Below are 113165 nucleotides of genomic sequence, written 5' to 3' on the forward strand. Positions count from 1 at the left end.
CCGAGAGAACTCATCGAGAACCGGCAATCTGCCTGTAAACGCTCGCTTTTACTCGCCGTTGATTACACTCGGAGATTACTAACTGTTTTCTAACCCAGTTAAAAACCCAGTTAACCCTGGGTTACGATGGAATATAATCGTATTTCCTTCGGTTGTTTCAAAATCGAATATTAGAAAACACAAGAGGAATTTCTAGACAGCACCGGTGATTATGTTTATTTCGAAAACAGAATAAGTATGAAATTTTATTTGCACCTTTGAAAACGGGCAGAAACTTTCGTGACGATCTAATATTAAGCTCCACGGCACTGCTGTAACTTATGACCAGTGGCGGATTAACCGGGTTAACCGGGTTACCTGTTACTTTGCGGAACATCGACAATCGGGTTAGACGGGTTACCAGATATATTAGAGGCATATCCTGTTTCTGGATTAGAGTTACAATTCCTGATTACGCTTCGCTGTACGCTCTACGTCCGTGAGCAATCAGCCGAATTACGTAGACGAATACACGTTGAGGAAGGAGTGGAAGACTTTTATAGATTAAACTTGACGTGAAACGAATTCCGCGATCCTCGCCGCGATTTCGTCGCGGGAACGGAGGTGCTGTTGCTCGTTTTATTCCGCCTTCCGGTGTGTACGGTGTCTCGTGGTGTGCGCAACGTGTGTAGGAATCCGTGCTTTTTAGAAAAGTTACGATTACATTCGAGATATCCGCGCGAGCGACTTTCCCATTCGAGCGAGAGTTCTCCGATTAGGAACTTGAAAAATCATCGAGAGTTCCCCGCGTGCGTATCCGCGGTACGGATTTTCTTACGTCGGCTCGTCTCAACGGAATTACGATGAAAAAACGCTCTTTTCAGCCTGAACTTGCTGGTGCATTTGGTCTGACACTGGCGTGATTTTACAAATAGGACGAACTTTATTGCTGCTTATCGTCGCGGTATATCCGCGTGTTGAAACGATGGAGTAAAAATAAAAAAAAAAGAAACGGATGTATAAAATCGATTCGGTCGGTGCGAGGTGTGCATGCCTGTTGTTGTTCGCGGATCACGAGTTTAATAATAAATGCGAGCGAGTACCGTTGACCAGTTTTACTGCAAATAGTACGATTACTCGTAAATAACGAGCATTCCCCGGTAAATTAATTACTCTGCTCCATGAAAACTGTGCTTAACCGAACGGATACACGCGATCGCGCGTACGTAAAGGTAGAATTAAAATATATATGTTATTTGCTTGGTTGGTTGTTCGACATTTTGTTCCATCGAAATTTCCTTGATCGTGTATTGTTGATGACAACATAGAGATTATCGGTTCAGCTTAGAATAGATTCGAAACAGGGTACCATTTGCACATTGATTCGAAGGAGAAAGGTCGAAGGATAACGAGAGATTCGCGATAACATCGTTCATCGTTTGATTGTTCAAGCAGTGTGAAAATGATCGGTGGGTGCTGGGTTGTTTGTTGCATTTCCTATTCGGCTGGTCGTATATTGATGTTCTTACGGATCAAATTGAAACGAACGTCGAAGAAATTGAATGTTAACCGCGATAAATAACTGTGAGTTCCATTATCTCTGGCAGCCAAATTATTAATTATCGGGATTTACGATTATTCCGGAATCGAACGCGATAAAATCTGTTGATGGAACAGAATGAAAACAAATAAAGGAAAATCAGTCATTTCGTTCGCTTTTGTCGCGCGTTTTCGAATTATCGGTACGAGTAGATAACAAACGCGAGAATTTATTTGTCGATTGCCTCGAGGTTTGCGCAAAAATTGCAACACGAACGGATCGGTGTATTTTAAATTTCATTAGAAGTATCTTGCGAAATGACCCATTCTGAGTTCCATTAATGGACCTTAATATCGTCGCGGTTGCTCGTCCCGCAATCACCGCCCTTCCAATCTCTCCTTGCCGACAAGTTTACGCTTTATTATCTCGCGTCTCGCTATTGTCTCTAGATAGAATTCTCAGTTTGAATAGACCATTAGAAAGTTTCCTTTATTTCCCCCTCATTTTTCACGATTACTGGTAATCGAAGGAAAACCATGCTTACTTACACATCTAGAATCTACTTTTAGTCGAAAAAAAAAACGTGCTCGAAACGAATCGAAACGGAATCGACGAGGAAATCGGCTCGATTCGAATCGAGCTACATCGCGGAACGGAAACGGCACCGTTTCCGGCCGTCGGATTCCTCCTATGTACACTAGAATACCACCCTGCGAACGTGGTATCATTGGCTATTATAGTTTCGTGTTCGACTTTGATCTTGCATTCTCTCTCTCCCCCTCTCTCACACAGCGATATACAGTCACTCATAAAAGTGTTTCAACGAATGTATCCAAAGTTGTTAACGAATGAAATACAAAGGTTGTACTATGATTTTTCAAAATAATGCTGCAAAATGTCTGTACGATTTATATGCAACATTCTACCAATTTTCCATGTACATACATCCTTGAATTATATTTCAATTTTACCCATACATTTTCACAATATTATTTTAGAAAAGTAAGTTCAACTTATGATATTTCATTAGTTAATAATTAAAGATGCAAGCGTTTGAATACTTTCTCAAGCGACTGTACACTGAACGCTATTAGATAGTAGGACTTGTTGCATCGATAATAATGTCGACTAACAATGACGATAGTAGTACGATGACAGTAATCTGTAGTGGTATTAATATTCACCGTAATATCGTTACTCTATATGTATATGTATATATAATATATGTATATAGATTCTTCCGATCAATAGTACAAGTTCGTGTATGTATACGTATATACAATATAATATGATTTACAATAATTTACGATAATCGATACCATAAATCATCTTCTTTAACTGACCCCCCTCCCAAATATCTAGTCCCATTTCTGCCGGTTTATTTATCGTTCGAAGGTTCGCTGCGACCAGCCCCGCGGGTGCAGCTTTAATTGTCGATCCCGACACACACACATACACACACCTTGAAAGCGTTTTAGTGATATCACAGTGATTTCATTGCTCCAATATTATCGATAGAGAGATCGTCTCACGGCAATCGACGCGAGATCGTCCGATTAAACGAGTTTCCGCATTTCCTTTTCAAACGAACCTCATTTATATATTCGATCTTTTAATAATCCACGCGGACAACAATGGAACGCGACGAATGAGGTTATATCGATGAAAAAATTGATTGCTAATGAACGCGCTCCTTCGATAGAAGGAAACAACGAAGCTGCATAATTTCATTTTCATGTCACGTTTTCGCGGTTCGTACAACAGCGTGTATTAATTGAATTCGTTAATAAAAGACGCGGAGCTTGGTAACGATCGTTGACGTTGATCAAGACGATTAATTTAATCCGCTTGCATTCGGCGCATAATATAAATTGCTGTAATCGTAATTAATTTTCCAAGAGAATTCGGAAATTGTCGCGAAACGAATCGCGCGTTTGGAAGATGAATCGGGTGCGATAAAAGTGTCTGATCGTGGTCGTATGAATCTCCTGATTTGGCGCCAGGCGCCTCGTCGCGTTGAAACGTTTCGAGGGTGCCGTTACGATTAATTAAGGAATCTATTTAACGGAATCTAATTTGACTCCTGCGGGGGTCGTATGGAAATGAAAAAAATTATCACACTTCGGACGATCTCGCGTCTATCGTTATTTCGATGACGCCGTTCGACGAATTGAAATAATAATTAAAGTGAATCGTTGGATCCCTACGGCGACGTTGGATTATTCAATGTACAAGAATGATCGATGGTAATAAGAACGAGAATGACAATGGTGATAATAAGAATAATGGAAAATCTGTTAATAATAATAAAGAATAATATTAATAACAATAGTAATATACATATCTGTGTACAATGTGTATAAATACAAAGTATCATCGTGTTCGTTCGTTAATTAGCAATTACGCGACAACGTGTCGCGTGTCGCTTAAGTTTAGAGACGGTACGAGCGTAACAATTAATTAGAATGATCGTTTAAACATTAGTTGATTTTTTTTTTGTCTATTTGAAAAGTAGTCGTTCCCCCTTTTTTTTCTTTCTTACGTTTTTTAAATAGGTAATTTTTATTTCATTCCCACGGTCTAATGTTGGATTAATTTCTTATGCTTACCGTTTAAGTAACATCGCGTGTACGTAGGGTAAGGTAGTTTAATTAGTTGACACACACAGAGAGAGATTCATCGAAAAAGGTTCGGTTTGCAAAAATCTGTCCGGCCGCCTAAGGCAGTCGCCGCGTACACGTAGTAGTTTTTGTAACAGTATTAAATGGTAAACGACAGTACGGTTACGTTTCTTTATTATTAGGTATGTTGCAATTTTTTTACGGACTCACGATTAAGTGTGCTCCATTTTCGTCTCAGCGTTCATTCGGCGAATTCCGTGCACGCCTGTGTTCACGCTAATCTCTACGTGTTATCGCTATCTTACGATTAACTCGTTTACGGGGAAAAAATCGAATCGCGCCGTCGATATTTCGTTTTACATCTTACATCGATCTAAATTAAGTTTCATCCAACTATAACAACGAGGACAAACGTTACGCTGATCCTTTTTCTTTCTCTTCCTATTGCTGTGTCTCGATTCGTTTCCGGCCGGAAAACAGACCGGATCTGTTCTTGTTCTCTTGGCGACATGGACAAGCGTCAAACGGGAATTTTCACGAGATCGAATAGAGCCCTGCGCTGCGTGAGAAAAGAGAAAACGTAGCTCGCTGGATTTCCTCGACTTCTGTTCGGATCGACGATTTCTAGGCGGAGAATAAAACTTCCATGATGATGATCCCTAAATCGTGAAAACTCGACGAACGTATTCGATATAGGGGAAAGAAACAAGGACGAGGAAGGTCGGTGTCGATGTTTGATCGTTTGAAACATGCATTACCCTATATCATTGACTCTCTGATGGTTAGAACGTAAATTCCACTCGGTTACGTGTATCCAACCCCTCTTTCGCTTTCGTTTATGCGTTCGCGAACATAATGTCCCGCAAGAGCATCTCGAGTCCTTTTATTTCGTGCACGATAAATTCTCGGGAATCCGGTCGACTATGTAACGCGAAATTTCGCGGGATATAATATTTACGAGATCGTAGGATGGTAGGGTAACGTTCGATCAACAGAAAAAGTGAACGTCTACTCTTTCATCAACGTCGTTGTTTCTTTTAATTTAACACGTCGCCGGTAGTATTTGTGTAGGAAGGTGCGAAGGCGACGATAACGAATGCTCGTCACGTTCCAGCAGCCGGTCGAAATCAATTTCCATGGAGCAACTACGTCGAAAAGTCTTCTCCTCTTTTATCCGCAATTTTCCGCGCAAACTGTTCCACGGTTAACCGTGCAAACGTTGCGTTTGCACCGGTGGCTCGTTCAAATAATCATCAAGGGTGCATCAACCCCCCCACGGTTCGCGTGATCGGCCCTCGAAATCGCCGATTCGAAGAGATAGACGCAAGTTTCGATTAACCTTTCTCCGCCTAATTCGTCTAGGATCGTTGAAAAGTGTACCGGGTGTAAACAATTTGAAAATTTTACACAGAAAACTGTGTACTTACCCATTTGTCTATAATTTAATAAACGTTGAGTTTTGATTGTATCGAACGGAAATTGAATCTCTGAAATCTATGAAACTTTTCGAAATCAAAGGCAGGATACGCGTTTGTGTTAGACCAGCGAAATGTACGACTCTTGCCGGTTAATCCTCGGACAGAGATACCCGGGTTTCGATCTAGTTCGATATGGAAGTTTCAAGTAATTTTTTTATTCGAGTGCCGCTCGGTCAGAGCCACGGGGATGATCTTCAATCTAGGAAATATGTAGAGAGAGCAGATTGAATGCCGCGGCGTAAAAGTATCGGTGAAATTGTTTTTTGAAATTTGTTTCAGCGGGTGGTTGTGGCGGTGGTCTGTTCTCGATTAACGGGCAACGTTTTACCGCTTTTTGATTCGTTTTCGGTTAAAAATGAGTACGTTGAAGTTTCAGATACACGTGTGTGCAGGGCATGTTGGAAAGAACTTTTTCAATTTGACAAAGTTGAAAGCGCGTCGACGCTATTGAAGGATTTTAGATTTTATATTTAACAATTTTTCCGATATGAACTTGAAAATTGTCTGAAAATTTACCTTGCTTGATAATTCTGCGAACAGGATCGCCGCTGATCTAGACTATGGAAACGTCAGTTGAGAGAGATTAAGTGAAAGCGTGGGTGGATCAAAGGGGAGCGCGTAGGCAAGCTTCGAAGCGGATTGATCGATTTCGACGGGGTGGATTCGTTCGGTGGCTTCGCGAGCTCGGTAGGCGTTAAATTATAAAGTGGCCGATCGCGAATTGGCACCCCGCCGCGCAAACATTGCGTAATGCCGCGTAATAATTGAAACCGCGTCGGGTTCTCTGTGCCGCGTATTTTCCGTCCACCGTTGCTAAACAAATAAAGCAAAGCGTTCATCTTTAAACGCTGTTCGACGGTAAAGGGCAATTAAGTGTAATATTTGAATTCGACCGAACTAAAATACAGCAGCCTCGATCGTGTTTCCCGTTCCCTTGCCCTCGAAAAATTTTAATCTCGTCGCGTTCAAACGATCCTGTCAGGCGTATTGGCATACATCATCATTTTTTTTCTTTTTTTAAATTTCTTTTTCAGTTATAACGAAGAAATTTCTACGTTTATTATAGATAGATTACGTACCATGTACATTACGTTCTTTTTCCCTTAATCTTTAGCGAAATCGTAGAATTCGAAAAACTCGTGATTAAACGTTACACGATTAACGGTATGTCGATGCTATCGATTAACGAGATGCGCCTATTTAATAGGAAACATGTCCGCCTCGTTCGCGTGATCTCGTTCATTTATTTGTCCGCGACGATCATTCCGATCGAGCCGCCTCGAACTCGTGCCAGTTTCGAGACACGCTTCCTTTCTCACGATCGTATCTCCCGATACGCGTGTATGATATTGTATTATACAACGGTTACGTTATTATTACACGCGAGACGTCCGCGAGTCGTATCGAAAGTTTTCCTTCCCCCGAAGTAGAAAACAGGCCAACGAAGCTTCGTAAACTTACGCTTACTTTTCTCCGCATTTTCTTTCCCAATTCCCCGACTCGCGAGATTTTCCTTCCAGCCTCGCGAAGAAACTTACTATATCCGTCCTCGTATCTCGTCCTTCAGAAATTTCAGAAACTTGTTTCCTCGTCTCTGTATTTGGTTCGAATCGAACACAAACTCATCCTTCGGACGTTAGATCGAGCGTAAACGCGACCAAGATTTTCTTTTTCTTTTTTTTTTCAATCATCTCGGCTCTCACTTTTCCATCGGAGTGAAAACTTTCCAGACGATTCGCGTTAAAATGTCCATATTATATACACACACGCGCTCAAAACTATACATATCTACATATTCACGTACATCGATAATAGTGGATTGTCGCGACGTTTAATTTACAATCGGACCGTGTGTCATTTGCCGAAGGAACTCGCAGGAGGATGAACAGAGTGGGTTACACGCTCCGTTGTTCGTTGACGAGGTCGAAGGGAAAAGTTTGGAAAGAAAACACGAGTACCTGCAACCGCGCGGCGATATTACAAGCGGATCGCGTCTGGTAAATGCCGAGAGATACGCGCTCGGAAACGTCGTTCGCAGGGAGTACGCGGTTTCCCTTGCCCACGTACAATCAGTTTGAGTGGTATCCTCGAGTTCGCGGGTATACACATCGCGATATCCCATCTGTCTTCGACGGTGTCACGTTGAATCGACAAGCAGTCGGAAGTTGTATCGAAGGTGAAGCGGCAGCTGTTGCTGAAACGCGGCCCGCCTCTAGTCTAGGATTCGCCTCATAGAGGATTCATGACCATCATTGGCAAACGGGTTATCGAATTTGTCAGGTTTCCTTTTTCGATTCTCAGGATTCGCGCGAACAGCTCGACCGATCGAGCACGGTATCCTTGGAACCATCGTCTCTAACACGATCCGACGAATGATTTTACGCGAAAATACGGCGACACACCGTTGAATTGCATATTTCTTGCGAGCAAATTCTCCGTGCTCGACCGTCTCCTCCGAGACGCGACATCTTGGACAGGAATTTTCCCGCGGTATCGCGACACTCGACAATTCCGTCGGTGCTGGAAATTTCAACGAGTTTACCATTCCAAAGGGACGTTTCCGTAGAAAGTTTTTACAAGCGAGCGCGAATCTCTCGGGTATAAACGTGTTTTCGCCTCTCTTCTTCGCCGACACCTCTCGATCCGCCGAGACGCGCTTTCGAGAGACGTTTCGCCGATCCTTCCGTCGCCCATACGCCCCCTTTTTACCTGCGTCTCGCGAAACTGATACGCATCGCGAATCGATCGGCAACTCGCGATACTCGGTATTCGTGTGGAACTCGAAGACAAGTCCAGGGAATTAACCGACATCGCGGTTAGACCGTTTTCATTTGAACAGTATTCTACGGAAGGCGCGACGAAAGTCCTTGTTGAAGACGGTGTAGATGAAAGGATTCAGGGCAGAGTTCATGTAGCCCAACCAGAATGCGATCACGAACGCCTGGGTGGGTATCTCGACGTCGGGGAACAGAGGTTTCGCGATGTAGAGGACGAAGAATGGTAGCCAACAGGCGATGAAGCTGCCCATTATGAAGCCGAGTATCAGGGTCGCTCGTTTCTCCTTCTTTCTCGCCAGTCTCCTCTTCTCTCTCTCAGGGTCCCGTGGTTTCGACGATTTTCCATCCACCCCCGAATCGTCCTTGCCGCCCGAATGTTTCCCCTCGCCGTGTTCTCTCCTCAGCTTTCCCAGGTGCCTGCGACCGAAAATCGGTTGGCAAAGACGCAGCTTCAATGGTTTCACAACCGCGCACCTGGACACTACGCCACTGTCCGACGACGACGGATCGAACTCGGACACCATGTCGACGTCGATGCCGACGCTGGGCGCTCTGCATCGCGACGGCACGCTCGATTGACCGTCGCCGTTCACCGACAGCGTCGCCTTCAGGCTGCTCTTTTGAACCGGCATCGGGATGGCCACCTGTCGCAAACAATCGTCAACCGTTGTTACTCGTGAGTTTTATTACGAATCGAAGGAATCGTTGAAAAATTATACTTTCCGATGGAAAGTTCATAGGTGAATCGAAAGCAAGATAGAGTGCACGGATAGTTTAAACGGACCTCTCATCCACCGAGGAGTATATTTCACGCGGTGTATTCGCGTAGCTGGGAAACTAGCGATCCGTATGATTTCATAAAGAATCTCATAAATGTTCATTCGGTAGGAGGAATCCCTGCAGTTTTCGCGACGGTTCGTTCGATTGAAACTAACACAGCCTCTTTCCTCCGTTCGAAAGTTTCCCGGAGCGAGTTCTAATTTGATCGAACGTTATCGAATCTAGTTTATGAACAGCGTTCAAAAAGTAGCAATTTTTGTGCCCGCGTACGATCGATTCGATCCCGATGCTCGCAATGATACGTGGAACGACGCGCGTTATTGTGCCTCGAATCGGCGCTACCTTTATTCGATTCTATTTTGTACGACGACGGAGAAACTGAAATCGAATAGCGAATTTCTGCGCCCGGAGATTTACTGCTTCTACTTTTATGCGACGCACACCGGCGCACGGGATTTCAGATGTTACCCCGTTGTGTCACCAAACAGAATTATATTCAGATTCCAACCGCGAAACTGAAGTTATTGAATAAGTATATACTCGGCGGTACCAAGATACAGGAAAGTATCTGCCTTTTTCGTTCGCAACTATTCCGAGTTGGAATTTACAATTGCTCCTAGAGCTTCCACCACTGATTTAACGCAGCGAATTCGCGAAAGTTTGCGAAGCAATTCAGACTACTGAATGGTAATTTTTCAACGGGTGTAGGACGTTTAATAGCTGGCCGTAACAAACGATAATGGTCGTTGAACTCTGAATTGAAGCGTGTATGCATTAAAGCAGCTGGTCCTACGCGTGGAATTTGAAACGAGTGCTCGTAACTCGAGCCTGATAGATGGTCCGATTCGCGCGCGAGCGGTGGCTCGGAATAATGTTGTTAAACATACAGGATGATCCACTGTACGCCAGTACTGAATGCGGCTCGTTTGTTACGGGATAGAGATATCAAACGAGATGGCGGAAAGATTTTGAAACGCGCGAACCTTGAGCGTGTCCTTCTCCTCCATGGGGATGCTGCTTCCCCCGCCGGGATCCGCTTCGGAGGTGCTGACGTCGCTGGCGAAGTCACAGGTGACGATGGGAATCTGTACCGGTTGATTCTCGATCGTGGCCACGTTCTCCATCGTGGATCCCGGTGGTTTCTTCGACTCCGTGGCCGGTGTGCTTTGGGTGAAACTCGTTTGTCTGACATCCGGTGACTCGGGTGGTACCACCGCGCGAGGACGAGGCTGCTTCCGGATGCCCCGACGCGCTCGAGCCTTCGCCGCGAAATAGATGCGTATGTACACGAACACCATGATGCACGAGGGGATGTAGAAGCTGCCGAGCGCGGAATAGAGGACGTAGCCGATGTCCTCGGAAAGCTGGAACAGAAAGGGGATGAAAATTGAATAGCTTTGTTTCTTCGTGGAATTCGCGATGGCTGTAGGAACAACGCGAAAGCTCGATTGTGCAGCTTTGCAAATCCGAGGTGAATTGAAACGAGCAGATTTGCCATATTTCCATCGCTAGCGCGCTTCCATTTCGTCGATGGTCAAGGTATTCCCAACGACGGGAAATCAAGCAAAATTCGAATCCATTAAGCTATCGCATTGATACTCGCTAAGGGAAAAGTCGTCGGTTGAGTTTAACAAAATTTACGGTTATTTTGCAAATGCACGCGATCGCCAAGTGAAATTGATTCGTAAATGAATGAAATTCCCTGTTCCATATTCTACCGTGAAAGTTTGGAGCTTGGAGATGACCGTTTTCGTAATACTTTTATGGTCACGCGCGAAACGCAAGCAAACTGGGTTACACTGTCGTCGTGTGTAGGGTACCGGCACGTATAACAGGACTGGCGACGTTTCGCCTAAAACTGGCGTGCACGTGAAATACGAGCGTGTGTATGTGTACGGATGGGTGGTGCACGCGTTAGAGTTTAATTCAATTTAATTTACGACGTGGTTCCGCGAACTAGCCGGAATAAAACGGACCAACGGCCCTGAACAGAGGACGTTTGATTCCGTGTAATAACTTCTTCGTCCCTGTCGCGTCGCATTTGCATTTGAATTATGCGCGAACCGACACCCGTCCTCATTTATTTATTAACCGATACCAACCACTTGTCCATCGATTTCCCATACTTTTTATCAATCTCTCCTGTTCTCAGTTGAAAACGAAACTCTTATTCATTTTTTATTCCACGTTTCTGTTTCACCGGTAATTGGCTTTATTTACCTGACGTATGGAATTCTAACACTTTGGTTCCTTTGCGAGACAGCTGTTAGAAATTCAAACGGTTCTACCTGTGCGCAAAACGCGAGCCAGGATCAAAGTAGACTCCATTGGGAAATGGATCTACCGTTACGGGCGGACTTGATCAGAATCACCGTGGCTGAGACTTGCAATGGAACCGACTAGATCTAGCGTAGATCTGTGTAGCCGACCGTAACACAACGTAATCCCCCGTATCGCATTACATCCAACCGCATTCTACTTCAGTGCTGTCCATTTACTTCGTGCCCAGAGAATCTTGCACCGAAAGATCAGACGGTATCTCAGCAAAGGAACATTCGATCTTGGAATGGGAAATCGAATTTATTTTACAACACCGGTGTGATTCTTTTTCTTTCAAGATCGTTAGACGTTTCCACGTTAGACGTATCGTGGGTTTAATTTCCTATGCATAAAGGTGAATAATTTTACAGATAGGCTATGATTGAATATACGACCGGTGTTTTAACGAACACGTAGGTCTGAAGTCCTACCCTGAAACGATTAGCACGTATAAAATTTAATCTCTCAACGTTGAACGTTTAATCTTCCTTTTTCGTGGCCGTTGGCCGTTTTCCTTTCTTTTCATGGCGCCGTTCCGCGAGCGGTCTCATGAATGTGACATCCAACCGTTGCGTTGGACGGCTTTTTCTAACCGGGTCTGGTTAAGAAGATTGAAAAAGAGCGAAAAGCGACCGAGTCGACTCTGTTTGCGGCAAACACACGGAACAACGAAGGATTCGTTTGAGGATTCGTGAAAAAAAGATAAACGTCAATTTGTGGCTTGACTTTTCTACTAGCTATTACGTTGACGCATACGAAACGCTGAAATTCTTTTAAAGGTTTAAATAGAAAATAAAAGAATTAGCAGGCGGTTGTTTTAGATATAGTTGGTTAACCAAGATAATTAGGTGATGGAACGATATAGTGGGGTTTATCAGAGTTGGTTGGCTAGTGTCCTCTCCATTCTTCGAGAGAGAGAGAAAAGAGGAAGGAAGCGAGTTGAGCGCTGACGTCAAACGTCGCTCGACCACCAACACCACCCCATTCCGTTTTCCTTTCCAAGCGGAATATCACGGTTCATGGTTGCGGAATATTTTTTTCAAACCGCGCATTTATACTCTCGCGGGCTTCTTAATGAAAAATTCATTCCTCTGTTTTCGTTCCTCTCGATACGAAAGGCCGAGGGTGGGAAACAAGCAGGTTTACGACGCTTCATAAGCTACCGACACACGCGCCGCCCGAAGTATAACGAGCAATCTCGAGCAAAGCGAATGAAAATTCATGAAATCATGAATAATAACACTGCGATCCGTTAGGTTCTTTTTTTTTCTTGTCGACGGTCGTTTAAAAGAAAGCCGAGGTTCGGAACGAAACTCTGGTTCCATTGAAAAATTCCTGAATCATACGGTAAATTAAAGCAATGGCGTCGGTATCTCTGGTAGCTTCCCGGTAGAATGATATTCTCGCAAGCTCGGAATGGAATCGACGTTCACTGCGGCAGAACGATGTCATTCGCCAAATGGCAACGCGTATCCTTGGTCATTTTCGTCGAAACGACGCCACCGCGATCCTGAACTCGTTTCCGCGAGAAAACGTACGCTGACCAACGCTTGCCAACCATTTCAATTACGAATCTCTGATAAATGATGCTAGCTCGGTATCCGCTTCCTGAAAGCTTGCCGAATAAGTAGCGAAATAAATAGGAGAAATGGAGACGTAATCAGGATTCGACGGTATATATTTTCTTAAATCAAATTTTGCGAAATCTACACTTTGTATGATTAAATATCGAAACAATGGACACGGTTACATCCCGTAATCGATTTCTGCACCATCCTCCGGCAATTCTTTTCGTTCCACGCGTTTTCATCCGGCTATTGGCTGCTTTCGATTTAATGATCCGCGAGTCTCGCGATATCGCGTGGGTGAATAAGCTTCAACGACGCCTGGGTACAATCGTTTGCATGGCGTTACGGATATGGTTCGACAGATCAGGAAATTCGGTATTACAGATTTGCTCGTCGAAGCGTGTCGAGCGAAACGCGAACGTAGGATCCGTGAAACTGCTTCAATTAAGTTCAACGGAGGCGAAAAAGGTAGACGCCGAGCGGACGGCCGTCCTACGAATGCCTGTGGCTACGTTTTGTCCGACCCAATTAAATTTCTTTCCAGCTGCCGTCTCGTTACTTCTTTTCATCTAGATTCGGGCCAAATCATGCTCTCTTTAAGGTCCGCGTCAGCGTGAAACCGAGAAACCGATTATAACTCGTGCCCCTCAAAATAATTGCATTCCTCCGTGGTCCGTCTGATCCTCTCTCGCGAATACCAGCCGGCAAAAGGCCACTAGGTTTTTCTGCTCGAAATATTCTTAATTGAACCGAACGCCCACGATTAAACGTCACAGGATCGCGTTCTTGGAACAGTGGTTCGTTGCCTGGAACCATTAGATGCCGGGATGAATTTCTTTTTCTATATTTTATTATTTAACAACCTGGGTTGTGCGGGAAAGGCTGTATTTCTTTTTGCAATGGCAAAGAAATGAAAGAAGCCCGAGGTGGAAATAGAAGGGGGAAAAAGAATAGGCGAGTGATAAAGAGGCGGGGTATCGATGCCAAGATTATTTCCGCGAAAGAGCGAAATTCAAGTTATTGGTTACCGAAATCCTGCCTCGGGGATCCTGGATTCTTTTCAATAAGAACGTGTCACCCCTTTTCAGAGATAAGTATAGATAGCATCGATTGGACGATTCGCGGCTTCCTTCGAGGGAAGTTTAAAGATTAGAAATTCATCATGACGGTTTCCAGCGTCAATGGGACCGGTTCATTTTACCAGTCTGTTCCTTTGACGCCACGATTGATACTCCCTTTGTCCCGTTGCCCATTGTGAGCCCGCTGTTGCTTTTACCGACGCGTTTGCTCGACTTGAAATAGAAACGGGAAGAAATGAATTTCTTCCTTCCTTCCTTCCTTTCGCATTGAATGGGCAAGTTTCGAGGGACGGAAGAAGAGAAACGGTTCGAATCGCTGATGGATGTTATATTACTTGTTTGAGAGGCTTTCAGCTACTTTCGGCTGACTCGTTGCTTCGCTTCGACTCGTTCGTCCGGCCGAAACTTCTTCCCTCTTAATTGTGTTAATATTTGACCGGTGTTAGGGGAACGAATGTACCGCCCAGCTGCAGCCGAATAGAACAATATTTGTCGAGATAACGTTAACCGTAATGTATTATTTTGGACGACGAGTTAGCGTTACTAACGTCCTGGAGAGACGATATTTGCCGTGGAAACTACGTTATGAGAATCAGCTTGTCGTTGTTAACCACTCGCTTCTATTCTCCGCTGTTATTTCAACTAGTCGTGCTAATTTCTTTTAGCAAAGTTTCAACGCAAACTCGCGTTGACGCAAATAGAGCCGTTCGTTGTATCAAGAGCAGACGATTTAACAGTGTGTCGCAAAAGACTTCTCGATGTCGAAGAAATCGTAAAGAATAGAGGCATCGATCGATAGGCTGACGAGTGTTTAATTAAAAATCGTAATAGATGTTTGTCCCTCGTCGAGACAACTCGTTTCCACTTTGCGAGAGAAAAGAAACACGCGTACCGAAGTAGAATCGATGAGTCTGTCAAGCGGAGATGAAAAGTGTTTGACATTGAAGTCGCTATGGGGATGGAAAAGGAGGATTCGCGGCGGAAAAAGCAGACTGCGAAACGCTTCAAACAAATCCGTGTGCGGTCCAGCGTGACCTGGATTTCTGTTTTTCTCTCTAGCCCACTTTCCCATCCCCTCGTTTCAACGCTTCGGTGTAAAAACATGTTGCTTTTTCGACGAACGCTCTTTTATTTCGTTCCACTACCGAACCGAGGATCTTGATGTTATGACGCGGCCGAAATAACGTATAACGACGCGGATGAAAGGGAGATTGCCAGACGCGGTTCTGAATACGAAATTCCTTCTGTAAGGTGAACACGATCTCGTCGAAAGGATTTATCGACGAAATATATATATATATATATATTCTCATCGTTTCGTTTATTGTTCCTTTCTACACACGCTCTCTAACATCTCAAACCGTCGATGCTTTGTGCGTTCACCTCCCTTCACGATCTCTAAAAACCACCCTATCGAACGAGGGATATGGTTATTGGAAAAGTAATTTCGTCAATTTCTATCGCATCCGACGCGCTGTCGTTTCAATCTCGTAATAGAGGGCTCATAGCGAATTCAGAATTCTTTAGCGAACGATGTCGTTGGCAGGAAAACGCTCGGTAGTTCGTCATCGGAAAGCAGCGAGGCATTAATAATCGCGTGTCACGGACGCGGGCTCCAGGAACGTAATCTCTTAACGTCGCGAAATTCCGCGAATTTGCATCTTATTAAAAAATAATCCACCGTACCGTGAACCAGGCCGGAAGACGTACCCGGCGTTCTTCGACTGGAACGTAATTTCCAGCCTAATCGCGTTCAACACGACCAGACGAGAAGAGACCGGGGACCGACTTTTCACGCTCCGGTGATTGTGAGTCGCGTATTATTAAGAAAATTACGAGCAATCGGGAACGAGAGAAGTCGACGCGGCGAAATGTTTCATTAAAGATGTTCAAAGTTGGAAAGGGTCGAGTTTTCCTGCTGGTTGACGAGAATCAAAGTACCGCGGGTCGCGACGTTAATTAATCTCTTCTCTGGTTATGTCGTAGTATACCACGCGCGTCACGAGCAAAGTCACCGGGAATTATTCAAATTCTCGCGGACAAGGATGTTCGCTTCGTGTCAGACTTCATCCCCGGATCCCGAACGCGTATTAAACAATCGCGTACGATTTTTGTTCCACTAGCGTTTTTCAACCTTTTTCCAGTCACGTTGGGGCAATATCACCTACTTCGCGAAAACAACGGCAGCGTCACCGTGTAAAATGGACATAGAGAGAGGTCGTATTAAATTTCTCGCGAGCCACGTATCGTGTATCCGCGAAACAATATGGTCCGAGTTATAGCAAATCCGTGACACTCGGTGTGGAAACGACCCGGTAGCGCAATACGTGGCTGCCCTCTATTTTTTTTTCTTTTTCTTTTTTTTGCGGCACACGCAATTCGCCTCATTCGTTGCTGGATTAAAATCTTCAATCTTCGTAAGAAACGCTTGTTACATACGCGTGCACGGTGCAGTTTTCCTCTGGCTGATTAGAAATTTAAATGATACCATTTTTGTTCTCACTTTGACCGCTTGATTCCGCTATTTTTCTACTGCATGTTTTTGCGGCTAGAAAATTTAAATTCTTCCCTCCCATTGCTGATACAACTTCCATTACCTTGTGCATATGAAATGCCTTGATCCTCGGCGCGATTATTAAACCGTAACATATTTTCTTTTTAGAAAAACATGATTTATTTGTTAAAAGTGAGCAAAGCTGGGGTTCTATAAATATCTGCCGACCGTTAAGACTTCAGCGGATTTTTGGAAAATTTTCTGGAAAATTAATTATTACAGTTTGTCATCGTTATAATAATATTATTATGATTGTTCTGGGAACACAATGCGTGGCAGGCAAGTTACGAAATAACCCGGACAGGATGTTCTCGTTTTAAAACGGAAAGTTAGTTGCCACCGTTGTAAAGGCACGCTTTGTATGGTCTTTTTTCGCTGGATGTAATTAAATTGTCATCGTCGCGCGGAAACGCCTCCAAAACCCGCAACAGAGGTTTCGCTTTTTTCCCTACTACGGCTCGCAATTCCCGCGCGTTTGCTTCAAATTAATACTTTTCCTCTCGGTTCCATTGAGCCGGAGAAAAACATCCAATTTCGTTCGCAATCCCGTTAGACGTAGTGGGATTGCCGGTCGTTTCGTACTCGGCTGCTTGCATGAGATTGGTCCGCTTTAAACGCTCTGACGTGCCTCTTACGCGCACTCCGCTGTCAGCTGCACGAAAACGTTTCGAAAAAAAAAAAAAAAAAGGAAAAAACACCAGAAAAGAATTGGAAAAAAGGACCAGGGTATATGTACACGGTATTGAATGAACGAAATCGTTGCAAGGTCGATTTATATCGACACCATTTTACACCGGTTTGCTTCGTTTTTCACGTTCATTTAGGAAATAAAAATAAAAATTGTAGCTCTTTTTATGAAGTAACGGTTGATATCCGATGGGACGGAAAGCCGATATTAATAACCGGTGAATATATTAGTATGCAAGCGATAATGTGCAAAAACGGGCGCTTTGTAAACGCATTAAAGCTATCAACCATTAGAGCTGAAATTTCGGATTTTCGGACATCGAACGGCCAATAATTAGAGGGACAGGCATGTGCGTTTTGAAAATGTATTCCCGTTCGGAAAACTCTTCGCCCTTGTCCCTTCGCAACCCGAATGCATAATTAGTCAGCTCATCAGCTATTACAGCGTGATATATGAATCAAGCAGCAGGCTCGATTGCTTTTGATACGTTGTCGGTGAAAATTTGTTCGCGATAACGCGGCTCGTAGGAAATCGGGATTTTCAGTGTACCTTTCGCGAATTAAACCGTTTCCGACCGAACGTTCGTTTCTAACAATGGACTCACGTACATGATTGATTTTACGTCGTAACGACAGCTTTTACAAGTACCGACTTTTTTTGTTCGCGATTAAAATTTCAAACTCATCCTGGGAACGTTAGACAGACGGAACTTCTTTCTTCCGTTAACGGAGAAAAAAAGAGGATGACGTGGAAAATCAATATTCATTTACCGCGGTAAATAATTGACTAAACTGGCAGGCGGTTAACGCGTTAAGTAAACCAGATGTTTTATGAAAACGTGTTCGTGTAGCCGGAGATAGAATGAGCATCGCTTCGTTACGAGGCATTGTTTGCACGAGCGAAACGTTACACAGGAGAATCGAGGATCGTGGAACGTAGAACACGCGTGTTGTTGTTAGACGGTCGTACACGAAGCGGCAAAGTATCGCATTCTCTTCGCGGAATGTTCGCAAATTGTTCGACCAAGTTCACGCTCGCGTCATTCTGTCCGGCGGGGCTAAAATGGTCAGAATTATTCCGCTTCCGTCCACGGCGTAGTTCAACGACAATCCAAATTGTATATTCGTTCACCGGAATCGCGGAAACTCGGAGCCGTTGTAACAATATTTTACCGAAATACCGTTGGAATTCATAATTCTGATTCGTGGCGCGTTAAACGAGTAAAGAGAACGATTCGGGAAAGATGTAGCTAAACGTTTCATTGTTGGAGGATGAAAGTTTTCGAGCTTGAAAATTCCTTCACGCTCGCGCCATTCGTTTCGAGAGAGCCCGTTCGATGAAATTTCATTTCGCTCGCTGGATTTGATGTAACGCCGACGGGAATCCTCTTTCGAGACGTACCAACGGTCGATCGCTTTGAATTATTTTCCCGTCGATTTAATTTCAATCGAGCAGACTGCATAAGATCATAGCGAGCCCCGGTTTGGTTACCCGGCTCTCGCTCTTTCGATCGCATCGGGAATACCAAGTACCAGTTTGCATGGTGTCTGTCGGCGTGAACCAAACCGTTGGAAAATGTGAAAAGGACCAGTGAGAAAGAGTGGCGTTAGACGTGCATCGCGTGAAAGATCTTGCGTTCCCAATGCAAAAGAAAAGAAAAGTACCAGGTGTGTAAAAGTTTAGAAAAAGAAAGAATCGAGTAGAAAGTATTATCTACCAGTTGTGTGTTTAATTTCAAAACCACGTATCCTCGTTAAATCGCTGGTTTTCAACGAGAAACTGACTAATATTTCTCTATCTCGATGTCTGACTTATGATATATCTATACTACTGCGAATTCTATTATAAAATATCTCGACGTCTGACTTATGATATGCCAATTCTACTGCGAGTATTTTTAAAACGTACGCCTTTGAGATCAATTGTGCGGCGTTCAAAGTGAAATTTCATTTATACAATATTCTGAAAGAAGTCGCGAGCGATTGGCAGTTCGTTCCGAGGAAGCCGCACAAAGCTGACGGAGATTCGTCGAGCTGACGGAGCTTCTGGTTCGTAGGAAACGAGGAGGAAGGACATCATCGAGAAACGACGATAGTCGGTACGTGCCGTGGCATGGTATCGAGCTTTGAAGCTCTTCTCGTTTAGCTGCTCTCCGAGCAGCTGTTTAAAGCTCGTTCTGGCACACGAGCCCTCCGCTCCGGATTCCGGCAGGTTATTTAACCCAAACTTTGCCATCTGAGATTTCCTTGGTTCTGAGGAAAAAAACGGGGAGGGATGGCCGAAATTCAGTTCCTTTATTTTTCTAGCTTTTATCTCGGATTACCCAGCCACCCAGTTTTTATCCGCGAAAGCCACCCAGTTTTGTTTCGAGATCATGTAACGCGAGTAGCTTTCGTTTTTCTACTTTTTCTCTTGTCTATCTCGCGCAGAGATGCCGGATATCGCGGATTGAATTCGTGCCCGTGAAAGCGACACCGTCGCGCCGTGGAAAATCATTTTCGAACAGACGAGTGAATTATGCGAACGGACGCTCCGGAGATCGTTCACCGACGGAATCTTATTATTCGAGCAAACGAAGGATTTATCGAGCTCCTCGCAAACTCATGGATCAACATTCCGTTCGCAACGAATTACAAGGGCTCTATTTTTATATTGTTTTTTCCAACATGATGGAAATTTCATATCCAGAGGATGCATTACGCCAATTGCAAACAATACCTGCTGCGAGATGTCCTTTTTCTAGTGCTATTTTGTTTTTAGTTTTTTTTATTTTAAACCAGCGCTCCTTTTCAGTCTGGCTTTTATAGATAATTTCGTAGCCTTTGTTCAACATTATACACGAAAATCTCGTGTATCCGTGCTCCCTTTTTCCTCCCTTTTCTTCGTCAACGAGCCACGTGAAATGTATGTAAAACAAGGGTGTAGCGTTTTTCGACAATACACACTCTCGTGTTACTGCGACGGAAACTTTCCTCCTGCGTTGAACGTGCCGCGGCATAATTGCCGAGTGAATAACACCATGAACATTTCCTTCAAAGAACCTGCTCGAAATTTGCACGACCGTATAAATGACGAAGGATTATACCGCGTTAAGTACACACCGTCGTTTCGTGTTCTTACGGGAGGAATTTGGGAAGTTGAAATTATCTGTATCATTTCGGCTTCACTGTCAGCGTTTCCTTGTTCGAAGTGCCTTTAGATAACGCTCGCCCTTTGACTCTGTCGTTTCCATTCCATCAGATTTCTAGTAAATTCCTTTTGAACCTTTGCATAATTATAATAGTTCAGTTGTCGCGATATTAAACGTACAAATACAGCAAAAAAATTGAAAGAATCCTAGTCTGTTAGCGATGGAAGATAGTCCGGCTGACGAGAGGCTATCTTTCTGGCACAATGAATTTTACATCAGAAGGGGAACATTAAAAATATTACTCTTTGAAAGTGAACGGTTGAGAATTCTTTTGATTTTCAAGTCTAATAAAAAGCACGATCGACCCCTTTAACCAATACCTTCTACGATGATAGGCAAAGGAGTTTCTGTCGTCATAAGTCGGACACAAATATTTCATCCTTTCACCTTCTTTCGACTGCTTCCCTTTCATCTTCCTACGAAAAGCTAGAAATTTATTTTGCGTGGGTCGGTCCCTTACATTTCTCCTCTCTCGTCAAGGACTTCGCGACATTTTAAGAAGATCTTGATGATTATCGAGACCACCATCGCTCGTACCCATGGTAACACGTTTCAACTGGTTTTTTACGTCGAAACTTGCGGCGATCTCTCATCTTGATCTATCAAGCAATCAGAATTCTCTGAGGGACATTTCTCTCAGAACAAATATCAAGCCCACATTTCGCCCACGCGCGTATTCTATGAAAAATGCACACTGGAGCCAGCAATATGTACGATAAATATTTTTATCGGACAGACCGACGCGACGTGCATATATTTATTTTTAGTAAAAAGCTAATGGATCACTGCTTATCGGCTATTCGCTCCATCTCTCTTCATTTTGATAAATAATTGAAGAGCTGTTTTGCTTGTTTTCGAAAGGAAACTCCCTCGAACACGTTGCTTGTTTTGTTTTCCGCGATGATTCTCGAAACTTGTCTCATCCGGGTAAAAAACTTCGCAACTTTTCTTTCCAAGAACAACCCAACTCTTGCGTAACCGATTGTACTATGAATTCGCGGATCGATCGATGCACCGAGTGCTTGGATATTGTTAAAACTTAGCCAAAGATGATTTTATTGTATTTGAATAATTGTACGATCCAAAGGAAACCTTGTTTCTGGTCCTGTCTGACTATCTACGTACCTCTTTCACTTGACTTCTAATTTTCATTAGAATTCAAAGTTGCATTAGGATTAATCTGCATTAAATTTTCATAAAATATTCTATTCTATGTTAAATCTATTAAAAATATAACATTTATGAACAAAGTGTAATTTTGAGACTCTTAGGATCAACGAAAAGCGCGACGTTGTCTGACTAGCAAGAGTAAGTAGTATAAGTCAATTTTAATCAAACGCAGCGGTACGTTCTGAAGTGTCCTTTCCAATATTTATGACTTCGTCTAGACATTGTGAAATCTTTTTCTGCTCGTCGGACTCTTCAACTGCTAATCTCTACTAGTTCTTCTTCCCAAATATGTGTAAATATGAAATTCCAATTTCTACCGTCTCGAATCGAATAGATCGCCATTTCTTCGGCTCTCTTCTATTCGTATCTTTTCAGTTAGCATTGCATTCGAGATATTTTCATTCGGTCCAGTGTCCATTTTCAAATACTTCATTCTTTTCCCTCGAACGCGCCCTTTTATTTTCCTTCCATCTGCCCATTCTACTCTCTCTCTCTCTCTCGACTGCTTCCACTTTCTGCTTTGTAAGCTGTCGGACAGCTCTCTTTTCTCGCTGGAAGGCAAGCCTGGCTTGGACTCTCGTTTTCATGGATAAAAAATGAAGGACAAACAATAAGAGGAATCTTCTGGATCTGCAGACTCATCTTCGGTCGGTTTTGTTTTCTCTTTTCGATTCGACCTCGACTCGACCACCGTTCCACGTATTCTTTTTTCACTGTTATCCACGGACAACGCTCTTACCAGCTCGAAGAAGTTTCTTTTTCACGAATTTTTGTTCGGCGCCGAGCGAGTATTAAAGGCGGATCGTTTATCAATCGCGGCTGAGCGACGAATTGTTTGAAGAATTTTCACTGGTTATCAAATCCATGAATCGCGGTTTCATTATTCGTACGGGAAAAAAATTATCGAATCGATGAATACTTCCCCTCTTTTCATTCGAGGATAAGCGTATCATCTAGTAGAAAAGATATCAGATCGAACGCGCGAGGCTTTCCGTTTCATTTTTGATCGATCACACAAAAGAACAGAAAATAATATCGTCATCGTAATGTTCCCTTTGTGCCCGTTGAAAAGGGCTGCACGTACACCGGTCGTATAGAACTCTTTCGGCGAGCGTGTACTTACCACCACGGTTATCCAGAAAGTTGAACACGTAGCGACAAGAAATCGTTTCCTCTTGACAGATTAATTTGTCGTGTTGGCCGGCGTTTAGCGGTGGCCCAGCGTACCTCCGGGTTTAATCAATATTTATAAACTATTCAAGCCTCGCGCGTCGGGAGTTGGAGCGTGCAAATATTTCATAAGGGTTCGCTCGCGGAAAAAGCAGCAGTCGGTCGTTGCAACGGCGACGAAAGAACAACCGAGCGTTGATTTAAATTTTAAAGTCACGTAGCCGGCCGCGAGCAGAGGCGGAAACGCGGAGAAATAGAGGAGGATAGGAGGTTAGAAGCGCTCAAAAGAAGAGACAATTTTTGCATCACCGGGATAAAGACGCGAGAGACACACGGCGAAACGCGTATTTTTCAATTTCCCGACCTTAATGCAGTCACGCTGCTCGCAACCTCCTGTCCTCTTTCTCGCGTTGCACGCGTGCGCGCGTACGTTTTTCGAAGAGCGGGGCTTTTATTTCGGGCTGTTCGTTGCACCGTTTGCACGCCGTGTACCATACGCTACGCGCATACATCTGCATAAGAACCCGCGGCGATTTCGCTGCACGCGGGCCCCAAATGCGTATAAATTTCAGCAAGCGGTGGATTTTCTATCGTACATACTCGTCCCGCCGGAAACCAGCTAGCGGGAATAGAAAAATATTCAAATCGCTTTGGCACCGACGAACGAACGTGAATAACGACCAACGCCACCATCCGTTGCAGTTTCAGATTCTGATCGCTTTTTTTCTACCAGCCCCATCGATTGCCTATCAACAGTTGTTCAATTATTAATGAATCACTCGTCTGGAAATAGTAGGCGAGTTGGCATCGATAACCGACTCGCTGGGCTTTGCTGTTCTTTATTTAACGATCCGACGGAAACATCTATGGAAAAGAATTCCGGGTACGCGAATAAAATTTTCCCAACGCGTATCAATCCTCGATACAATTGAAAAACGTGTCCGCCGAGTTGAGTTTCGCACGGGACCGTTCCTCGATTGATGGATCCAAAATTCCTGGGTTATGGCGCGGAAAGGCAAATACCTGGTCGTAGTCGGCGAAGGGGCTGTCGGAGTTTTCGACTAATCTCCAAGTCAAACGACCTTAACCGACGTAACCGCCCCCGCGATTAAACTGAACGCGTACCTTAAGCTCGCCAGAATTGTGCAAACTTGATTCGTAACACAATAACCTTGCTAATCTTTTGTTCTTGGGTGTACAAGTGTTGGTACGTTCTTAGCTTGTGTGCTCTGGTTACCAGTAATCTCCGTAGCAATCAAGCATCGAATTAGACGATCTATTGTAAACGTAGACGATTGATTTCCACTTGGATTATCCTGGAGAACCAAAGCGTTCGCGATGGCAAGTTCGTCGAGCGGAATCGGCGAGCGGAATTCCGAGTGAGCGAGTCTCGAACTGTCAAGCGTGCGAGCAAATCGCGAATTTCAATTCGAAATGATGGAAACCGGTCGTGGTGCACCAATAACGTCGCTACTCGTTGGAAGATCATGCGAAAGGATACTAACAGCACATTGACCGATTTTTTGCAAGTTTTAAAACATCGGTGGACAAATTCTGTTCTGGTCGCCAAGATTAATTTATTGCCAGGCAAAGTGGTGAATTGGAATAATATTGTTTTTATAAATGGTGAAGAGTGGGTTAAAAAAGATTTCAAACAGCGAAAGATTCTCTCTTGGAATATCCGAAAATAATATCAAAATAAAGAGAAACATATTACGTTCCGGCGGATATTTGTTTGGACTATTGCGCACACTGGACAATGAATTAATTAAGCAAACACAGAGGCTGTAATAAAATGGCAAATACAATAACCAGTCTGTAGTGTGGACACAAACCGTAATAGTAATAACAATAATAACTCGACGAAAGCATCGAGTAAACACGATTTCGAAACAACAATGGACTCGTAACATTAGTCTTACTTCTAGCATTTGCTTTTCCCATTCTGTTCCACGTTTCCGGCTTATAACCGACCTTCATTTCCGTCTCGTACTAACTTTTGACAGCGTGTAATGCATTTTATCACGCGAACAATTTATTTTCGCGTGTAAAGTCGCAAGGCGATAGATTTATTCGCGCGAATAAAATAATACAGTGTAACGAAAGCTTTCGGTCGTCGCATAGGGGTGACCGCGGCGGGTGAATGATAATTTCATTCGCGATAAGCGGCCCGTAATAAAAGGAAGGTTTTCTTTTTCAAAGTGCTTCCGGCTGTAATAAAGATAACAAGCGAAAGTGCAACAAAAAAGTAACGTATAATTTTAAGCAGCGAATCGTCGCTTCGCTTTTCGCCAGATAACCGTGCAACATTGTAGCGAGTTATTATAGTTTTACGTAACGTTATATCCTTGGTATATGTTCGTGGAAAATAATTACCGGCCTTGTAATATAATTGTACGTAAATAGTATTATTCTGTTCGCTCGAGACCCGTATTTTATCATTCCACTGCTACGAGTCGGTTACCTTCGTATAATTAACCAGTAACCAACAGACACACGTATTCATGTTCTTCGTTTATTTTTTTCGTTATTCTCTAATTGCTTGAAATTAAATTTCCAAGATATTTTAATTCGCCTGAATGTATCACGAAAATTGTGTTGCTCGAATACGCTTATCTTAATTGTTTCCAACTAAACTGTGATCCCATTGGACGGGCTCCCTCTAATTGCTCGAATTTCGGATTTTCCCGAACTTGGTCGTTCCGAAGTATTCCACCCTCCATCCTTGACTAACCGATGAACTGACACTGCTTCAGTTATGAATTTCTCCGAAACTGATTGCTGGTAGGGTTGAATCGAAACGCCTGATTACCCCAGCATCGAAGTTGAAATACCTTTGGAACAACTCTGATCGATTCACCGAACGTTCCGGCGTTTGAAACGATAGGTTTAGAAATTTCGTTGTGTGTTATTTGATCATCAAGAGGTACAGAATTCGCAAACGTTCCCTCCTATGAATCGTAATTTTTTCACGTCGTGAAGTTTCGTCCAGCGTTTGAAAATTGAAAGATAAATCACCGTCGCGACTATGTCTTCCTTTTCCACGCGAAACAGGATAACTCGAGCAGTGGATTCGTTTCGACGGTACAGACTAATCTTTTTCCATTAACGTTTCGCTGTCTAGCTTTATATCTTAGTCGCGCCCATATTGTCCTGGGATTTCAACGACGTCGCACGCGAAAGCGTTATTTGTACGCGTCGTTCAACGCCGGTCGCAGGATTCTTTCTCTCGGTCAGCCGGGTCACCGGTGACTCGATCGTTGCGGAAATTTCGTCTAGCCCGTGGGTAATTTCATTTCCCGACGTTTCTCTCCCCGATGGAAACTGCATCCATGTCCCCGGCTTTTTTCTCTGCTCGTATTTCACCAGCTTGAAAATCATTGAATTATTCCTGTCAACTGGAGCTGTCGGAAACACTGCACTCTGTTTTTCTTCTACTCCCAAGACGATCGATGCTTATCGGTTCGCTGCGTTTATTTGCAAGCATATTTACCAATTAATTCTGTCTGTGAATTGGAATTCAATCTCTGAATTTCTATAACGTCTCTTGTATTTTCACGATAACACAGATCCCTTTAATATAAAAGTAGAAATACAGTATGAATGGGTCCTTTGATCACCTTTGATAATTTGGTAAAAAGGGAAACAAGAGACAGAGTGGAACGTCGAATCACGATCGGTAACAAGCCGCGCAAAAGCGATTAATATCGTCCTATAATGAGGAACCATAACGACCGAACGTTTCAGCAGGAATTGACGAGGATAGCCTGCCTTTCGCCAATAATTCGAGACCGTCAACTCGTGTTTCGTTCAATTTCAGAGGATCGATGGATCACCACTTCGAAACGCGATCCCCGTGTTCGGCAGTCTCGTTATTTTTAAACACCGATTAACGAGATCCAAATACACCCTGTCCTGCCATTGCTTCCCGTTCTTCCGTCAGGGTAGTTAGGCGTCGGATTACCGTCACCGTAGAAAGGATTGCGCTAATTATGTTGGTAATTAGAACGCGGTAAAGAGCCGCGGCGTTTTTCTAACGATTTCCTGCGGTATCGAGGCTTTTGTAAACGAGGACACTGGAATAACGATTCTCGAAGTCCAAGACGAAGTGGAGGCATTATGGTAGGAAAATAGAAGGCGGGGGGGGGGGGAGAGTTTTCAACCCCCGCTGATAACTTTTCGAATAATTCATTCGTTCTATCGATTCCCGCAAACTTCTCTTTCGCTTTTTGTTGCGGAAATCAGAGCCGATTCTCAAAATACTTCCACGTCGTTGCGTAACAGGAATCTTTTAGTACAAAAAGAGGGTAATGCGCGGTTAAAGAACGGAAGAGAGGGTTGGATGAAACGTAAGCCAATGGAATGCGTAATAATTCGGTGAGAATTCGAGTTACGCCGGCTCGAGGGCGGAAACAATCGAAACGCTTTCGCAGGGTATTCCGATCTTTCGGCGTGACTTCAGGAAATGGGTCAGTTGATAAATTACACAGCTCAACTATTCCTCGCTTTGGAGCGCGTGCATCGGCGCGGCGGCCAAGGGAGATGGTACATGACCGAGCGAGAACGTTTCTATACGGTACACCGCATAATACGCGTTTTGCTTCGTAATCGCGGCCTAGTGTACTGCGAGAATAATTATGCGCGCACGGTCTATTCAATTATGCCTATTATGCTGTTACCTGGTGCCTAGCGTTGCCAGACTAGCTCGTTGCGATTACAACACGCCGAAACTGCTCGTCAATCTTTCAGCCAGTATGTAAATCGACGTAACGCGATCCATCAGGATACGCCACTGTTTCACTCCTACCGTTTCTGTTACGCGATACGGCCAATTTTTCTTGTTTATTTATCGCGTAATCTCGATTTATGGGGTTGGTTCTGTTATGAGTGCCGTTGCGACTGTACGCGCCATATATATTTTAAAACAACGAGAGGATCGCAAACAAATTATCTGCTGGAACTGGATTACCTACGAGTGTACGGGGACAATTTGGAAAGTTTTCCATGCAACTCTGATTTTCGAGTTACTTTTACTTCTCAATACGATCTCCCTCCAAAAGTTCAAGATCAAAGCATCCCTGGTAAAAAGTTTGACCATGACTTTAATGAACCATGAGAAAGGCATTTTACCTACGACCGTCTATCAGGGGGTAAACATTCGAATCCATCATCTTGATCGATTGCGCGAGGCTTCGATAGAGTACCGTTCATTGTTAGTGAACTGCGCGTATTCTCTCGCAATGGTATTTCAGCAATAGCTGAAACTGATACCGCATCCGCTGCAGATTTTCGACTGTAGCACGTATCAAGCACCACTCGTCCCGGTAGCTTTGAAATTTGTTAATGGCTAAGAGATTGAATGTTATTGATCGTTTAAAACTTTCGGCAGAATTTTCCGCAAAAATTCATCGAAATATGAAAAATAGATAACGATTAGTAGCGTTCGTATATCCACACGAATTCGCGTAATTCGTTAAATTGTTGCATATCGAATCACGTTTCCATGGAAATAAATTCGAATGATCGAAAAAGAAAGCAGAGTTCGACGAGATAGACTGATTGACCTTTATAGAGTCGAATGGGGTGTCTTTTTCCATCGAGGAGAGTGGAACTTAGCGGGAATCCATCGCGATCGACCTCATTACTCTCAATAGATTCGTCAGACATTTTTCCTCGTTATCGTGGCTCGAGGCTCGTGGTGCTTCCGTCACGGGTGAAACGAACTCCGTTCGATGAACGAATGGAAAACAAACCGAGGCACGGCTGATACGCACAAACGAGCCGACAATGGAAGCTGTAGCCCCGGGTGCAACGAGATTCAATTATTCGCTCGCGTGCACCATGTTGCCTGCATGCGAACCATGTAGCCAACGTCGAGCCTTGAACTCCAAGATTAAACCCACCTCGAAAGGATCCCGAGGCTGCATTTCCCTAACCCTTGTGACTTGCTGCTTTCTCTTCCCTTTCTGTACATACTCTTCTCTTCCGGTACTCTGATAGTTTCCACCATTTCCTTCTCGTTGCTATTGTCCGAATTCCATGTACCTCTGACCGATCTCTGTCTTTTCGTCCCTCCTTCTGTTTCCAACGGAATCGCGCAAAGGATAACAAGAAACAAGTAGTCTTAGCGTGTTCGACTGATTAGCTCGAATAACAGAGAAGATTCCCTTTAAATCGATGGGGTATACTCCCTTTTATTTCTCCTCTGCGGGGATATTTTTGTTGGCGTGATTTTTAGAGGAGGGTGCTGTAGACAGGCTACGTAGTTTCAAGGGGACTGTTCAACGATATATGACTCTTTTTACGTTCATTCTTTCTGCTAGCGTTATCAACGTGACCGCTGTTTTTATCCGTACACTGTGTCCCTTTTACGAACGTCGTAAAATAGCCATGTTTAGCGAGGATGCATACATAGTGACAGGGGCGGGTCTTCTCTATTGACGAACACGTTTTTTTTTCTCCTTTTACGACTTGATCGAAGTCGACGGCACGGATTTCCATTGGGACGTAAAAAAGAATGTATAAATCGTAGGATAAAGGTTCATTCTTTTTTTTTTTTTTTCAACATGGTGATCGAAGCAAATGGAAATGTAATATGTTGTATATGTGTTTTTACATCTGTTTTTACTTCGACGTTTAACGATTTAAAGTTTTATGCACCTACGAGAAAATGCAGGCATCGGTTTTATTGGAAGAAAAGTTGGCGTAAAAAATAAGTGTTATTTCACCTTTTTCAAGTTATTTTCTTAGCTCGTATCACCGGTTACGCGGCACCATAGTCAACTTCATTGATTACACCGCAAGCACTCACTAAAGCTGTTGCTCCTTCTTGTTTTACAGAGTTTGAAGGAGAAACAGGGGGGCAACCAAAGGAAATTAGTGGGACAAAAGGAGCTGTTCCAGTTTCAAACGATCCCCTTCCAAGAGACAACAAACACGAATCCAGCGTAATTGCATTCTTTCTTGGCTACCGGTAAGTAACAACTGCATTGCCAAGGTATTTCGAATTGCGGTTCGCTTCTTTATACGCCATTGTCCCGACGATCGGGACGCCTTTCGGCTAATTCGAGCTCGCGGCGCTCGTTTCGTCGCGACGACGACGATGACGACGTCGTGGAAATAAGCAACGGTGTGTGCAATATTGGCCACGAGAATCTCACGTTTCCTTTCGCGAAATTTCATTCGCTCGAGAATCCTCGTTCCTTTATCTCTTTGTCAGGAGGACCCTTACAAATGAAGAGGGAATTTTCCAAACCAAATCTCACCGGCTCTTTTCACCTCGTCAACGTCTGTTTCAACTCGTTCCTCGGCCTCTTTGTGCGAGCTTTGTGTAAATAACGAAGCAAAGATTCGTTCCTTCTCGCGTTAAAACACTCGGCGAAGAAATCCGATTTACCTGAACAGGTGGGAATCTCGTGGCCTCGATGCCCACGATCGTGGAACTAGCCGGGATAAGAAAGACCTTCTTAATAAACTTTCCTCGAGGAATTATTCCTTGGAGAAGCGCTTTCTTTCTACAATCAAATTCCAAGTCCAATCTCTTGAACACCATTATTCTCTTCGCTCCTCCTTTTTCTTTCTTAGAATCGTTGCTTTTAAAAGTAGGTACAAATGAAGAACAGAGAAAGCGAAGACTTTGAAATTTAGAGACGAACGTTTCTAGTTTATTCATTTTAATTAAATATATTTTTTACTTGGCTTCGATCAGGTAAATCTTCTGGGAGACCTCTGTTTAAAAGCTCTCTCGGTGACTTTACTGCGCTGCCTTGAAACCCCGGATACGCGAATGTTCCGTAATCTTTCGGTAAATACGAGTCTTTGTGAAAAACAGGAAACACGTGAATACGAGTAAAGCCGATTTAATCTTGAATGTCTCTTCAGATCCGACGTAAAGGATCCTCGAAAATGAAACTCTCTGGTACTCGTTACACGTTGTAGTTCGCTGCTCGTTCCAACGAGATGGGGCTGCGGTTTGTTTCACGGCCGTGAATTTAGGTTGCATTCTTCGTCGATGCAAATGTCGGCCGCTATCGCTTCCTTTTCTGAATTTCATCTCTGTTAAACGTGATCTCGTCTGTGTATCGCAGCGAACACGGTAAGAGTGTTACAACGGTGCGCAAATTCAAGAGCAGTTAATTGGTATGCTGTTTCATAGCGAGAAATTCACTGACTAAAGACGGTTCGACTCAGTTCTGGCCGGGTTTACGACAAACTTTACGCCATTCATTGCGAGCCTAGAAACGGTGCAGCTCTAGAAGTAATTGTTCGGGCATGGAAAATGGAACGGGCGAAAATTGTTGTGTTTCTAGCGATCGTCACGTTCGGATCGTAAACCCGGTTAAGGTTTCGCAACGAAACTCTGACGCCATCGAGGAAACGCAAGAATCGATTAAACGAAACGTTCTAGTTTAAATAACCTTAGATAGCGTGGCACGTTTCAACGTTGCGTCTTGGATCCGCGATCCCGTTTGTCGATCCTCAGGTTAAATCGTAAAAGAAGAAAGTCTAGCGTCGTTCCGGATGATGCTGGTAATATTGGATCGTAGCCCAGCATGGAAGGTCTTTGAATAAATCTCCTCTGAAATTTGTATCCCGTAACGAAGACACTTCTATTATCGGTACAGCAAATAAACAACGTTTAAGAAACGTTATACGGCTGCCTCGGTTCGTTTGGAAAATCGTGCCCGATACATTTTCCATGACGCCTGATTTACATACTTGGCAGGGACACGGTGTATCATTATCAAAAAATGCGACGAACCGAGCCGAACCGTCCTATTATACGGTGTTCCTGGAACGAGATATCCATGGAATGAAACCACGTTATCCATTCTATCGGGATCGTTATTCGTAGCTCGTTGCCAAAATCAATTTTTCATGCTAAGGTAGAAGCAGTCATGAAAATCGTTCGACGTTCCATCGAACATGAATGCTATACTAGTTTGCATGAAATAGGGCTTGAATTCTTGGTCGTTGAAACTTTAGCAGAGGGGAAAAATCGTCTGAAAGACGGCTCCCAGGTAAGCCGGAGAGAAAACATCCGAGCAGCCACTTACACGATGCGTTTACAACCTACTTTTCAATTTCGGTGTGCACAGAAAAGGAGGAGCAAATCGGTCTGCTCGCGAATTCAACGGCATTCGGATAAGTGACCCGTGAATGCCAAGGAAACTCGCGATACAACTCGCCGACGTAGAAATGACTGAATTGGTGTAACACGGTACGCTCGAATTCGTGGAAAATCAGGGAAACGTCTGAGAATCGGGCTCATGGTAAGCGTGTCGCGCAGGCTTGCATTAAACTCGCGCGTACACTTGACAGAAATGCACTGTCATTAACTGAAATCTCTGTCGAGGCAACGGGAAAACTGCACACACGCGACACCGAATCCCGGAGATACTTGGAACTTGTTGCGAAACGAGGTTGGATCCATTTTAATGGCACGTGTCGGCAAAGCTTTCGTGGTGCAACTTTGGAACACAACCCCGAAGCTAATATTTCCCTATCGTTCTATCCTAAAAACGATGTCGACGTATGGTAACGCGTGATGTACGATGTGGACGTTGGTGAAAAAAAAGAGTACACCCTATCATGGTTGGAATAATAAATTGATAAAAGTTTTTCATGCGGCGAGTCGCGAAAGTTTAATGACCCGTCATACATAATACCGCGTACACAAAGCGTTGGAGATTTAGCTTTTATAGATGGTATTGCGGAGAAAACTTTCATGGTAAATTGCATTTTATATTTTCATTTTATTTCCTCTGCAACTTGACATATTTTTTTTTTTCTTTTTTTCGAACGTTCGAAATATTCGTTTTACAAAAATTCGTAGCAATCGTAAATTTTTATCGTGTTCCATGGACGATCATCGTCGCTTGGTTCGCGTTTACGCGTTGCTCCACCCGTCAGGGGAATCGTCGTCCGGTTAGAAATATTTCCGAAACGGACCGAAGGGAGTCGTTTCGCGGTGTACCAAAACGTGTAGCACCCGATGCGAGAACAAATGGAAAGCATTTGCTTCGATTTAGGTCGGCGCGAAAAAGCATCGCCAACAAACACGGTTTATACCGGGTCACAATTAAAGAAGCACCTTTGTTCGGCTGAATAGAGAGACTCGAGCGAGAGTTTCTTTCTGCAAAATGTCCGACACAGGTCGCGACATCGGCTTTATCCGAGATTTTCGGCGAGATTGGAACATCTTTTCTTTCCCCGAACAGAACCGAGCATTGGTTTACTTTGAATTTACATTTTCTCTAGTCACGAGAAGTAGAAATGGTACGGCGTAACAAAGTTGTCAGCTTTCTTCTTCAAGAAGAGACTATCTTTGAAAAGAAAATGAAATTGAGAAAATGGAGAGAGATTTCTGTAATATACTCGTTAAAAAGCGAAGTGTTTTATCGCGAGAAGGAATATCTGAATCTATGATTGCGTAGAAAAATGTAAAAGAATCTATTGAGTTTCTCTGCAGCTCTCCCTGACCGAGTCGTACAGTCTCCTCGCATTTTTCATGGAATAAAATGAAAACGGTCTGAACTAAATCGACGAGAATGGAGGAAGTGACAGTAAAGAAAGTTGTAAGGATACTGTGATTCGTGGTAAATCGGTGCAACGTTCTCGAATGTCAGCTAAATCCGATTGGTCGGAGGGACCGAAATTAGGCGAAAGAGGTCGGACCTCAAAAGGGAGTAGCTCGATCGATTAGCTTCAAAGGGTCCGATGCTTCGTAAAAGTTCGACAATTTTACCAGTCGCTCGTTAGATTCGAAGTTCCGTAGAAGTTTCGCCATTTTATTTCAGTAGACAGCACTCGGTTCATACTTTTTTAATTACTTTCCCTCGTCTTCTAGCTACTCGTGCCTTTAGCTGCGTTTTTAACAGTTACAGCATTATTAATCGTGTTATTTAATCGAATAAAAGAGTGTATCACATTTTCCTCTCTTTCTAGTTTTTCCTCCTATTTCATTTCGTTCGTAACCGAGCGGAGAGATGTTTTGTAACTTCGCTCGACCTTCTCTGAATGGTATTATTCCGAAAGTTTCCCGCGAGACGCGTTATTTAACTCGGTTCTCGTTCAGAAAAATCTTAACTTACCAGCAGTACGGGTGCTATTTAGCTTGCATACTCGTTGCAAACGAGAATGCTTGCATGGAGGAGAAACACCGACTGTAAAGCAAATTTATTCCGAATTACTCCGTTCAAATCATACCGGGATTAAATGGATTCATTAGCGCGATCACCGTTACGCTAATCTTTGCGTTACTGCGTCCAACGTGCTTTCGACCACTTATTAATAATAGTTCGAACGCGATATCCATATCGTTATAAAGTTCACTTTCGAGAGATACTGAATTTGTTTCTTTCTTTTTTCACTTTTTTAATTACATTTTCGTGTTAAAATTTATGATGTACAATCAACCGTAATCGTTTTATTCATTACGTAAATTTTAATTAATGCACCCTGTAGAGTAGCAGATTGATTTAATTAAAAATTTCGCGATCCTCGAGCACAGTTTGAAAATTTCCTCTTTGCAGTTACTTCGCTTCATTACATTCTCAAGACTTTTCCTTTACGAAAATCAAGTTTTCTGATCTGTTTTAAACGTTACGGTTCGGATGCTCGTCGTAGACTAGCATCTTCTTCGTTATCTCAGGCTGCTCATTGCCATAATATCACAGTTTCCTCCTTTCTTGCCATGTCAATCCCCTCGAGACCCTTCTGTCCAACGAGCAGCTTCCTTTATTCACTTTTATACCTTTGAGAATCTCCTAGGGGAACGCTGGTTGGGTAATTACTCGGTGATTGCGGTCTACAGTCTGATGGCGCGGATTGTGTACAGCGTGAAATATTCCGTTCGGGAGAAAAATCAATTTCCGTCCCCGCGACTTCTTCGAAACTTTGTCTTCCGTCTCATCTCTCCGATCTTTCTCGTGAAATCTCCTCCCAGATGATTCATTAACTTTTCCTTCCTCTCCGTTAAAAGTGACCGTATTAAAAAGAAAACTCCAAAATTTTTGTATTAACTTTTCATATGAAATATTCGAGCTTCGTTTCTCTGAACGCGGAAAGAGGCGATTATCAGGTCGACTTTAAACAATGCCCTGGCAGTGTAAAAAGAATTTAAGCATCTTAAAGCCGTCAGCTCGGCGGGGTACGTTACGATAAAAGGGGTAGCCCGACGATCTCGTCCACGTAATAAATGAAGCCCGACACGGCGATAAGGTGGAAAATAGCGAGCGTAGAAACACAGCTTTGAGCGGATACGGTTCAGTTACATAACCGCGAGCGTGTGTGGTTTATCGAAGTCGGCGCGTGAGGAACGGCGCTTAAAAAGCCACGAAGAAAGACAGAGGAAGCAGAAAGGGGTGAACAAAAAAAAAAAAAAAGAAAAGAAAACAGAGAAGGAAGAAAGCCGCGGAGCGATCGCGGTCTCGAGATTAGCCGGTTGTAGTTGTTGCGTGGCTGAGGACTTTGAGAAAAGAGGTTGGCCGAACGGGGAATCGATTCACCGTGGCTATGGCCACTCGGAAATGATTCTGTCCCCGGAATCCTTAACCATGTTTAATGGTAATGCAGCCAATAATTCCGCCATGAATAACGAAACATTCGAACGCGAACTTTTCAATCGTGATCGGAAAAATTCTCGGCTGTGTACCCTTTCCTATTATTCCCTCGTCTCTTGTCGTTCGAATTCTATCGACGAACGTGAGCTTTCGCCTCTGCCATCGCGTGGCTTTCTTTTCTTTTTTTTTTTCAACCGGCACCACGGAACGATACGATTCATCCCGTGGAATGTTTCTTTGCATCGGCCCTGCCACGTTCCGTTTGTTAATGTTTCCGAATCGATGAGACCGCGTCCAACTCCCCACACGCGACTCTTCCATTCGAGCCGAATGAAACGGACCGAAGCGAGGTGAAACGATCTTCCCTGGTATTAGCAAAGTATTCAGTATAGGAAAAAAGAAAGTAGTTCATCGCGGTTATTTTTAATAGTTAATCGGGCTCGGTCGTTCAACGTTTTCTCCGTCGATGATTTATTTTACGGGTAAATTGAATCGCCGCCATGTACGTCAGTTATAATTTTCACACTCCCACTCTTTTTGGATTTTTCCTCTTTTCTTTCCGGACGATGAAATAGCTCGTCAGTCTCGGTTTAACGTCGTGGCCCGATAACCGAGCGACGCTGATAAAACGAATCGTCGTATTAATCACGTCGACGTTGTTTCAAACGGTTACCAATTTCGTTACGCGTTCAACCTAGGATTTTATAATTTTATGATTGTTTCCGATGGGATACGATAAAACTGGCTAGCTGTGTAATCGGGATTTACCACCGCAATTAAATACGTCCGCGGCAACGTTCCACGGGTAATCGATGGTGTTTTTAGAGAGAATTTTCAATGCGAAGTTACGGGGGCGATCGTCGGTACGAAAAATACGGAAGGTGGTTGGCGTGGCGTAAGAACTTGAAAACTTGGCGGCACATTTTTCTCTATTTAACCCGAGAAAATTGCCATAGTCTCGCACCTACCTACCATGCTCCACCGACCGCCACAAATACTTAATGGAGTGTGAGAACTTTTACCCGAGCCACGCTGTGCGCGCAGAGTAAAGTCGCCTCTCTAATTTCTCTCGTCATTATGCTAGCCATCTATTTTCCTTTTCCACGTCGAGCCAGAAGCAGGTAGTGACGTTTAAATAATTTTCGACTAGACGCGATCGAACGTCGTTTCCTTTTCCCTCGCGATTGCCGCGCTTCCGGCCGAATCGTTGCCGAGAAAGGACGAATGCAAATGTAGAGACAGCACGGAGGTGTAGTTTTCAGGCTAAACTGCTGAGAATTTTCATACATCTGCATAGGATAAATATTAAAGAAAGCAGACGGAGGAAAAAAACGCGTCCGGGCTGCACCGAGTGCCACCTGTCACCGGTGTTTTTCCTGCTTCGTATTCCGGAAGTTCCTTGATTTCTGCAAGAAACCACGCGTCGAGTCAAGCTATCGATCCGCCAAACCGATGTTCATTTCAACGCTTAACGCTTGTTGGAATAATTTTCATTCGACGAAAACTTTCTTTTTACACTTATCACGCGTGCTTTTTTTCACAGGACGTTGTCCAGCTGGACGGTTCTTTTCGCGAAGCAGTCCATTAACGTTGATGCAGCCTTTCTCGCGATTTCTCTTGGCGAACACGTTCCCTCTCGTCTATGAATATGCGGGAAATTGGATTGTAACAGGAGCACGAGCCGCTAGCAATTCAGTAATAGAGGGTAGCGGCGTCACCGTGGGGTTTCACGGTCGCGTGAGCTCGCGCGGAACAACGAGCACGTTTATTCATTCTTCAATTACTCTAATTGGCCGAGTTTAATATGAAAAGAGGTCGGGGTACGGGGTGAAAGAAAGGGAATGCGCGCTCGGTAAACGAATGAAGCGGTTCGCCGGTGGAAGGAAGAGGAAGGACAAAAGCGAGTGACGTGTATTCGAAAAGTTTCTCGACCGGCTAATGAATATTAACTGATATCATTTTAATGTGTAATTAGCGAGATTGAAACGAACTCGAGTAAATATGTAGCCCGTCGATGCGCGACGTTTTATACATTTTTTCATTTATATTTTTCTCGCAGTTCTTCCTCTTCTTTCTTTTTTTGGCACTCGATGTGGTGAAATGGATGTTTGCACACCGATTTGATGGAAGATTAGAGCGATATTAGCAATTAGGTGGTAATAGGAATTAATAAAATTACAATGAGTGAGGCACTGTAAAGTCATCAAGTTTAATTCGAATGAACATATATCCAGGTGATTAAACTCGACGCGATAAACTCTACTTCCACATTAATTATCTAGTTTCATTCGCGGGAAACGTTGTAGATGCGAAGAGAAGACAACTCCTTTAACCTAAAGAGAAATGGTGGCGGAGGTACAATTCACTTCTGTGAAAGGAGAAGGTTTCTCAGCTTCGTAAATCAGCTTCGCTTCTAGGCTTCTCCTCTTTGTGCTCGTTCTCGCGTAGAAACGATCAAATTAACTTCTCGATCGATTCGCACTCCTCTTTTCACCCCTTCCACCAACTTCCGTTTCTTCCAGCTCGTTCGTCTCCACTTCCGTGCATGCGTGCCTCTCTCTCTTTCTCTCTGCTCCTTGTTAAAGTCGTGTCTCGTGGCTTCAAGTCCGTGTACCTCCTTCGCTGGTTTCCGATTACCGTTCAAGTGCAATTCATCCCTCGATTGATCGACTGGTTGCACCGTAATCCGTTTCCATTTTCCTCTTTATCCTTCTTCCATCCTTCCTGCCGGCGTCTCTCTTACAAACGCCAAACGGGGTAACCTACCTCTCGTCGAGAGGGGTGTAAGGGTTAATAACCGTTATGCCACCCTTCTAGTGCGAAGGGTGAATGTACAGGGTCGTTCAAAAGTCCCAAACCATTTCACTTACCATTTTTCTTTTCAATGTCTTCTCGAAAGAAAATCGAATCTTCCTTCTATGGAATCCGAAAAAGAAGCGGTAACCTTTGCCGACCGTTCCCCGGGAATATGTAGATTCATGTTCCATTTATATAAAAAAAATTGCACCGGGAACTAGAGAATTCCGGTTTCCATGAAATAATCCAGCATCGCCGCGGGAAACATATTTTCTGGTCGAGTATTACACAGCTGTGACGGGTGTTTTATGGTCATGGACACCTTCGCGCGTCAACGACGATGCTACAGGGAGAAATGTCGTATAGTTTTGTGGAAATTGCACGACCGAGGTCACGAGTACACCAAGAAGATTAATTACAAGTATTGTATTCGAAAGTAAAAAATGATACTCTTCGGATAATCAAGGGTGGGAGTTGGTTTCCCTTTCGAAAGGGTTAATATGCTAGATATTATTTTCGGGGTGTTCTGATAACTTAGCAAAAGTAAAACAGTAGTTTCGCTGTTAGTAGATTGTAAAAGGATCTCGCGTTTCCGAGACGGAGCGTCCAGGGACGTGTTAATCCCGCAGGATCGCTCGTCCGGCCGGAAGTCAGGGACGTCGGTTTCGTCGTAGTGGCGGCAAACGGGTCGCTTCCGTTCCGGCTCTCTGCTTCCGTGTCCGGTTCCGCTTGCAGTTTCCGCTTTTAATACCCGCTGGCTAGTTGCCCGCGGCTAGTTTTCAGGATACGAAAGAAGAAGCGTCGAAGAGTAAAAGGGTGCAGGTGATGCTGGTTTCCAGCGTCGACTCGTTGCTGGCGAACTCCACTTCCTTCTTTTTGCTGCATTTCCGATTGAGTCGCGTGTTGCGCCTTTGCGAATATCCATGTGTACGCGATGCTGAAAAGTTTTATTTTCATTTTGCCAGCTTGGAGAGGAATTTTAACCTTTGATGGCATTTTTTAGATTGTCCTTTTACCGGGATTCAATTAAATCGTTATCGCCAAAGGATAGAATTCCAGTTCTCCAGTTTCAACGAACGAAATGGAAGGATAATTAGCTAAATTGATTTCCAGTTATTATTTCGCGAGATAAAATTTGAATTTTAATTGTTCCATAAACGCAAAAGTATGAATCGAAGAACTTCGTCGTGTATAGTTAATTTTTATTTTTGGCAATTAAAATGGAAAGTATGTTTCGCTGTTAGGTACACGAAGAGGGTGCCGTTCAATAACCTGGAATCGAATCGATAATAATATCCGCTTGTGTTCGGTATCGAGGCTAAATCAGTCAGTTTTCAATTAGCGAAATGAAATCAGTCGCGCGCCGGCGTGCAGGTGCATTGTCGGCGACAGGGAAATGATGAAGCGACCACGGATGGCATCGACGTCATAAATATTTCCCTTCGACGGGGCCAAGAAATACTGCGGCTCTGCATGGGAAACATTTGCAATTCAGATGCCATACCGGCGAAGCTTGAATCAACTTTCCGAAGACCCTGCTCGTTTGTATACATATTTCAACCTGTTGTGTTTCGCCGAGCTTCTCGGTGCCCTTTTAATTCTTGTCGCGAACTCCGACGTTACTATTAATAGCGTTAGATTACCATTTCATCCCCCGAAGAAAAGTCAATATCATCCTTCTTCCTACCGGGAGGTAAATCAACAAGAACGAACAAGAAACTATACTCGCTTCGGTAACTAACGTAAGTTGATGTCGTAGATATCAACCGGATAAAGTTCGGTTAAATATACGTGCGAAAGTTCGTTAACGTTAATTTATCCTTCAACCAACGAAACTTTCATAGGCATTCTTTAAAATCAAATATCCAACAACTTGTTCGAATTTTTTCGAACAGCAAAAATGCATTTCGTGGAAAATAAAAATTACAATAACGAGATCAAGAGGGTGTAGAAAAAAATTGAAATTTTTCCAAAATTCTGTCAATGTTAAACTCTGACGCGACAGTAGATAAAGAACGTTAAGAACAGAGTTGAGAACATAGGAGGTAAATTGTTTCTCTAACGTGGCGTGTCGTACCCAACATTTGGTGGATTCTCAGGGAAACTGACCAACGATACACGCGTCTGCTCAGCCACGTTGGGGAGCGAGTAAACACACGCGCGTAACAGCCCAGCCAACGGCGATCGTTACGTTGTTAGCTCGTTAACGTGTCCGCGGCAAGAGCAACATTAGCCGTTAAGGAAGAGAAACAATAATCGCGGAAGTTAAAAGAGAAAACGAAGCGGAAGAAGACTCTCGTGGAGGATGCGTGGGCGGTGAAAGAAAAGGAGGGCGTAGAATATGTCGCGAGCAAAGCGTGTCCGGTTGCGACACACCAACACAAAGAGACTGGATGAGCGAGTCCCGTGCCACGGCTCTATTCCTCTTGTCTTTGTGCATAACGAGGAAAGGAGTCCTCCAGAGCGAACGTGACCAAGGGTTTCCCTTGGCGGATGAGCATGGAAAATACTGCCAGCGAGGGGTAACCGGGAGAAAATGAAGCCGAAGCAGCACGCTTGCGATTCTCAACTGAGAATTTATAACGAATACTATCCGCGCCGGTTGCCCTGCGCCACGATTAAGTCTGTTTGAGGAGCCTCCTCTTCCGTGGCGATGCGGAAACCGTCGCATCGCTTCGAGATACACAGGAAAGGGCAGCCTTATTCATTCAGAACCCAGGCATCCCGACGGAAAGCGTCCGTTACAACCTTATCCTGCGTAGGAATCGCGTTAGACTCGCGAGTGTAAATGCATCTCTTCGAGAGCTATGGAAGATTAATTACCGAAATTACCATAAGAGAGAAATTCTCGATGCGAGTAACAGCTGTAAACGCTTTTAATTTCCCACGAGAGCAATGGTGAGCCTCATTCGTTTGAGAAATTAATGAGTAAACATCCAAGTGGCGCTTTGACGAAACGTAGGATCAGATATTAACAGCTTCCAATTACGATTTTACGTACCAAGAGTAAATTGATGTGGAACTACTTAACGGAGAAAATTTCCGGTGAATTCAACGAGATTCGGTATGAAATTCGAGAGATTTATTTTCGGTTTCTCGTGTGTTTTACTTCTACGAGTGATCGAGGTCAATAAATTATCAGACACGTGACACATCGTTCTCCCTGGCTGAAGAAGTGCGTGTATGAAGATAAAGTTAATCGCGAGGGTAACGAAGCTGCGAAAGGAGCAGCGTCTGAAGAGGAGAAGGTCAGGCACGGGTGAAAATCACGCGGCAAACGGGAAGTTTACTGCCGTGGAAATTTCGTTTGCCGGCTTTTAAAGTTATAGTTTGGCGGCCGCAGGAAACGCCGCGGCTTATTAAACCGGCCTCCTTCTTCCTCTTCTCTCGGTCGTCGTTGAAGCGAACGTCAATGCGAAATTAAAAGTTACTCGTCCGAGGAAAGTTTCACTGGTCATTTATGAAACCGACTCCCCCGGGAAAGGCCGTGGCGGGCGAAGATCAAACGAGACCGAGGTACCAAGAGTCAAAGGGTCAAACGAACAGCTAGAAGCTCTCTGATCGAGTTCTCATCGATGCGAGATCAAATGAACTAGAGATAGAATGACCGAAGAATTCGTACAATTTAGCGAGAAAGAAATTCTCTTAAAAAAAAAAAAATTCTAAGCTGGTCAGTTCTTGGTTCGACGATGAACGGTTATTAAACGTTAATCCGCTTGTCAGCGACGCTCCAAGGTGATTACGAACTTTTAAAGCGACGCGCTTCTCTGGCATCAGGGAAATATTGTGTTTTACGATGTACATAGCTCGGCTGTAAATTATTTCTCACTTTCATACATCGCAGCGTATCGTCGTTCTCGTTATAGACTCGAGTATGAATTTCAAAGTTTCCACGCTTCGAGCGTTGTTGAAATTATTAATTCGTAACCGAGCGAACAATTTTAACGATAACAGGACAGATCGCGAGCCAATTGTAACCATTAAAAGTGACACGGTTCCCGTTTTAATCGCTCAGCCGCGAATCACCGTCCTGTTCACTTATTCACGGTGCCGTGGTAATTTCTATCCACGGTCAGAAAATAATCGTTACATGAATAATTCCGCGTTTTACGCGGTACGTTCACGGATGTCAACTTGCCTGGCTTCCTGGCGTGGCAGCCGGCGAGGAGCTATTCATTAAACATTGCATATCAAGCCGCGGTATGCGGTCGTTGTACTCCGCGGCTCGGATACGCGAAAACCCGTACGTCCTTACGGTAACCGGATAGAGAAGACCGCTGGCCGACATCACTTTCGTAATTATGCGCATCCATATGCACGCGGTACACCGGCTATATCGTTCCTCGGCTTTCCTGTAAATGCACACCGTGTTGTATGCACAGGCGCGTAAGGAAACACGGTGTTCGCGTGACCCCAACCACCGATGTTCCTTCCATTCGGACGTCAATCGAGACACACGCGATATCCTGATGTTCCGTTTCGCGAAACTAGAAACTGGATCGAATGTGAGAGGATTGAAATCGATCTATGGCTACTGTGAAACATGGGATTGATCTGAAGATGACGAAACGATGGACGATAAAAAATGGGGCAAATATACCTATTGAAATTCTCAGGTGGTTGTAAATCGAACGCATATGTAAAAGGAAAGGTTGGCATTTAACGGTACCGAACAAGCGGTACTGTTGTGTAATTTTACAAACTGTGCCAGGTCGCCTGAAACACGTTCACGTGTTACCCCATCGTTCGAATTATTAAACAGCAATCAGAATCTATGATTGCTCTTCGGAACTCGATTAAGGTCGTCGATAAATCCTCGACGAGCGATACCCGAGCGGATCGCGTACACCGAACAAAGCCCTGTGTTTTTCCCTGGGCGCGGCAACGAACCGCGGCAACTTGTTGCCCTTTAATCGACAGCGTGCCGCGATAACGACGCAATTACTCGTTGCGTGTGCCTAAATGGAAACGCTGATATTCAATATGTCCGGCGATAACGTTATTGCGTTTCTGGGTTCATTTCGAATGCCAGTAAATTTGCTCGCCAATCCGTTACGCTTTCGTTTAGCTGCACGTGAATGGAGAACCGCGTTTCCCTTCTGTATTTCCTATTTCAACCGCGAGGACGTCGATAATCATCTGGATGCCTGTAACAACCTTTGCGACCGATGATCGCAGCAGTTTGCAGTAAAAATGCACTCGGAGTAAGATTAGAATCGTTATCCAGCACGAAAAGCGAGCGACTCCGTTGGAATATTTCTTGGCAGAGCCTCTGGCAGTGGGCCACACACCGGCTGCACAGTGTTCATGTTTCTTCCACCCAGAGGAAAGAAGCTGTTCCTCCTCTACACTCTGCTTCCTAATTCCAGCTAGCTGGGAACACGGACTCCCGGCTGTGTGCGCTCAACTCTGACAAGCTTTACTAGCCCCCCAGGTGTACACAATGGGCCAGCGTCTCTCAAACTCGCACCTCGAACAAGCAAGCTAGCTTTTCTTTGTTGCAACAAGCTGTTGCACAGGTGTACGATTTTATACCGTTTCAAAGGTTACATCATTATCAATTTAAAACAGCCATTGGGTGCACCATAGGGTGCTCGATGTTAAAGTACTTTGAACTTTTGAACAAATTCAGAGATTGATACTTAGCTGGAATATTGTTAGAACGTGTTCATAGAGCTTTCATGGTGCCAGATGACTATCCATTTATTTTTCCTAGCAACCTAATACGATACCCTTTGAATGGCACTGTCATCAGAAATGGTTCTTGAAAAAGATCGATTCTCAGCGAAAAGAAAAAAAGAATCTCCATCAAAAGCGTAGCTCTTGGTCTACATATCCTTAGTCATCGTTCGATTCGTCGGTGTTGCTTTTCTTCCCAGAAGTACACTCAAAGTCGGGAAGCTATTATCGTGTTACTTTTGTGCGCTTCGAAAGGGAGGTAACTTGAGAAACCCTGCGCCGACTCGAGCAGGTAAACGTACCTTAGGCAGATAGTTACCAAACCGCCTATCAGCCGAGGACCCACAGGTTGGCGTGACTCGGCGCTCTTTGAGCGACGTTTTCGTGCGAATACACGCGCGGAACTTGCTCGTGCCGCTCGGTTGCACGCCCGTCCAGTCACGAGACGGTCGGTTTACCCGCAACCCCTCTCGACGTTATCCACCGCCGCTATTTATAGGGGATGAACGGGCCGGTAAAATATAAATAGAGAAAATGAGCGGTGTTCGATGGGCGGATCGGTGGCTACTTATGGCATCGATCAAAACGTTGCGTCCAGCCGAAACTGTGTAACGCGAACCATGGTCTCCCTGTAAAATTGAATAGTGGCGAATGGCTTTTGTTTTCGGACGGCTGATCGTTCATTTTCGATAACGATAAATACGATTGGTCGCGTAAACTTGTTTAATCAAATCGCAGCCGTTCGCTGACTGGCTATCTGCTACTTCATTAATACACAAAACACCGGCAATTATGAACGATTGGCGGATTATTAATTATACGGTGTATCGGGCTTGTGAAAATAATAAGCGATCGAATTTCGTCGATCCCGTTGGTGAACCCTTACCGATCGAAGCGTTGCCGGAAATTAATTCGCGTTTTCAACGATCCGATAATGTATCAAAGTGATTTTTATAATTAAACGTGCCGCAGGAACAAGAGAAAATCTCCTCTGGTTGAAGGATGGACCGTTTGATCGTAATCTTGAAAAATCCATCACCGCTTACGACGAAATGAGAAATCGCGTTTTCAGGCGAGGTGAATCAAGGAAAACAGAACGATGTCGCTCCGACAATTCTGAGGCAGCTACGAAGATTGATAGACTTAGGGAAAGCAAACAATTACAAGAGTAAACTCTATTGGACGGTGCTTTTTTATCGTGTACTTTCTGTTTGAGGAAGAACGAAAAGGCGGTTGCGAGGAATTTTTTGCGCGAATCGAGCCGGAGGAAAGTTGTTTCCGTTAAATCGCGCGCGAACGAGAAAAGCGTTCGTTTCTTTTCTGAATTCAGTTGAATCGGCATCGAATTCAGATGAGAATAGGAAGAATAGTTTTTCACGTTTACAATGCAAACTTCGAACGTTCGTAAAGCCAGCTTTAAATCTGGAATCTTTCAACAAATTCACCTACTCGCGGCCGATTCGATCGAGGGACCATTAAAATTCCGTTCCCGTGGCGGGATCGAGTCGTTCCGTGAATGTAATTCATTCTGCGTTTCAAATAGCTTCAGAATCTATTGGCTTTAAATATCAACGTTCCCCGTTCGGTTACCATTATTCGAGAAAGCAACCCCTGACTCGGTTACTTTGTCATTTTCCGCAAAATCTTGCTCTCCATTTTTTTGAAAGGTGGTTCAGATCGTTTGTAACTCCTCTTAGAACTTCCGAGATTGGAGAAGGACACAAAGCCCCAAAATGTTACTTGGAACTTGGAAGTTTGAATGATCCTCAGATTTTATTACGAGCTTTTATCAATTGCACGTATCAGAATCTCCTTTTCGTCGTTATTAAATTGACTAAACATCCTTCTCCTTATCTCTTTGCTTTTTCTCTAGTCGCAACATTATGAGAGTAATTACGGCTAATTACACGTTGGCAAGGACATTTGTAACGCAATTAGCAGCTTGCGTTCGGCGCCGAGGGACACGTGGCCCTGACCCTCTTGTCTCCGCTTCTTTCACGGGTTCAGCTTTTATTGTTCTTCGAGCTTTTGCTTGTGTTTCTGCTTCTTCCACTTGGGCCATCGCGGCCAGGCAAATTCAATTAAATTGTTTTTCTTCGGTAACTGCTTGCAAAGTGAAACGCTGGTCTCCCGTTCGGACTCTGTCCAACCCTGAAGAGACTACTCAATGAACTGGAATTTGACAATTCACTGCCAATCCTATCCGCACTTTTTATCTGTATCTTTTACTCATCCCTTTCTTTTAATTTCAATTGCATCGTTCACGCTCCAACGATTTTACCAACTTTAGCCCCTGATTTTAACCCCGTCGCGTCGCCGTTCGTTTTCAACCTTCAAGGAGAGAACTGACAATCGTCACTGGTATCCGAGACAATGCTGCGAAAGTTTTTGCATCTTTTGTTCTGTTCCAGCGAGATTATCAGGTTGTACGGTGGAGAATCAAGTTGGCAAGACTTCCGGTGTCGGGAGCCGTAACTGCTCGGCTTTGTTTAATCTTAGAATTATGAAATCGTTGGACCTTTACCGAACGATCCTCGACGATTTCCTTTATCTCCGATCTTTTCTTTGGCTACAAAGTAGTCGGTGCTCCTTTCCCGACGTCACGTTCTCGATAATACTTCCGTTGAAACTTCACGGACTACGTAATTTCTCAGTTTCTCGAGGTTCCGCGTATAATCGAGCGTTCAATATGCAAATGCTAGGGTTATGGAAAACGCGTCTTCGAAATTCTACCGAAAGGTTTCCATCGAGTATTTCCTTGTTAAAAATAACACGTTTCCCTTACGCTTGGCCCCGGTTTCTCAAATTTTTCACGCGGTTGTTCCTCCTATCGTCGAGGAGGGAGATTAAGGCGCGGAGGGAAACGATGTCCGAGCCTTCCCATAAGTCAGACAGGAAGGATAACGAGAATGAATGTAGGTTGGCTTGCAGCGAGATCTAATCCTCGATAAAATGCTGGCCGTCGTACAGTTTATATTTTTCAATCCTTTTTCCACACCGTTCTAGTTGGAGCGCGACGGAGCGTGCGACCGCGACGCGCCATTAGTTCGCCCGTTGGTACAATCAGAGATAAATACTTGACGTCGGGCTGCTGTCAGAAATTTAGGACACGATTTAAGCAGCTGTTTCATCGTACCATCGAGGATGGTACGTTTTTGCGAAACGTGCTTGCGTCGACGATAACTCGGACACGTATTGTCCTGATTTTTAGTGAAAGTCTCCGTTTCTAGGGCGACACGTCTGACCTATGGCGCGCCTCGACTACTGGCGCGAGCGTTCTAGGATCGTTCAGCGATGGTAAATTAAAATTTCGTTACGTATCGATTGTGATACTTTCAATATTCCACTCTGGTTCTCTTGATTACATCTCAGCACGTAAGATTTCGTGTAATTAAGCTTCAAAATTATTTTATAATTTAACAAAATGTCTTATCAATGTTACATCGAGAGAGGTTTTAGCTTTGAGCAGTTTCAAACGGTCAAACAGTTTTAAAGCCTATTTTATAACTACTCGCTTCCCTACACGATCGTAATTCTTCCCTGTAAAATAAAATTACGTCCAGTTGTGCGGGAGCCGGTCGTTTCACGAGAAAGTTTGATCGTTTCAGAGTTTCAAGCTATAGCCAAGCTTTTTAACCGACGACTCGGTAGTTCCGTTAAAAACTTTCCCAAACAGCCCGCTGTCATTACTAATTAATCCGACGCATCGGTCACGGAGAAACCCAATTGCCGCGAGCTGACGTCTATTAATTAAGTTTCTCGTATCGTCGTTGCAGATCAGCGGCAGACGCGACACGTGTCTATTAAGCCGCATCTATTAATCAAGTTTCTACGATACGTAGATACAGCACGATCCTCCCGCGTCGTTTCTCTAATCAGGATCCATATCATGGAAACTCGATTATCAGTGCGAAAGAGATCGTCAACGGAGACGTTGGGAATGAAAGGGAATCAGTTCCAATTTCTCAGCTCCGAGGGATTAATAATCTTGGCATTCGATGGATAGACGTAGACGCGCGTCGTTTATTAAAACGCACGAATCAGAATTGAACAATGTCTTGTTCGAGTTGCAAACAATTTGATTGGATATCTTGAAAATCATCGATTCATGTCATACGTTCGATGAGCTGCGGCGAGGCGTAGAGTAGCAATAAGTCGAACGAGCTCGTCACCGCATTCTTTCGTCGACTTTATATCCCTCGAGGAATCGGAGGAACGACGTCGAGGAAGGAGATAGGTGGCGGAGAATCGCAATTTTATCGCGGCTCCAGGAATAATTCGTTCGCGGAACGACGGACGATTCGTTTCCGGTGGGTGAAATCAAACGGCACTGCTGATTCTTCGAGCACTGCTATAAATTCACTTCAACCTTCCATGATTTTCTAATATCCCTTTTATTGAGGTTGACTTTCCCAAGTGCTAAACCCCGGACGTTTCATCTTCCTGACCGAAAATTTCTCACCTTCCCGTTTCTTTGACGTATGTTTGCAAATGGTTACGCAGAATCCTCCCCGTCTTCGCGAGTTACACGTTAAACGGTAGGTCCTGGTGTTTCTGCTTGAACCGTGTTTCTTCTCTCCTCCAGTGACGAAGAGAAATGTCGAAGAAAACGGCTCTCTCGTCACGCGATTTCTCAGTTGTTTCCAAGGATATTAGTTTCAGCCGACGTGTTGTTGCCTTCGTAAGCCTTCGATACCCGCAATATTCCTTCGTGATAAATAACGAGAGGAAATACTGAGGCAGGATCCTCAATTTACTATTCTCTAAGAGTTAGTCAAGAGCACTGACAGTTTTAAACGCGAACTCAAATGAGCAGGAAACGAATTTCGCTGCGATGGAGATGAAAACAGAGAAAGTGTAAAATTTAAGAAAGAAACTCGTCGAATTCGAGGCTGCTGTTAGATCGCCAGCCACGAAGCGAGGTAAAACCGTCTCTCGGCGAATAAAGGGGAAAAGCGCGGACGAATGACGAGAGTGCACATTCAGGATCACCTGGAAGAGCGTAGTGTCGACCTGACGTACGAAAATTTATGATTCCCTTGGCCTGGCTTCTCCGAGGAGAAGCTGTACCCGGCTAGAGCCCGGCGATAATGGAGTTTCCTCGCTAGCTGAGACAGAGACGTACAGACGTCTTGGCGTCCAGATGAGATCACGCTCGATGGAGCTGCTGGAAACGAGAAAAATTCGATTTGCCCAATCCGTAGCCGGCTGGCCGACCAACTCGAAATTCTCTGGCATCAGCTCGGATGGAATTTACGGGGAATCATTCTCGTCAGATCAATGGAATTTCTTCACCTTTCGCTTCCTCGCTTCCACCGCGTATTCTTTCTTCTACCATTTGGATACCTGGTCTCAACCTTTTATACTGATAAACTCTTTATTGGATGGGATTGAAAGCTACTTTAACAATGTTTCCTTTTTATTCTTTTTATCTACATCTCTATAAGATCCACTGTTGTATCTTATACACGCATCCATTTGTTATCTATTAGTATACTAATAGTTCACATTCAATTTCATCTTCGTCGAGGTTCATTTGCTTCCAGCCCCACCTGTTTCAGAATCATTTTTCCTTCGAGTCGATCGATGAACGGTGGGACAGGATGTCGGCCAGAGAGGGTAAGAGGTCTTTTCTTTCTCCCAAGACCGGGACAACTTGATAAGTGCAATTAATCTCGAGAGCGTGACATTAATAGCGAAGCTGGATCGAGCGACGGATTAAAAATTCCTGATACCCTAACGGGCACGATGAACTCGTTCGTTCCTTCGTTCGTTTCGAACCGCTGGAAGGGGGATTGATTAATTGCCAGGACTTTGTTTCCAAGCGAATCTATCGCGCGGTCGTTCGTGCGGCAAGATAACCGTCCGCTCGAAACTACACGCTCGCGGAAAATGCCCTCCGCCTCGTGGCAATCCCTGTGAAAACCCGTTTTAGTTTCCCTCTGTCTGTTGCCGTTCCGATTTCAAGAGAATTTCTTTTCCAATTTGTTTACACAGATGCAATTCTGCTTACTAAATTTTCTTTTTCTTGATTCGATGGCGCCCTTAAAAGCGTGCTCGTTCCGTTCTCAGAGAAATTAAGGGAGATAAACGAAACGCATTAAAGGTAATGATATTTCGAAGAAAAGAGGAAGTAAAGAGCGTACACTTGCACCAGTCTTGATAAAATAATAAATTCGCGAGCAGGACCGACACTGTAGCTAAGGAAAATAAATTTCTTAAGAAGCTACGATTCTTACAATTAGAGATGGCTCGTTCGCAGTTGGGAATGAATTCTGCTTCGAAGTAAAAAGTTGAGCCTTTCACGGAAATTTTGATGAATGAACTTACGATCCATGGAGCCTCGAGTAATAAGACGAGGAATATCAACTTAAATACAAATGAAACTTCGTTTCCATTTATCCGCTGGTGATCCGTCGAAAATCGGACGCGGTCGATCGAGCGCGTCGAATAGGTTTTCGCTGGTTTTTTTTTCGGAAGGCTCGTTTTTCACGCGGGGATGTCGCTCGCTTCGCCACGTTCTTGTGATTTCACGAGGGAACCAGCCAGTTTCGAGTTTATTCCCGACGATGGAAATTTTGCAAACACGCGGCAATTACCGCGCCACGTCCGATAAATTGTCCGACGAAACGGGACAGCGACAGAGAGACGAACAGAGGCGTTTGGAGAAAGAGGATTTGCGGGGGATCCTCTGTGAACCTGTTAACCGACGATAACGAACCTCTCCCGGAAATATGTTATTTGGGATTTAATGCTTTGTCGTTATTGAACCGTCTCGTCGCGTGAAATATCGAAAGCAAGAAATATGACGATCGCAAACATTCTGCCATAAATTACACGGAAACCGAGCAAGAAAATCGGATCCTATTAATACGTATAATATTATAAGTGCATTTTGCCATTCCGTTCGTTTGGATTACGAAGACGGCAAAGTTATATTGGCCGAGTAATTTAGCTTTGCGTTACTCTGTCTAAGTTCAAACGATGGTAATTGATTAATAGGGTCTTCACGCCGGGAGGAAACTTTCTCCCGTACCGCTTATGCTTTTCCTCAAACTCGCGGACTTCTCGTCGTAGAAGTTATAAATCGAAAGTTAGGCCATAAATTTGGAGAAAAGAAATAAAAGAAAGGTTTCTCCGTGAATTTCCGATCTTCGACACGTGGCCCGTCAACGTTGATTCGCGACAGACTCGTGTTTCGATGATAGAGTATCACTTTCCGGTGACAGTTGCGAAATCGCGGCGATTACGAGCGAAAATTAAAGCGAGAGAAGAGTGACACCGCTCCATGGCAACCAAGATCCTCTAATTAAACGTAACGCAGAAAGCGTAGGAAATATCTGCGCTGTATAATATTACACAGAGTAAGTAACGTAATAAAGTGCGCGACCCTCCCCTGGCGGGCGGTGTACAGAGTTGGGCAACTTGGTGAAATTCAGTTAACACCATTTCTTCGACGCTTCGCCTGGTCGTTTCGCGAGCCGATCCTTCGGTAAAATTCACGGGGAATCGGTGTTTGCGCGGCTTCAAACAAATTCCCTGGATCCTGCTTACTTTACTCGCTAGACAAAGCGAGCTTCGCTGGTAATCGGCTTTATCTTTCCCTTTATCCTTGTTAGGCGATACACGGCAATTGTTAGCGAACCGCATTCCTTCCGCCTTTACTCCGACTTTCGCGCAAAGCAAACTAACTGACGGGGAAAAATATACTCGAAAGTTGGATCTCTGCTATCCTTGAATAAACAACTACCTCCCGGCATCCACGGTATTTCTACTCATTTCGTTGACAAACGTTAACTACACCGTTGATGCATCAAAGTATCGAAACGCGTAACAACTGCTACAGTTAAGTAATCAGGTAATTCGAGCAGAACTACCTGTCTAATAAAAAGAGAATAAAGTCGGGATATATGTAGGTTCGCGAGCGTAAATTCGCGAGTTCTCCCGTGACAAGATAATAAAAAAGTTTGAGAGTGCCGGGACACGCGTGCACGTCTCTGCATCGTCCCTGGTGAAATAAACTTGGTAGCTCGTATACGTGCTTTTGTACGCAGATGTCCCGCGACCGCCATACGTGAATTTCCAAACAACCCGTCTTCCCTCTTCCTCTTCCTTCTAAAGAATAGTGCTATCAATTCTGAACGCAAACAACGGGACGCGTGACTGCGAATTAGTATTATTCTCGGACGCGAAATGATAATCTGCGGGTTTATTGTTAATCCATAGCCCTTAACTCTGTTTCTCACTGACTTTGCAGCTCTCTTCGAGGAAAGCTATAATAGATCAGCGACGTCGTTAAGTTAAACGAGCTAAAGATCTTTCAACATCGTTGTTTCCCGGTGATCACGCGAATCGTTTCTCTAGGGCAAACACGGTGAGCATGTCCTCGGGAGCGGTGCTAATCTCCTCGAAATAGCTTGGTTGCCTGGCACAGGCAATGCGTGTCGGTCTAGAGGAGGTAACATCAGGGGTGGGCTGATTGAAATTCGATCGGTGCTAGGTCAAGCGGTTGTATTCGATTGGAATGCTTGTATGCTTCTCCGTTGATCATTCGTACGTTTGAACGCGTTTCCTAACCGTTAGTATTTTTTTCCCTTCGCTGGAATACCGGTTACCGTTTGGCCTCCACCGGCAACCCTTTGACCTCTTTGTCAGAAACCAACGTTCGCCTTATTGCCTTCCGTCTATGGTACGAATCTGGGAACACCTCTGCCGGGTTAATGTAGATTAAACGATAACCGTGTCCCTTTCGATCGAACCATCCCACCGAATGGCTGTAAAATTGATAAAGGGAAATTCCACGTACACGATGAGCTATTTTATTTTCGAGGAAATTCATGGAACACGTGAAACCGATTGAAATGAGAGTAAAAATTTCCACTTCGAAACTGTAAGGTGACGCGAACAAGTTGAAGAGGTCAAAGGGAGAAGATCGAAATCCATATTTCTCGTACCTTTTGTTTGCCCTCCTTACGAACAGCGTGCAAGCGGGGGAGTGGATTTTTCAACGATTCTCGTGCGCAGACTTTTAAAACGACAAAGCTGATAAGATTAGCCGCTTGGTAGAAGCAGAAAATGGAGGTTAACGACGGAACGCACCGTCTCGGGGGAAAGAATTTCGAGGTTCTTTTCCTTTTAAAAGGAAAGATCGTCGGTTGGAAATGAAATCGGCGACGGAGGAAGTGGAATAACGGCGATAATGGCGCGGAATCTGCGAATTTCCGTAGTCGATTCGGCTAGAAAATAGGATGGAAGATAGTCGGCGGGGAAGCACCGCAAAACGCGGAAGAAGGAACGTTCCTCGGTAACGGAGACAAATGAGATCGGTGGAAGGGACGTTGACCGAGGAAGATATGTTGATCAACGAAGTCGTTTTGAAAAGAGAGAAGCCACACTCGAGAATAACGATCCACTTTTTCAACGAGTCGCTGGTGAACGTTTCGCCGCAGACCGTTAGATGGGTTCTATCTCCTGAAACAGTGGCGAGAAAGGCCCCGCGAAATAAGAGGAACGCGGTTCGTGCCGTCGCAATTACGCTAGCTGATAAATCAACTGTACGTGCTGGTTGCCGAGTGTATTGTACACAAACCCATGATGAAACGTTCCTACGAACATAGTCGACCGTGTTAGACGAGTTTTTAGTGTAGACTCTCTACGTTCCTACTACTTGGTGAAATACGCTTTCATAGTTTTCATCGTCTCGTGTCCCTTGATCTTCGTACACGTTCACGCTTTTGCGTCACGTTTGCGTCTTCAATTACCCGCTAATGGACAATTCAGGCCATTCCGAGTGTAATAGCTCCGTCGTCGTAGAATTTGTCAGAGCATAATACTTGTGCACACGCTCGACATTGTTCTATTATTGTCAAGCTTTCAGATTAACTCGGTTTTGTCGGCAATTCTATTCATTTCCTCGAACATTTTCTACCAATTCAACCATTATTCTACGCTAAAAGCTGACGAATGATAATTTCAGTAGAAACGTACTCGAGGAAAATTAAATCTAAATTTTCAGAAAAATTCTATTAGGTTTTAGATTCGCGCAAAACGTACCACCCGGTAGATTGTAATCACCAGTGGAATGTCAGCGAAGACTACGCTCGAAATGAATGTTTCGCCGGGACGTCGGCTAACGAGAAACTTGAATGGTCATTCCGTCGACCCAGCGAACGGATCATCGACAGTGGCGGGCAATTGTGACGGTAAGCCGAGCCGAACAGCGAAGCTGGCAATAACAGTTGCGTCGTGACAGCAGTATCTGGGTTTCGGTTAGCATCGGCACCGATGCGAACGCCGTCGGTAGACGTCGCAGCTACCCTTCCGCTGCTAGAGTCGGATGATCGGCAGTTTCAGGAATGTCAGATATTAAAATACCGCAGACTCTCGAACCCCCGCGCACCACCGCTCCTATCAGCCTTGACTCTCGCTTCGTTTCGCTCACTCCTGCTTCCCGTCGCGTTAACAACCCTTCGCCGATCTTTTACCACCCTTCCCTAACCCGCCGTTCTTGAGCTCGGATCGTTGATTCGTTCTACGCTACGAGTTTCTTGTTCGCCTTGAAAATCCGATTTTCGTGGCATTTTGCGATAGCGTAAACCGCTTTGTAACGGTTCCGTGTTAGTCGAAGAGGAAGAGGACTGAAGGTACCGCTAAGGGCGCCGCGAAAGGGAGACCCTGATTCAAACTTGCTAATTAGTTATAGTTAGTGCCTAGTTATAGTTTAGTCTTGCTAGCAGCTGCTTAGTCACCCAGTGCTTTGCGCAACCTTCGAGTTACCGTGTACTTGCCATCGTACCTTTATGCAGAAGGGTGATCTTTCGAGCAGCATCTTGAACTTTATCTCGATTTATGTCGCTGTGTAGAAATCAAATTATTATCCAACGTTTTAATATTTTAACCTCGGCTAGTCTTTTAGCGATTACTTTTCATCGATATAATCGAAATTCAGCTCGTTCCTTCCATTTAACCAATGTTTGGTAAACAGTTTTTCATACACGTCTACTCGCTGGTACAGCTAGTAAAGAAGGTTTTTCATCGACGCCCACTATGTCTGTGGGTTGCCACCCTCTTTCGGGCTGCTCCCTCCATGTTCTCCTCGTAAAATCACGTAGACGCGCGATGCACGATGTATTCATGGCTGGCGTGGGCGAATATTAAATCGTCCGCCCGTTACGAGCTGCGAAGATAACGATGCTGCGGCCGAAGGCGGCGGCGCGGTTCGTGTGTTTTATCGCTCGCCTGGGGAATTGTTTTAGCGGTATCGCGACGGTAACTCAGCGTAGATTTAGTCGAAGGGCTTTCTCACACCAGGACAGGCTACGCAGGAAAAATTGGAGCGGATTAAGCGAGGCACGTAGCTACGGTTCGTAATGGCACGAAACGTTCATTATTCGCTATTCGCAATGTTCACTTTTCCAGAATAAAATCAACTGTTTTCTCGCAAATTCGACCGTATTCCATTTTATTGTAAACGTTGGATAAAAAGTTCAAGTGAATTATAAAAGATATCGAGGATCGATTTTTCAATCAAACGCTTCAATTTATTTTTATTCCCAATCGGCTGATGTATTCTCTTCGTTTTTACATCGTCGATTACTTCGTTGCATTCGAGACGTTAATAAAGAGCACAAATTTTTAACGTGGAAGACGATAAACGAACGAGACTCGACACAGGGGTGGAGAATAAATCGCGACGGTATGGCAGCAGGAAGTTCAATTAGGTTCACATCGGTCTCATATCCCGGAGCTGGTGCAAATTAACGAGACCGGTACCGATCCACGTCCTCGTATCCATAATTCCGACAGATAGCGGATTCCCGTCAGACCTCTTCGCCAGCTACTTGTTCATCCGCGCCGCACTCTTGTTAGTTCAACTACTTACCCCAGACATCGACATCCACGTCGGTGGTGAGTATTCAATCGGATAAGAGGCTCACACCGGATGTCGAAGAACCATCGCCCGGTGAGATTTCGAAAGAATCCAGACTTTCGGAACACGTTCCACAAAGTCAACCCCCGACTCGAGACGCAACAATGGATTTTTCTTCTTTTCTTCGACGAAACTTCAATCGTTTTCCTTATGGATAGAGTTAGGATGGTTTCGTGGCGAGCACCGTGTATCAATTTCCAAAGATCAATTTTATATCAATCCTATCTAGGTCGTCTCTATTCTTTCAAATTTTTCTTTCGTATTAATCCTCGCTAGAATCGCATCAATTAAATTCGATAATTCTCTTGATTGAAAAAACATTCGATCCTCGAAATGGAATGGTTTCTCAAGCCGGCGTAGTTCCGTTTTGTTCCCCGCTATTGTAGTTCTCGTTGTTTCCCGGGATTATCATTTTTTCCATTTCGAATTCACGCCCGGCTACGTTCGAGCGTATAAAAATTCTGCTCTCGAAACGCTCTTGGATATTTCGATGCAGCGAACCTCGGTGTCGAATGGAAATTGTTTTCTACGCCTCGCTGCAGCACCGATATCGACAGTTTGAAAATTGATCGTCCACCATCGAATTCTGCGGTCACCGTTCTCCACGAATCCACCGATACCTGGACCCGGTCCCCTACTTTCCTGTTGATTACTTAAAATCCCTATAGATCTTTCGGTAGGCGGTACGAGGTGATTTAATTGATTTCCCACGGAGAGATAGAGAAACGGAGTTTATCAGAGTGTAACAACGAGCACGAACGGGAAAGAATAAGTTCCTGGAGAATTGATGGTATTAAGTGGTACGTTTTGTCCAGGTATCGAGCAGAACCGCACAACTCTGAACTTCAAATGGGATATTAATGTCCAGCTTGGAGTGTCGTGCTGCGGGCCATATCCGGTGGAACAACCGACTGTTTACGAGCAATACGCTTCCAGACAGTCGGTTTCCAACGGTCTAGCAGCCAGCAGCGATACACGTTTCCCAAGTCCGAGATGCTTTGCGGTCTCGCGACTTTGAAGGAAAATTCACGTCCTGGATATCTTGGCCACCCGATATCGGTAGATACATCCTCAACTTGGTACGAGTATATCTCCCAAGTTTGTCGCCATTGGCACTTGGTATTTGTGTACGGAGTGTGATGAAGTAGCTCGCCCGAGGATTGGCTACGGTCTTCTCATCAATATAGACAGTGGATGATTGGTGAAATTCACTCTGTATACCAGATACAGATTGCTGGCCAATATCGGAAGATACGATTCCCTGTGGCGTTTCGGTTTATCCTGCAGTTTGTTGCTGTTGACGCTCTCTGCTTACGTATTGAAGGTACACGGGAATTGCATACAGTCGTATTGGCTCGTTGCAAATGAAACGATCGATGCGTTCGCAAACTTTTAGCTTTCAATAACTTCGTTAAAAATAACATTCGTAGATTAAAACGTGTTTGAAAAAGTTTTTATTTATTTTTTTTGTTTTTAAGCCACGGCTTGTTTGAAATTGCACATTTTTGTTTCCTCGCGGTTGTTTATTTCAGTTAAATGTACGTTTCACTTTGGACATTAAAATCTTTCGCTTTGATAACCAACTAGTTTGTACAAAGAACATCAGCGAAACGTCTGTACAGTTATTTTCCTCAGATCCGAAGCTTCGAATGGTATAAAAGACTTGTTATGAATTTATGAAAAATAAGGGTCGAATTCCTCCGTGACCAGATAACGAGACGCTTCTGAACGTTCATCGTCGTGTTTTCGTTTGCCTTGATAACAAACCGCCATGGTCGAAAGTTTTAACCAAGAATTTCGGTGTACTCTGTATACGTAATGTTCCGTCAGGGTAGTTTGGAATTCTCTTTTCGAATAACATGCTTCGTTGACTCGGTTTATCCGGCCAGTTTACGATAACACGCTAGGGTTATGTGTCCAGGGAGGATAGAACATGGAACCGAAGGTTGGAAGAGGACTGCAAATAATTTATATCTATCCGATATGTACCCGCGATAGATTGAGCTTTAAAATCGTAAACACGATATCAATCGATTTTTTCAGCTCGACGGAGGACACTGATCATCGACAACGAATTATTTATTACGATCGCTTCGCGAAAAGTTTGCTTTTCATTTCAACTCGAAAGAGCTTCCCCTCCCTTCGAAAAAGTTTGCGATCTCGAATCGAGATATCCGTTTGAAACGGGACTCTTTCCATCCATTCGGAGTACTCAAACCCATATTATCCTGTTTAGACAGAACGAGCTGGTGAAAACGGTATATAGGTAGGAGTGTCGCTCGGTGAGAAAATGCGAGTAGACGTTCGCTCCGACGAACCGAAACTGGATGCCACTCTCATCGATTTTTCTGTCCGTTCGCCAATAACGCGGCCACCGCCATCGCAGTCAGGAATCCGGCAAGTAAAATCCACCGATTCTCCTTTTCTCTCTTCATCTTTCGATGTGTCTGTTCGGTAGAACCGCTACCTTTCTATTCCGTTGGCATCGTTCTACTTTCACCGATGGCAGTTTTCAATCTCAAGCCTAGAATTCTGTGTTCCCTGTTCCTTCGGTGATCAATTTTCCCCAAAAAGACAGTGGAACTGTAATTAAACTTGAAATAGCTTTCTATCCTAGAAACGAATAGTTTCGTAGATCTATTTTTATAGAAAGCAAATGAATGTTAGAAATATTTGTCGGATCACTTGATACTAATAAGTATTAATTAAAATATCATATTATGGTATTGAAGCCGTGATTTTCTTGACAATTTAATGCAGTACCTACGTGTTCGCTCGCATTCACCCTGATTACGATTTTTATTCACCCTCTTGGACGCGACGTCGTCCTTCCACCACCAGCATCCCTTCTGTTGTCTGACGCTAATGCGACGAGGAGGATAATGCGACCGCAATACGGGCCGAGTACCGATGACGAGCTATTTAATTAGCTCGCGGTATTTTCATTCGAGCAAATTTTGCCACGGCTTCGCGTTCCCATCAAAGGATTACCGCGTCGATAAACGATTTAACCCAGCCCGGTATTTACTCGGATGCTTTTCCCATTCTTCTTCTTTTTCTTTGTTTCCCTCGAATCGATATTCATTTCCCCTCGCTAATGACGCACGAACATTCATTTCGTTTAAGCTTCCTTTCTCCGGTTGAAACATATTTATCGATACCCCGAGTACCGCGAAGGAGCCGGTAAAGTTTTTAACGAAACGGTACCGAGGATAATTTCATCGGTGTTCAACGGAATTGCTTTCATTGAAATTTTCCTCCCCTCCCAATCTAGATTATATTTTAACGCGTGCGATCGACGTGTGGGAAAAATGGAACACGAATTCTACCTAGAGTAGCTGGAAACGAGGAATGTACCAATTCCAGGCCGCTTCTTTATTTCGCAACAAAACGTGCTAGCGTGCAGAGAATCGTTCAGGCTTCGATATCGATTGCCAGGCTCCGTGTCGCTGTTGCCTAAAAGGAAAATAAAATACTTGCTCGGAGTGGATTAGCCGTGGACTCTTTTATTCGTCTGGCGACGTCATCGCGGTATTCAATACCCACTAAGCTGACGCTAATTATTTCCACGCAAGATCGAACCGTCCTCTCTTCTTCCCCGCCGTTATTTTACTCCTTTCTACTTCTTCGCTCTTTTTTTTTTTTTTTTTTAATCTCAATAATAGAAATCCCGTTGCTTCCTCACCCCATCTGGTTTCGGCCCTGGCGCCGTCGTATCGACGCTGTAGCTCAGCCGCCTCGACGAATTGACGCGAGCACACACATGCAGCCTCGCGTATTTCGCTTTGAGCTACGCGCACAAATCACTCGCGCCCATGGCAGAGTTATTGTTCGAACGAAAAAGAAACGAAACGCCATTTCGAACGCCGTCGAACCCTTTTCCGCGAGCCGTATTCAGCCCCATTCGTATCGACGATTCGATGAAAGGGCGCGAAAGTAACTGTTAAGGAAACTCGATTATTTCTTTCACCTTATAAGAGTAACGTTGGCTAGGAACTAAAAACATTGGTGATTATTTCAGCGTTGCGTAAACGGGTTAGCGGGCTTAAATTTCGCCGTGGTGATCGATCGAGAACGCACGTCCGCTTCGTTAAAATTTCACCTGGCTTTCGGTCGTGCGCGCATTTCGAAAAACTGCTGTTTCCGCGAGTATCGATACGATCCCTGCGTCACGTACTCGCGTTCGAGGGTTTTAAAGGAGATCGTATTAAAATTGGAACGTCGTCGTATCGCTGTGAAAGCAACGATACACCGGAGTAGACATTTACGATGTCGCAAACGAGTTTCTTTCCGTGTTCACGAGCACACCAAGGAATTATAAAAGAACAGTCCAGCATCGTGGAACGAGGCGAGAGGAAAACTTCTCGAAATGTACGCCGCGTAACCATTTAAACTTCGTCATTGTTTGATGTGTATTCCGTTTACGTCACTGTCCCAGCTGTAAAGGACGCCCATCTATTGAATGCAGCCTCAAAATGCTGGTAGGGGATGCTTATCGCGTCGCGAATAAAGCTGTTTGCTGCTTTTGTCCAAGTAATTTCTGTACTTTAATTGCTAGAATGTTAAACAATGCGTCGAGCTTAAGAATTTTTTGTTTTTTTTTTTTTCGCTATGAATGAAAATACAGCGTTCCCTTGGCGAAATACGAGAATTTATTATGTATGTTGTTTAAAACAGACGAGTTGATTTAATATAAAGAAGATTTATTTCCTTTCGACGAAAAGTAAGGGGAATGTAAAGTGCATTTTCAAAGAAGGAGGACGCGTTTAACGGTGAAACAAGGACCGTTCAGAGCAAACTGTTCCTCGCAAAGTTTGTTATTCCGCTTAACAATGTCGGTGTTCTTTGGTTACTCCCACGGAACGCGAAGTTGTCGCAACGAGACGCACGGTATCCTATTCATCGTCCTATCGCAATCCTATTCGTCCTCGATATCTGATGTATTCCATAATAATACCTCGGTTAGGTACAGAAACAGTTGCCTCTCCGTGAAACATTCAACCACGCAGTTTGTCCCAGGCTTTATACATGAAAGAGTACGAACGTATTGTAAAAATAATAATAAAAAATAAAGCACGTTGTATATTCTACTCTCGACTGTCAGGCCACGGTAGGGCACACCTGCGCGATTTCGCCAAAAAGGAAATAAAGCCACGAATTTTCAGCGACTTTCAGCAAACTTTGTCCTCGTCTACAGCACGAAAATCACATATTTCCTGGAGACGTAAGCGTCGTTTCTCTGCTCAAACTTTAAAAACTAGCCTGGCTCGATTCGCCGGCGCCCTTTTCCGCTTTCCATCGGCGTCGCAACAGACCAGCTCGGAACGTTCGGAAGGGGAATGTACAAAAGTCACGTATAACCCAAAGCGCGGACATTTCTAAAGAAAGAAATCGTTTGGCGCGCTTACGATCCCTCCTGGCTTCCGGCAATCATTTCGTTCCTCCTTTTTTCCCTCGCTTTCCCGGCTTCCTGCGCAGGACATTGGCCGCCGCGTGGTCCATTTCACGGACACTGATATATAGAGGATCGAAACGTTTCACGTAACGTCACCGCGCTACGGGATACGGCAGGGTGGAAAATGGTGGAACGTCGCTAACTCTACGGGATATCAACGCTTCCTCTCGTGACCGTCGTCGGAAAGTACGTTTCATCTGGCAAACGGGCCGTCCATCTTCGCGACGGGCTCGATATCGCGAAAGCGTACGAGCCAACCCCTCCTCGAAATAATCGCTCTTCCAAAACGGAAATACTCGCCGGAAATTGACAGAGATTCGTTATTTATCCCAGACAATTTTGAACGATGCTGATTCTTTCTGAACGTCAATCTTCGTGACAGAAATCGATCTACAAGTTGAAATTGTTGGAAAATCAACGTGAAATTATAAACTACATTATAACAAAATTCGTAGCGGAAATATTGATGTTTGAACGCATCGATCGAGGGGTGGAAACATTTGAAGGACTCGCGCTCGGCGAACGAATCCACCTATATCGCCCGCCTTTTTGTTTCACCGGTCAGAATTCATACTCAAAGTTTCGAGCACCTTTTAGAAAGCAGCACGTGGCGGCAGAAAGCGAAGGGGAGCTGAGAAAAGGGGTAGGATGAAAAAGAAACGCCGCAGAGAAACGATATTGCGTGAAAGGAAAGCGGTAAATAGGATGGGGAAGTTGTCGCAGATCGATGTTTTTTCTCATCCCCTTGTTCCCTTCTTTGTCTCCGTACACAGTTCCGAGGTTTCGTTAATACGAACCGGTCACTAACGAAACTCACCACTCGGGGCTATTTGCCCGTAAACCCTGAAGGGTATTTTCTGTTGGATTGACGGTTTGCGACTCTGTTTATACATTCCAATGTCCCTTGTCCCTCTGGATCTCTTATTCACTCGATGATTTCCAATCCGAAATGGATAAACGGTGGTTCCTTTAAATTGTTTACTGTTCGAGAACGTGACGGTCGGTCGAAAGTGGACTGTGCAATCAAGACGTTTCCTTGTTCGAGGACATTTCTAGATTCCAATTCCTTGGTATCCACTGTTTGTGGAATGTGATGTGACTCCTCGCAGTACGTAGAGTACATTTTCAAGTAGAATCGAAGGCAATTGAAAAAAATGTCGTCGCAATGAAAGACTGCATATTGGATCGTATGAAATTCGTGATGTTCAAATGCAGATAATCCTCACTGCATTCAGCGTGTTAAGGATGAGAATAGATACCTATGAAATTCAGTACGATATTTCTCTGGTTCAAACTCCTTTAACATCCGCTGAAATTCCTTACTTTATCGACGGTATGGATATTTCTCGAATTCGTTTTCCAAATCTCTCCAAAACACCATCGAAGGGAAACTGTTTATAATTTCTCCGGCGGCGTTGAAAAATCCAGTAGTATAAGAGCGTCATTGATCAGACAAGGAGGTTATCGCGGTTCCATAGAGTTTATCCACGGTGTGGCTATTCGATTCTGCGACAAACGACCCAAGATTAATCTCGTGTGACATTTGAATCGTCGCAACAACATCAGATTATTGGACCAGTTCATCTGTTTGATAAAGAACACAGATTGGCGAACAATTAGAGGAGCAGCCGCGCCATGTCCAGAGGATTCTCATCCTTCACCGATAGCGACGTTAAAGGATGGCCACTGATTACTGGCAGGCTCTCTCTTAACGATGAAGAATGGCCCCAACTAATCCCTGCAGCCAGACCGTGTATCCCGAAACAGATAAGGCATAAAATAGTGGCGCGGACGTTACGCTTTGTGCTCGAAGGCGTACGTCTATCCCATGAAACGGGATCCTTTTTGCTAAAAATAAAGCTGACCGGATAATGTGGGACACCGTTCCCCTTCGGACAATGAGCACCAATCCCATTCATCGCGTACCAGTTTTTCGATGTCTCTTTTTCACGATGCCATTCTTCGTTCTTCTTTTTTTTCCTGCGAAGAAGAATTTAATCGATCGACAATCTCGCGATCTGTCCAGATCGCTTCGAGCCACGTAGAACCGATAGAGGCTGATAAATCATCCGTTATTGTATCGTCAGTCTTGGTCCCGTTCTTCGCTGATTCGAAACCGATCGATGTCTGCATGTTTCGCAACATGCGAATTGATCGGTGCAGCGAATAATCACGTTACGATCCTCGCGAGTATCCCGGATGATCGATCGCTTCATCGGAATCGACCGGGACGATAGGCGTGCTACTCGGTATCGATTGTAACGTTCGCTTTTGGCGATGGTCGTTTAGTTACGCAGGAATTTCACAGCCGGCCAACCGTCGAAATTAATGAACTTTATCCGCCGGCAGTGACCGGACCGGTGCAAATATTTAATCGGTCCACCGATACTTATTGACTTTTCGGACTGGATGAAGTGAGAGCGTTGGAAAAAAAGGCGGAAAAGAGGGTGAAAATAGGTACCCGTGTTCGGGATATTAGTCTGCGGAGGTAGCTCGGTAATTTCCAGCGTCCAACCTGGGAAGGCTAACGAAATTACTCCCATGGCCGAAAAGTAACTGGGGGTAAACGTTTGAACAGCGATTCCACGTATTTCCACGTTCACGTGTTCAACCATTGGGACTCCGCGACGGCCGTGTAAACGAAGATAATGGGGATATACGCCGGCGGTGCACGTCGAATTTCCGTCGAGAGCAAGATCTTAGCTTCCGCTACTCTCGTCGCATTCAGGGAAATTCATTATTCCGAGAACGTTTTGTTCTGGTAAATCACCATTCGTTTCGTATGTTTTTGTCTGTCCCGGTGCTTCTTGATTCTTAACTCCTTTAAAACTCTCTAACAAGGACCCGACGCGACGATTAAAATTGGAGCCAGAAGAGATAGTTAAATCCTGGCAGCGTTGAAAGTTCGCGAAACTTTGTTCTTCCAAGAATTCAAGAATTACGATTTATTGAATGACGCTTTCGAATTGGATTACACGGAGATTATTATCAAATAATAAGAAATTTTGTTTCGTTTATTATCTATAATTATTTCTAATCCCAAGGATCGTTCGCGTGTAACTAACGTGGTAAATCAATGTATCAAAGAAAGAAACTAAACCTGCACATGTGGTACCAGTGTACCTGGGGAGGTTAATGAAATCAATTAGTCACGTCCAGTGGTAGAACGCGCACGTTTACCGAAATCGTCGTATTTACGTGTTGGTGACTGGAAGGCTTCGTATCCATTTGCGTTTGCATGGCTTGATCATCTCACTGACGGGTAACAATCCAGTCGATCGCTGTTCTCCGACTTAATGAAACTAATTAGTCACATTCGCCGGCAGACGCAGGAATGTGTTCGAAGCACAATATCGTGGCTTGTATCGAACCTCGAAGGTGCTCGATAACGCTACACCTAGCCTCCTCTGTTCGACCTCTCGATCGCAAACAGTCGGAATAACGCGTTGTTACACGTTCCTGAAAGGATAACCGTGCTGCTTGCGAGAATATCCCTGTCGAGATTGCGTTCTCTCGCTTTGTAACCTTTGTCGCGACCAACATCCGGCCACCAGAGTTGAACGTGTACAATAATACTTGGTTATCGTTTGTTCTGGCACGGCTCAAACTACTGCGCGATTATTGTTTTTGCGAGGAGAAAGGATTATTAAATTAACATTTCACGGACGAAGTATTTCTTGGTACAGGTTTTCAGCGGTATTTCAAAGACTGAACTTGGTATTTCTTCGTTAATTCAACGCGTTAATTGCCAGAGTAGAAATGGACAGGTGTGATAAGACACGCTGGGACGTTAATTGTTCGAGATAGGCTACTTTTCAAATTTAAGACGGTTTAATTAATTTCCCCGACGATGAATTTAAAGAAATTAATCGCTGCTCGTTAGAATCTTAGCTCTCCCCTTGATTCTGCTCGAGACAAAACTGGTCGAGTCGCTGGATCGCGAAATGCTAGTTACCTGTAATGATTTGATGAAATTAATTGCAATTAGCGACGCCTGTGCGAGCCGTGTGAATCACAGCCTCGTTTATTTACTCTTCCGGATCGTGCTTAACGTTGCAGGAAGGCGCACGGCTGGCTCGAGCTGCCGTGTTATTTGCTAGCCTGACAATTAGCGAGGCATTTCGGCGCGACACTTCGGGGGTTAATGAAATTAATTGGCCACGTAGCGCGTTCACGAACAAAAGATATCGTGACTGGTTCGTTAGCAGCTTCTAGATGAAATTATCTTGGTTCTATCTTGACGGGACGCGGCTATCAACAGGCGACGAGGATATCGTTAAAGGGAACCAATCGAAGTGCAGCCACTTTTGAATGAATGAACGAAAGTAGCGACAATAATTGAGGGTAATTCATGCGTAGTGTTATTATTTATTTATGTTTCTTTTCGATGGCTAATTTTTTGATGGAACGACACGAAGTATTTCCGACGATAATTAAGTCTACGAGCGCGAATTGGAGGTACAAGGACGTTGGAGAGTTTCCTCCGATGACTAGCAATTGAATTGATTAAGTGTCTGCAAAACTCGAGCTCGAGATCACTCTCAACGATCTTTACCCGAAGTTTTCTCGAACCGAGTCAAGAATTTATGTTCTATATTAAAGCTTCTTCTTTTCTATCTTTTCACCTGAACTCGTGCACGTTCAAGCTAGTTATATTTATTCTATCACTGTACAACGATCCTTTTTTCCCTTCGTCAGTTTATTTATAGTTGCATCAACAATGATAATGCTAGGGGTACATTGATCGAAGAAATCGAAGGTGCAACGATTCACCCTTTCCTTCATCGTTCCCATTCATCGATCAGCTTTGTTGTTCGATGATAAATGAAAGAATATCCTTCAAGGTGACGAGCCCTTTCTTTCCTGTTCTGCTATCTATCCTTCGGTTCGTCAGTCTTCGAACAAGGCCAGCCAGACTTAATGGGTTAAAAAACAAGACTCCTGCCCGTTAAAAACCCTCTTCACCCTTGATCGCCGCCAAGGTGGCTAATGAAACTCGTCGATCACGTTCGGTGACACGTTTACGAAGGTCACGAACACCAGCTTCGCACCCTTTCCAACTACCTACACGTTATCCCCCGTCTGTGTCCATATGGACCATGCGTCGTGTGCGTCTCGAACACGCCAGTAGGACGAACAGCAACGACGCCTGTGTATTCGCAGATAAGGCGGAAACACTGGAATCGTATATATCGATCCTTGGTCCCGATAAGATACGAGAACCCTACAACCTTGGACTCGGCTTCACGAGCTGCTGCTCACGGGAACAGTTTCGTGGAGAAGGAAACTGAGAGGGCGAGAAAGAGAGAGAGGGAGAGGGAGAGGGAGAGACTGGTAGTAGATGGAAGAAAGAGAAGACAGAGGGTTTTGTTCTCTTCGTAGCATCGATCGTTCGAAGCCGTCCTTTACCCAGGAAAGGAAAGGATCTGGTAATGAAGGAGACCGCTCCTTTCTCGCCTATACCGTCGATCAAAAGTTTCATTACTACTTTGCCGGCTGTTTAACGACAGAAAATTAACTGGGAAAAATAAGAAATTGTTCGTAGCAACTCGACCCTTCTAATCGTACTTTTCTCTAAGTGAAAAACGACTAAAGGAAATCTTATTCCCTTCTATCTTGAAATTTAACCCTTGCCCGGATAGGCTATTTAAAAGGCAACAGAGAAGATCAAAAGATAAAATGTTAAACGAGTGTCGTTTACAAAAGTTTAGTTTAACTTTCTTCCTCCCTTGACTTCTCGGAAAGAATAACATTGCCTCGTCCTTGTATACACGTGTAACGAAACTTTTGGACGATGTTGTATCTTTTCCATTTTCTCACGAAACCATTTCCTCTTTGTCTTTCCTCCTATCGTCCCCTCTGTCGTCTATCCATCCATCTCTTCAGTCCCGAATTCATCTGGCCGACTCCACGGAAACTTTTCACGGAACAAACTTCATCTCGAACCTTTCTTCGGATCGCGAGATTTCCTTTCATGGTGCACCACCTGCAAATATTATCTCACAGGGAGTCGCGAACGGAAGCTCTGCGAGACTTTGGAAAATTTTTCAAACCTCCTCGTCATCACGGTTACGCTACCGACGAGCTGGTTTTATAGGGTATCGGGGATACGCGAGCTGAAGATGGTTGGATGGGAAAATTTTGAGTCGTCTACGATTTATCGACGGTCCCAACGGGGAGCAATAAAATCGCGAGCAACCCCACTGTAACCAGAGTCATTTCGATCAGGTTGACCCGGCTAGGCTGCGCGTATTAACGTGAAAAATGACTTCCCTCTTGAAACCTCGAGTTGCTCGAGGGTGCGGAATCTACCGTGTGCTCCGTTCGAACTCTGTCCCCTTCTTTACTGTATTCTTCATTTTATAAATTTCTTCTAAGTAAGTTCCATCTTGCTTGAAACGTAGAAACGAATTCCAAGTTGCAACGGAATGCATTTCCTTGCTACGGTACCAACCAGAAAGTTCAAGGGTCAAATCGATTTGACGAATTCGTGACGTAAACGTGAGAATCGCTGACGCAAGCAGCACGGTCTCAGAATTGCGGACATTTCAACCATAGTTACTCGGAGTTCGCGTAAAAATCAATTTTTGTAGAATTCCAATTCTTTCGTGGTAAGGTAAATAAAACGAAGGAAGAATGAATTCTTCGAAGGAAATAAAGCGAATTTATCCTTGATCCTGACACAAAGACGAACGAAATCACGCTGGAAAGCTTACCGTTCCCATTACCTAAATTTCCAGGAAAATCTGGGCCGGAGGAGCGAGAAAGCACACGCGGCCAGCGAAGCAAAACGAAATCCGATTGTCGTTGGCGCGGATTGGACGACTTCCATCGATGGGTACAGCAAGAAGCACACTTGTTCACGACTGGCTGGCCGGAAGTCGTCGCAGTGGCGGAAAGGAAACCGCCAACGGAACCGGGGAATCGCTAGGGAACCGAGGGTCGTGGAAATGAAGCTCGGAGGCTAGCCATCGGCCGTGGAAATCGGTGACGACGGAACCATGAAACTGGCGCGTGACCCTCGAACCATGCGTAAAAGACACCGAGATATAAGGTAAATTTCAAAATATTCTTACCACGTAACTGACTGTATCTGTATCTATTTTATGGTTACATCCTGCCCTCGTACCAAAGTAACGACCAACTTTTCCTTCACCGGTGAAATCAAAGATTTATCTGTTTCGTTAGAAAGTCGACGAAGATGATACATTTCTGAAGTATTGCGCAACTTTTAACCCTTGTTTCGCTAAATTGACAAAGTAAGGACTTAGATTTCTCCCTTTTCCGATCGACCGCGTGCTTGTTCGATTTCCGTTCGACTCGGACAGCAGGCAACGCGGTGGAAAGCCGCAATTTCGTGGTAGCATCTCGGGAAAAGAGGGAAAAAAGCAGGAACCTATAGAACACGAGTGTGAGCCGCGCTTATGACGCATCTATATCGAGATTACGTTTTCCGAGTGAACATTTTCTGAAATCAAAGCGAATGTCCGCGAGAGCCCAACCGTGAAGTAGATCATTAGGATTCGTTTGGAAAGTTGAATCAATACTACGCCGTGATTTAGCAGACGACCACAGGGTATTGGCGATCGATCCATTACCGCAACATCGATTTCATCCTATTTGGACATTACACGGTATTAATTACTATTGCTAATGCACGCCGTTCGAGCCGCGGTAACGCGCAATCACGCCGACATGGCTAATATGTATTATCCCAGATAGCCATCAAGCGACAGGGATAATCGCGAACTCGGGTTCCTAGCGTTTAAAGGACTTCCGACTTGTCCGTATTTCTTGTTTTCTCGGTCGTAATTAACGCGACGAGGTTCATGCATAGGTGCAGCGCTCGCGTTTAATACCGGGGGATTTTAGGGACGAACAGGTGTGGTGAACGCGTTTTCCACTCGCTCAATGTCAACTTTTCCGGGAATCGTCCGCTTTCGTTCTCCCGACGCGTGTTCCAATGAAATTAAACGTTTTTCATTCCGTTATTATATTCATACGCGAACGAGAAAGAATATTCATTATTCGTATTGCTGGACAGGGGGTGAAGAGAAATTCAATTCCTGGTAAGTTTCTTCGAAAGAACTGTTCGAGGAAAGGGTACTTTAATCGCGGTCGAATTAGCGTTATTTCAGACCAGACCGAGTCATTGTTAATCACAGTTTCATGCGCTGGCATTTCGCGGCGTTTAACGCGGTTATAATTTGTCTGGTCACAATTAGTCCGTAGCGGGAAGCTAGAAATTCAGCAACGATTTGTCCGCGTTAGCGCGACTGAGCGTTCCGCCTCGATTTATCTTCCTATCCGATGGAATTCTGCAGACCGTACCATCTCGTTTCGTTCCGAGTATCATTCTTCTCTACGAGTGGATCAGTGAATTTATTTCACCCCGGACAGTGTACGAATCACCCGTTATATCCACCTTTATATCGTTCGCTCTCGTTTCTTCCGAGAGAATAGAAATTCAGGTAAAAATAACAGCTCGGTCGTGCTTTATAAACAGGAAAATGCAACGCGACATTAATGCAGGACGAATTAAAAATACTCGATCCATAGTGTGGGAAATTTGACCGGAACTCGGAATTTTTATTCTCCGCGTCAACTGTCTAATAAATCGAACAAATCTCTGGATGATTCTCCGGGCGGAAAGTTAGAAAAGCGAGTGTCGTTTCAAGCGTGTAGCCAATAACAGGCGGAAAAATGAAACTTTCCGATCGATCGACTGTAATAAACGAGGAGCCACGAGCGTTCGTTACACACCGGCCAACTTATCGAAACAATTTCTACGCCGACCCAATTAATTGACGCCAACTTCCGGCAGCAGCGAAATCGTTTCGACGATGTTGGCCACGGTATATTTTCTCTCGACCGATGAAATACGAAACTAAAAAATAAAAGAAAAATATAAAAATAGGTGGACGAAGGAAAGGCGACACAAAGGGAAGAGGGATGGAATAAGAGGGTGGTAGTGGAAAGATTGTTGGACGTAGCAGGTCAGAGGTTTCAATGGCTTGGCTCGAATTCCTTATCGCTTCCCATACATGCTTTTTGGCTTTGTTCCGATCGTTTCTCTCTTTCGTCGTGCTTTTGCTAAGTGTCTCGTCGGAAGGAAACGAGGGTGAACTGGTTGCAACGTGCCCGTAAAGAAACACCCTGTATCAAGGACTCTATAAAAACCACAACCCCTGTCCACAAAACGGAAAACTCGAAGCAGAACGAAGCCGGAAGCGGATTTCTAGAAAAACCGAGAACCATCGGAGACAGAATATTCTCTACCCCCTTCGCTCACCCAGAGGAATATCCGTCGTCGTTCGGCGTCGCGATGATACGTCGCGATCATCTGTCTCCGGTGTAACAGGCTGTCGCAAGAAATTGAGGACACCTCCCACGGAATCGATCAAAAACACGTCCGAGAGGAATCTTCTAAACGAGCTTCTCCGTTCTGATTGACCGTTTTTGGTCAATTTTGCGGCTTATTATCTTTTCTTTGAGAATATGAAATTGAAAAAGTGTCGTTTTTCACGTTTATTACACTTTAACTTAATTTTATCTATCGCACAGATTAGTCACTTTGCAGGATGCATAGAACGATGCTTTCAAACGTAATTCTATCAATCATCTCTTTTCACGTAAAATGGAACGTAAAATTATAACAAAGAGTCGGTGAAACGTTCGATCATCAAAGTGCTACCCAATATTTAAATCTGATAAATGGTTTGAAATTCGTTTCGTTTCGCGAGCGTTTAACAGACATTGTCTCGCGAGACGATTCCGTTCTATCTACGAACACAATGATACAGGGAATTTGTTACAGTAAATAAATGTAGAATGGGGGAATCCACGAGGCTAATGAGGAAAGTTAGAAGAGCCGCTCTGGCGCCAGGTATCTAAGAATATTTCGAGGAAATTAAACTCCCTCTCACCCTTGAGCCAGCTTGTTCCTTGGGGAGCGTGTATAAGAAGAGCGCCGTGGTGGGGTTCAATTTTAATAAGTGTATTGAATATCCAATTACTATGGGAATAAATAATTGAGGCGAAAGAACCTGCCGGAGAAGGTTTCCAGCCGTGATCCATTCAAGTTCATTTCCAATATCAAATCGCATTTTTCTCATGGAATAATCAGATTTTTATCTCGACTTCTTCAATTTTCTTCATTTGTCTTGGAAATCTTGTTTTGCAATGGAAATTCTTTGACCGAAATATTTTATGCCAAACGTTGGAAATAAATAAATAATCCTTGATTCTCTGCTTTCCTCCTCGCTGAATAATCTTGAAAATTCTCAAATTCTCGACACTATAAACGTTGATTCGTTCCGAATGTTCCGAGCAACACAGGGAGGAGTCGAATACCTTGCATTTGACACGTTCTAATAAAGCGCGCTGCGAGTAGGACGACGCCCCGCGTCGGCGTCGTTCACGTGCGAGCCGATACGTGCGTGTTCGCGAGGAATTGCAGGAAGATCGTTGAGTCTCGACAGGGAATGCGATCTTCAGACAAACGACGTCTACACCCTTTTCCGGTTCCGCAATTCTTTCTCGAGATCACAGCGGACCTCCTAGCGACAACGGATACTGCTATCCTTATTACCTGCCCGTACGATTTCTGATTTCCTCGTGTAGAACCACTCTCGTTTTCAATTTTCCAATGACATCGATCGAACCGTCAGAAAAACTGGCTGAGATATCTTTGGACCGACTTGTGTCATTCCTGTCCCGATTCTTATATTTAACCCGGCGCCTGAATATTTCGCGAGGAAGGTTGACGAATTTTCCTCGAGCAGTCGTATTTCCAGTACGGAAACGGGTTCCGCGTTTAATCAAGTTCCCCCCGGCTCGCGGAAGATCGAGATCCATTTTAAACGGGGTTCGCCGAGGGACGGGTGGTTCGAAAAAGGGTGGAAAGGAACCTGCTGTCGTCGCTTTGTTCCGCGTCACCGTATCGATCCATTTTCCTGTCGTCGAGCAAACTAACGCCGCCATAAAATTCCTCCCCGTCGTCGCAGCACTTAGTCCGGAACCACCGCGAAAAATTGTACGCTCGTTGTTTCGCGCGGCGCAAGAAATCGTTTGTCGTTTCCCTGCGACGCGAGGTGTGTGCCCTGCTGAATGCGATTCGTCCGCGCTGGAATTGCCTGCAAATTGTTCCAGGCTGACAGGAAATGCGTTCTCGCCGCAAACGGCTTCATTTACTCATTCCTGGTTGTTGCGTCGCGCCTAGTAAATCGTTTCAAGGTAAACACGCGTGAGAAACTGCGAACGCGTGAGAAATTCGATTCGCTCTTGATCAATTATAGTTCCTTCCCAGCAACGTGGAACAGTTCCTTTCCACCGTACTTTTATTTATTTTTTATTAACACCAGCAAAATATCCGGCTAATGGTGGCTGTAAGAGGCTGTAAAGTTAAAGGAATTTACACTATTTTCCAAGTAGCGTAAGTTCGAGTGAATCGCGAGATCTTTGTCTCCGTGGAGCGGTGGGATTAAAGCGTCTAAGAAGTTTACCCGACGTAATCAAAACGGCCTCTCGAGCACGATTGAGCTCTGCCCGACAAGACTGGAGGGCCCTCGAAATCCGAGGAGCCTGTAAGCATCGACGAACCGCGTCGATACTTGTGTAACGAAAACGAACGCTGGAGCGGACGTTGAAAAATTCGAGGAAACTCTCGTCGCACCTCCGATTGACTTTTTCCCTTTTCTTTTTCATTTTCGTTTACTTTGGTCAGATCTTCCGGTCGACGATGGAACGGTAATATAACACTAATGGAATGGCCGCCGTTAGTTCTCTGTCGAACTTGTTCGTGCGAGAATCGATGCTTCGACTGTCAGTGTCTGACTTATAACGCCGTTTACTACTGCGGTAGTGATGTCCGCCTTATAAGCGGAAGGAATTTATTTACAAAGAACAATGTTATTCTTTTAAATAGAATTTTAATAGAGCGTTTTAGAGCACGTATAATGATCTACAATTTAAATCTACACAAGGTCATGGGCGACGACAATAATGTCCAGGGACGATTAATTTGCAGCGACCACCTAGGGAGAGATTTCGGGGTCGACTCGAAATTGTTATTGTATGATTCAAACGGGATGCAACGCTCCCGGGTATATCAGAGAACAAACACGGCCTAAATGTTGTATCATAAATCTTGTCGGTGTTCTGACCCAGCTTTAACTATTCTCGATATGATAATTAGCGTTGAATGCACACCGCCGCGGTCCCATGGCCCGCTATTTGTTCGGGTTAACAACGTATTACACTCTGCTTTCTCTAAATGGAAATTGCTGTTTGTTTCTGTCCCTTTTCAGCCACGAAACCAACGAAACTACCCCTTTTCAGTTCATCAGTGCGCCTAACATAGTGACATTCTCGTAATTTCGCGTTCGCTCGTTTCAAGCGTCATAAATTTATGAGAAAATGTTCATTGATTTTTCTTCTCGTCGACGAATGATTTTGCAGAAAAAAAAGTAGAGTCGCGAGTTGTTTAAGCCAGAGCCACGTCCGCGTAATAAGTAGTAATCTGCACAAATAACAGCGTCTACGGTCGTGAAAACTCGGCTCTCCGGAGACAGACACGAGCGCGAGACGTTGCTGACGAGGACGAGAGGGAAAGAGAAAGACGGTCAGCATAGGGGAAGAAAAAGTGCAGATGCAGCCGGTAATTCCGTGGAGCCGGTCGTTCGGGAAGAAAGCTTGGGAATTACGGCTTATCCTCCGGGTCGAGTAGGATGCTCGTCGAGCGGAGAAGAAAAATACGCGATGCTGAGCCGCGCGCGTGCTAGTTAGAGGGGTAAGAGGATCCGTCGCGGTTCCGACGGAAAAACGGTAAAGTAAAATGGTAGGTAGGGTTGAACAAAGAGGCTAACCTGTAACGGGCCTCAAAGGCTGACATCGTTCGACCAAACACCTTCTTTCGAAGCTTACGTTACAGCTTCGCCTTAAGAGCTACTCGTTCGACCGATCGCACCTAAAGCCGACCGTTCGATCGAGCCTCAACGATCGCCCTTGCAACCGATTCTTCCGCTTCTCTGCTCTTTTTTCGATACACAGTTTTTCGCAAGCCATAGTAAATACCCGTGCCGGAGATACCGTGGAGCAGAGGAGCACCGCGTGTCAGCCTTCACCCTTTTTAATTATGTTTTGGGTGCGAGTAATTACCGGGCCGGGACCGGTGTGCACGCGGCCGTAATTAAATTTCATTAATCTGTGACACCGTGTCCCCGTGGGCTGTTCCTTCTTCTTTCTAGTTCACGTTTTCGTTTGGTAACTCGAATTTCTGGATGGCTGCAGCGACTGATTGTTTTTTTAACAAAGAGCACTAATTAAGTGTCTCAAATTTTAATGAAACTTTAATACATATTAAGTTTCAGTTTCACACGTATCATTGGCAAACGTTAAATATGGGATATTTAACGAGAATCGTCCATTACGTTTCCGTGCTTTTTATTTTCTTTTATTCTCTTTACCTGCTTCCGTTACAATCTCAGTCGGAGATTGTGAATATTTAAACGATCCAAATGGCACGACAGTAACTTTAATAACCGATGTAAATGGATCGAAGTACCGAAGGGAAAAATGTAACGACGACAGCGGATAACGATTAATTAATCTATCCTCGTGGACGTAGATGCTGGTTCAATTGTTTTTCATCCGTGCAGCCGATTACGTAGGGCGACGAAAAACGCCGTGGAAAAACGGGTTTTAGCTCGTGGCATTATTTACCTACGCTCGTTGCGCGACAATAGTATCGCCAGTGGAACGAACGTAAATTTCACGCGGCGCACCTTCCCTTCTACCGCCAGTCGTTCGTTATATTCTCGCAATTTGCTCTTTATCCTACTCGACGTTCTCTGCTTTTTTCCACCTTCTTGCAATATTTCTATATTTTTGTAATTTGTCCCGTTCTTTCGATCTACCTTCGCTCTACCTTCTCTGTTTTTCATCGTTCCACGTATTTTTCCACGTTTGTTTGCACCCTCGTTCGCTTTGTTTGGATTCGGTATCAGATCATATTTAACAAAGCTATTATTCCGCGACGGATAGATCGCTTTTAATCCCCTCGACGTTTCGCGTTTTGGAAACGCGGATCAGCCTTTGATGGAATTCGGTGGAGAAGAAAACCATCGAACTTTAGTCACGCAAACGGTCCAAAGAAAGGTTTCCTGCGTTCGACTTCCTGTTTCTTCCCCTTCGGCCTCGGTAGCTTGGCCATGTTTCCTTCCGGTCGGTACTCGGAAATTTCCTCTTAAACGAGCCACGTCATAAAATATGCTCTCCCAGGTTAAGACCGTAAAGTCCGCTCGTAAAGTCCGACGGACTTTTTAAACTCCATCGACGTTGGAAGATTCAATTTGACGCTTCGCCTACAATGTTTGTCAGTCGAGCGATTTTCTCGACGAATAAAAAGTAATGGGTCAACCTTGCCGGACCGGTGAACGTACAGGGTGTCGTCTCTGATCGGCAAAGGGAAAGACGGCAGGAAAATTCGTGTACTCGATGGATTTTTGATTGATAAGAAATTCAAAGGGTATGAGTAACTGTGTTTCGAAAGAAGCATGGGAAGATAAAATTGAAGGAAACACTTGTTAGATCAGGCAACTTCTTCTCACTCTGTTTCGTTTCCTCGGTCTCTGCTCGGTTTCGACCCCTCTCTCGCCTCAAGTTTACACTAGTTCCCCTTTTATCGGTGCGGCTGGAGTTCGCCAACGTAGTTTAGCCTTTTGATAGGTGGTTGGTGGCGGTGACAAAGGCGTGTTTGTCCTATTCTCGCCCCTTGAGTCGACCTCGATGCGACTACTGCCTCTCGACCGATGTTCGCGCCGGCTGCGCTGATAGTAGGCATCGACGACTTAACGTTGGCTGCGTATCGATTTAATTTCTAACCCGACCTCGGTGTAGATTGACCCGTTAACTTCGAGCCCGGCCATGGGTTACCAACGAGAATATACGGTAGTTGAACCAAACGCGACCCTTTTAACTTCGTTCCAAGCGGCATTTTCATATTTTCCCAAATTCTCTTCTCCGTCTGCAGCGGGCGAACGAAGTACAGGGTACCTTTTCTGAAATTCTGCGATTCTAAGGGTTACCGTGAATTATTTCGGCTTTCAAAAGCGCGTCTACATTTTTTAACGAACGACAAAGAGGATACGGGACGGTTTTTTCGGCTACGGAAAAGGAAGAGCCCGCGGACTGAGTTCGCGCAGTCATTAAACGAATCTGCCGGGCAGAAAAGAAGGAAATGGTTGTGTCAACAGCCGCGAAGAATGGACGTCTCGCGAACAACCAGATGGATACCATAGGGAAGAGATTCGTCGAGATATCCGGACAAAGTGGATCGAGAGACAGGCGACGGAAGGAGAGGTCGTTCCATGGAAAGAAGAGGGAACTGCAAGCGGAACGCACTTAACGAGGAAAAGACCAACAAAAGCTTCAGATACAAATAGAAGGACGGTTAAAGAACGTCGGAGAATGTATCGTTGAAACGATGCTCGGCCAATGTTTCCATTGTCTTTGCTGATATTGTTTCATTTATTTACAAGGCTGAGATTTATTTTCTTAATTATAAAAACCAACGCAATCTTATTCTTGACACTCGGATTGGTAATACCAGAATCAGTGTTGCTTAAAATAAGAGCGTGTAGAAGAAAAAAATTTAACGAAGACGGATCTCTCGTTCTCATGATTCTTTTCTCGCTCGACGCTGTTTTCATCTTCGTGGTCGGACAAACGTTCTCTCGGTTCGGACAAAAGGGATCCTTCCGTCTGGGTAAATTCCAGGTACCCGCCACTCTCGTCGACTAATTGATCGGAGAAAATTGAATCAAGACGAATAAGGCGGCCAGTTAAATTGAGACAAACTGCCGCCAGCGTACAGTTGCTTGCCGGGCAAATTGCCGTGCAAGATGCATCCACGAGAGGAAGCCCACCGGCTTGGTATAACGTGGCGCGATTAATGGAGCCTCGCTTACGAAGCCATTCGTTTTCATGCTGGTTTATTCGGAAGAAATTAGTTGGCCGCGAATGAATCGATCCTTGGTAAGTCGATCATGAAGCGGGAATATCGCGAGGAATGCATTTTACCCGGCGCCGATGCTACTTCGTGATTACCGATAACAAATTACTTAATTTCTACGTTGAAATGTTAATTACTTTATCGAGCATGCAGGAAGTACTTTTAAAGTACTACTTTAAAAGTGTTTAAAATGAAAGGAAAATAGTTAGCTAAATTGCTTCGAGTCCTCTCGAGACGAACGAATATTTTCCAGGCTACGGAATTCTTTTGTTAAGAAGTTAGATCGAAGTTGAGAATTTTAGGTCGCGGTTACGTAAGTGGTAAAAACGCGAGTGAAAAGCGCGAACCCGTTGCCGCGCGATTTAATATTTCTGCCGTGTCGCTCTGTCTACCGAGCCCACAGTTTGACACGTTCGACTCGCTTCCGTAGAAATCAGACAGGAACGCGTTCGGTTTCGCAGCCGAAGGAAACACGTCGAAGCTTTGGATGCGGCACCAGTCATTTTTCAGTTACGCTTCGACAGGGTGAAAGACAAATATTTCCATCCCCGGGACGACAGGGACGAGAGAACTTTCATTTCGCACTTGGACCGGTTGAAACGAGGGGCGTGTCGAACGCGACAAAAGAATGCCTAATGGGACAGGAGCAGCCGGGCTATTGCATATTCCGGCAGCTTCTCATTAAAACTGGATAACTTTTACACGAGTCGATACTGCGACAGCTCGCCAATCGCAGCGGATTTTGAATTTCGATAAGCGTTTTATCGCGTCAAAGGTATATATCTATAAAGCGATAGATAATCTTCTTTGCGAGAGCAATTTTTCTATAACGTTTGCAAAAGGGTAGTTCAACAAAGGGTAATTGGGTTATCTTCCCAAACTTTTACAATATTATATATTTTGATGGTCGAGTTGGTGAAGTTTAAACGAGAGTTTAGGGTGGCTCTAAGGATAGGGTGTTATTTCTGGGGTTACGAGTCAGAGCATGAAAGTTAATGAATGATAAGATAACAAAACGACTGAGATTTCTATTTGTTTGTTTAAAACGAGATATGGAAATCAAATAGAAATACATGCTTGTTGAGTTAAAGAGGATACACAGAGGAAACTGGCATTACAGTCCTGTTAGAAACTTTGTACATAAGCTGTTTTTGAAGTTTCTGAAGTTCAAGGGTAATCGAATTACTGAGACAATTGTTCAGAACTATTACACTGGTTATTATAGAATAAAAATATATTATTTTTGTAAAATAGAAATTTCAAAAACCATCCCATCGATTTTTCGTTGTTTCGTCTGACGCGTCGGACGTATCATTGAGCTGCTCTACTTTCAAGGATTCAAATTAAAGAATATATTAAATTTACTTGATTAAATATATCAATAGATTATCCTGGTAATTTCGTAGTCTGATCGAAGTACAATATGCGGGAAGAAACGTTCGTTCGCGGATAAACGTACCAACTTGTAATCACGAAATGAGTTTGGCTCTCCACCCGTTTCGGACTACGACGTTTGACTTTCTCGTTGGTTTGCGCGAGAATTTCTCATCTCTGCGTTTATTTGTTCGAACGGTAGATCGGTTAAATCCTTTTCAAGGCTAAATGTTGTGCTCGGTGTTTCTCTGATTTGGAAGTTGCCGATTTAGTTAAATTCGAGTGGATTACTATCGAACGATGCTGTTTGCTCGTGAGCGAACAGTGTTGCTGTTAAATTCAAGGAACGTATTTATTTTATCATCCGTACGTACCGCGGTATGCTTGAATTATCAGCGGTAGAGGTGAAATCGTTGACTCGTACTACTAGCTACCATACCTTTGAACCAAGGACTCCACATTATCTGTGCCCAGTGAAAATTTCTCTTTTATACAGATCAGGGAATTCACTTTTAATGAGGATAATTATAGATAACTTCTAGATTATCTTTCTTTACAAAGGATAAACATATTTTACTGCAATTTAAGGGAAGTCGGACATTGTACCTCAGCCCATGTAAATTTTCCAATATTCAATGTTCCTTTTCTAAGGAACCATAAGCGATATTTTTAAGTATTCTTTTTTGTTCGATTCTTCTTATGTCTCTGCATACTTTGACGAGGGGATTTTCAAAAATTTTAAAAAGTATGTTAGTGAAAAATTTTCAAAGTTTGGTCCTAAGAAAAATAAAAAAGTTACGCTTACAGCTGAATAATTTTTGAAGAAAACAATATTTTGAAAAAAAGCCATGTTAACATATATAGAAAAAATTAAGGAATCAAATAAAAAAGAATTTTTAAAGATAACCCTAGTAGTTCCTGAGAAAAGATACATTTCCTCGTTTTAGTGCATAGGTGATGTTTCCTAAGTGCATTCCTGCACCATATTAGAGCTTTTTGGGATTCAAAATTTCCGAAATTCGAAATTCGAAAGTTTTCACCAAAATCAAAGACCAACTCCCCTTAATATCTTTGCAGAAGGGTATATTGAAGACTGCGGTATGTAGTCGACAGAGTACTGCAACTACAGCTTGCAAGATACTCGACACTCTCGACTTAGACGAATTCTCGATCTTACCGACTGCTCGGTTCTAACGTTTCACTCGAAAGTTGGACCACGGGGTTCGAGTTTTGATCCCTTAAATCCGAAGAGCCCTCGTTCGCGCGCGAAGAGCCATTCGTAGCGGGACGTCTAATTAATCCTGCCGGCTTTATTACTCGAGCTCGAGTGCGGTCTACGGTTCACCAAGGCACACAAAAGGCCGTCGGATTTATCGTAGCTAAATCGGGCAGCCACAGTTGCGGGTATAGAACAATCGTCGCCGCGACGCTCGTTAATCTGTGTCGTCGATCGGGACGCGTGCTTTTTCAGCGAAACCTGTGTGCCAACACCGGGCCACTCAACAGTTCGATGCCCAAAACGTTGATCGACAATCAACGTTCCCGGTGAACGACGTTCATTCGCGATGCGGTTGCTTTTAATGAAAAGCATTTATCTCGTTAATACGATTAGAACGATGGAGCTTCGAAACTATGCTTTGATTGTACGGGACATATACAATACGATACCGTATTTAGTCGATCACGTATATTCGATGAAAGAGGAATAATTGATAATTTTAATATCGAAATGGAATAAAGATTGTCATTTCCCGGGAGCGTAAGAAAATTGGTAGATAGAACGAACGAAAAATTTCGAACGCGGACGACAGGTATTTGAATGAAGATTATTGCGAATATTGCGGAAGCTTAAATTCCAAATTGCCTGCAGCGGTCAGCAAGCTTTTTTCACGGCTCCGTGCTCGACGCTGTAACGAAAAGGAATAATAACAGTAATAACGAATTCCGCAGATAGAAGCGACGAATGCGATTATTCCACGCTCGTAAATGAAATCCGTGGTTATAATTACGATGACCGTGCATCAGCACAGAGCTTTACCAAGGATTCTTGCAAAAAAAGTTCTTCTACGAGTTATGAGTTACGAAGTTTCATTAGGAAGAATATTAATCGTGGCTAAGAAAGGTGCGTTTCGAAGCAAAAGTCATGATTCGAATCTTTTCTCGAGATATTCGAACGATGGAGCTGTTACTGGAGTATAATCGCATCGAAAGATAGCGATGCCTTTGTAACAGCATTTTTCTCGCCGATGTAAGCGAGAGAAACGCTGCTCCTTGGAAAAATTTCGAATTTCCGGACTGAACGTTTCATTCAGAGGCACGAAGAAACTTTAACCTCGAAATTGAAGATGCAACGATACTCTGGCGAGCTCGTTATCGAAGTATGCCACCGTGAGGAAAGCTGATTCCGCCTCGTTTCGAAGAACCCTTGAAGAACACTGATGCACTGGCGGGCTCCATGAAATCGCATGTAAAACAGCTCAAACGTATCTAAACTCCCTGAAATCTTAAACTCGCTAATATTAGCTTGTTGCCTATTAAATGACTGATTTCGTAATATAGAAAGCCTGACGTTTCTCTCGAAGATACAGGAAATGGTATGAGAAACAACGGGGCTACGAGGCGCGGATACTCGAAGGCAATGTAGTTATCTTTCCAAATTCTTTTTCGTAGCTGCGATATACAGTATATTGGGCTGGAGGATGCCTGGGGAAACGTTTCCGATAGTAAAACCGATCAGTGCTGCTAGTAAAGTTCGCAAGGTATCGTTGGATCTCGCCTGCGTGCCAAAGGAAATTGAGTTCGTGCACGGAGCTCGTTACCGAGAGCTGGGAACTCGCAAATTTTATTTCGATCCTAGTTAAGCGAAATTCGCGCGGACGAGATCGTTTGTCGTTACGAGACGTTGTGATTTCGACGAGGAAACGAATTCGCTGCGCGGCTCGCTCCTCGAATGGCACTTTGGCGAATCTCGCGATTCGTGGATCAGTCGGGACGAGGCTGAGATTCGAAAACACTTACAGTTCCGCACGATTTTCTCTTCTCCTTGAGCTTCCACTGACGTAATCCGTTTCGTGGTAGAAGGACACTTATGGGTGATAAGGTTCTTCGCGAAGACACATCGGGAAAGTAGTTCTTCTTTATGGCGAGTGACGAGCTTGTAAAGCCGAGGCGATGAAAATTGTTTCCAGTTTGATTTTGTATTCGATGACTTTAGTCTTCAGGGAAACGATTCGAGTGCCGGGTTCGATTTAACGAATTCAAGGTATTCTCTTCGAAAGGAGGCTAAAGGTTTAAAAAATTCGAGCAGGAGGTTCGATTTTATGCAAGAATACTTGCCTTCGAGGGTCAGAGGAAACGGATGTTGATGGAGAGAATCGACTTTAGATGATGTACAGAAGCCGAGTGGAATCCACCCGCGCTTTTCCATGCGTGGAATCGGTTGCGATCGTAAAAACACGCTCGTTCACGGTTTGATTAACATTTCCGTTCGCCGCGAGGCAGGTTCGAAGGGCAGACCGAAAGGATTTCCATTTCATTACTCGCCGAGCACTCGGATGCTCGAGCTAGGACCAGGTTAATTCGAGCCAACCGGAATTCCTCGAACGAGCTCGACTTACCGTCACTGGCAACCGTGAGCCCGTCTCAGTCGAAATTTATTAGAACTTGTAACGGATAATGCACCCCAGAGATGCAACTTCTCTACGCTCATCCTCGGCCATTTCGTGCGGCGAGCATGAACTTAATCGCATTAGGAGATTGAAGCGCGTCCGTACCCGAGAGGGTGATGAGAAACTCGAACGAACGAACCCCTCCTATTTATCAGAGGCTGCTTAACAAACCTTTCGAATTGCACCCGAGCTGCGATTATAAAGTAAACGAAAGGAGAAGAAAATGCTTCGCCGTGATTTCTTTCGAGTTTCAACCCCTTTGATAGTAATAATTGCTGTTTCAACTAATTAGATTCTGCTTCTTGTTTTTCGCGATTCCGAACGGAAAGTTTCTTCGAGACAGATCGTCGAGAAAACGAGTCTCCTTTAACGCTAAATCCGTCTGCTGAAATCCCAGGACGTCGAGTGGAAATGGCCTCTATCGATTACGGTTTAATTACGCGCTTCCGTTTACGAGTTTCGGCTCACCGGGCAAAAGAAGACAGCGATCCATCCTGCAAATGTTTCAAAAGTACACCGCTCTTTGCCGTAAAAGAGTCCGTTAATTACGGACTCTTACAACTTTTATTTCCAATCCCTGAAAACTGTTAGTTGAAGAACTATGACACGGATGAATGACAGAGAAACGATCGTCGTTTTTATGCTTCGAAACACTTTAATCGACCACAAATTCCGTCGAGTGGAGTCTGGTACCACTTTAAGTGCTCGTTGAAATACCTGTTCGCTCGCCAACTGGCTTTGCGGAACGTTTTACTACACGTTTCCTGTGCGCACCATGCCGATAAACAACTCGACCATTTGTAAATTCTACGAGGATTAACTTAAACGATTTCACAGACCAACGCGAGTTTTCGTTGCGATTTAATATCGTGTCTTCCTTTTGTTTCGTTATCTGGCAATTTCCTTCGAAACGGGCGGGACATTTGATTCGAGATTTCGTGAGCCGATTTCAAAGGCGCCGGGACATTTCTCGGCTAAATGTCTTCGTCCGTAGGCCGATTGGTCGTTGAATATTCTCATTCGATTGCGAACGAATTAGGGTACAATGTTGGGACACGATAAAGATTGTTGGGATGTATTCTTGGAGGGAAATCGAGTTCATTTTCTTGTCTACGGTATCAATCAATCCCATTCAAGCTAGCCGTTGAAACAACGTAAGGCAGAACGAATCGCCGCGACAGTTCGCCACCGCTTCTTAGCATCGTGCTAGTGGGTCAGATTAATAAACATAGCCGCGTAATGCACGAACGAATCGAGTAACGTGCCGTTATGTCATATATCATGGGAGGGAGGCGGGTCGCTTCGAGACAAGCTGTAACATAGAGGGAAAGAGAATCGATGGAAGCTATTAGCCGGGTTGACCTAAATGACTCTGTTGAGAAAAAAAGGAAAAAAAAAAGACCTGAGACCGAATCATCACCGGAGAGGATTTATTTTGTGATCCAGACGTCAGCGGTTCGTTTTCCAAACGAAATTAGCAGAATAACAAGATGCTCGACGCGAAACCACGAAAGAAAGAAGAGGGAAATGAATGTTCCTTGCAAGATTCAACGTTATTTTTCTCTTAACGCAATTCATCGCGAGCTGGCGTCGCAGCCGCTATTACCGAGCTGACAATCCCTCGAAAGAGACGGCCAGCGTCGCGATGCTCGTCGTCGCTGGATTTTTCCGAGCGGTAACAAACGGAGGGGGACGAATGCTCGCGGCCGGAGGCAGGCTGGCAACTCGGAAAGACGGCGGTAAGACTTCAATCTTTTAACGTGATTAGTTTGCCAGCCTTTCCGTGGACCGATGGAAGAAAGAAAGGAGAAAGAAAAAAAAAAAGAAGAGGAAGAAACGGAAACGAACGAACGAACGCGTTGGCCCCGTTCCCTTCGTTTCCTTGCCCGACGAACTTTGCCTCCGGGCCACCCTTGTCTCCTCTAATCTCGTTTCACTCTTCGTCGTTGAGTATTCACTGGCTGAGAATGGCTTTGAAAGCGAACGATCCTTTCGAGGTTAATTTTACCACTACCGACAGATTGCTCCTGCTACCTCCGTTGAAAGCTTTAAGAATCACAGCCAAAATAGCAGCGTATTAAAGAAACTCCACCGTCGAATGATATTCGATATCACGCGATATCTACTGATAATTAGACCACGAAAGTTTCCATCAAAATTATCATCGCTACCAGAGATAAAAGATTTCATTTCATCTCCGAGAAACTGATCGCTCTTAACCCCTTGAGCTTACAGTTCAAATGTGTTGAATTTGGTTGGAATTTCTAGTATGGTTAAATTTTGAATTTAATTCTAATTGTAATTTGCTCAATGAAGGATTATTGAATGCTATGTATTATTTATTTTAAAATTGAAGCAATAAATAGATAGCTCTGACTGACGCAACCATCGAAAAAATCATAGGTGAAGGGGTTAATAAAGTTCACGAAACTGCTTACCGTCTTAATGAAGCATCAGAACCGCGACACGAGCAGCTGTTCTTGGCATTACACGTATCCGTGGCGCGATCCTTGGATTTTACACGAGAGATCCAAGCGCGAACTTAATGCCGACTTTAGTTCACACACGCAGCTTAACCCGATAAGCTTCAACCCCTTGATTCCAGCTAGCGCGACGTCCTGTTGCCTGTCACCCGATTTCATCTACCAACTCTCTCTCTCTCTCTCTCTCTCTCTCTCTCTCTCTCTCTCTCTCTTTCTCTTCTGAATCGAGTTAGTCAGTCTTGGACCAAGAGATTGACGCGGCCAAGAAATTCGCACGCGTTCGTTCGTGACTCGCGTGTACGTAATAACCGATCGCTTACCTTCCGTCACGATACGCTTCCTTTCCGAACCGAACGCGATAACCGACCTACGTTCAAGCGCAATACCTTTCGTTACTTATTTGAAAAGGATAGCAACAAGTTTGCGAAATAGAACACACACGGTCAACGAGATGTTGGAACGGCTAGCTCTCGACTTTCGTGATCTCTGAAGTCGAGGATTTGAGAGAGCGGATTTAAGCAAAGTCGTTAACGAAAGGAGAATTTCTTACAAGAACCAAGGAGTCCGAGTGTAGCAACTTTTAATGGATCTTGAGAACTTCTCTCTGACTTTAAGATACATCTCGATGTTCATTTGGAGAACGTTATCGATCAATGATTTCGACGGTGCACCAGATACACGTTCCTTTATTTTTCCGTATTTTATCCGTCACGGGTACACGTGAATTTCTCAAGGACGAATAATTTGAATCTGTTCTCGTTCTAGTACGTTTCATTGTCGATTTTCAACGCACTTGTACGAACAGCTTGGAGCTTTCAACGGAACGAGCCTCATTATCTCAAATGTTTTCAATTACCTCTAGAAAGTTACAGCCATTGAACACGGTTGTTTTGTTAATCAACTTCTGTTTCGCATTCCGTAATCTACATCGAATTATGCCTAGCGTTCGAAGCGCTTGAAAATCAGGGATAAACGAAAAAACTGAAGGACCGTTTGTACAACGACGAAGCAACGCGGAGTTAACGAGAGCGAGAAGGTTAACGCTTCGCGATTCAAACGAGTAAGCTAACGCGTTACAGCGTCGTTAAGGTAATGAAAAGTCAGGTTTTCTCAGGCAGTGGTTAACTCGATGAACGTTTATCGCCGTGGAGCTTTTAACATTCGGAGGGTTATTAATATCGGTAGAGGAATGAAATCGCCGCGGCAACGTGTCCGGGGGTAGTTCCAGTTTCGACAACAGGTAGCTTCACGTATCTCGATTGAGCGTGTTAATAACGCGAATTCCGTTTGACCGTCGCTGCCAAAAATTTCGTGCGGTACAGTTTCGCGTTCCTATCGCGAAACGAAGCTTAATTAAACAGAGGTTGAAACCGGCCTCGGCAGCGCACCGTTAACGACCTCGAGAGGCTTTCCAATTACTAAGAGTTAACGAAATCAATGGAAACTGTAAACCTTTGTCAGCGGAAATTCCATGTGTTTTCGAGCTGGTTAACCCCGGTTCACCGGCGGAAAATCGTGGCTGGGAATCGAGTATCGTATGAAAGACAAAGCGTTAAAAAGGAGAAATAGAAAGAGGTAGAGGGAAGAGAAAAGGGAAAGGTCGTGAAGTTGTACGGGTCAGCTTGGTGAAGCAAACTGTCAGGCGTAGAAATCCAATCTTACGGGGCGTTTTGTAGAGGCCAACGTAAGCTGGTTTCGAGGGGTTGAAGATAAGGGTGGGTTTCGCCGTTGCATAAAAGCCAGACGTCCGATACTTCTCTTCTCTTGTCCACTCCTGCTCTCAAACCCTTCTCTCGCACGTTCACTATAGGATACACCGTGGAAATGCTTCGACCGTATAGACCACCTTGCTTTTTTACACCACCTACGGGCTACAGCGAACGAAGAATCGTGAGCGAGAAATCGCGATATTAATCTGTTGGATCCTTCGAGACGAATCGCTGGATAGATATAATGTTGAGAATAAAAGATGAATTTAATTTCGTTTGAAAAGAATGGGAAATTGAAGCGAATTTAATAATTAACGTTTGCCCGAAGGAAGCTTTAAAGGGCAATCGAACGTTGAAGAAAGTTGACGAGATTTTTCAATCGGAACAGGTCTAGTGCCCTTTAAAGCTGCTTGACACTGACGCACACTTGACGTTTAAGGCGTAGGCAGATTGATAACCGGATAATTCGATATTGTGTCGGGAATAACGAGAGTTAAAGAGACGACGTGAAAGGGTGGTAGGTAGGATTTCAAAAGGTTTTCACGGTATAACCCCCTAACCTTTCGCGATTATCGAAGAAACTCGATTCAATAAATTTGAATTCCGCTCCCCTTTCATCGCTGCTAATCCATCAATTAGAGCGATGGAATCATAAATTCATTTCCTGAGAGTAATTAAGAACTCTTGGAGGATGATGAGTAACAATGGCGTAATGAATGAACGAGTACTTTGGACTACCATGATTTCTTCGAACGATTTAATTCCTCCTGGTGAAGAGGAAACGCGATCACTTATAACTTGCTGTTTGCAATAGTGATTCAAGGAATAGTTATCTCTAAATTGATATCCTCTCTTGTAAGGGAAGAACGAGATTGCCGGGTGAAAGAAACGCTTACCTTACACTTGGGGTACTCTTCGGCCGGAGTGGGTCTTTTCCATCCCAACAGAGGGGGGATGCAAACTAGCGCTGATAGTAGCCAGACGAGGGCGATCATTAGGGCTGCCCTGGCCGGGGTCCTCTTCTTCAAGTAATCCACCGCCTGCGTGATGCTCCAGAACCTGTCCAGGCTTATCAGGCAAAGATTCATGATGCTGGCGGTGCACAGCAACACGTCCATGGCCGAGTGTATGTCGCACCACCAGTAACCGAAGATCCAGTAACCCATGATCTCGTTGGCCAACGAGAATGGCATGATCACCAGGCCGAGGAAGAAATCCGCGACAGCCAGGCTGGCTATGAACCAGTTCTGTATGTTCTTCAGGGCTTTCTCGGTGGCGATGGCGATGATCACCAGCATGTTCCCAACGACGATCACGATCATCAGTAGTGTCGCCAGGACGGAGGCCATAATGATGTGCGGTAACGTGTAACCCGATGGGTACATACTTTCCCCGAACACGAAATACGATTCGTTGTACAGGCTAGCGTTCCACGGGAAGCCAAGACTCTCGTTGAAAGAATCATTGAACGATCCACCGAGATCCTCCATCATGCCCCCCAAACCGAACAACAGTTCCAGCTCTCTCAATCTTTCGATGTCTTCGGTACCGATACCGAGAGCAACGGTGCTGTTCGAATCAACGGTGCTACCCTCGCTGGTGGCAGCGACCTCCACCTGGTCGCTCTGTTCTGTGACGAGAAACGGCAGCCTGCTTCCTGACGCGGTGTCCTGGCCACCGAATCGAGTCGCTAGATTCAATCTGGCACAAGCACAACCACCGTTCTTCCTCGTTTCTTCCTGTCGCTGTACAATCGTCCCAATCCCGGTATCGTTCCCGTTCACCGTATCAGCTGGTTCGCTCGGTCGTTGATCGATGACGTCGGGAAGTTTGCCACCAGGATCGGCGACAGTGGTTGTAGCCAGTGACAGCAGCCGGCGTGGATGCTGCTCGTCGTTTGGGATCGTGCGGGCTTGGTTAGCGGAAGACGTAGCGGCACCGGTTGATCGAGACCACGTCATGTTCTCCTCGAAGACGCTGGTGGACGCCTGTGTCGGACTACCGGCGTCGATGGTCATAATGCTGCCGAGGAGCGGCATCACTCGCACCCTCGCCGTCGACTGTAGATGCTATCTCGACAAAGTCGAGGCGGACGTGGTGGCCGCGCGCGGGTAGCAGCGTGCTCCGGGTGCCAGCTCGAGTAGCAGCAACAGCAGGATGGTAGTGGTCTCGTCGCATCTCGAGGCCAGGGGCGTCATGCCCGTTTCAGGATAATGTCATCGTCATCAAACGGACAATGTTTCGCGGCGAATGCGAGCCCTGCTCGGCTGACTGGATGACTGGTTACCTTCGATAACCTCGCCTCTTCACCCTCTCCAACGATTAGGGATAACGCTATTGTTCTACCTGATCTACAACACGCAACACTCCTCCGGGCACTTAACTAAACGATATTCGCTTCGAACACTCTCGATTATCCCCGTTTACAGAGTTTCCTCGCGAATTAAGCGTCGTCGGTGTTGTTTCAGCATTGGACCGAATCTTTTTTCTTTTTAGAATCTGGTTGACGGCGGTGCCGGTTCGCCTCGGGACCTAGGTCTACCACCTTTTCTGTTCCCCGTTGAATCTCAGTCGTACGTTGGCCCTTGATTTATTGCTTGCTTCGGTTGCGACTCCTTCTTCGTATTCCCGGTACACCGACCGGTCTCACGATGACGGAGTTAATACGGCAAGAGCGTACAGAGAGAAAGATTTATGGATATGTCCGCTAGGCGGTTGGATTAAGGAGATAAAGGCGGATAGGTGACACGAAGATGCAAGATAGAAAGAGGCAAACTGGATGAAAATAAGGAAGAGATTGAGAACGAGCGTGAAAAATTGGTCCCCCTTTTGTTATCTTCCACTTAGATTTAAAGCTCGATCGGCTTCAGACGCTAATTAAGCGAGCAAAGGTGTCATTTCGCGACACGACAACGTTCCGCGAAATTATATCGAACGGATCTGGAAGTCGATCGCGGTGTCCCGACTCGTTCTCCTTTACTACTTGTGTCGAGTAGTAGTAGTAGTAGTAGTAGTAATAGTAGTACTCTCTTTTATTTTATTTTTCTTCACCGAATTTCTACGCGCGGCTCGACGTTGCTTTCGATTTCAACGACGTCCACGAGCTAATTAGTTATCGCGCCAAAAGGCTAAAAGGCTAAGCGCTGGATACCCGTACTGCTCCGACTTGCTTATTATGCGAATTGTATATTCTTATTATTTTGTTCGTTAAAACGGATTCGAACAGAATCGAACACGCCACCACGGCGATAGAAGAAAAATTCGCGACAGACAGACAGACAGACAGACAGACAGACAGAGAATATTAATTAGATGCTACGCACGCACAGACACACGCGATTAAAGAAAATTGAACCGTATCTTTTCGTACATACATTTATACATGAATTCGTTCCGTTTTCTAATTAGAATCTATTTTTCGATTACGCGTGTAGTAGACTCGAGTACGGCTTTCGACCGTTCCACGAGCTGCTCCTGGTCCTTAGCGATACAACTTACGAATTATTTCTCGTTTATCCCCGACTCGTTTCCCTTATCACTTTACACAGTCCTATCACGTATGTAGGTGAGCTGGTGGAGAACAGAGAGGTACGCGCGGGGGAGGACAAAAAGGAAGAGCAAGAACGCGTCGAAGTTTCTTCGATGAAAGTCGACGTCCTCGACCCTTCTGTACACCTATTTACACGCTCGAGATTCGTCGATATACGCCCCTGAACCCTTCTTCGGCTCGTCCTTTAACCCTCGCTCGTTTCACACTACGGATCAACAGGATTCATTTACAGGGCGAGGGGGGGGAGAGAAAGAGAGAGAGAGATGCGCACCATGTTCACGCAAATTACGCAGATAGGTTTCTCGCACAGAAAGTGTGCCAGCAACTCGGTTAGATCGGTCGACGAACAGTTTCCAACACCAGGAAATAAAAATTCCCTCTCGAATGGATCGAGGTATTTCGACCGTCAGATCCGAACGTTCGTTCTCACTCTGTTCCTTCGTTATTTCGCGAAATTTAGATCGAAGATCAGGGCCGACGACGCGTCACGCTGCTACCTTCTCCGTCGAGTATCGCGTCCTCGATCACCGTTTCCGTTCGAATCATTTCCCATGAGAGGATTCGTTTCTCGTACGTTGATCGTCCCCGTTCAACGCATCGTTCCTCCTTACTTCCGACACTGAAACTTCACTCTCTTCGCGTTACGTCCTCTCCCGCTTGGTCCCCGATCACACGAACGATCCGTCCGCGGTTCTTCCTCGAGCACAACTAAAGCACACGACGAAACACGCGCGGGAAAAGGAGCTCGCGACGAGAGGCGAAAAGTTCGGAGCACCGTGGGGTTCTTGGAGGAGCACAGTCCGGGGTCGAGCACACAGACTTTCGAACGGGACACCACTTGGGGAGAGTAGCGCGCAATCGAACGGTTCGAGGATACGAGGGTGGAACGATTTGAAAATGATAGAAGAGCGAGATTCAAAAGTTGCAAGAAACGTATTGGTGTCGGAACGCGTGACACGGTGTCGTCGTCGTTTTCGTCGTCGTCGTCGTCGTCGTCGTCGTTGGTCGATCCGATCGCGGGTGGCTCGTCCTCAGGATCAACTGGGTGCACCCTCTCCTCGTGGGTGTTGGAGGTTTGATGCGTGCGTGCGTGGTGCGTGCGTGCGTGCGGACACCTCGAGGTTGTCTCGTGGATGTTTGGGAGCGCACTGCAGCCGCGAGGGACGAGCCAGGAACTCGGACTCCCTCTCGTGTCGTTCGCTGGATAAAGACTCTCCTCGCAGGATGTCGGAAAGCGTGCGACGGAGAAAGGTGGGATAAGGGGAGGGAGAGGAACAGGGAGAGAGGGAGAGCTAGCGCGAGGGTGTGCATGTGCGCGTGCAACTCGGTCCACACCAACGTTGGCCCGCCAGTCCGTGAATCCACGATTCTGCTTCGGGTCTCGCGTGGCGCGCGCGCGCGCCACCAACGATGCCCTCGTATTGTAAAGTGAGGGAGAAAGAGAGGGCTGCTGGCTCACTGGAGGCTGACTGGTGGCCCGACCGACCGGTCCGTCCGACGGTACCAGCGTCGGGGCGCCGTCTGACGGAGTCGCGAAACCTGCGGCGCAAGCGTCGCGACGCCGCCAGCAGACGACCGCCGCGCTCTGACAGTCGACTTTGGACCATCGACCGATCGGTCCGTCACCGAACAATCATCCTCTTATTCTCCTTCATCCTTGCGCTATTGTTTCCGTCACTTCGTCCTTGCCCTTCTTCGACGTTCCTCCGCGTTTCAGCTACGTGAACATTCACGGGGCGCCTAACGCCTCCAACGACAGCAGTTGATCTAATCGAATCGATCTAGCCGATAGGGATCTAATGGCAATCGCCTACCTTTTGTTTGGTAGAATTGAGTAGACTGGTCGAATCGAATCTCGTTGTCAGATTAGATTTCACCGATTGAATCATCCGGGTCAATGAAATACGTACCCTTTGATCGTGGTTGATCGTTCACCAATTCCTTATGCTACTTCGTGTTTAAAACTTGCCTCAAAACTTGAAACTTCGAATGGTCCTGCGAAAATAAAAACTGTCCTAGTATGAATTAGGTAAATTATTCGAGTTGTTCATGATTCGTTACTTTTCGTTTCGATAACGAAATCCCAAGGGAGGATGCTATGGAAGCGGGTTTCGTAGCCGCGTCCACTAAAGCCGACATCCATTTGCTGCGATCGTAAATTAGGCGACCACAACTTGATAGTCGCCTTTAGAACATCGTGCCACCGGATCGGGAATATATTATGCTGCTCCCTGGCTGGTTGTTACCGGCCTGAGGGTATATTCACGGACGACCACCACCACTGTGATGGGTAACCCAGATGATCAGAGCAACTTAGACATCGGCTCTGATCACGATGATGACGTGGATAACGCCGACATTGGTGCGGCAGCGTTAATCGGTTGATTGGGGTCATTGATGGTGGACGTCAACAATCGGTCGCGTTCGATTCGTTCTCGTTTTCCTGACGTTCGATCGGTTGGTCCCGTTTAAAGGTGAAGGCTCGAAAGTTGCACGGTGGGCGTACAGGGATGGATACGTTTAGGCGTATTATTTCAGAAAAATTAAATATCCTTGACAATTAATTACCGCCCTCTCGAATGAAAATACCCGTTTTAGTCTAGATGAGTTACGCGTATACAGTATTATGCGTTGAATGCGTATTCTATCGTACAATAGGCCTCGTTCGCTGCGGCAAAATACCAGATCCGAAATCTGTTTGCCCGAATATTAGGGCACGTTTGAGAATCTCTTCCGCGAAAATTTTAATGAACCACTGTTCGAGTTCTATTCATAAACCGGATCGCGTTTAAGGATCCTCTGCATCGTCCCTCGTAGTTGCAATAGAAATTTGATTAAATTCCTCTCCCGTCCCATGTACTGTTCCAGCTTACGATACTTTCGCGATGCTTTATTAAATTTTTACCCAACTATCTACAGTTTATTGCGACCGAAAATCAACAGATTCGCGAGCTAATATTTTTACGTTCGAAATTAACTTGCATATCCTTTGGAGATCGATTAATTTGCCATCGTTGGAGAAACGTTAACTAGCAAACATTTTGAATTCGCGTTTACAAAGTATCCCGAAATTCGTCGATGCAGTTGTAAAATCGAATTAAAGCGCGTGAACGGTAAATCAAGATGGACGCGAAAAACACACGACCCCTACGAACGCGAAATTCCGTTGCTCGAATCGGACGACAGTATTCGACGAGACACAGCTGGCGGCTCTAATTGCGAGCATTTGAAACTGTTTGAAAACTGCAATCGACGCGGTCAGAGGTTATTTACGAGGGAACGTTTTCTGTACCGCGAGCTAAATAGCGCGAAGGGGTTGCGTTTCCAGCCGCGGCAGAGGACAGTTCGGAAATTACATGCAGCCTTCGACAACTCGGCAATCTTGTAAGCGACCGGGAAACTTTCCGAAGGGTAGAACGACATTACCAACGCAGATTCGTCGTTTGAAGTTTGACGGCAAGTTCTGATCGTTCGGAATCCTCCGAGTTCCGATAAGTTCGCGATCGCGTTTCCTCGATGGATCGCGAGCAGTTTCGAGGATGGAAAGAAAAATCACTGGTCGTGAAAACGTCGCGGAAAATGCGGCTACAAGGCTCGAACATGAGCGAACGTGTAACTGAAAGTAGCGCAGAAGCAATTTCCGACAAAGCGATGAATAATTCAAAATAAAAGGGTCGCGAGGAAGAGAGCAGCCCGGTGTTCCTGTATAAAATAATTCAATCGGAATATATTACCGGAGCCTGGGATTAATTCGCGGGAGTAGCGCGCTGGGAAACGTTGCGCGAATGGAATTAACTCGATAACTGGCACTTTCTTTAAAGAGAACAGAAAACTGAAGTAATGATTGGCCGAGCGAGGAACTATCTGGAAGTGTCTATTCCCTGGCTCTGTCTTTTATCTTTCATCGCCTTACCAAAAGATTCTCGACGACTTAGACGAGACTATTTTCCATCCCGGTTATCGCAAGCACCCTTTCGTGTCTCTTTGCATTCTATATCCGTAAGGCAGACGTGCTCGATCCTTTTGACGGTGTGTCGTCCACCTCTGCTTTCGTTCTCTCTCCGTCTCTATCTCTTTGGCAAAAGTTTGCCGTTGGTAAGTTCGGGATATTGTCGCAACTCGGTTCGTGGCAGGCCTGCCCGCGTCGGGCCCATTCCTGGTATCGGTGAAAACCGTGTACGTGTTTGTATGTATCGGCATTGTTCTCGTCCGGAGGACATGGACCGGGGAAACTAGTTGCGAACTCCTTCGTTACGGCCCTGCAACTCGCACCCCGAGATACGGTACCACCTCGACACCGAATTCGACCGACATTGTCTGTCAACGAAGACGCGACACAGAATCGTGGCGACGTTTCGATCAGGCTTAACGCGTTGACCAGCCCGGTAGAAATTACCGTATCAGGTTAGACACGCGAGAAAATGTATTATTACGGGTACCCGAGTACTTTTAGTCCCCATAGACGATATATGGTTACGTTTAGTCGACGCGTGTAAATGGTATCTCGAGTCAGATAATATTTGTAGCAAGTTAAATGGCAATCGATAATAGTCCCAGGATACCGATAGAATCTCGAGGGACGTTGAGGTCTGGGTGTTGAGTAAACGTTTGTCGGATTATGTACCCTAACGATAAGGGAAGATAGCGGGTAACCTGGATGTTTGGAGAAGCAACTATAATCCTATCATAAGAGAAATACGTCTTCCCGTCTACGAAAAAGATAAGCTGATCTCGAGACCTTCAAAGGATCTCTTTCCTGTAGAGGTATACGCAACTTTTATCGAATACCGAATAAATTTTTGCCGCTTCATCCTGCGTGTATCGTAAAAATTGATATACCTTGGCTGTTTTCGAAAGGGTGTATCGACAATGTGACTCGGTTGCTATTGTTATTCATTCGCAACAATGTAAAGGGGGAAAACATCGTTTATCTTGGAACGATTCATCGTCCGCATTGACGTAATAATTTATTCACGACGCGGTGCGTGGTCGGGAATTTGTTGCGATCATCAGCCCAGGGCGCATATCCAAAACGTGCTTACGGCTCGGCAAAGTTTCGATATCGTGCTGGATGCAAATGTTACCAGCGGGTCGACAAAGGGAAAACTGTCGGGTAGCAGCGCTTTCCACGCCGAGGGGAATAAGTCGGCTGATAAAGTTACGTTTACCAGGCTCGTGCGGGAGAGTGATTTTTTCGAAGGCGAACAAGTACAGGTTATTTATTAACGCTGACGTTGAAAAGGAAAAAACGAATGCAACAAACATCTAGTCCCGACGTGACGATAAATTTTCCTCGTTTATGGACCTTTTTACGGCAACGTCCGCCCTCGAAAAGGGTTCGTTAAAATTAGCCAGGAGATTTGCCTCAAAATTAGCTATGCCAGCCGTATCGGGCTGTTAAGCGAACTGCATAAAAACTCTTTACAGAAAGGGTCGACGAACCTACGGGGCCGAGGGTTCGCGTGCAAGGTCGACGACAAAAGGCAGAGCGCACGAACCGCGTTTCCCATTCAAGTGGCTTTTCTACTCGCGGAATTCATGAGGAGAAAAAACCGCGCGTTTCCATCCGCGAATGCCGACCAGTTTCGAGCTCGACGAAGCGACGTTTCAGAAGAATCTTTCGTATCCTCCGTTTGTTTCCGCCAGGCGAACTTGCGAATCGTTAAATCGCGCGCGAGAGGTGGCCCGATACGACAACTTGAAACTACCAGCGTCTTTCGGCTGGATTTTATGTAATCCGATTCTGTAACGTTCTAAACCGTTTGTTGGCCGAGTAAAGGGAAGTTGATGGAAGTTCATCGAGCCTTTTCGGGGGATGAGTATCTCTTATCTACATTCGTGACTCTATTAACCCGGACGTTATTGCGCCGCTAGAATGTTTCTGGCTGTGCCGAGGGACGAAGCCAATTCAATTATGCATTTTCGGACTGAGATAGCGTCAAGCTTGAAACTTGCCGAGTCCCTTTGAGTTTAATTCGTTTCGCGCTCGACCTGAGCCTCGGTTTGTCGAATAACTTTCGCGAAGTTACAGCGGCGGATAAATTCGATTCAGATTTACAAACGAGGAGGAAACTGTTCACCGAATGCCGACGCGGGTTCGTTTGCGAGCGAACACGAGCTTGTCAGAGATTTCTATCGAGGAAAAATTTTCCACGCTCGCAGGAATCGCGCTTGTTAGAATGAACATTATCGAGCGATTACTTGGGGATCGCTTCGCCGGGGCCGTTAAATGGTGAATGACTAATGCCGCGTAATCGTGACATTAGCGGGAAGTGTGACGCACGAGGATGACGTTCGCCGCGTTACGTATTGTCGAGATAACAGCAGTCGAGACAATTGATAAGGGAACCGAGACAACGCGTAATCCGCGTCGCGCATCTCCGATAAGAATTCCTTTCCTGTCTCTCTGAATTTTCGATCCGTCTGTCGATCCTCTATCGTTCGGTCGGTTTCCAGCTTCCGGTTCGTTTACCCTCGCGATGCTGTCGTTACCGCATTGTTATCCATAATTCTTCCGGAACGAATTCCTCGATAGAAACGTAGAAACGTATTTGAGGAATATGATTCAGCAACTCGAGAAACTATGCAAAATGGAAGGAAATAAGGAACGCTGTATACGATAAAGGAACTAGCCATCTTCTGAATACCATCTCATTACCCGGTTGGAGACGAAATTACTTGAGAAACAAGAAGAGAGCTAAGGTCAAAGAGCATTCGCCATGCCAGTCGATAGCCTGAACTTGTTTCCAGGTGTAACATTCAAGGAGCGTTTCGATTCTGACGCTCAAAGACTTTGTATTCGTTGCTCCTTTCTCGTATTCCGTCAGCGAGTTTTCATTATAACTTTGAATGGTATCCAAAAATTATTAGGAATGTTCCATCGAAAATCGACTGACCAGTAAATACACATGGTGTAATATAGGAAAAACGATGGTGGTTCGTTAATTTCTTATTTGTAGCTGTCCATGGGAATGTAAACGTTGTGGACGACAAACTCTATCGACGATGCTTTAACCTAACGAATATTTAAAAGCAGACGAAATCACACCTATCGGGTTCGAAAGCAATTTCCCGGGTCGAGAGAAATTGACTCGTAATGCGACGCGATCTACGGCAAGGGCTCCCTTAACCAGAAATGGATTAACAGGGACGATCGGTTCCGGATGTACTGCAGGTGCTTGCGGGGAACGAGTTAGCGGAGATGCCCGCAGAGGAAGTTACACTTTACCATTTCAAACGTGGCCGTCGTCTCTCTCGTGAGCTAACCATCGTGGGGAAATCGTTGCTCGATTTAAATCGATGTCGCCCCTTGCGGATTAGATTGGTTTACAGCGATCGGTTCAAGATTTGTAGCCACGTTCAACTTTTTGGACGTTCTGGTGACCAACAGGGAGAAACCCCGGTTTCATTGTGCGATTTTCCGAGGCTTTTCTCTCGGGCTTACCCACTCATTGGAATTTCAAACACGCTGGTGTACGAAAATTCTGGCACCGATGGAACTTTGTGTGGTTACCGCACTGGAGATAACAGCGGTGGTGATTTGGAAAGTTGGAATTCGAATTAATCTTTCTCTTTTTTTTCTGTGAGAAAGTAGCTACCAAAATTTTTCCAAATTTCTATATCCCCAGTTCAGGAAATTGGTTTTTCACTTTGATTCTGAAAAGGCACACACTGGGATGGTAGGTTTTTCAATTGTTTTTCTTGGAATGAAAAATTTTCTTGCTCGCACCGAGGGTTTTGAACTCTGGCCTGCCCGTTTGGTGAACAAGCATGTTATCCACTCTCCCAAAGAAGCTTTCGCCAGCGATGTTTCAGAGTTATCTACTTATGGAAATTTACTTCTCTAGCTCACCTCTTTCCCGCATTTACGATAAATAACTCCAGCAATAATTTGGAACAATTTAAGAGGCCGACAGCCGCAAAGTAGCTCAAGGGGCGTGTACGGCACGCAACGGCAAGGGAATACCAGTATTCCTGTTCACAGAAGATGCGGGTCGCCGGAAATAATGCTTTAAACCGATAGTATCGTTAAGCTTTCCGCGTTTCCATGAAGTAAGTAGAAGATCCTAGAAAAACTTAGCGTCGGTAAATCGACCACTCTCTCTGCTGGCAAGAAAATTTACACTCCAGAATTTTGCACTCTTGATCTGGAAAAAAAGGGAATTGCTCGAAAAATCGAAGGTGATGTGTTACGTTTACCCAATTTCTCTGAGCTCAAAGGGTGGCGAACGACGAATCGCCAGATGTGCGAGAGGGTGTAGTCGAGACGCTTTTTAAACGCGACTAGGGCAACTTGGCGGGATGGGGTGCAGATCTGAGGGTGATAGACGAGTATAGTCTAACACGACCCCTTTTCCACGTGTTGCTTACCCCTTGGCCGTCCCAGTGCACTGGCAGAGTGCCGCTAACGAGGACCCCGCCCTTGTGACGTCATATTGTGTCGCGCTTGCGTGTGTATGACCGTGTATGCACGCACACTTACCAACACGCTGCTGCGTGCACGCTTCGAGGGCTCCCCTACGTCATAGCCTCACACCCTCTACTTGCCTGATTTCTTGCGCCGACTTTTTCCATGACCTTTCTACTTACCGCTCCTCTACTTCTTCCACTACCTTTTACCCGATGCCTGTTCTCTGTTTTCCGTCGACTACGTGGTTCGGCTATTCCGATTTAGATTTATTTTTGCAATAAAATCATTTTGATTTTCAATTCAACCCCCTCCTCTCAATATGGTATTTCAAAGAACGTTAAGGTAGGGCATTTTTCATCGTCTTGTTTACTTTTTCTAAGTATCCCCTTCCTCTCGAGAATATTTTCAACTATCCCAAGAAACACCGCAGCAACCCTTATTATCTGGCTTGCTTCGACCCTTCTGCGCCACATACGCTTCGAAACCAACGGCGTTTATTTTACCTTCAACCTTCTGCTCGATTCTTTCTCCAACCTTCGGCTACACGTACGAACGAGCAGCCAAGTGTCCGGTAACGCAGTACCGTCGGGGGTTGAAGGGAAAAAAGGCCACGGGACGAGATGGCGATGCACGTGGATAGGTGAAACGTTAAAGGAGGAGACAAATGGAGGAGAAAACGAGGAAAGCAGGCAGTCGAAGAAAATAAAGAGAATGATCGTGGCAGGGTTGAGGAAGAGAGGAAAAAAAAGAGAAGAGGAGAGAAGGCCAGTTGGTTGGAAAGAAGGGTGTGTAGGGGGTGTATCGACCTCTAGCAGATCCTATCCTAACGGTGAGCGCGACAGGGAGAGTACAAGCATCGTGGCGATGGCGAAACGATGGTAGGGGCGCAATGACGTCATGGATACGCGAAAGAAAGGGAGAAAGGGGTGAGCTGAGAGGGGGTTGAAGTTGGCAGAGTAGGCCGCGCGCACAATACACGCATACTGCTACAAACCGCGTGTACCAGCCACGTCGATGGGCTGTGTATCTCGACCATCTGCTGACGTGATTCTCGATCGTGGAATCGATTTACGATCGCGGCCCCGTCTCTCGCCTCCTCTTATCATGGAACACCACCGTGAATCGGAGATCTCTCGATTGCTTTTTGATTAATGAAACACCGGCCTACTTAGAATCCACTGATTTTTTCGTTGGTTAAAGCTGATGACCAAAAAAATAAGGGTTCAAGGACCCGATTGACACACTCGAAACCATCGCACTTTTGTTCCAAGCGATCGACGATGTTTTGGCAATTAAAATAGAGAAGGATCAAGATCGTCGTTCTCTATAAAATTGGCCGGAAACGTCGGTGGGCAGAGTGCATTATTTTCGATGGGAACCATCCCAGCGACGAGCGGAATTTCTCTTAACTACCGTCAGAGTCTCGCGTCGTAGTAATTCAATTCTTTCGAGGAAGAAACTTCTCCTGGCGTCGTCTCTGAAATATCACGATTTCGTAGCAGAGTAGTAGACCCTGGTGCCTTCTAGAAATGCAAACTCCGGCGGACGCATTTCCTTTGTAGAAACGCGTTTCGGTGCCTTTGCATTTAACCCTCCGAAATTACACGAGACGCGGACGCTCAGACGTCCATTCGAAGGGGTAGGAGGGAAAAGAATAGAGAACAGGGGTACGCGTAATGGCACGTTCGCTATTGCGCTCGTTGAAAACGGTCTGGTTGGATCGGCTATAATTAGAGGGCCACTCGTTGCCCGTCTGTTCCGGAACAAACATTCCCTGCGACCGTGCAAATAGACTCGATCAATGCAATTATTGTGGGATTTCTTGGGCGAACTGGCGAATGTTGGTGGTGCAGGGCTACTCTTTGATTGGCGATAATTATATTTAACGATCGACCAACTGCAATTATGTGCATAGCGCGCGCAGCGTGATGTTACGCGGCCCTTCCTCTCCGTGGTCTTTTAACACTTTGAATGCTAAATACGTGGAAAATCCCTTCGACTCGTAATCAAACTCGATACTTATTCTCGAATATAAAACGCGAAATTCGCGCTGTTAATTTATGTTGATGGCTTTGTTTGCGCCGTTTATTTTAGGCCGTTAAATGAAAAATGGAAGAATGCAAATACGAGCGATTTCGTAGTACGAGTTGAAAATGAAATGTGAAACAGCGGAAACTGGTCGCAATATCGGGCGGACATTTGGCCGGGGGAATAAATGAACGTGTTTCTCGTTGATAAAATTCGTAGATCCGATATTTTATTCCAAGTTGATTTCAGCTTTTTATTAGTACACCCTAGCGGGTAAAACTGAAGGGGATTTTTAAGTTGAGAACACGCTCGTCCTACGATCTCGCGAGATCGATTCGTCGCGATGACGCACGGAGAGCAGCCGCGTCGTCGTCGGAGCCCGTGCGAAAGGAACTTAAACTCTAGCCTCTCAACCCCTTTAACCACTAGAGCGTTTCCCTATTACCTTCTTCCCGCGACGAGCCGGTTCATTCATGAACTCCTCCAGCCTATCGTTTCCCGATGCTCCTCTTACTGACAATCGCTAAAAACGCGGTCAACAGACTCAATAGTAACCGATGGCAAATTATCTGTTAGAAATGAAACTCGTGTTACGCAGACAGCTAGGAACTTGCCGATATTTTATGCGGAGAAGATGCTTGCTGACAGCGTGTCTTCGCGGAACGTTTCCGCGGGATCGCGGAAGGAGCTTTTCGAATGATCGATTCGGAATCTTTAAGAATCGTTCGTCAGGAAGTGTCGTATCGATCGAAAGATTGCGAGATTGTACGCGATACCGAGCAATCGACTGTCGAAGTTGAGTGACGGGTAAGAAATTTCACTCGAGATGAACGCGTCGATCGCGTTTTATTTTCAATGATGTACGATTTCAGCCGGATGTTTATGTAAGGAAAGATGGAAAGGCGAATTTCATGGATTATGTAAGTGAATTTATAACAGTGCAGAGTTCTTTAGCAACACGTGCACTCCAGATGAGACGCGTTGTTTGCGATTGCAAAATTAGCCACGCCGTATCCGATTTCTTTATATTTTTAGCGAGTCGAGGAAATACCTGCAATAATAGTTCGATCAGTTGGAAGGAAATTTATGATGAATAAATTGAAATTTATGTCCACCAGAAGAGCCGTACAAACTTTTTCCGATAGCTAATCAAATATTCAGAAGATTACTGTTATTTTCTGCGGAAACGAAAATAAGGCGAACTATCAGAATGAAATAACACAACATCGATACTGTACATACATTGTGAATCCCGAATAGGAATCGGTGCTATCTGGCCGTGTAGCGTTTATCGGTGAAACGAATCGTTTATACGCGGCTCGATATCGCCGCGCAAGGAATTGAATTGCTAATTCGAGTAATTATTCTCTTCGGTTGTTGACCGTGTAAAATTGAAATTGTCCACGCGTTCTAGCCGTTCGATCGTCGGCCTAGTATGATCGACTCTAGCGCGAAGGGGGGAGGAAAATGGAGGAAAACTAGGAAGAAACGCGAATAACTTTAGAGTAAATGAACTTTCATAAAAATTTTATTGCAACATACAACCTTTAAAGCTAAGGATTTTTACATCGTCTTATATTTTACGAGATTTTTATGTGGTGGCGCTTCATGTTCGCGTGTCACACTCTCGTAGAATGAAAGACCGCTCTAAGAAACGATGAGGACAAACACGTTTCACGGTTTCTCGCGCCAACTTCGACGCGAAGACCCTCGAAAATGAACGCTTCTGTCGTGTGCTTCTCGCCTCGTACCATCGAGGTTGAAACGTGCACCAACACTCGCCTGTAAATAGAGAGAACGCGGTTACCTAATTATCCGTAAAGTTTATCCATCGATCATGCTTGCTGAACCGTCGTCGACGGTACTCGAGCCGCCTCTCGTCCCGGTTTCCAAATTTAGAAAAAAGAAAATTCTCTTCGACTTCTTCGAGGAACGATATTATTCTATCCTCTCTTTTCTTTTAACATAACTTTCGTGATCGAAAAGATTACAGAAACTTTTCGAATTCTATTTCCAACGGGTCGGGCGAAATCTTTCCGAGCCTTTGAAGCGCAGCCTTTCTTTCATCCTGAGAAACTTGCGAAAGTTTCGACGAAATTAAAGCCGAACAAAAATAATTTCTTTGTTCCAAAAAGTTTCTAGCCACCCACGTTCGGCCGTTTATCGCCGTTTCGTGTCGACCGATGCACGGGAATATTCAAGAATACCGCGAAGAAACGTTCGTTCGATGGCGTGAAAGTAATTGCTCGAACGGGTTACACTTTCAACAGTGCTAAGAACAATTCCCAACGGGCTTATCTTATCGCGAAAGGGCACGTTCGAGAATTACGATCGAACACTTCCCCGGAACGTTGGATATTCGAAAATTGTAGAAACACGTAGAAGATGCTCGCGATAAAAGAACAATGGAAATTTGAGCATAGTTAGAATATCCAAGAATACGATGTCAAGAGTGTCGTTTACGGTGACTATCGATTTTCCATGCAAGCAAACGAGTATCGATGTCAAAGAGGTCTCCGCGGAGGCACGAAGAATTTTCGGAAAAATTCTATCCTGTCGCAGAAAAAAGGCATAAAACTTTCAATTCCTGGCGAACCTGATCTCCTAAAGAAAATAATATAAGAGAGGAATAAAAGAATGGTACAAGCTTGACGGCTGAGTGATCCACGTTCTTGATTACCGCGCGTTATGCTCCGCTTCTCAAATCCTAGTCCAATTTCCCTCGGCTTATTCTAGCTGGCAAAATAATTAAATAACCCTAAAATTTCATCTGTGTTACATTAAATCTCGATTCCGTGAAATCTCAGTCTTCAAAAATTGTCTAGACGTATAAAGGAGTTCGCCGGAGAGCGATATCAAACGCGACTGTAAAGATAACAAAAAGTTTCGTTGAAAAACATCGTGCAAAAGCATATGTACATTGTGTATCCGTGTAAATCGTTGGAATTCATTGCGATAATGAATGAACCGTCGCGTCGTTCGGTGTCAAACGATGCGCGCACACGTGCATAGCCGATGAATGCTGATGTAGCGAGTGCAGGCGAACGCAGAAGGGTTCGTATTCGGGTGAAATGACTGTTCTCACCACGGGGAAATAACTATAATCGAAGTAATTTACCTGGCTCCCCGTTTTGCCGAGTTGTAGCACTTAAATGCCGTATGGAATCAATGGGCGAACCGTGGTCTCGACGGCACCGCCGATATCGCACTCGACTGCAGTTTAATCGTATTGCGTGATTTCATTTATTCGAGTGCTTGCTTTTAAACACTGCGCATCATTTTCATAATCGTTAAATTGACAGGGAAGGAAAAAAATATAATACGTTGAATCTTCGAGCGATTTCTCATCGTTCCACGTGGACACGTCCTTTGATGAAGGAACACATGGCTGGCACACGGATGTCCGATCAGCATCACCGATGTCCGACACAGACGGTTATTATACGGGCGAACGATCGCGTCGAATCGGTGCCAATTTTCTGTACGGATGCGAATCGAAGCAGCCCCTGTGTTTGGCGCATCGTCGAAGAGGAAGCACGAAAGTCGCGTGATATTTCGACCATCTAGAGATTGCTGTCTATAAATCAGAGAGAAGAGAATTTCTCTACCCATTTTCTAAGTTTCGTTCTCGGTATTGTTCAAATAAAATAGAAATATTGAATTTTGAAACTATAAACGCCACAACCCCCTAGTTCTTAACACGCGAGACTTCAAACAGTTGATCGCTAGAGCTTCGAAAATTTTAGATGATAATTTTTAAAATCTCAAGCTCTATGTATCAAAATTTTTGTTCACCATTTACCATCTTCTTACCAACCGTTTAGAGTTAGGCAAAATAGGTGTATAAGTCGAAATCCATGCAAGTTGGGCGAAGAAGATATATTCGTTCGAAATAATGCGCCATAAATTCGCGGTAAGTTTAATGTAGCATTAGCCGAGGGGGTAAGAGGAGCGTAGTGGCAATAAATCAGCTTTTCGTCGGAGTGTACACGCGCGAAGGGGTGGAACTGGGTCGACCTGCGTTTCGTCATCGTTAACGTTGTCATTCCCTCTCGCAAGCATCGGGTTCGCTTTCAGTGTTCATCGGTAAATCGGAGAAATCCTGCTGCGTCGGAAACAATGAATTTCTGTACGCGTTGCGTTCCGTGCGACTACGTTCAAGAGGTCCATGAATATTCACGAATGCTCGAATCGAACTTCGCAGAGGAAACACCGCGAAGAAACGATTTTACGAGTATCTCTCTCGACCCTGCAGCGAGCTAGTTTACCGTACACGCCGATCCTCCTGTACGCGCCTCGAACTCGAGATTTATTCAACGGAAGTACTCCTAGCATCGATATTGTATTCCAAAAGTATTGAATTCCCGAAGGGTTACGTATTCAGCCGTATCGCTGTCGTATCGTTTCTCGCGAGCACTTCGCGATTCGAAACGAAATTCTTTAAACTACCACAAGATTATTCGGGTGCGATGAATAGGGCAAAATTATTTGATATTCTATAGAAAATAATTTTACTCTCGTCAAACCGTTGACCTGGTACATCGTGGAACAGTAATTTCAAACTCGTGGTAAAAATGTTGAAAATCGACTTTTGACCAACTTTTCTCTATGCAAATTTCCCAACGCGGCACGGTCAACATTTTCGTACCACAATGGGAATAACGACATATTTTCCGCGCGACGATACGAACGTTTCTTTTAATCCTGTTTCCGCGCGTGCATACAGACGGCCCGGAAATTACGGTGTAATACTATTTTTGCACGCGTTACGTGTTAATCTTTACCAGGCACAGGGGACCAGTTGCAATAAAGTATCCCCGTTCCTATTGGACTTCTCACTCGTATTCCATCCCCCTCGTAAATCAACCACACGGACACTCTGGATTGCTCGTTTGCCCGCGAGCCATCACTCGTCCTTTGCTTTGAAAATGTTGCAATTTTTTTATTTTACTCCGTTCGATTTTGCAATGACCGAGAAACGATAACCGATTTAGGGCAATCAAGTGCCTTAGGTATAACAACGCGATTCTGATTTCCTTTACACGGACGATACTTCCATTACAGATTTATCGAATTCTCGTAGCTGTATTTTCTTTTCTCCATTCTCTTTGCTATAATTGTATTAGCGAGTTACGTTGATACTTTTTCACACCTCTGGACACTTGATTGCCTTGAGTGGCGTGTTGAGAGGGATTGGGAATTGAAAGTACACTTCCCGACAAAGGGACCGCGAGGTAACACAGTGCTTACGGTGGAACTTTACTGAAAGTAAAAACTTTCAACGATCTTCTTGCAATGAATACGAACAGTCGGATCGAGAGAAGTAGTTAACTGTTCCGGAATAGCAGGCCGAGAGCATCCAGAAGCTATGATCGCTTTTTCTTCGAAACCGAGAGTTTGTAATAGGATTACTCGCTACATCTACACGTTGAAGAGATTCTCCCTCTCTCTCTCTCTCTTCCTTGATTCTCGAAGAGACCTCGAAGTGCTACAATTATTACACGGAAACACGGATTAGCGGTCCCTCGACAATGGTGCGCCTAGTTTAACGAACTACTCGAACCGTGGCTCGAAACTTTCTACTTTAGCCAGTACCAAGGAATCGATTCATAATGCGAGGGAGTTACGATGATGGAAACGTTTGTAATTAATTCGTGATCGAATCTGTGAAAGGGTTCACGCCCGCACAGAGTTGGGATGAGAGGACAAGGAGAGAGAAATTTAAATAAAAGGGAGAATGGACGATGAGAAAATGTGGCTACGGAAATGGCGGTGGAGTGCAGGTGGATAAAGAAAGAATAATGCGAGCGTAAGGAAATGAAAATGAATGGATAAATGAAACCGAGAAGCCTGGTTAACTAGCGGGATGAAGAAAGTTAAGAAGGAGAAAATCTGAACCAGAGAGAATAAGCATCTGTGTATGAGATAATAGGAATGCAAGAAAAAAAGGGTATAGCGTGAGCAGGCAAGCAGGGGTTAACGGGGTGGTTCTACTGTAGCACGTGGCCAGGAGGGTTGTAAATTATGTCCATAACAGAAACCACTTGATACATTTACTGGCACGCTATAGGGTGACCATCTAAGTTTTCGCGTTACCAATTATTGTGCGGAACTGGTTGAATTATGCTAAAACCGCGAATACCGTTTACAAGTAGCGAACAAGAATAGATGCAGTTCTAGTGCAAGCCGGACAATGTCCAGGAAATAACGAAAATTCAGTATTGTCAGTGAATCAGACAATAGTGAAATAATGCAACGTTGTCGGAGAATCGAGTTTTTTGAGATAAAAAAATATGAACAGAATTATGTCACCTGATGTAACTGCGATAAGGAAGATCAAATATTTTTTTTAAAAATACAGTGCATTGTGCAATCTGCTCCGCGCGAATCGAAGTAATTATTTAGAAATTAAATTGTTTATAAAATTTAAATTGCAGGATGATTGTATTCATTCGTGTGTTGTTTTCCGGAACTTTATTACCACATTGTGTAACAGCGACTGCACCGAGTGTCTTCTTTCAAGAATATTCATCCGACGGTTAAATAAAAATAGGGAAAAGGATAAAGAGTTGGTCGTGCTCTAGAATGCTGAGGAATGTCATACAAGGGAAACGTTCCTTTTATGGGACGAGCATGTTTAATCGTAGCTCATTCGACTCAATGTTTTAGAAATTACCGCGGGGACAACGCGCGCGCTCTCATTCCATCGAGACGAAATAGAATCAAGCAACGAACTATAGTGTTGGATAATTGAAATTTTCGACGATCCATAAAATCGGATCGGATCATCCTCCCAGGATATTATCCTCCACGTTGACTTTTGACTTCGTCTCAAGCAAAATATTATTTGCTCCTTCTCTCAACCGACTTCGTTCGCCTCGTAAAGGATTGTTCTGTCTCGAAACAGAAAGGAAGCCGAAACTGGAGCTGCGAAATCAGAGAAAACAGCGCGCCCAATTTCGTCGCGAATGCCTGTGTCTGGCGTGAAGCGTAACACGTACCGAGGACGCGGAGATTCGGCAACGCTAGATGCAATTCCGCTTAAAGCTCGTCCTGATGTGCGCGCGGAATGCGTGCCAGGAACTAATCTTCGCTTTCGGTCGGAAACAGCCCGGCTCGGGGACGGTTGAATCGAAAACGATGACAATTGTAGAAGAGACGCCGAAGTTCCACGCGTGAAACACCAGAATTCAGCGGCATGCATGGCCGCGTATGTTTAAATTAAACGTAAATGTAAATGCACGCTGAATTTGTGTACACCAGGCTGCGGATTCGCCGGGGAAAGTGCCAGTCCCTTCCCAGAGGCGAGGTTTGTTAACCGAGTATATACCATGAGTTCTACGTTGTTTGGACGTAGAACTGTATTTACTGCAGTCTTTTGTGTACTCAGTGTAGAATGGTTAAGAAGTAAAGACATCGGACACTCCCAAATCTTGTTTCGCCAAAATTGTGAAACAGAGACCTGGAAATTTTTGCCTTCGTCAACTTATCTCTTGCACAAGTATGCGTCCGGAAAGTCGGCGACGCACAGTGTGAGTGCATCCAAGTAAAAGAAACATCCTAACCTAATTTTTCATTAATATTCCACCAACCTCTTCCCAAGATTAAAAGAATCATTTAATTTAGTAATTTATAGAAACTCTCGGGGTAGTTTCTTAATTCCTTATTACTTCGTTTACCTTTTTACCTGGATGCAATCCATTAATAAATGAAATATGACCGAGGAACCTGCACACTTTCCAGAAATGCAATTTTCTCGATTTCCGAATAATTCGCTCTACCTCTGAAAGGTCTGAGGAATGAGTCGAGCGAGAAACTCTGAGAAAGAAAGAGCGATTATCTCGGCTGTCTTACCGAATTACAAAGCACACCGTGTAGGTTGTACATTATTCATCGTTCTCGAAGTTCGCGCACCTGTGGGTGACGATATCTAACACGGCTCCCCGTGCGCGTGTTTGATTATGTGAGAGCACAGTGTCTCCTCGGACGTAATTCATCGTAATACGAGTACACAGGCATGTGACAGGTTGACGTCAGGCGAGCATCTTATTGCAGCCGATGTTTTGCTCCGTGTTTGCCTTACGAAAATCCGGAAATCGCGTGAAAAAATAGAAAACAGGAGAGAATGTAAGAAGTACGCTTAGACGGGTTGATTTACAACGGGAGATTCGGATAACGCGACTTGATCAAATATTATTCAGAATTCTGCACTGTTCACGTTCGGGTCACGTTTCGACTCGACAAATAACCGACTACCATCGGTAACCGTAGCGCCGTTGTAAATCAAATTCTCGGATTCCGATCCCGAAGAAAAATTGATCGTTTCTAGTACATTTCGAGGTGTTAGAAAATTTCTCGACTTTCGAGATCGAAGGATTGACCCGAGGATTCACGTGGCAGTCCGTTGCGATGGTCGTTCAAACAAAGTAGAAGACATTTGTCAAATGTATCGAGTCGATCTCCTGGATCTCCTTTCTATCCTTTTGTTCCCGTGAAACCAACGGGACGAGGTAATTCGGCAAATCTTGGACTTCGGTGTTTCTCTAGAGGGAGTACGGTGTTACCTCGATCGGTCGGAAGGTCGGCGATACACGGTGTTTATTGCACCGCCACTTTTTAGTGTCTATTCGCTCCATCGTATGGGATTTCGGGATAAACTCGTTATTATGTATTAAAATAGTAATTTTCTTGTGAAATCGACGAAACAAGGACATTGGCTTCAAAATAATACGTGCAAATGCTGTTTAAAGCATTTAATGCTCGCATTTTCGTATGTCCGGAGACGGAAAACAATTATGCCGCGCAGGTGAATTCACCCGTGGCTAATAGAACAATAACGGCATGCTCGTTTTCACCCCTTCCAAGATAAATCGCGCTAATAGCTGTTTGTTTACGAGGCAAGCCGTTATCGGTTGCTCGAAGTGAATCACTTGGCGTGTAGTTGTATCGGAAGTCGAGGTCGAACCGGCAGTTCACGCGATTACGTAAGCGAAATGTGCGGAATCAAGCTGTTTGAGGACTCATACGTGACACACGAAGCTTGGTCGCGCTAGGGGACTAGTAGAACACGATTAACAAAGACTCAACCGGCGCTTGTCGCGAGAGGAGAAAGAAGATTCACGCTTGCGAGTAGCTTACGTTTATCACTGCTCCTCGAATCTCCTGTTCGAGCGTTGGCAATCTTCTTCGATATGTACTCTGATCGATACCGTATCCCTACCGCTATTTCTCTAACGCTTCGAATTATTAATCAGTCGGATCAAGCTGGTATTAAATTCTTCGAACAGCTAGGAGGAATCGATTGCGCGAGCTACCGCATCGATTACCGTGCTTGCAGAACATCTATTATCGAAGCGCAACAAACGATACGCGATCCGGTGGCGCGATCCGAGACGTGATCCTGACGAATCGTCCCCACGAGCAAACGCTGTCCTCTCGAGACGCCGAGCGTCGAGCAAACGACCATCGAAAGATCAACCTTCCACGTGGTCTATCGATCCCTCTACTACTTGCCTCTTCCGTGATCGATGATATAATCTCGTAACTGATGGTTACGTGCCGCTTCTAGGCGGAAAAAATAAGGCAAACATTACAGTTTCCTCGTAAGAATGATTGCTTAATTAACCCTCGGACCAAATTTTCATTTAATTTTGTACTTCGTCTCATTTTCATTTTCTAAATTTTACAAAATAGTATATTTGACTTTAAGTTAACATCCTTTTATACATTTTGTAAGTTTGGGTCACGATTGATCCAGGCACCTCTGTTAAAGAATTTTTGATGAATTTCCAAAATCATGTTCAATACCTATAGATTCTCCAATTTTGTCAACTCCTTTAATATTGGATTATATCAAGTAACTTAACGGTTCCATACCGTTTATTCTTGATTATTAATTTAAGAACCGCTAATTCGTTCGGCCTGTAAGGTCGTCGCGAAGATCGATCGTCCCTGAGGAAGGCATAAATCTTTAAAACCAATCTCTTCGATTTCCGTGCGTCGTTTTTAGGTGCGATCGGGTTCGCGTTAAATATAGGGAACGAAAGTAGCAAGCAACTAACGCGGGCACGGTAATAAAGCTTGATCGACAAAGTTTATAAAAGACGACCGACTGCGGGTACCCGGTGAAAGACAAACGTGACTTTTCGTTCCTGAATCCTCGAACTTTCTCGCTTTCTAAAGGTACGTCACAGCGAATCGAATAAAGATAAAGACAGGCATTGTAACGAATTCAGTACACTCGTTAATTTCGTTCGGTTTTCGCCTTTGTAACGGTCGCGCGTCCGCCAGAAAATTTCTGACAAAGCCAGGTGGTCCCAAAAATTCGGTACGCTCGTTTGGACCTTTAACGAACACCCTTTTGCAATTCAGTCTCGGGTTAATGGAACGAGGGGTCATGAATAAAATCAGCAAGAGTCACGTTAGGACGAAACATCATAATACCGTTCGTGTTTCTTCTTTCAACTTTATTCTGCTAACTGTAGCAATTGTGGTTATTCACGAGCACGTTAGACACAGGTGTGTTTTACATATGACACGTGATCTCGTTTGTTTCGTTTTGTATGTTGCTCCATCGTTGCGCAATGCCGGTGTTTATTACCGACGATAATTCGCCTGCAAAATTTTAACAATTTCTTCGGATACTCGAACCAGTTAATCAACAAACTCGACTATCGGTCGTTAACCAGAAACCTGCATTCTCGTGCGGAATCAAGCGAGCGATATCAACGCGTATACCTGTAGCCTTGAACGTGCCAGGTTATCCTCGGTAATCGGTTAAGAACCGAGTCTCGTTACGCGTCGATTTGTTAACACAACTGCGTCCCGATGTGACGGCTGGTTGCTTGGTAAAATAGCCTCCTGGTTCGAGGGAATGCTCGACAAAGGAAGGAATGAAACGTTACTTAAAGGCTTTATATTTATAACTTTTCGCGAGAGAAACAATATGCACGCTTCGAGCATGCGGTCGCGGTGGTCTGTGCCAATTGTATTGCACCGTCTGTGTGCCAGCCTGTCAGCCGTTCGTAACGCTAACGCAGCTCTGCGTTTCTGCTTTTTAAATATACCAGCCGAACTCTCTCGGCTTCCCAGTATTACGTTGTCCACTGACCACGGCGCACGTCTTTCGATCTGCACCGATCGATCGGTTCGATTTTGTATTTTTGCCAAGATATCAGTGTTATCGCGCCTCGTCGATCCGTTCGATGCGTTCACTGCTCGATTCTCACGACTCTTTGTCTCTGTGACTCATCGTTCTTTATTTAATCGTCGACGTTGTTGATCGTTCGTCACTGATCGAGCACTCGTTTCTTTGTCGGTACGTAACATTTTGTTTACTTAGATTACGTTTGACCTACGTGCTTTCGAGTTTCAAGCGTTTCGACGGATAAATAACACGTGTGCCGATGATTTTCGGGTTACTCAAGTGGGGCTACCGTTCGACTACTGTCGCAGTAGAATCAGACGCGAGTGGTAAGACATAAGGAAACTTGAATTATTAGTAGAATTGGCCACCTGTAAATCTTTCTTTCTCGTTTCATTTGTTAATTATACAATAATAGAAAATTTCAGGCGCCTGTTTACCGATGACTCACGTGCCAATCGACGTGTTTACTCGGCGGGAAAATAGTATAGAGATGATGATGCAACTGCATTGATTTAGAATCGAGCTTTACTAGCAAGCTTCCACATTTTTCGATCGTGCTGTATTTGACCGTCTAGAGAGCAGCTGCAAAAACATTTGAAGGCTAGAAACATGCTTGACGTTTCACTGGCTCGTAAATTCGCGTGCCAAGTATTAAAGTTGACGGAAAAGCACGAGCTTTGATAATAAAATCACGGTTTCTAGAGTCGGTGGGCGCCTTGAATGTAATAGTGACGCGATCACGGCGGATTAAAAGATTTATCGTTTGATAAATTGCGTGATCGATAATGGATTTCCCAGGTACGTTGTTTGACAGTTTAACCCCCATGCCGTGTTCCGGCACACGTAATCCGAATTACATATTCTTACACGCCGGATCCCGTAACTGTATCATGAATCGGGAATACGGTAGAATAAAAAGAATCGTGCATCGTTGGGTTAATTGATCTAAAGCATTAAGCGAAATTTCAAATGGAAGTTAAAGTCGCAGGTTTCATTCGAAGGAACGAATTGTTACGTAACAGACGCGGCGAACGATTGTTTCCACAAGTGTCGAATAATCGAACTCTCGATTTTGTTCGACGGAAACACGCTCCTTTCGAACACTTTCAAAGAAGAAACAAGACACGGTCTCGCGACGCTGGTCTTTTCGTGCGAAAAAGCAACGGAAACAGTGCGACGATGGCCATTAGCCTAATGGAAATCGGCTCACGGCGATTTCAAGTGAGAGTTGTTGGCGCGATCCGACGCGACGCGACGCGACGCTCGAACATTTTCGCGACGAGCCGCGAGCATCTCGCTATTTATCGCGGCGAGCTGATTTCCCGACGGCAAATGGATCGCGGCATGGAAATAGGATTTTTCCACGAGGAACCCAAACCACCTGAGCGGGTAAAAGGTTCTTTGTTGGCTGTGAAAATAACCCGCGCCAGCGACTAAAAGCGTTTCCCGA

At 44.7% G+C, this 113165-nt stretch overlaps 1 protein-coding gene across 1 annotated transcript; it reads right to left on the bottom strand.

Moving 5' to 3' along the window:
* Positions 1–7259: 7259 nt before the first annotated feature.
* On the bottom strand, positions 7260–91562 carry Octalpha2R (alpha2-adrenergic-like octopamine receptor). Its single transcript, XM_034323875.2, has 3 exons — positions 87478–91562; positions 10159–10539; positions 7260–9039 (listed from the first exon to the last, which is right to left on the bottom strand). The coding sequence occupies exons 1-3, from the start codon at positions 88618–88620 to the stop codon at positions 8446–8448; spliced, it is 2118 nt and encodes a 705-aa protein (XP_034179766.2). The 5' UTR covers positions 88621–91562; the 3' UTR covers positions 7260–8445.
* Positions 91563–113165: the final 21603 nt, after the last annotated feature.

This window comes from Osmia lignaria, chromosome 11 (assembly GCF_051020975.1).
Source record: "Osmia lignaria lignaria isolate PbOS001 chromosome 11, iyOsmLign1, whole genome shotgun sequence".
NCBI lineage: Eukaryota > Metazoa > Arthropoda > Insecta > Hymenoptera > Megachilidae > Osmia > Osmia lignaria.

What these genes read in the sequence shown, in the direction of transcription:
- Octalpha2R (XM_034323875.2), bottom strand. Translation starts at nt 88,620, where the DNA reads ATGCCGCTCCTCGGCAGCATTATGACCATCGACGCCGGTAGTCCGACA. An exon ending in AAGAGTACCCCAAGTGTAAG is followed by an intron (nt 10,540 to 87,477) that starts GTAAGCGTTTCT and finishes TTTCTGTTCCAG; the next exon opens with CTTTCCGAGGACATCGGCTA. An exon ending in AGGAGAAGGACACGCTCAAG is followed by an intron (nt 9,040 to 10,158) that starts GTTCGCGCGTTT and finishes TGTTTGCGACAG; the next exon opens with GTGGCCATCCCGATGCCGGT.